Source organism: Schistosoma haematobium, chromosome ZW (genome assembly GCF_000699445.3).
Source record: "Schistosoma haematobium chromosome ZW, whole genome shotgun sequence".
Lineage (NCBI taxonomy): Eukaryota > Metazoa > Platyhelminthes > Trematoda > Strigeidida > Schistosomatidae > Schistosoma > Schistosoma haematobium.
Genome location: NC_067195.1, coordinates 41,836,698 through 41,980,876, shown reverse-complemented (window position 1 = coordinate 41,980,876; position 144,179 = coordinate 41,836,698). Strand labels below are relative to the sequence as shown.

Sequence of the window (144,179 nt, the reverse complement as noted above, 5' to 3'; positions counted from 1 at the left end):
TAGGTACCTAAATTAAACAATAAATGTTTGTGAATCTTATTTATCTTATGATCATTATTAGTATCGAGCAGCAAATTTCACCTGTCAAACTGATTAGGTTATCAGGATCAGTTATATGAGAAAATAGTGAAAGCTGAATTCTAATCAAATGAAAGATATCAAAAGTAAAAACATAAAATGAGGAGAGCAGTGATGAGACTGGAAGATAAAAACACTAAATGTTATGGTCTCTTGATAGTGTATTTGAACTAGAAAGGCTGAAACAATGAGAATTGTATTGTTGTTTTCGTATTTTATGTCATGAATACTTCAAATACTTTACAGTTTCATAAAACTCAGGTCACAGCTTGTTATTTAGCGATACAAACCTCAATGTGACGAAAAATTACATAATTAATGGCAAAATAGGCTTCATTGAGTGAAGAAAGTTAATCGGATGCTTCGTCACTTGCTTCTTCATTTGGAAAAACATGCTTACTGTTTTGAATATAACGATTAGATTGCGTTAGCAGTGAGGTATCTTTCCGAAGTATATAATGTCTAAGATATAAGCTTCAATAATAATTCCACGTCGAGCTTTTGATGCGCAAAGTCTAGATGAACAGTCCAGTTTCATATCTGGACATTTATGTACAGACACAATATTCACCCTTCGGCAATTTCCGCGACATAGACATACTTTCCGACGTCCAACTATAGCTGTGTTCCTTGACCTTAATGACGATGTCCGACTCCATTGATTTTGGAGTTTTGTGGCAGTGTCTGTCATTGAAAGACGTACCAATAAAGTACATTGACCTTGTACATGCTCTCTACTCGAACACTGCTGGTCGAGTCAGAGCTTATGGCAAACTTATCGGTATTGGTTACTTCAAATACTGTTCATCAGGGTTGTCCGACTTCTTCATTTTTGTTTAACCTTACCATAGATATGCTTTGAAAGATAACACTTTCGTTGTCTGGCTTTTGAGGGACTGATCTTCTACCCGGAGATTCACTTGTTAACTTAGAGCAGGCAGATGATATAGTTGTATTCTGTGAAGACGCTGAAAAATGCAGTTTTGTGATCACCTTAAGCAATAATCCAAACATATTTGGATACGGTTCTTTCCTTACAAATGTTACTTCAGGTTTGGCTTGCGTCATCACCCAAATTAATGGTGGGGAGTGAAGTATTTGAACTCATCGTCCGCTACACTTATCTTGGAAGTCTCATCGGTACTGATGGTCTGACAAAATCTCAACACTGATTCAGAAGGCTGGACTGGCTTTCGCCAATTCGCGTCACTTGTAACATAGGGAAGATATCTGTCTGCCAACCGAAGGACAGTTTTACCGCTCAACTGTTTGGTCCCACCTGCTTTATGGATGTGTGTTTTGGAAACAACAAGAAATCAATTCTGTGGGTTAGGAATAAAGTATTAGGTAAGGATGGAAAATCGATTGATGAGGTAATAAATCTTCACCACCTAAAGTGGTTGGGACTTGTTTACGTAAACCGAACTACCTCATACTCCGACAGGCGATGTTGTGTAGTCTAGAAGTAGGTTGGAAGAAAATTAAGAACAGCCAAACCAAAACATGGCATCAGTCACAGACAATTAGACTTAGTTGTCTTAATAGGTATAGACTGCCTGTTTGGAGTCCGTGTGATTATCGTAACCGGTGGTTCTAGACTATTGATGACATTGCTCAAAATCGTTTCCAGTGGTGTAGATGCATCTGTTCTTTGTCTTCCACTGAATTCTATGGCGCTAAATTCCTTACAACTATTTTGGGGTTTTATCATTACTGAATTATATTTTCTTTTCGAATTGCATATTTGACATCTAATCTTTCCTATTGCCCTTGATACTGTTACTACCCCTAATATTTTGGGATTTGACGTGATAATTTCATCTTTCTGTTCTAATTATGTATAGAAACTTGAATCGGAATACATAGGTATCAAATTCTACGTTGTAACTTGTTGACCGGAGATTGTAGTATTCATTCAAAGAAACGTGTAAGGTGCATGTGATCAAAAGTATTTGACAATGGTGTGGTTGATGATGAATGTGTAAATTATGGCCTTATTATTAGATCATTTTGGCATGATTGAAGAAATGTATTAATCATCTATGTATATAAAACTGAAAAATCCATGCCATACTAAAGTGTAAATTAAAAACAGACATTCCGAACTACAAAAACCTATTTTATTTTCGTGTAAGTGAAATGGGTAGAATTTTAGAGCAGCCTACACTTTCATCTGATTTTGTTAGAATGATAGAATATAAAAACACACTTGTCAGTTCATTCTATATTTTATTTCTGCATGAATTATTCAATTTATAATGAACCAATACAAATAGTTAGATTAAGACCTGCTCATGTTATCATTTTCTGAAAGTAAGCAGTATAAAATTAAAATAATTCAATTCTTGTATTTACATAAAAACAATGAACCAGAAACTCTGAAATGGCGACAATTATCAATAGTTTCGTAAATTAATGAAAGACTACTTAAATTGAAATAACTACTGCATGTAAATAGAATTAGTTTGAATGGCCTCATTTTAAGGTCAATTGACAGAAAATTATACAGAAAAAAATTAAATTCCTTCGTTGTCTTATTATGTGCATTAGTTTTCATTACATCATAATAATTGTGTTAAATGAGGTTAACATTGTAGTGTATTTAAAAATGTGGTTGTTCATTTAATTAACACAGAAAAATTTTAATTCTTATTCATTTGTTCTCATAAATTGTCATCTGGTAGTTCACCGATTTTATACAATAGCCATTTTAATATAATGTGGTGCGTGCTACTTATATTGATATAAGTAGTATATGACGCGAGTCAGGAATGTAATGTCTGGCGGCAGAAGATGGGGAAGATCAAGAAAGGAAGAGCGGGAGTAGAAAACAATTAGTATGGAAATGCAAGAACAATGAAGTTCGAGACAATTATTGAACATTTTGCAAATTAAGTATTATAGTATGGTTTTTCTATTTTATCAAGTAACTGTAATTTTATACTAGATATGATTCGGTTGTCCTCACCTGTGTTTTCCTTCACTACAATAACTCTTGAATAAGTATGTTAAATCTTTCAAGTATTTATGTATATACGTAATGTACATTTGATTACTATAGCTTTCCTTGTGTTCAACCATCGTGTATAGCTCTTTTAATCATAATTGTAAAATACCTGTATATTCAGTAACGAGATACCAATCATTGCTCATATTTACGTATGGAATTTGGTTTAGTTGTTTTTTCGATGAAGTTCTACAAAACTCAATGCGTATTTAATCATCTTAAGTGAAATTTATTAGTTGAAAAACAGACTTTTTGCACTTCTAGTTATTTGTAACTTTAACCAGTGGTTGGAGATGTTGAGTGAAATGGCCAAGAATCAGTCGTAATTATACAGATGCATTCACTCGTTGCCTTCTCTTGGATACTGAGTTTAGAAATAATTTTATATCTTCGATTCCGAGAGATCATCTTTATCTTGTTAAATAATATTCTCCGCGCATAATTGTTTCTTAGTTTCATTTAAACTATTATTACTTCTACGGCTTTTGTGTTCAACTTGGTAATTTATTCGGCTATGACAGATTTTAAAATGATTCTGATTCCACAATTTCCATTCCGGGGTGAATATTACATGTCGCAGAAGTTCATCACTATCATCCAATAAATCGTAATGCGAGAAAAAAAAAGTGAACATTCATGACAATCAATTTAAGAAGGGAAGTATTTTGTTGATCCTATTTCTATTAGTATGAATAACCTACTGAAATCAAAGAGTAATCAAAGATAAAAAATTCGAAGTTAATATTACGATTTCATTAATTTGGAAATATTCAACTAAAATCAATGCATTCTTCATAAACTACCAATAGAATAACCGTTCGTAAAGTGATTATAGCCTACTGGTTTATGTTCTTTGATGTAACTAATTTTGTGATTATGTGTAGTACACTTGATTTCGTCTATGTTTCAAGTTCTAAAGTATGAAGAAAGTTAGTGCAGTTCTCGCAATTACTTCAAATAAGCAGGATTTTTTTCTCTTGACGTTACCTAAGCACGCTAACTACAATGAGCATTTCAATACAAGTAAAACTGTTAATAAATTTCTCCATGAACTTTAGAAATATTTCCTTATATATTTGTACATTTTTGTTTTTGTTTTTTTAAGGTTAATTTTAGAAAAGTCACTTTATTATTTTCAAAATTCTTAAACGGACTGAACCGGAAATAATTTCATTTACTTTCGCTAACAGTTTTAAGTTTAACAACTTCGATTTGCTTTCAGATTTCAATGAATATATTTCTTGAAATAGAAGCCCTTTTGTTTACAATCAGGTTTATTTTAATCTACTTATGCCAGTACAACAGACCTGATTAAATAAAATAGTATTTGTTAATTGAGAACTGTTGCGAGTAATTTTTGTATAAAAAGTTTTAATTCACGAAGCAATTTATCACAAAAAGTAGTCCGAGCCTGTCATAAATGCAAATAGTTCCATTACCATACTCATTATCATAAATTAGAAAATTTTGGAATGGTAATGTTGTATTTTCCTTTATCCAGTAAGCAAAGTAAGTCGAGACTATTTAAGGTGATTAATAGATGTAGCGTGTTGTTTATTTTATTGAATAAACATCTGTACTGATAATTATACATAAAATTTAAATAAATCATAGTTAAATTATTAGATGACTAGGTGTGTATAACACGTACGGATACTTTTACTTCATACTCGTTTACCGTCCACTGTTTACTAGGCGTTATATGCGAATTATGGTGTATCATTATTATTAGCTTAAATACCATCTGTTCCACAATAGTTCTGAAAAATATTTCAATATTTCAGTAAAATAATTTTTGTGTACTTTTAAAAGTAATAACGTTTGACTTGACTGTGTGATCAAACCCGAAGCGTATATAACAGCTTAATCAAGAAGAATATCAGTTTTATCAGTCCCTTTCCTGATTGATGTTTACAGTTTGTGGTTATTATGATATTTCATAAACGTATTTATTACTTTCTACTCATTATGATAATCTGTAAATGGATTATTTTTATTATAACAACAATTAAGCACTGTTTATTTATTCTTATAATCATTACAGATGCTCCAATAAACCAACCGAAGGCACATGTTATAGCAATGCAAATCTCATGAATGGGCATTGACAAATAGCATCTTCCTAACTTTAACTCAAAAGAATTATTATTCACTTGCATAAATTTATTTGGCTAACAATTACACTATCACTGAATATACAAACTCTGAGAGTTACAATTTTTAAGTTAAGGTAAAATATTATGATGTTATATAGAAGATATGTATCGTTGCAAACAATCGAATCCAAGACGCACCTTCCATCCTATTTCAGAATCATCAGCCGGTTTTAGCTGTTAGGTTGATCAAAGTTCAGTTAGGAATTTCAATAGTGAGATTGCTCAAATTCCTTTAAATTAAATTAGATTGATTTGTCCATCAAATCACTATTCTAAAATAAAGATTAACATATTTCCATCATAAATATGGGGTGTAAGAGCAAAACGGTTTTAATTTCTGTTTATTGAATAATCTGTTTAAATAGTTTTGTTGACATAATGTTCTGTTTGAAAACATTTTCTCAAAATAGTGGAAAAAACTCCTTTTGAAAGAATTACTCACCTACAGATACCAAACAAAGTTTTCCCTTTTATTATCAGATCATAGCGTGATGTTTGAAAAAGTACACCAATAGTATGTTGAAGGTTTCAAAAAATATGACTGTTTTCAATATTATTTTTGAAAAATGTTCATTACTATGATTTACAAATTTTCTTGGGATTTTCTGAAAAACATAGAACGTAAAAATAAAGATACCTGAGGTTATTAGACCTGTTTTATTTTGTTGTTTTAGTGGTCAAAAACAATTTCACACTCTTTACGAATCTCTAGCTATATGCGCATAATTGTGCATCACAAATTGTAAATATCTGGTTTAGTCATTTCGACTTTCTATGGAATTATTCTTTAATGGTATTTTACATATTCCAGTCCCATATTTCTAATAAGTATAACAAAATCATTTTGGAGTTTACTTTAACTGACTCAGACGTTTGGATATTTGCTCAGTTTTTTTAATTAAAACAATTTAGATATCAATTCAAAAGTTTATACTTTCATAATAATGATTGAATTTATGTTAAGTTGGTATATTTTTAAAATATTATTTATTTCTTTATACTAACAAAATAAAGAAAAACGTGATATTTTCAGCTCAAATTCAAGACAATTTAGTTTCTTTTCATTTAAGTACAACGTACATGAGAAGGAGGTTTATGGTTTACATTGAAGTGAAAAATCATTCCAATAATATACTTGATCATAACAACATGTTGTCTTCGTAACACATGTTTTCATTTTGAGAAGTGTGTTTTTTTTTGCAAACCACAACTTAAAATTCAGTATAAATTGTTTCCATTACACCTATTGTTATGTACTTCATTGAAACGAAATTCTTTTTTTTTCTCTGACTTTTAAAGTTGAAACTAAATTATACATTCAAATAATCAGTCAAATGCTTAAAATTATGTGTTTCCCTTTAAATTACATGAGAACAAAGATTTACTTATGGAGCTAATATATTTATTGTACCTATGTTTTCATTATCTTTGTTTATTTATCCGTTCACTTTGTAGTCGTATAGAGCTAACAGATTATACTCCCTGCCTTGTTTGATTTTTTTTCTCGATTATTTTCTTTTTCGTGTATTTATCGTTCTCTACGTCTCTTTGTTATCATCTAGTAATAGTTACTTCCAAAATTTCTCGTACATTCCACCCTATAATTTAAAAATAAATGAAAGAAATTGTGCCAATTTTAGTACAACAATTTTGCTGTATCTTATGCCTGCACTGCATTTATTCATAGTAAGTAGACTTTTTTTAAAAATATCAACATATATAAAAAAAAGGATAGCACATCAACAAATGCGAGAATGGTGCATTCATTAAACTATCAACATAAACAAATGTATATTTTTTGAAGAATTAGCCAACGTTGAATATAATTGTCTTGTTTGTATTTTTTTAAATAAAAGGAGAACATTTACATTTTTTAATAATATTTACCAATACATTGAAAAAGCACAAATCTTGGAAAAGAAATTGTCTTTCTTATTAAAGGTAACATGTGGGTGGCTTACGCAATGTGTATAATGTGAACAATGTAAATGCGGTTTGAAAAAAATCTTTGTTCATCCAGTTCTTTAATAATTTATTCTTTCATTTATTAGTACTTTCCTGTTTAGTAGTCATACACGTGTCTGTATATATGCACTAACCGGTCAATGAACAGTAACCTAGATGCCAGTATACTGTGTAGTGTTAATTAAGGAATCCATTGTTTTTACATAAAATGAATACCATGGTTTTGAGATGGTGGAGAAGACTTCTATCTGAAGTTTGTGCTGATGATGTCGTTCAGAAGAACGATGAAAACTCCACGACCAAACCATCCAGCTCAGAGAACAAAACTCCACCAGAATATCATGGTCTCGTTTTATAACTCTATTAGGCAATAGAGAGTTATGAATCAACTTTGGATCTCTAAAAATGGTATTTTTCATACAACAAACTGCTCATGAACTTTCCCGTGGAGTTGATATTAGATATGTACAGAGTCGTTCACATAATTTTCATTGGGTGCTAGTGTTAATCAAGAAATTTCAAAACTTATTTTTACAGAAGTCCCTTAGAAATATTGGTGAGTATACTACTAATACTACTGATACTTTGAGTACATTTGGGTGATTTATAAACCGATGAAACTAGATTAATAAAACAAGCATTGATTTTTGTTTTGCCTGTAAATATGCGTACATGATTCACTTATTTGCAGTGCTAATTCTTGGGTTGGCGATTTAGTTTTACCGAAAGACTCATGTCTAATTTTCCGTTTGGATGGTCATGCAATATCAAAAGTTATAGCCATCGTTATTCAGTAGAATCGTTCTCACATACTCTAACACGTCATTTTCAGTCATCCAACATATTATTATTTAGCAATTACATCATGTTTTGTCTAGCTTTTTCGGCTGAAAGTACCAACTACGAATAAATATTTAAATTCTTCCATATCTAAGATAACTCCTTCTGCATCTCTTCTAGAGTTACTGCTGATCCGAAACTCGAGTTTAACAACCCTATCTCGTAGAAAACAACTTTGCTAAGAAACTCCAACTAGAATAAACAAATTAAACCACCTAAACTCTGCCCTCCGAGTTGAAGGATCTTCATTCAGAAGGATTATGACACTTCATGGCTAAACCCGAGATTCTTATGAAGTCACGAGGTTGATGCCTCTTCTAACAACCAGACCGGTAAGTAGTATTAGTGCTTGGAGTGTCCGGACTACGAAGGAGACTGGGAGGACCAGTCAAATATCTGCGGAAATAAGAAGATGCAGTTTGACGGTGCTCGGAATCAAATAGATTCAGGAGAGATGCTGATGTATTATAGACACGAAGAAAATATTTCGCACACTCGAGGAGTTGCTCTGATGCTGTCCAAAGAAACACGCAAAGCACTTATAGGATGGAAATCTCATGGATCCAGGACCATCAATGCTTCTTTCAAAACAAAAAAAGGAGAGAATCACAATGAGTATTATCCAATGTTAGGCGCCCGCCAATGAGAGCAACGACGACGATAAAGACCAGTTTTACGAGTGACTGAAATCGATCATAGTTAAGTGATCAGGAAAGGACCTGACCATCTTGATGGAAGACTTAAATGCAAAAGCCGGAATTCTCAACATCGGGTATCAAGATATCATGGGAGGACATGGACTAACTGGGGGAAAGTAACGAGAATGGTGAGAGGTTTGTAAATTTATGTGGATTCAAAAAATTAGTTATAGGCGGCACAATATTCCTCCACAAATCCATACATAAAGCTATATGGATCTCACCGGATCACACTATACAGGACTAGATCGATCATATCTGCATCAATAAAACATTGAGGAGGTCAATGAAAGGCGTGATAACAAAGAGAAGAGCTGACATAGTTTTAAATCATCATTTGATGGTTGCCAAGATAAAACTGAATCTGAAGAAGCACTGGACAACTGGACAAACAGCAATACAATACTTCAGTACAGGCTTCTTTCCAGATGTGGACAAATCCAACGAATTCAAGATGGCACATAACGACAGGTTCCAAGCCTTACAAGGTCTACTCGAAGAAGAGGAACTTACTATGGAAGAAAGCTGAAAGGATATCAAAGAGGCACTAACTTTAGCGTGTCAGGAGGTTCTGGGTCTCAAGAAGTATCATTATAAGGAGTGGATCTCTGTTGAAACTCTGGATAAAATTCAAGAAGATAAGAAGAAGACAGCAATTAACAACAGTCGAACAAGAGCAGAATCAGTCAAGGCATCCGCAGAATACAAAGAACCAAACAAGCGAGCAAAGAAAAGCATTAGATCTGACAAGCAGAAATGTATGAGAAACCTAACAATGACAGTGGAAAAAGCCGCAAGAGAAGGAAATATCTAACAGCTTTGTGACATGACGAAGGAACTGTCAAGGAAATATAATAAACCACACAACTACATTCATTTAAAATTAGTAGTTTCAATACATTTTATGGATAAATATATACTGTTGTAAATTAAGGAAATACTAGTGATTACTGTATAAGCTAATGGGTCCATTTTTAACCGACTTCTTTGGCAATCTTAAAGTCTCAACCAGGCCGCGATATCATGTTATTTTTCTCACTCATTAGTTATCGTAGTTTCAATTAAAACAAGTTCATTCGCCTTCAGAATCGGTTACAAATAAATGTCTTGTCCACTTTCAATTACTATTAGATTCTATATTTTTAATCATCACTACTCGTACTTCAGATGATTTTATTTTGTATTTCTTTTCCACTTATCATTTGAGTATCTGTTTCAAGTGTTTTCTGTGAATGTATATATGTAAAAATCATAACTATTCAGTCTGTGTGAATAGTGTGAAAATTTTGCAATGGATAGGATAATGAATAGATTGGAATTAAACGGAATACTTGAATGTTTAATAATATGTAGTTGTTTGAAATATCTACTCATATGAATTGGAATAGGAAACATTAATTTTGTCATACTCAATATCGTTATTTGAGTTCATAATTTTACTGCAAACGCTAACTTTTTCACCATAGAGTACGCGAGAAAAAAAGTATCAAGGATTTTTACTCACGAAAAATATCTAAAGATATGGATACAAACTTTCGTTGTTGTATCCAAAATTTTATGATATATATATATATATATATATATATATATATTTAAAAAGTTAAATTTACGAGTTCTATACAAACTTTAATAAATTACTTAACTACAAAAACTAAACAGTGAATTTCAATCAAGATTTTTATAGTAATTCGTGTTTTTAAAATAGAAACAGTGAACTTCCGCGTAAATGCACTCGTTTTCATGAATTAATCGTCATTTTGAAATACTCTTCCAATAATCTGACAATGGCATGCACGATACTCAGTGTAATATTATGTATCACCATTGTAAGTTTGAAGTTTTACTCAATAAAATATCCTTTTATTTTAAACGGATGATTTGCTCTTTGTATCTTGAAATCACCTTTGTGAAGTTTGCAAATAATATGGTGGAATTTCTTATGGTTGTGAAGTCGACCGAAATTGTGAGCATTTTCGTCAACCAGAAATATTGCTTCAATTGTAATCTGTTTACTAAAGGTTTATCCATAGTTTTAGCACTTTTCAACTTAGAATGATGTATCTGTTAGGTGGCATGAGGTAATCGACAGTAGGGCCCAGTGATACGGGGTTGAGTCCTCCAGAGACTATCAGTCTACTCAAAACCACAATCATACCTCGCTAATGAGTGCTTAACAGTATGAGAAGTCGGTCTAGGGTTTCCTGTGGACTATCTTCAACCGCCAAGCGTTTCAGCACAGTGTACACTATATCATATTAATTAAACTAGTAACCATACTGTAACTTGATCGATATAATTCAACTAGTATTAAAAAGAATTGAACAAATAAGACATCGGTCACAGCTTAATGATCACTCTATCGTGATCGATATATCTGCTCTCAAATGAATAATTATAAGTAAAAAAAAGAACTAATTTCAAGGTGACATATGTAATTTTTTCATTTCTGTGACGTAAAAATTTTCCACCAGATATTTTGAAAAGAAATTAAATATCGTTAGCCAATTTATTGTCATGGCTTCACACCAATATTGTAGAACTGATTAATAAACCAACAACGAAAATTGGTAGCTTGTTAATAACATGATGAATTCCGAATTGTCCATGTCATAAATTATTAATGATTAGGAAAATGATTAAAAAGTGAAATCGAAAGCGATAATCATAATAGACCAAGATAATATATGTATATAATACTGAGTATCGTGCATGCCATTGTCAGATTATTGGAAGGGTATTTCAAAATGACGAATAATTCATGAAAGCGAGTGCATTTACGCGGAAGTTCACTGTTTCTATTTTAAAAACACGAATTACTATAAAAATCTTGATTGAAATTCACTGTTTAGTTTTTGTAGTTAAGTAATTTATTAAAGTTTGTATAGAACTCGTAAATTTAACTTTTTAGGTACTGCGACAGATTATGTTGTTCACTTCATCATTGAATATATTACCAGTTTCAAAAAAAGCTACAAGAATGGCAACATGTAACACACAATAGTGGTTCATGTATTCATTTGTTAATCTTTTACCTTACCCACGTAAATTCGTTAATACATTAGGCTTACTAACCTAAAGTATGTGTTAAAGATTAGTTAGGGATTAACCAAAATGAAGGCTAAAAATTATTCTTTTCTCATAAAACCATATGTATAGGACGTAAATAACTAAAAGTATAACGGAAATAGCTGATCCACATAAAGTTAGTAAATAAAGTTTTCTACTGATTTATTGAATTCGTTTTTTTGCCTTATGTAATCCGGTTTACTACCTCATTGCTAATCATTTAATGTTTATAATATGACAGGAGGTTTCTTCAAAGGGGGATGTATTTAGTACCGTTTATCAGGAATACTGATTTGTAAGGTATGAAATATCTGATGAATAATTCTCACAATGTTTCGAAAAACACAAAAATAGTGCGGTGTATAGTACTGCGAATAAGTGATGAAAAATTACAATGTATATGATTTTATAAATGAATTACTATAAGGTGGAGGGTAAGAAAACATAAAATTCACAATTATTAGTGAGGTTCTCCTCCCCTTAATACTTTTGTCTCTTACTTCTGTCGATTCCGAAATAATCCTGAATTATGTGTTTTTCTTTAAGGTCAGTTTATAAAGATAGGCTTTCTTAAATATCGTTATTCTGTTTTTACCAAATACTCTTGGTCACCTTAATGATTACAGAAACCAGAAGTGCATCAATATCATTTTGTGCATAGTATTTAACATATATTTTTTAACTGGAGGATTATTTATTCGAAAGTATAGGATTATTTACCAGTTGACCTATTGTCTGCATAGTTTTGATGTGAAGCACATTATTATAATTTAGTAAACACAGAATAGGCGGAATGTAGCTAACAATGGAATGCATGGTGAGAATTTTGTCTTATTTGGGACTACTCAGCTCGATGTATCCGCATTTCAGTGTTGATTTTCACTCCGGCATTCCAACTTTGTACCTTCTACTTCAAACGCCAACTAATTATCCACATAGCTACAGAATTAACATAACCTCTCACCTGTGCAACCGATATGATGAGTCCCAAGCAGGACGAAACAGGGATCTTTGATTCCGCTACTAGACATATTCAACCTATTCTATACAAACTTGTGTCATTATAGATATATTGAGGCAATCCGCACAGAATGCATATATGCCAACTAAGACTGATCAAATTTAAATCAAAATATCAACAACGTGATAGTCCAATCCATTTCAAATTGAATAAATCAGTAGGGATCTCAAATCCTGCTTTATAAAACAGGATAGAAAAGCCCTAATTCAAATGATTCTTTACTAAATAAAATGCAAAAATGTTCCAATTCCGTTGATAAATAGGATTTTGTCAATCCCGACTATATTATCATTTAATATTGTATTATGAATAAATTTGTTGCTTATTTTCGATAAAAATTGAACATTGGGCTAAAAATATAATTTTGAATAAAGCGATTAATATGATTTTCATCAGTTATGGTTATGTCGTGAATAGATAACATATTTTTCTGTTGTTTTTTTTGCAAAGTAATTACAGTTCACAAACCAGTGAACTTTTGTTTGCATTTCGTCATCTATGAATGTGGTAATCGTGGGAGCTCTGGGTCATAACTACACTGTGTCTCCAGAGCTGTCTTTCAGGGGATTAATGATCTAATATTAGGAAGATATAATTACCATTGACGAAGGTATCTACAATATTCTCCTGAAAACTAAAATTGGATTAATACCGAGAACCAGTTGTGTGACAAATTATTTAATAGGCGGCAATGATCTCTAAATTTTTGATTGCAAAATGGCATGTGACAAACTTTCACTTCGAATTTAATAATTACTCGCCCTCGTTTATGTTAAACTTAGGCTGTCGAATGATGGTTTAGCGGTGCTATATCTGAGTCTAAATAGATTATATGAATGATTGTTATTGAAATATACATTTCGCCAATCCTGGTATATAATCATCGATTTGACTCGCGTTAGCGTATAATGAAGTTGAATATATCAAATACGAGAATGAATTTCGAATACGTATGTTTTGTACACTCGTTGATTTGGGCAGACAATCAGAGGGATGGAGCGAAGAGAAGAGAGCGAAGTTAAATGACGCGTGGTGTCGAAGGCATGTGAGCCAACTCAATTTAATCAAACGTGAATGGATACTTCTAGTCAGACGAAAATAAGTTACAGACATGTAAAGAGTAAGATAAGAAATGGACACATATACGATTACATAAAAACAGTTAAGGTTAATAAGCGAATAATTGACAAGGTCAAAATGTGACTCAAGATGGATAAATAAATTGGCTTGTCCGGAAGTCAACCGACACTACAATGGTAATAGCTTTTTCTTTTGTTAGCTTCAACTGAGCATGCATACTCAGTATTTCCTTTTATTATAATCCTTTTTTTCAGTATGTTGGTCAATGTCAATCTTTATATAGGAGTGAAAAATTATGATTGTCCTGAAGCTCTACATCATTTGTTGACTGATACGTTCAGTACTTTTCATGGTAAACCTTTTAGTGCTTAAGTCTAACAATCTATTGTTTCCTTTCCCATGTAATCGTTAGGTGGTCATGTATTCATTAGTAGAATGTAATATTTTATTATACATTTTTGTATATGAAAAGAAATCATTCATGTGTGAAGCAATGAGTGACTTGTAAATAAGAATAAACGCAATACAAAAAGGCGCTTAATTAAATGGTTGATCAAGTGAAACACGAGGAATGGACTACTTAGGTAGTCATTTCTTTCTGCTCGTTTTCCATTCTTTAAATGAATTAATACATTCGTTCATCCAAACGAATTTATTGGGAAAAGCGTGTATATAAACAAACGAATAATGTCATTTATTGGGGCTTGTTTAAAATTCTAATTTGTATTATATTTGAGTTAATATAATAACAGAATAGAATTTAATTTAATTGTTCGAATAAGTAATTCTGATACGGAACAATAGTTTTTTTTCTTTTAGGATCGTTATGTTAAACAGTTCATAATATCTGTGGGAAGATATACTGTAGAAATATATAAACGGGGTTCATATCTTTCATTTTGTTATAAAACCCTGGCATCATGAATTTATAGGAAGACCAACAGAACGGTTGAAATCATTTCATACAAAGGTCTTAAGATATTTTTAAACGATTTTTAGTTAACTGGCTCTTGGGACTTGAAATCGAATAAAAAGTTAGTAGTATTATTTGATAAGTCATCCCTAATAACTTGAGTGCTTGTGATAAGTATTTCATATATTACATCTGTAAGTTGTTAGATAAAGGATAAATGTCAGTACTTCCATCTTTTAAAATTCATAAATGATAAATTATCTAAACGGTCTAATAGCGTTACCAAAAGAATTTCATTGCTTCTGATATGTCAAAACATCTTTTCTATCAGTGTCACAGTAATGAGACTGTGAAACGCAGCTTCATCCTCACCTACTGTCACTAATATTTTTTTTGAAAAAATAGCAGTATAGAGGGAATTCATTTATTCAACTTAGTTAAAAAATTAATACTTTGTTCTTAATGACTTGTATAGAAATAACGAAAATACTTGATAAGTAAATAATCTCAATCCTGTGGTGTTATGAATAGCGTATTAACGACCTCGTTCTAAATAAGGATGAAATTTCTGAAGTGAACTCTCTAACAGTTTTCAGCTGATATTTAATCAGCTTAACTTTTTTCTCAAACATGTACTTAATGTAATAAATGTAACACTGGACAAAAAACAGGATTACGAAGAGACAGCCGATTATGTTAATCGGCACATTTATTTGGGTAAATTGTCGGAATGTGTTGAAGAGGAATTAAAGAAAGTTGACGTTTTTAGTGACAAAGGAACTTTCGATATTTTTGCATTCAGACTGCTAACTAAACCTGTAGTTTACCGAATTTATAGCTTCTCAAGAATATGCGATTTTTTAAACGTAAGGCTTAAAGATTTACAATAGTTGTTCTTTATGAAATACTCGGTTTTTCTGCAAAACCCTTATACATATACATGTTTGCAAATCCAATAATAAAAATAATTTGATCAGTGTATAAGATTGAGACTTGAAATTAATAGGGGAATGATGAGAAAATTAAACAGTTAATTAATGCAACTTAATGACAAATTCTGTTTATTGAACGCATCAATGTATTATTTAAATTTTCAGAATAATTTCCCAGTTACTCATTAAAGTGTAAAATAACTGTAGCATTATGGACACAATAACCAAAAACTTACTGAAATTTTAAAACAAATTTTGGAGATCGTTTATAATACACGGTAAATGAAACTATTCATTTAGTTGTAAACCCTGTTTACTTTGTATTTCTACAATTAAGTTACACGGAGTGAATAACTTGAGCAAGTAGAACAGGGAATCTATTGATCAATAGATTGAAAAAGTTAGTATGAATTACTGTTTAACATTGAATGTCACTGAATAACAAATATTTTAATTAAATAAATTTTGAAAATGTACACTAATCCTTTTACATGGATCATCTTACTTTCATTTTATAACGGCTCAGTGACATTGTTTCTGACTATGGACTGCAATAATCACTGAAGGATACAAGCTTCCAAGAGATAACAGTAAATTCAACCTCCATTTTAGTGCCCGAATGTCAGAGTTTATATATTCAATCAAATATTGAATAAAATTATTAAAACTTATCTTTTAAGTTGCTTATATGAAAACAAATTCCTTTCAGTCCGATGTGAAACAATATTGTTTGTCCAACAGACCATCCGTCACTCACTCTGCCATCATGAATGATAATATACCTTGGCGAAATCTATTCATTATTTCTGGTGAGGTCTCCGACTATGTAGATGTGACTTTATATATAGTTTTGAATATATAAGAATACTTTGCAGGCTGGAGGAAAGTGCACTGGTGATCACAAACCAGGTTTGAAATATTTGATGATAACTTTCACTAGGAAATAAAAATAAAATGAGCATGAAAGTGAAATGTTGATGAAAAAGTTTATTGATTAGTTGGCTCATTGGTAAGTTTGTAAAATAGTTTTTTGAACTGATTATCAGTACTTTGAAATCTAAATTTGCCAGTTCGATATAGAAGGATTTGTCATTCTAAAAACTGTTTTTTTCTCGTTTTTTTCAAACGATAAGTTGACAGGCGCCAGGTTTGGCACACTAATTTTGTGAGTAAACTTGTGCATCTACTTACTGTAAAATAAGTATCGGTTGTCAAATTGGTTCAAGCTTATATATATATATATATATATATATATATATATATATATATATATATATATATATATTGTCATGGTCTAGTACAGATGTTTAATTTATTACTAGGCCATGGGGCATGAATAGTAATGAAGCATAGAATATTAGTAACAGAAGTCAGTTCGCAATCTCCTTTTGGTAGATACTATATAGGAGTGAACTCGTTGACACGTGGGTGGTCGTTTAAACTGACATGAAAATCTTCATTTTGAAAAATAGCAAGACATTCAATAAACATCATGTTACTGAAACATTGAACTTTTTCTATTTAACTCTTGTGCTTTTAGATTCATTTTCTAGTGACAGCATAGATCGGGATTTGAATGACAAAATAAATACTATTCTAGGCTGTATTCGCTTTGATCAGATGTTGGAATGACTTTTGAAATCGCTAGTACTACTCTTCAGGATTTAACATGGATTGTTATTTACAAATAAATCTAATATAAAAAAAAATATCTAAAGAACTATATTGTCACATTTTTAAGTTGCATGCTAAAAGTAGTAACATCGGATGTCAGATGTTGAAAGTGCTGAACTATTTCTAAACTGATCGCTGCAATAGTAACTAAATAATAAGAAGTTCCATTGTATGGATGAGCACTTAGTAGCATGAACATGATTTTCTCCAATAGATGACACCAATGCTTGGTTCCGATCGTGTACAATATCTTAAAAGTGCACTACCGCAGGGTCCTACACTTTGATTTTTCAGTTCATTAAGACAATGGGACCTGACATAAACAAAGTCACTAGAAAATGAATGAAGTTAGCAAATGCTCGATTAATGAACAAAATAATCGCCTTACACACAATTTGAGTCACATAGTTAATAAACAAACAACCTTTTTTAAATCCTTAAAATGTGTTGGAATGTTTCTTTGTTACATTCCAAAATAAGTTCGTTAGATTTCTATCTCGGTGCTATTTTACACTACTTTTAAATGAAACTTGAAAGCAAGAAGCGAAAGATAGAAAGTTATTTTCGTATTGGCTATTTGGATCTTCCCATCGATGTTTAGGACTGCAATTGATCTGTCTCTTACTGGCATATGTGCATCCTGTGCGGACTGCCTCGATATTACCTTAGCCCAAAAGTAGTATAAGGAGAGTTTATGTGACTAGCAGTGGAATCCAGGACACGCATATCGTCCTGGAGTCATTTGATAGTCACCATCGTCTCTGTTTATGAAGACAGAAATGTTTAACGTGGAGGATTTCGTAGTGTGAATAATTCCTTTTGAAATACATTTATTCTTCATTTAGAGGTGTGTGGAAGTCAATAGTTTTCTCTTTCACTTCGTTTTTTTTACCATAAGGAATTGAATTTTAGACTGATTTAGTGAACATCACCGAAATGTGTGAAATTTTATAGATTGTTTCATCAATAAAGGTTCGTATGCGGGACTTGCACAGGAGAACTCTTTCGCTCCTTGTCGTCGCTTTTTTCAGTTTTTAAATCATTTCATCGTTATCGTGCTTGACCACCCGATGAACATAGATCAAGTTGACTGACAAGAATGTCGTGTTGTATAAAAGTTTGTTTACACCCTGTAGACTAACAACAACATTTTAGCAGTTCATGATAGACATTGAAATTCTAAATTATTGCAAGATGTTTGAAATATAGAATACTGTACGATATAAGAATTATATCCAGATGCACTTTCACACACTCGGTGATTCTGAAATAACACAAAGCATGTAGCATTTCAGTCTCTTATAACAATATAATCTGATGTTTTATTGTGTTTTTTTCTAGTAAGCAGATAAAACCAAGACTGGATCGCAAATATTTCGTTTCAATGTAGGTATATTTTTTTAAGGGAGGCTCAGATATTGAATTTCTCAGATGAAAGCTTACAAATTAGTACTGTGATTTGCTTCATCAATATTTTGGAATAAATTTGAAATCACTCAGTTTCATAATACAAAAGAATCGTAACAATTACTGGTGGTTACGGAAAATTTTAAGTCGAAGCATCGTTTGTTAAAGTAATGTATTTCTATAAACGATCAATTATTGACAACTGTTGCCACGTTTTCTGAATATATTAAATGCCAAGTAACTTACGTTGTTCTAAATATTCTTTTTATTGAATGGACAGTGATAAATCAGGTTTCGAACTAAGAAGATATTCTACCAGTATAACTGTACCTACAAATCTCATTTTTCTTCTGAATTCTCATCAAAGAAATCAACATAAGAAACTAATACTATACTTTGAAACAAACAATCCTTTTAACATTTATAGTTAAATATCAGTAAATTGACATAGAATGACAAATTTTTCAACTTGCGTTTTGCTTAGAAGCAATAAAACAGTTAAGAAATTATCCAAATGCTTGGTTATTATTTCGTTATAGAAAATATTTCTTAAGACTATATCAAATATTATTCACTTAATAATGTGCTAACTTATGAATGATTTAATTTGAAGAATTCATTGACAAAACGTTATACATATTTGTTATAATTTATGTGATTATTACAAAAGATTTTCAAAGCGAAATGACTGTTTGAAAATATTTCCACATAATTTGTTTATATTTGGAAGAAATTACCGTTTGAGAAATTAATTTATCCATATATCGTCAGACAAGATCGTGGATGCACACTGCTGAGGAGTCTCATAATACGACGAAACGGCCGTCCAGTGCTTCCAGGTTCTCCATCGTGGTCTAGGTTCAACTGACTCATGATCTCAACAATTAGAGTTACTACAATCTCCATGAAACCCCTTCTGATACTGATCATTTATTACTTCTGGTAAATAAATGTTTTGAGGACCGATAGAAAAATCTTTGTTAGCTCCGCCTGGAGCCCTTCCGGATGCTACTGCCAGTCCAAGGCGCGGAAAAGGAAGAGGGTTGGGCATGGGGTTAGCGTCCCCATCCCATAGAAAACTAAATCGATAAAACAACGCTAACCAGAAAAAAAATTATTCGAACCTTTTAATCTCTGCTCTGGGGGTCAAACTGTCTTCATTTAGAAAAATTGTGACGCCTTATGATAAAAGACGAATTCCTTCGGAAGTCACGAGGCTAATGCTCCTTCTGACAACCAGGGCAACCATTTATTTAGGTACATGGACTACTCGTACAATGTGCGAGACCGGGAGAGTCTTCCAAACTGCTTCAAAAATGAGAAGATACAACCTAAAGGTGCCTCGGATCAGTGAAACACATTGGACGCAAGTTGGACAACAACGACTAGCTTCAGGAGAGCTCCTGTTATACTCTGGCCATGAAGAAGGAAATTCCCCACATACACAAAAAGTTGTAGTGATGCTGTCCAAACAAGCACAAAATGCACTTATAGGATGGGAATCTCATGGACCAAGGATCATCAAAGCCTCCTTCAAAACAAAGAAAGAAGGCATTTCAATGAACATCATCCAATGCTATGCGCCTACCAACGACTACAATGAAGACGCTAAAGATCAATTCAAGGATAGGCTGCAGTCAATCATCGAGAAGTGCCCAACAAAGGACCTGACCATTCTGATGGGAGATTTCAATGCCAAGGTTGGAATGGACAACACCGGATATGAAGACATCATGAGACGACACGGACTGGGAGAAAGGAACGGAAATGGTGAGAGATTTGCGAACCTATGTGCCTTCAATAAACTGGTCATAGGCAGTACTATATTCCCACATAAACGCATTCACAAAATCACATGGACATCACCGGATCACACCACGCAAAACCAAATCGACCATATCTGCATCAACAAAGAGTTCAGGAGGACGATGGAGAATGTGAGAACCAAGAGAGGAGCTGATATAACATCAAATCATCACTTGCTGGTCGCCAAGATATAACTGAAACTCAAGAAGCACTGGACAACGGGGCGGACAATATCACAAAAGTTCAATACGGCCTTTCTTCAGGATATTGACAAACTCAACAAATTCAAGATAGTCCTCAGCAATAAGTTCCAGGCCTTTCATGATCTACTCAATGGAGAGGGAACTACTATGGAGAGTAACTGGAAAAGGATAAAAGAGGCCATCACTTCAACATGTCATGAGGTCTTGGGCCACAAGAAGCACCATCACAAGGAATGGATCACTGTTGATACACTGGATAAGATTCAAGAAAGGAGGAACAAGAGGGCAGCAATCAATACCAGCCGAACAAGAGCAGAGAAAGCCAAGGCACAAGCTGAATACGCAGAAGTAAACAAACAAGTGAAGAGGAGCATCAGAACTGACAAACGTAAATATGTGGAAGATCTAGCAACGACGGCGGAAAAGGCTGCAAGAAAAGGAAACATGAGACAATTGTATGATACAACAAAGAAACTCTCTGGAAATCACCGTAAACCAGAACGACCAGTGAAAAGCAAGGAAGGCAAGATAATCACCAATATTGAAGAACAACGAAACAGGTGGGTAGAACACTTCAAAGAACTCTTAATCGACCAGCCTCACAGAACTCACTCACCATCGAAGCAGCACCCACGGACCTCCCAATCGATGTTGATCCACCAACAATTGAAGAAATCAGCATGGCCATCAGACAAATCAAGAGTGTCAAAGCAGCAGGACCAGACAACATTCCAGCAGAGGCACTGAAAGCAGATGTAACAGTAACTGTAAGGGTACTCCATATCCTCTTCAGCAAGATTTGGGATGAAGAACAAGTACCAACAGACTGGAAAGAAGGACACCTGATCAATATATCAAAGAAAGGTAATCTCATCAAGCGTGATAACTACAGGGGCATCACTCTTCTCTCAATACCGGGAAAAGACTTCAACAGGATATTGTCAAACAGAATGAAGGACACCGTAGACGCCCAACTTCGAGATCAACAGGCTGAATTCCGTAAGGATCGATTGTGTACAGACCAAATCGCAACACTATGGATCATTGGGGAACAATCAATTGAATGGAATTCATCACTCTATATCAACTTCATTGACTACGAGAAAGCATTTGATAGCGTGGACAGGACAACACTATGGAAGCTTCTTCGATACTACGGCATGCCTTAGAAGATAGTCAATATCATACGGAATTCCTATGATGGATTAAACTGCAAAATCGTGCATGGAGGACATTCGACAAAGTCGTTCGAAGTAAAGACCGGTGTCAGGCAAGGTTTCTTACTCTCACCCTTTCTCTTTCTCCTGGTGATCGACTGGATCATGAAGACGTCAACATCTGAGAGGAAGCACTGGATACAGTGGGCAGCTAGGATGCAGCTGGACGACATAGACTTTGCTGATGATGTGGCTCTTCTATAGCACACGCGACAGCAAATGCAGCAGTAGGTCTCAACATACACAAAGAGAAAAGCAGGATTCTCCGATACAACACAACACACACCAGTCAAATCACATTTGAAGGAGAAGATTTGGAAGTTGTGAGAACCTTTACATATTTGGGAAGCATCATTGATGAACACGGTGGATCTGATGCAGATGTGAAGGCGCGGATCGACAAAGCAGGAGCAGCATATTCACAACTGAAGAACATCTGGAACTCAAAGCAACTGTCAACCAACACCAAGGTCAGGATTTTCAATACAAATGTCAAGACCGTTCAAGTGTATGGGGCGGAAACCTGGAGAACTACGAAAGCAATCATCCAGAAGATACAGGTGTTTATTAACGGTTGTCTACGCAAAATACTCCAGATCCGTTGGCCAGACACTATCAGCAACAACCTACTATGGGACAGAACAAACCAGATTCCAGCGGACGAAGAAATCAGGAAGAAGCGCTGGAAGTGGATAGGACACACATTGAGGAAAACACCCAACTGCGTCACAAGGCAAGCCTCCACATGAAATTCTGAGGGTCAAAGGAAAATTAGAAGACCAAAGGACACATTACGGTGAGAAATGGAGACAGACATTAGAAGAATGAACAACGATTGGATCGAACTAGAAAGGAAGACTCAGGACAGAGTGAGTTGGAGAATGCTGGTCGGTGGCCTATTTTCCGTTGCGTGTAACATGCATAAGTAAGTAAGTAAGTAAGTAAGTAAGTAAGTAAGTAAGAAAAATCTTTTTAATTTTTACTTTCATTATATCGAATTTATAACTAACTTTGGGTATTTATGTCTTCATGCTGAAATCTCAGTTAGTATTTTGACTCCCTGGTACATCATTTAATCAACTTTGAGAAGATCAATAATACACATTTATTCACGCATAAGTACACTCTTGATTTGTTGTTTGCTAACTGGTTTAATTCAAGTAAGTCCCATCAAGAACTTAAGATGAAGCCCAAGTTGCTATGAACATATATAACATTTTACCATTTCGTTCTCACGTAGTACACTTTATCCCCTCTCTATACTTTAATGAGTCTATATAAAAACAACCAGTAAGTGATGGAGAAGTATGACTTTTTTAAATGTTGCTCTTTCATCAAATATTTACAAATGCAAAATAAAAGACCGCCTACTGTTTTATAACTATAAAAGTAATTAGTTTGTTGAATTACTACTCATAATAATGACTAACAATTGAATCCTTTGTCTACTTATTTTAGATTTATACTACTACACATAACTGCACTTTGAATTAATTGCTCAAATACATACACCATTAAAACAAAGATGGGTGTTTTGTAGTGGTACAAAAACCAGTATGCGAGAATTAGATTTTTTAATATACGAAATTATCTACCTACCGATTCAGAGGCTCTTTCTAATATGAAAAAATGATTAGTCCTGAATTGTTAATTTTATCCAGTTTTGTATTTTTTGTTATTTATGTTTATACAGTCTGACTGGTAATAACCGCAATATATAAAACATATTTGTTTGTCTAATAAATAATTTGGATTCCAAATATCTGAATGAAATTGAAAAAGGTAATAATAATGACCATCAACTTTAGACTCTAGTCACTCTTGCCACCACTAAATTTTCTCAGAAAGTAAGTTTCAGTCCGTAATGTTTGATAAAGTTACTAATTTAGTGCCATCTAATAACTGCTTCATTTGGTTATATACTATTCAAAAAGCTTGAAACTCATGTCATAATGGTTGAAAAGTTTCAGTTTCTACCATCACTGTTCCCTCCGGTCCTAGAAACCATATTTCCCACACAGTTTACCTTTTAATACATTGACTATACCATCTTTTGATGTGTTATTCTGTTCACTACTGTACAAGATGCGAAAACATTTTGCTGATTACATTTGCATTTAGATGAGACAGTACAAGCTTTTCTGCGAAATATCCTTTTTTTATTATTGCGTGCGGCGTTAGGAAAAGAGATTTCAGTTTTGATTCCTCATCTCATTCGATTTTATTCATCATGTTATTATTCTTAGCATTTGTTATGAGAATGCTTGGTTTCCTACTCTAATAATATAAAACTCTGTTCGAGCATATATACTTAAATATAAAGTAACTAGTTTCGTTAAAAATCTAATAAACAAAGAAAAATCAAATGAAATTTCTTTTGATTGCTTTCCAAACTGATTCAATTATTTTTAATCTCTTAAAAGTTATTGAATAAATTTTTATCAGCATTTAATCATATTTAGTACCTCGATTTGAAGTGATTTTTTTTCCTTTATATAGAAGTCATCTGTGTACTCTAATTTTCTGACTGGTAACTTTTTTTAGTTTCATGTCTTGATAAACACTTTTCATCTTAAATTCATTTGATTTCATTATTTCATCAGGAAACTGAATTAGATAATAACAATAATAATTATATTATATATTCATTAGCATATTGAACAAAATCCATTTAATACAGCAAATGCTTCAGATTGATTTGCATTATCGTTGTTGACATGATTAAAACTGTTTTAAATGAACAAATACTGTGGGTTTTTTTCTGAGGTCTATATTATACATATGAGTTTATTCGGTACTAATCAAAAGACTCTTTTCTCGTATCATCACAATGTTGACATTTACTTTTCGTTTATGTTTACTCAGACAAACCTTTTCAATATGAAAAGATATATGATATCCTTGGGAATAGTTCATCAATACCTAATTACTCACACATTCAAGTAGGATACTTTACACTCATGTACTAATTATGAACAACTGGATCACAAATTATTGATAAACTAATTAGTTATTTATTCCAAACTGTAGTTTTAACTTCAAATTAAGTGAGTATGCAAGAACATACAAAGGTTTAGATTTTTACACGAATTATTAGGATCAAAGCTTGTCAGATATAAATTCATCAGTTGTCAAATCTCATGTTGTTATATTAGGACTACACATATATTTTAGATATATATAAATAATTTCATGTTCGCCTGAATTTTAGTGATTCAGAAATGAGTGAAGTTAACCTGATATTGGAGTTGGTACATTTGTCAGTCATCTATTAAATTTAACTCTCACATGTTAATAAATTAAACAGCATGCCTTTTTAAGGCAGTTTTTATAAGCTTTGAAAATATACACCCAAGTTCATGATAAATACGAACAGAAATTACCACTGAAAATATTTGGGTGCACGCCATTTTTAAAATATTTTGATAAATTAGAAGTGTGACAATTTTTTTTATGAAGTCATACTGAATCACTTTTTGTCATCAGTAGTGACAATTTTGTCATTAAATCAGGTTAACCATCAAAAGACAAGATAATTGCTGATCGACTTTAGTAACATAAGTAACAAAAGTTAATTGTTAAACCCTTACATTCTAATTCTAGTGAACACATTTAATCCAAATAAAGTTGTGTTCACAGTAACAGCAGTTTTAACTATTTGAAAACAATAAAATTATTATTATTTTTTATACACTGACGTCAAAATTAATCAACCTGCATTTGTTTGTCATCTTTTGCTTAACATTAAATAAGCTATACCATTAAAAGATATATGTCGTCTTTTTTTGTTGTTGAAAAATTGAACTCTTATCAGTGTTTGTTGTAAAAATTGTTAACAGGGCTATTTAATGAAAATCTCTTTTAAATAGGGAATCAACTAGTTTACCAGTTACTCATAATTTGCAATAGATTCAGGTTTGCAGGGACTTTCTCCGAGTAAAAATACGTATACTTCATTTTAATATATGTCATATTTCTCGGATTATAAAAACGGAACAACTTATACATCAGAATTATATAAAGAAATATTCTTATGTTAGAAGAGGAAAGAAAGAATGGTGAAAACAGACTGTATTGAATTAAGAACTATTTTGCTACTTTGAGGAAACCCACGTTGCGGAATGATTTGAATTTATAATGTTTGCCAACCTTGAAATGATACACAAGTCATCAAGTTTAAAATTTGTGACGACTTTTCACTCTATCGATTTTCGAAACCATTGATGACCAAACGGTGTGACAATCGTTAACTTGGTTCCAATATGATATGCAAATGTATTTATACTTATGTATATATATATATATATATATATATATATATATATATATACAGTACTCATTACTTTGATATAAATATTTAAGTTTACTAAACTTTTGTTTTATCGTACAAATGCTCATTTTTAAGAAAGCCTCTTTAAAACTCCAAGAAATAATTTTGATTGCTTTAGTTCTTTGTTGTAGGCTTTTCGCTGTGCTGATACTAAGGTTAGATTGAGTGAATGATTAAATAAGATAAATCATGAGAGCAATATTTATCAGTTGACACTCGATTCAATTTTATCTGAAAACGTTAAGTCTTAAACAAAAAAAAAGATTGAGTTGTCATATTGTCGCTTTACGTTTTAAGCTGACTAAATTAAATTTGTAAAATAATTTTTTTAGGTATTTAATACTCAATAGATTATTTCAATCTGACAAGCCTTCAGATCTGGTAGCTCCTCTAGGGATTTTATACTTGCGATAAATGCTTTTGTTATTAAATATCACTTCGATAGATTATTGATAATTTTAAGTGCTACTACTTTCTGTTGGCGAATGTTTTGACTTAGGTGAAATAGATTCAGAATAGAATCTTTCAATTTCTTATTTGTTAAGGGTAAACACTAAATTAATGTGAACACTACAAGAAGTTGGGAATTTAAACATTTTCGTATGGATCGTAGCGAAATTATTGCTTTTATATTACCTCAGGTTGACAATTGTAAATCTTCATTTTATTCTCTGTAAAATCATAAGGAATTTTAAGCAGAAATTTTATTCTTTAAGTTCTTTGAAGTACTGTAACAAAATAAATCTCACATTGATCTACAAGTATTTGTGAGAAAAATTTGACTGTATCTTAATGTTGTTACTGTGCACCAAAAATATTATTTATTTCAGTGCTAAGTATCTCAACTTTCTAATTATATTGATCGTAGGGAAAGAAAAAATGTAAAAGTGATCTCAAGATTTAGCCATGTTCTTCTGATTAAGACTTTACAAAACACCAAATTATGAAATACGAAATTAGTGCAAAGTTCAAATTAGCACTTGATAATTGTCAGAGTTTCAGTGACCACTGAGAATAAACGATATTGTTTAACATGACGGTCAAAACTTTACGCAATGTCTCAAAAATACAGGCTTGGTGTCATTTTGACATACAATAATGAGAGGCCTATGCTCCTCCACGAGGGTTAACAGGCGTAAGTAAGTAACGAACTTACAACTTAGCTTATTTAGAATTACAGTTGTTGATAAAACCTTCTTCATTTCGTGGAAATAATTTGTCGATTCACAGAGTCACAGTAGACAGAACATGTCATTCGTATTTATTTTGCTATTGCTGTGGTCAATTTGTTTTATATAAAATAATGTAGTAACTATTTTCGTTCAGATTAATTTATACAGTACATTTCTCTAACTTTCATTTTTGAGAAGTTTACGAGTTGCATACATATCTTTATAGTGGTCAAAACTCAATTATAGGTTGATAGACTCCGTCGATTACTTATCTGTCAGCTAATAAACAATCCCCAATTTCATCTAGCGATAAATCATTTTGTACATAGTTTATTGTCTTATTTAGACAAGCGGTTAGCAATTTAATTAGGCTATTTTAAGGAGGCTTCGCATGATTCAAAGTTAAGCTTTATCGTTAGTTAATGTAAGCAAGATAACTAGTGAAAATCACGAATTACTGGATAAGCGTTCCTCTCTAATTTAGGACTCTTAACTGATGTTTTCAGATATCGTAATAAATTTTTTTTTCTAGCTAAATCTTGACAAAGCTACTGTTTATTTTAAACTGCTTACTATTCACTAAGATTCATTCTTAATTATTATTTCTAAAAGCCTAAATTTTGAGAGGGATTATTTTTCATTACTTTCCAATGCTCGGATATTCACTTAGATTTAACTAAAAGTAGATTGTAATTTGAAAGCCGTTACTATATGTATCCCAGACAGGGACTCATTTGTAATTATTCTATCTTAAGTTTCACGGGTTTTGAGTTTGAACCTGACAGCAGTCAGTGTTCTGTAGTAAAGTGTAATGACAAACGAAACCCGGTATCGGATAATCTTCTATTTATTTAATGTACTTTCATTTTATGACCGAAATTCTAGACGAGTGACGATAATTCTATTTTGTAAGCAACATTTTTTTCGATTTTTAGATCGCGAACATATATGATACTTATATACTATAAAAATATAAAGTTTTGGTTAATCACTGATTCATATTTTGTCCCGACACATAATTAAAACAAAAAGACATAACTAAATGAGTTATAAAGCAAAACAATAAATTAGCATTGATGTTTACGAAAAATATTGTAAAGTTCACTTTCAACTTGTCAAGTCGACACTGTTTTGACTCAGTTTTCTACGCCTAAACATGAATACAAAATGAGTTTTATGATATTTTCGTAGCGTATAGTCTAAGATATTCGATGACGTATTTGGCTTGAGTTGTCTATTTGTGTTTACATATGCATGAATTTATATGTTAATTATATACTTATTTGTATGATGAAATATTTATTTACATGCATGTGTATGAAGTATATATATCTCATTAAGAGAAACTTAATGCGTGTTAGTTTTTGACAGTAATCACTGATATAATAAAGTGTGTTGACTAATATTAACGTTAGTAATCTTATAAACGCTGATTATGAAATTTGTGCCTCAACAACTTAAATACGAGTCTTATGAAGTAACGGGTTTTGTAAAAAAGAATATTAAACAATACTAATTCATATTTGTATACTTTTGGAAGAGACGAGTTTGAAACTCATCTAGAGTGTTAAATATTTAAAGTTTAAAACTTTAAATTTACCTTCAAGATAATTTTGTTCACTTATCAAATCTAGGTCAAAAGAAGACCGTCTAAAGACTGTTCTTTTTCAATTTCCATTCATTTCTTCTCAAGTGGTAATAATATACAGTTTCAAATTAAACTATATAAAAAAATCGCATATTTTCAATAAGGTTTATGCTCCGGTAAATATATTAATTTCTTGTGAGAATTCTGATACTTGAAAAATGAACACAAACATTTACCTAAAAGCTTTAATGTTATATTATTAAAATTGTATTTTTCTTTAAATCCTTAGATTTTTCATAGATCTTTAAAACAGTTCTTTTGACAGTTCTCTTCTCTGTTAACTTTATGATTGAGCGGATATCTGTTGTCTGTTGATAGATTAAACTGGTAAAAGTAACTTTTGATCCTGTTCGGACTCCAAGACATCATAAATACAGAATATTTCTATCTAAATCTAAAAATGTTTACAACATTAATCAGTATGATGATAACGAGGAACATAGAAATTATTACGAACATTGTTGACTATTAGTTCATTTCTACATTAAGTATGTGTGATTTAAGAATTATCCGACAGTGCAGGTGCAAAGAGAAATATTAACCTGTGAAATAAAACTATCAAGTGTAAAGCCCCTTGATAGTACATAAAAATAGTGAAATGTGTGAACCGATAGAACGTTAACATCACCAAACATAGCTGTGGAATAAAACACATTTATAGCTCCATTCGCAAATTCTACACATTTTTTTTTCAGAGAAGAAATCTCAGCAATACCTGAGACATTAGAAACATATTAATATTTTGGTTTTGTCATTTACAGGAGACTGCGTCACACCCAGAGTGTAGCTTAGTGAAAAATTTTGTCACGTCTGGTTCTAATTAAATGGATAAATGAATATTTCAAAAAATAAATGCGTATAAACTTTCATTCACACATATAATTAAAAAAATATCTACCTATTGAATGTATAGTAGTTATCAAAGCTTTGTATAGTAAATTGAATAGAACGATGAACTGCACTCGATATAAGAAAAAGAAACGAGTTCTTATATATTTTGTATAGGCCTGAGCATAATAATACCATAGCAACATCAATTTGTCAGTAAGATAATCAAGGAGACAAAATATCCTATTTGTAATGCTTAAATGCAAATTACTGGCTTTTATTTTTCTTTTTACTCTTAAGATAATCATCTAATCATTAGTTATCTATTTATTAGACAAGTTGATGCATGTAATATTATCAGCTTGAATGGTATAACCCAACAAGTGTCAATTTATAGACTGTTATAATGAACTTTACTCATCAGAGATGTTTATTTAAATCACTGATTAACTTTCAAGCTCTGTATAGTGTATCAGAGTTACTGACCTAGACTTGTCTCATTTAAGTAACTGTAAACATTATGTTAATGACCTTACTAATCATAGTAGTTTATTTTTGTCCCTTAGAAATATACATAAACAAGAGAGTAAGAGAAAAAAAGAGAGAAAGTATGAGTACTAGAAGCATCTGTCACTTTCATGGTAGTACAATTGACAAGTTAACAATTATTTTGCGAGTTTTACTAGTAGACAGGTGTGTCCTGGCGCCATTCATTAAAGCTGAATAATCTTAAATTGACTAGATGCATCTAAATAAAACTCAAGTTACTATTTACTCTATACCATTGCCCACCATTTCTCATTCGCTTCTACTTGATATACAGAAATTTATAAGGAAAATCATTTTTTTATCTATTTAATGATCAGCTCATCATTCTTATTAATCCGTTGATAATTATATTTAGTTTTATGTCTTACTTTTAGTGAGACTTATTAGGGTCTGATTGGTCTTTCAAGTTTGATTAGATGTAAATAAATGATAATGACAAGGGTAATTACCTCCATATTGTCGCTTTTATATAATGCTATATGAAAGTAACAAGCAACCAGTTGCATAAATCAGATTACATAATATAGATCACTTCATTATGAGCATATATATGGAATGTTAAATGAATGGTGACTGAATAAAAATTAAGAATGGAGACGTATATTCAGGTGGTCGAGTGTAATAAAATAATCAAAGGTATGTCTAAATATATGAATATATATTTTATTTCTATTCAAGTAAACAAAAGATTAAAAAGGAAATAAAAGTCTAATCCGTTTAAAAAATGATATTATCATTACTGTCAATCAGAGCATGAATCTAATGAACATGTTTACTGTTCACATGTTTGTCCGTATTTTTCCAAATCTTACTTAATACTTATTTGTGAAATGTATTAATTCACTAATGAAGACTATTCAAACTTGAAAAAGAACTCTGATTGCTTTAATAAACCGTCCATCTATCATTACCTTTCAGACAGAAAAGTTATTGAGGTTTAATATTAATATCAGTCTCATGACTCTAGAGGGGAATCATTTCCGGATTTTCAAACTTTGCGAATAGTTTATTGATTACCATCTTGAGATGGCTGTTATTTATTTCGCATTGAAATTCTTTAATATCGAAAGCAATTTCTTGATCGTCTGCTTGTTAATTTGTTCTCAGTATAAAAAAAGAATGTACAAATTTTAATAATTATCGGGAAAAAGCACAGGTATCCTATAAAGATGACGATCAACAATAACCACTGTATGTATATTTGTGTTTATTGTCATTCTATGAATCTTCACAGATTGAAATCATGAGTCAGTTGAAGCTAGACCACCATTGAAAACCCGGAAGCACTGGACGGCCGTTTCGTCCTGGTATGGGACTCCTCAGCAGTGCGCATTCACGATCCCGCACCTCGCGGGGTTCGAACCCAGGATCTACTGGCTTCGCTCGCGAGCACTTAACCATTAGACTACTGAGCCGGCATCCAACGGTGTTAATGTCTAACTTCAACCAATTCTATGGATCGAAAGAAACTTATGTTAAACTAGCTATTTCATGTAACGTAAATATTGTAACATCTACAACTGTACATCATTCAAATTATCTATTAACTTGGTTTTTTATAAAAATTAGTATTGTGAGGCGTGAATATACAACTTTCAGATCATCTCAACTTTGGTATTGCGTATATAAAGCTTTTGTTGTTTCCTGACATTATGTTCATCTCAAATATGTATATGTGCTAATAAAGCTCTCACAAAATAAAATAGGAGAGGAATAATTACATTTATTGAGACTGTTGTTTCCCACGTACATTCAGTATCAACTTCACTTGAAGCATCTCTAAGGTTACTGCCCTGGAAGAAGAGGGGGATTGAGTGCAGTGTTGGCAACTGCATTTCGTAAAAAAGAACCTCACTAAAAAACGCTTACCGTGAAAGATCAACTAAACTATTTAACCGCTGACCGGAGGTCAAAGAATCTTCAAATCGGGGAGTTATGAAGTTCCATTATACACCCTTACTTCGAGACCCAAAGACACTCAGTGGGTTCAACATAACCCACAGCAATATTCTGTATTTCTTATAAGATTTACTAGAAGAAGAGGTGACCACTTAAGATAGCAACTGGAAAGCGGTTCAAGAAGCAACAACTTTAACACTCCAGGATGCGATAGGTTCCATGAAGCACTAGCAACAACAATAGATCTCTCTAGACAAACTGTAAAACATTCAGGAAAGGGAAAAAAGAAGACAGGACTAAACAACAGTAGACCAAAAGAAGAAAAAGCCAAGACAAAGGCCAAATACACGGAAGCAAACAAACGAACGATGAAAAGCATCAGAACTGACAAGTAAAGTGAGCAGTAGACCTGACAACTACAGTAGAATAGGGTGTATGAGAAGTATGTACCACATAATGAACCGTATGAACCATATATCACAACCGAGGAGATACTGAGGAAATATATTTGGCCAGTGAGACCACCCAGGAACAAACAATAAAAACTATTCACTGAAGTTCGAAGCAGCGGAAAACTGTGTATGACACACGTACAGAATAATGTCATTGAACCCACTAAACATACACTGATATCACTCTATATTTTATCCTGTCTACGACAGAAGACACAAGTAAGGACATTGGACAGATCAAGGATAACAAAGTAGCAAAACTATACTGTGTATCAGCTGAAGTAGTGGAGTACGAAATTGCGGTAACTGCAAAGGTGCTCCGTGATCCCTGCAAAAATATCTCAGAAGAAGGACAAGTATCGACAGACAGGAAAAAAAGATGTCTTGTTAAGATACCGGAGAAGGTAGATTGGTAAGTGCGAGAATTCCTGAGGGATCGAACAACTACCAGTACCAGAGACATTTTCAACAGGCTGATATTAAACTAAATGATCGATCATGTACTGATTGAATAACTACTTTACCGATTATTGCCGAACTATTAATTATTTTCGGAACACATAATTGTGGATCACCTTCTTTGAATTTGAAAAGACGTTCGACACAGTTCATTTGAAAAACTTGTGAAATCTTCTACAAACCTGTGGAGTACATTAAGAGGTCGTCACCGTCACACGGAACTCCCATGAAGGACTAAACTTCAAATTCGTCCATAGAGGCAGCTCTCAGATAATCTCCAAGTAAAGACTGACGTCAAACAAGGATGCCTACCCGCAACTCTCCTACTCTGCTAGATATTGACTGGATTATGAAGACATCTACATCTTAGAAGTATAAAATACAGTCGAATCTTTGGTCACAACTAGAAGATTCAAACTTTGCAGATTATTTGGGCCTTCCATCCCATACTAATAATTGAATGCAATGAAGATAGATAGTGAAGCAAAAAACATGCAACGGTAGGCTTCAGGATTCACAAAGGATGAGACAGGATCCTGAAACATATTCCAGTGAGCACCAGACAATTCAAACTTGGTGGGGAAGCTCCAGAAGCGCTTGAGACCTCTACTTCTTTTAGAGGCATCATTGATAAAAATTAACGATCTAATGCCGGTAACAAAGCGTAAATTTGGAAAGTAAGGACAACATTCCCACAGTTACACAACAGCTGGAAATCAAAACAACTGTCACACAACACCAAAGTCAGGGTTTTTAGACACAAATGCCCAAACAGTCCTATTTTACGGAGGTGTAATATAGAAAACTACCACAACCATCAACAAAAAAGCACAGGTATTTGTAAACAACTGTTTACGCAAGACACTTAAGATCTGTTGTTTAGACACAATCATCAATAAACTATTGTGGGAGAGTACAAGTCAGCTGCCACTTGAGGAGGAAATTAGGAAAAGTTGTTTCACGTGAATTGTACACACTTTACAGAAACCACCAAATTGCATCACAAAGCGATCCCTGACCTGAAATTCTGAAGGCGAAAGAAAGAGGCAGGTTCAAGAACACATCAAACCTGGAATCGGCGGGAGACTGTAAAGGAATGAATACCACCTAATGATAACTAGAAAGGAAAGGTTAGGACGAAGTTAGTTGAAGAACCTGGTTGATGGTAACAAGCTTAAATAAATAAGCAAGTATATACAGCAGTAAAAATTTAGCATATCGGAGAACGGTTTGTGTTACTTAAGATGCTTTCATTTCATGCGTGTTAAATTTTTAGTACCGGAAACTGTCAACTTTGTCCTGAGTATGTTAAGATTTCTACTAATCGCTCAAGTATTGCACATGTCCGATTAAATATGAAAATAATATTGTTCATTTACATACCATTTATTTTAATAATATTTTCATTTATTCTACGAAGTATATCTTAAAATGAGGAACGACTCAATTATTGTTTAGTATGTTTTAGCTTCTTAAAGATGGCAGAGCAGTAAATCAGGAATATAGATTTACTTGTACTATGAATGAATTCTGACGAACTTAATGTTACACAGTTTACATCTGAGCACATGATTCTCTTGATAAAATTTAATAAAACAATATAGAAAGTTAGTAATGTTTTGACGTGTATATTATTTGTTTGCCCTTTCCTTGCAGTTACTGGAAGTGAATAAATAATAAAGCAGTTAATAATATTATTATAATAAATTTTCTTCAGTAATTATGGATTGAACTAGAAGAATAGTATGGTAGTTAGTCTATTAATGAAAAATCAGTTCCATCCGTGATTCAATCAAACGGTTAGATTTATAAATCAAGGTGATAGGTCTGGAATTCAATAACCTACGGTATTCTACTTCGTGTCCCAACTTTACTAACATTATATTTCAGTTTTTATACCCATTACAGTGTTCTAATACTGAAATACTCTAATGAGCAGAGTTGCTGGCGGCTAGCAGGGGTGTCCAAGACACTCGTCAGCTGTATGTGCCTGAATCCCAGTCTTGATGTTCACCCCTGTACCTCAAACCAGTACTATAGACTTCAAAAGACACCGCGTTATCCTTTTAGCTACTAAGTCCACATAGCCACTGGCTTGTACAACAGGGTGAATTTCAATTCGTTTGTATTGGTTGTTTAAATCTTCGCATTGATATATTGGGCTGCAATTAATCAGTCTGTTTTGGCTATACACATCTTGAACATTATACGATAACGGTTCAGTATAATTATTCTCACTCCATTAATTTTTAGTAATATTTACATTACACAGAATTTACTTGGCAAATTACTCATAACAGTAAATTATTTTTATTCTTAATGAGTTTTTTGTCTAGTTTACACTCAGCTGTAATTGTAAAACACGCGACTACAGTTAAACTTCCTCATTGTTAATATAAATGTATGACAAAAATTAGCGATTAACTCGTCAATTACCTTGATTTAATAATAATTTAGTGTATTTACCAGGTATCAGCTACTGATTAGTAGTAATAACAATAATATTAATGTGTTATCAAATCTGACTGGATTTAATTATCAAAATTGATAAACATTAAAGTAATCCAATCTATACACTATTGATGTGATTTATTCCCTCTTATTACCTTTACACATACATGAACCGAAGACTAGTGATATGTTGCTATGCTGTAGAAATGAACTGTTTATCCTCAGCCTGTAAATTATAGTTGTTTATTTTAATTTAAAAGAATGGTATTTAATGAAAAATATAAATTAATTAGTTCTAATATTTGGCACAACTAACTAGTCTGTACATTAGTGACAAGTGAAATATGTCAATATGTATATCAATGAAATCATTTGTTTAAGTTTACTTATAATCAATAGTTGGAGTTATCATTGAACTTATGTATCTCTATTCGGTGTTCAGGTCATAATCGTCTATGTGTGAAGATATCTACTATGATAATCGAATCACTACACAGTTTAGATCTTAATAGACCATAAGAATTTTTAAAATTAATTTTTCGAACAATTCTGAAAATGATATTGTATCACATAAAGTCCTACGTTTAGAAAAATTGTTTCGACGGTGAATAGTAATAAACATGAAAGTTCAGTTTAAGAACCTTTCTGCAAAATAGGTTCAAAAATCTAATATAAAAAAAGAAGTACAGGTTTTGTGGTTACTATGGTATCTGAATCAGACGGGTCACGATAATGTACGTGTCTGCTTAGTTGGGGGCTAGTTTTTTTGTTGCTCTGCGTTCTTCAGTGCTTACTGTGGTAAAGTTACTGAACTCTGACCAGGATAGACGATGGGCGGTCCCAAATGCTAGTTTCGTGCAGCTGCCAATCACCGAGGTCTTGCATCAACTCCCCTAATTCCATCGTCTGAAGATGACACTTCCTCAGTGGTAAAGCTCTATGACTGTTCTAGCAAACAACCGATTATCCCAGCACAGAGTCAGTGGACGAGAACAATACCTTTATGTGGGTTTTGACTGGCGGACAAGTACCTCTGAGCGGTTTCTGGCTGTAACGGCAAGATGTTGTTGAGTTCGAGTGAACACTTATGAAAGTATGGGCCTATTATGTCCTGGAGTCGTAAGATTGGATAGTGACATCCAGGAATCAGTTAGATGGTTCTATATCACTATTGATTATCTAAACCTTAAAATCGTAGGTAACATAAATACAGATAAAAATGAAGGTTTATAAAGCACTTCACTTTCACGATTATTTCAGTATAGAGTACTAACATTGAAATTGTGTAAACAAGATATCACCGACTACTGTAAGTTCCCCTGTGAAATGAAAATCTACGATTGAAGGCCTTTACCACTTTTGTTTGGAATCGATTAGATTGACGAAGGTTGAAAAAACATAAGGAATATTTCATCACTTTGATAGTATATATTTTTCTTTTTCGTATTTCCATATTATCTAATTACCTCAAAATATGTTTTTATTTCATAAAAATTATGAAGCGATCCAAGTTAAACCTTTTTGTTTCAATTTCTTCCCAGGTTTAACTAGGAGAAACCTTACACTACTGGCCAAACAATATCATTATCGGACTATCACATCCCACCCCTATATTTTAAAACAGATAACCAAATGTTAATGTACAGATCGGGGTAGCCATTATTTGCCGTTATATAGCTTCGACTGATACTACCTATTTATAGTAAACTATTGGCTAGCCGTCAATAAACGTAAATGGTTTATTTTGTGACCCTAACATTTGAAAAGCTTCTTGTTTATAGAGAATTTTAACAAAAGAAAATTGTTCTTCACTTATCAGTTTTTTTAGGGTCATGTAGTATGATCACCTATTTATGACAAATAGGTAGAAATAAACACTGTAATCCTATTGGTTAAAAAAGAACCCAACATATTTCAGCTGTTTGGCTCTTACCCGTCTCTTGTTGATTTTGACTAACGAACAAGATAGTCAGATAGATAGGTTTATAGACAAAATTATTCACCCACCTTAATAAAATAGGAGGGAAGTGTGGTGGTGTTTTCAAAAAATTGCTCTCACATAACACATACAAATAAATGCGAATATAATTATACATTCAGTCGTGTGTGTACAATTGTTTATGTGGTTATATACACACATACACACGTTAATGCAACAAGTTAACCAGTTTAAAACAATCACAGTTTAGGATGAATTTATTAATTAATTCAGAAGAACTGAATTAACTCATCGGTGGACATTTATCCCAATTATACAATATTTCACTGGGTTATTAAATGTTGCCGTTTACATGATAATTTCCTTAATTAATTAATTATGAAATTATGATTTACATGTAAACATTTTAAAGTCATTTGCATAATGTACAATAATTTACTACTGTATTACATAGTAGTAGTATTATCGATAACATTCTATGATGGCACATTTATTTATACTTTACAACATGCGACAACCAACGCGAACAAAGCAGTTCTTTTGAGAAGCAGAGTAATTCAAACAAACCAAGCTTTCAAGGTTGATGAACATTCATTGAACAAAATGCAGGATGATGAAGGAGATTTAAAGCTTTCTAAAGAATTCCCAGTACTTGATACACTGATATCTTCGGAAGGAGATAAAGATCCATCAGATAGCATAAATCCAAAATTAGAAGGCCCATCTTCAAGAACTAACATTTATCACAATAATAATAATAACAGAAAGAATAAAATAAGTGGACAGCGTTTACCAAAAGATTCCAGTCTACTTGATTCATACTGGCCTAATTCTAATGTTGGAAACATATTTGACATAGGGTGGGATCCGAATCCACCTAAAGAAAGTAAGTAGTTTACAAAGTAATAGTCATGTGTAATTCATAAATGCTTATTTCATAGGATAAACAAGTGGATCTTAATTACTTCAATAACACATTTTTTTATTCAGTTGGTTTGTTTACTTACTAGAAAATTGAGTGAACATACCCAACCTTTAGTAATGCTTCATTATAAGAAACACAATATATTCAATGAATTTGCTATTAATATTGGTAAGGGCTGTTAGTTTCACTCATTTTGCGAATTTTTCTACTACATTTACAAGTTATGACACATTGGCTTCTAGTTACCAGGGTTTGTTACTTTTAGTTCGTTAATGTACTGACCGGAATGCGAAATCTTATGAATGTGTCCAGTGTCAGCTAATCATAGCTGCGGTACATGATCGTAAAAGATAATCTCAAAAGGAATTGAATCAGAACTTTTATCTGTGTGTTTACGTTTTTTCACTACTAGCATGTTAACAATTAGTAGGAAAACGTTTTAGTATGGTTATATTAAACTGTGTCACAGTTAATAGCAAGTTACAATGATACCTAACTTCACTCGTTTATAATTGCGGTCTATTTGACAATATAGTCAAAAGGCCAGTGGTGATTAAATCTATGGTACAACACTATGATTAACTGCTTCCAGTAGTTACCTAACTTATGTGAGTTCCCCATCAAGTTGGTCTACAAAATTAAAAAAGTATCTCACAGTCTAGAAAATTGAGTTTTCTCATTAATCAGATGCAAATAAAAGTTCTTGAAAAATAACAATTTTCATGTATATTTTCTAGGCTATAAATCAATAATTAAGCGATCATGATAGGCAACCGTAACAATAAGCTAGATATAATTGATGTTTGACGTCAAACATTTGATGAAATATTCTTTATTTTATGACAAGTTTGGTTTTAGGGGGTAGCTAGTTTCCATTAATGTTTTGTTTCACAGCTTAACATCGTCATCACCGTGATCGTTTGTGCAAATACGTTTAATCCTATCAAATAGGCCCCTTATCAAGCTTCGTTTGTATTGCATTGGACAGTAACTATAATAGCTAAGGTATTGGGCTGTCCAAGTTAGTTTTCTAAAAATGGATCGTTTGATTAAATCATCTTCTTGTCTACTTATAAGTATATTTAAGAAGGGAAGCCGGTCGTTTTTCTCCTCTTCACACGAAAGACTGATGTGGTTTTGGAGAGTATTACTTTTATCCAATGAACAATTCATAACGTCGTTTCTCTCACAGATAACTAAGATATCGTTCAGTTATCTCTTGTAAAGAGACATATTTACGATCAGGTCTTCAGCCAGCTACACATGAATATTATTGATAAGGAGGAATTTAATTTTCTAAAACCTATGGGTTCTGAATATCCTCATTAACTTGGTTTACCTAAAATCCACAAATCAAACATTTCTTTGCGCTAAATTTTATCAATGTATCGATCACCTACATATAACCTAGCTGAATGAATAACAAGATTGCTGGATCTTATCCAAGGACGTTTATGTAAGTATTCTCTAAAGGATTCTTTCTAATTTAGGTGATATTAATATCAAGGGAAAGACAATGTGTTGATCATACGTGAATTCCTTGTTCACTAATAATCCTTGGGAAAAATCTCAGTTTTGTTTCATTCTTAGTATATGAATTTCAAATACACATAATGCTTTTTGACGTCGTTACTTTTTACAACATGAATGAGAAATTTACAGCCATTTTCATTTTCAAATTATCGTTGTTTTTGTCTCTGACATATATTGTTAACTTTACAATAATAAGTAGGCCTTACAGTGAAATTACTTTCTCTCCAATAAAGTGGTTAGATTATCGTGGTTTTTTTCCAATCTTATTAGATGATTTGACCACTCCTTGAAAATTTTTTATTGTAATTTCCCTAATGGGTGGAAAGAAATTTTGTCCACTTTTCTAATACTGAGCCATAATTCCTCTTTTCTTTCCTGTCCTTTCTTCGCCCTTACGAGAATTCAGCTGATTGTTGTTAAGGGATTGTATCGTTCAGCAAAATGACCAATAAAGCCAGACATTGACCGTTGGTAGACAATAGAGAAAAATTTATGTATTTGAACAATAACCAGGAAACAGTATAGATATGATCTTTTATATAAATTCAGTTTGTAAAAGAGTTTTGAACCTGCAAAATTACAAATGGTGATAAGTTGTTTCTTTTTCAATAGATTACTCTAAAATAATCCAAAGTATCATTCAAAAATAGGGAGGATCAACGAAAGTTAGGCAAATTGTTGGCTTAAGTTTGTTGTTTTGAACAATAGGTAGTGTTAGCTCTTCATTTTCTGGATTAAATTTAATTGGTTAGTTTGAGCTTCATCTGTGGAAGGAATCAGGTTATCGCTAGGCGAAATTCGTCGAAATAAACCATTTCCATAGGTTTTTAACAATGCTGAAAGTTCTTCAATTTTTCACAGAAATTCGTGATTGTTTGGGCCAGTAAACTATGGGCTAGAACTGATAGACTCATTCACTTAATAAAATCACGTTCTGTAAATTTGTATTATTCCTGAAATTTTTGAATACATTTTTTCTAAGTCAGTCTTGGTGTGACTTATCACTCGTCCAATAGTTAGTAGATATTATAAGTGTACTTATATATATATCATGGACTAACCTAAGTTAGACATCGACTGAAAATCGGGAAGCACCGGGCATCTGTTTCGTCCTAGCAAAAGACTTAGAATTGCGCCATCCATGACCCCACCAGAAAGGACGAAATGGTTATTCAGTACATTCTGGTTTTTAATAGATGTCTAAATCTCAAAAATCCCCACAGATTTCTGTACGGATAGTAGATATCACACATTTTAACTGACCCGATATGGATCTCTTTTTATAGGTGTATTGGACATCTTCTGTCCAAACATTTTTATCCGTCATGTATAAATGCTCAGCATTTTAGATTATGTTACTTACGTTGCTGTCTGTAGACGAAAGAGGATGTGAAACATTTAGATTAAGATTATTATATATATTACCTAGTAAAAGTAGAAACATTCATGATATGATTTATTTAAAAATTAGTCCAAGATCATTTACGATTTTACCACACCAAATGATCTAAATTCCAAAATTGTATCATGACCAATTCAACTGACACATCAATAACATATAAAAGTGGCTAAGGTTATCTTTGTTCACCTGATAAATCTATTTACCTCTCTCTATATGTGGAAACATTTGATTTCTTATTCACTTGGAGAATTAATTAAATGTGATTTCAGAGCGACTTTTGTTCAAAATTCATTGATTGCCAGTACTTGGGGTGATGTCTAATTTGACATTCGTCCTTATTTGTGAATACTAAAAGACTTTTATAAAGTATTTATAGTTATAAACGCCAATCAAATGATAAGTAGGGTTGGCAGATTGATCATGAGAAGTGTAATAGTTGGAGTGAAGCCCAATAAAAATGAAAGTGTGTTTCATTACCTGATTGGGCTTTCCTATTTTGATTAACAGTTTCAGTCGTTGTGAATTATTTATTTTCCTTTTCATATACTGAGAAAATGAAGTTGGTTGAGCCGTTGATACATCCAGAATTTGATGATTCTTAGCATTTGATGTTTAGTAGGATTCTCTTTACTAGGTATGAAAAGTACGCGTCTTGAATAAGCTTAAGAATAAAGGTTAAATGTAAGTTCCTCAATAGAGTTAGTGATCTGATGTTACGAAAATCAACTGAGACAATAAAGTATTATTAACATGATTAGTAATCCACAAGTCAGCAGAAAGGAACTCAAATATACAACTATGAACTAGGACAGCTGACGCTTATTGGTTTCTGAACTGACCAGAATGTGGAACATTATCATGCTCTTAAGTTTACATACCTCTAGAAATATTTTAACTCAGTTATTATTGTAGTTAATAAACACAATAACTTAGCGTCCTAAAATACTCATAAATTGGGATCGATGAAGGAATATATGTATAAATTGTAGTTAGTCGGATTTCAAATGCAAATTGTACTTATGTGAAAGCTATGTATACTATTTCTCAATTTGATGGTTAATTTGACTGAAAATATGAGGTCAGTGAAGTCTATTCCAATGGATTAACAACAGTGAATTCATAGAGAAAGCTTATTTATTATGCAATAAATATGAATTCAGAGGACTTGCGGTTGCAAGTCGTTATGGATTAAACATGTTGTGCTACACAATCGACGTAATGTTAATTCGGAAAGTAATGTCATTTAAAATAAGGATACAATAATACTTATAATAATTTTTCCTCTCTAACAAGATGATTAGTTTGTGTAAATTGTGTAAAACAATCATTTTTATTCATTATTGTTTTGTAAGTTCATTTATATACACTGGTAAAACATGCTGCTGATCAGTGTTGAAGTAGAAAGAAAAACCAAAATAGCGCTACAGAACATTAGCGAAAAATTAGTATTTGTCGATTTTCCTCTTATTTATTGTCTATGAGAACAATGCCTAACAAAACGATTATGTTCCTGTAGAGTTATAAAATCACAGAAATAAAAGACGTATAAATGTAGACTTTGTTTTTTTTGTTTTTTGAGTTGGGAGAATTATTTAATCCTGATTTTAACGATCCTCTTTAAGATATGTGGTAGTTTGAAGTCCTCACTCTATTTCGATACTTTAAAAAAGTAAATTAGACCTACTTTGGACGATGGACAACATAAACGAATAAGGTTGGTCCTTTGAGAGAAGACTGGATCATTCAGTTATCCAGTTTGTGAGAATTTGTTTAGTAATTACCTTGTCTTACAAACTAGCTTCTACTGGAAAACATTTAGCATTCAGAGTTATGACTTGAAAAACAGTCATTTTTCATTGTTATATTATGGTCTATCACATTTATCTGGCTGCTCAAGATAGTTGATCCAACATCTCCCTCACATTCCCTTAACGTTTGTTTATATGAAAAGCATACGAAAACAGATGATTTGCATCACACTATAATAAAGTAGTCAAACGGGATGAAATAATGGTAAATAGTTGAGAAATTTACATAATACAGTGATAATAATCGGACTAGATGAAATTCGTTCAAAGAAAATTTAGCATTGTTATATTCGAAATCTAGTAGTATCACTGACTCAAAGGACGATTCGCCTTAAATCAGTCATAGTGAATAGGTCTTATGTGTGAAAGCTGTATAATGTAGATAGACTAGTGGTGTCGAGTTAGTATAAAAGACACAGTCTTTCATGTCATATATTACTGTCCGTTAAATTAAAAGTTTGTCTGTCTCCGTTAGTTAAGGATAGTTTCTCTTAACAATGCAATTCTCTTCGTGGTCATCTAATCTATCCCTTAGTTTTGGCGTAATCTAGTCAGAAAGAAGCATGTATAACATCAAATCAGTGTGAATTAATAAATCCATTTGGTAAGGAAATAACATATAATTTAATGATATTGCGTATTCATCTGTTCAGTCTGATTGTTCAGCGTATGTCTTTAAAAGGCATTAAAAAACTGTAGAAGGGAAATCACTGAATAATATTAACTATGCACCACAACTACTGTTCAGCGTTCATCGTTTTCCTTCAAAGATTAGTTCATCTTTACTATTAATGTTGCCCGAATTTGTTTATTAAAGCAATACTGGGAGATTCTTTTTCTGAATATATAAGTGAAAATCGTCAACCAAGCATTAATTATATTATGCTCACTTCACTCCTAACCACCATCCATCTTTAATCATCTGATAATTCTTGAAATCAAATGGTAAAATAGTGTTGTTATTGCTTGGTAAAAATATAGTTTAACAGTAGTCAATGCAGTGCACATATATTTATTTTCTTTTATGTTACAAAATGAAATAAACTGAATTAGTGGCCTTTGCCCAAAATGCTCTGTATATTTATCTACCTCTCTATACTGAGAGTGGTAGTGTGATTTAACGAAATTAAGATGTTCCACACTTATGGTTCAGATAAACGATTTACACTGAGTTTTTCTGAGTTAAAAAAGTTTCCTTGAGCATTACATACATAATGACACAAGTTTTTCTACTGATTGATAAGTTTTCTAATAAAAATGCTGAGGTGTTTTATTAGGTGATATAATTAATTATGAATTAGTCTTGTTTCAGTCTATCTTCTTTACTGAATGGTTTAATGAAGATAAATCAACATCCTAGAATATTATGGTCAGGTGGGTTATGAGCGCAATAAGAACATTGATAGACAAAAAGAAATTTCTGAACTTGAAAGCGTAGTGTTCATCATTTTTATTTTATGGGTAAAATAACGCAACCGAAATAATTGGCATTTATTCATAATTGACAGTGAAGATAGGCCAGAAATGCATGAATGGGTTTCATTTATGATGTGCATTCAGAGATATACCTATCTTCAACCATATTCATCATGGTCTATCAGTTAACTTAGTATTAGAAACACTTGTATATCTAACCTGGTTTATGTAAAATGGTTTAAATAACTGAGTCATCAGTTTTGTTTATAGAATTATGTGAGTTAATATTTTCGTGTTAAGGGGACGGAATGAACAACGGAGCTCTTCTTTTAAAATAGAGCACGTCATATCACTAACAAATTAAGGTTGAAAACATCATCCAATGTTATAAGATTCAGTCTAGCTGAAAACCCAATGTGGTTATGAATAAAAGAGTTCCGTAGTTCTGGATTCAATCCCTAGAATATTAATGGTTACTTATTATTTAAATTTCTATGCTTTGACGACTTATCACGACTTTTATAGAAAAACTCTTCTTATCAACAACTGTAAAGTACTCACTCATATGAATGGTAATAATAAACACCACACCTATTGAACAAATTTATGGATGGTTTTATTTAACACCTTAGTGTGTAAAGGACTAGCGGTTGAAACATTGGGCACTGTTTTCGGGTCTTGATGTGAGAATCAACTCTGGGTTATGAACATATCCGGCTGGTAATTTTTAAATACATAAACATTCATCATGAATTCCGTGACTACCCCTCTATCTAAAAAGATCGTACTTCGAGATTTAGATGGTGGTTGGGGGTAGTCAACAGGAAACCCTGGACCCGGGTTTCGTGCTACTTGGCACTCGTCAGCAAGGTGTACCTGTAATCTTGAGGGAACTGGTGCTCCCTGGCGGATTCGATCTCGTGTCACCCAGCCTCACAGTCAGAGACGTTACCACTGGGCTATCCGAGCCGCGACATAATCGATAGCATTCGATCTACACTAATAAGGACTAGACAAGCATGAAATTGATCACCACCCAGTGATCAATCAATTGTGAAGATCGTACTTCGTATATCTAATTTATTAGTGAGTTGTTGAATAGCTAACACATGTCCCCTGATACTTGATCCTCAAGTAATCCCAATGATCATATTTTGTCCTTCAGTTATTGAAATGTCTGTGAATAGTTAAAGTTTATACTCTATTAAGTTTAAGAATATGAAATCTGGTAATTCTACACTGATTTCATATAAATGACACTAAATTGTTTGAAATACCACTGGCTACTTGTAGAAGTAAAACTAAGTAAAGTGAGTAATAACAAACAACATACTATCTTGGATTTTATCAGGGTTTGAATCCTCTCTAATGTTTTTTCAGTAAGTGGTATATCCAATGCCCTCATTTATTTTTTTAAAAATTAGCAGCTCATTGTAATTATTGCTGAGTTTTTTACAATGAACATATGGTAACTGAGTTATTTTTTTGTATGTGTATGTTTGCTGTTGATTTGCGTGTTCCTGTCAATTTAGTGCTTCGCAATTTGACGACCTATTGATAAAGGTTTATGATCATATTTTTATGCATCCAATATGGTTGTCATGGCCTGGTTTGTCACAAGTATATATATATATATATATACGTAGGGCTATTAATCTTAGTTTAACCAACAAAGGTTACAGTGACAACCATTAAATGCCAGATTAAATTTAACGCCAGTTGCTATGCGATCATGTGTTCATATTAATAACGTGACATTATTATCATAACCCAGTATGAATATGCCTACACACAAATGAACATTCACATCATAGTTCAGATGGCACTCTACAAACGCAACCAAACTAAGATATTTGTTAATTAGCTTTTCAGTATTAAAAATCACTATTTAGTTCAATAATCTAGGGTTTATGTTAGTATTTAATAAGTTTAAGTAGATTCCACAGTGAAATTGAAATGAATATAAATCAGTGTATAGAAGATGCTTCATCAAGTTTTAATTGTCATCGGATTATTAACTTCCTGAATTGTAAATTATTTCGTTCACCTTTCCATCTTGACTTAACATTACTAATAAGAATAATACACTTTATAGTTAAAAGCATATGACTATCTCGCAAATTCATTGGTAGATAATGTTTTAAGGTTTAAAGAATTTCCATGAATTAAGTATCCTCGTTACAAATCACCCCACTGTCGACTGGTAATGATGGTAATTAGAAAACTCATATAACTGAATCTTTGAATCTCTGTTAAGAAATGGTCTTCTAGATCGTATTCTACGATTTTACGCTATATATATATATATATATATATATATATATATATATATATATATACTCAGTTTGGATATCAAAGACAGAATTCAGCAAACCCTTACAAAAAAGTTCGTTCTGTTTTCATCTGTTAAATAAAGTGCATAGTTATAAAGAATAACAAATTAATAACTCATGAAACTCACACTGAATATTGCGAAAAGATCCATGATAAGTAATTATAGATTTCAAATATTTACATTAGTTTGTGTATAGATGGTTTACTGTTACGTTTCCTGAACTAGACGTTTTAAATGTGAAGTCCTTGTTGTTTTTCTTCACTGCATCAAACTAAAAATAATACTGTTCAGGATTACAATAAAAGCCTGGTAGTGAAGCCATCCAGGTCGCAAAACAGCAGCCTGTTTTCATCTCCCAACTTATGTACAATTGCTTCTGTTGGAAGATATTCTTTCGAAATGGCCCAGAAAATCTAGTTTATACCTTTGTCCAAAATGACAATGTTCGATATCAGCCTATTTTTTTGACTATAAATGTTTCAAATGACTGTGAGATAAAATATCCAAATATTGTCCTCGGTTTCTTAGTTTTCATTACTGGTATTTCGGTTGGCTAGATTTTCAAGATAAACAAATATCATTCTCAGTGAAAGATTAAAATTTTAAACAAATGTTGATAATTTGTCTTTTGATAATGATCACTTGAGTGAATAAGTGACAAATCCATTCTACTATTGTAGAAAGTTTTGAGACATAATCCTTTTATTAGTTGGAAGAATTTAGCTAACCCAGTATATTCATTGTTATCATGATTTTGTACGTATGTATATGCACGTTCATTCAGTGTTATAGGCAAAGAATAGTTTTTTTTTCATCAAATGAAGCGAAGCAGTTCGTAATGAATTAATGTACACTTTAAGCTGATTATCCAAACTTTACTTTCTTCGACTACATTGGCCATGTTCTACTTAAATAAATAATATGACAGTCTTTTAAATCTAGAAAAAGTAATCTGACTAGATTTATTTGACAATTATTGCTTCATTGATCATGTTTATTCACAATTAAGACTGGTGTTAAATTGAATGAAAACAAGATTATCTTAGTGTATCAGAAAACTGTATTTTATTAACTTATTATTAAAACTATACGAGAAAGTCTCTCCGACTAGTTGTTACATAGCTTACTTGTTATAAATTCTTACTTAACTTAGAGAATAAATATTTACTACGAATGGCAACACAAACTGATTAACCAATGTTCAAAGCATTTTTCAAATTATTTGAAGCCAACGATCCAAAATAAATGTTTGTTATTTCATTAACAACACATAAAACGCCAAGGGTTAATACCGTTTAGTTGATTGTTTTCGTAATAAAATATTGTATAATTGCTTAATGGTAAATAGATAGAAATAAGCTCCGATTTATAATACTTTTTAGGGAACTTTCGTTTGTGATACAAATATATTAACAATTTTGACAACAGTCTTACCGGCTTTCGTTTGAAACCTGAAAAAATCATTGACATCTTCCTATGGAATAATTAAGAATAATTCAGGGAATAATATAATGCAAGAAGCTCAGGATGTCATTTTATGTAATTTTGAATATTAAAATTACACATAAGGATTCTAGGTATCAATTTAAGCTAATGGCTTCTTAAGTATAATCGTAATAAGTTAGACAATAATTAGACCGAATGCTGGCTCGGTAGCCTAGGAGTTAAGAGTTCGCACGCGAAACCAAAAGTCCTGGGTCCAACCCCTGGATGCGAGGTTGTGAATATATATATAAGAGGAATTGTGAGCAATATGTTATCACATCATCTCAGCGAAAATACCATTGTCTTCTTCGCATAAATGAATATGATAAATAGTTAAATGAGCTGTGAAAGAACTCTTGATGTTTATTTTTAATAATAGCTTAACCAACGTTTACAAATAATGCTTTTACCGATTACTCATGAGATTATTACTCTATTAATTTTCTATGTTGAGGTGAATTCCCAACCTACCCAATAACTAATAACTCACTTTATAATAAATGAGGTTGTCATAGTAAATATTCTGTCATTCATATATATAAGTGATGACTGACACATGTGCTGTTTGCAAAGCAAGGTTCAAATGAATGTGCGTGACAGGTAGGTTTACAAATGGCGTCTTTTGAGTTAAATGAATGCTCTTTGCTATTGTTTTCATATCAAAATAAACTGAAAATTCTTAAACATCCGTTTAGTTTTTGAGCCGATAGAGGTGATTTTCGGGGAATAACAAATAGTTTATTCGTATTGGTGTTTGTTAAATGACGCCAATAAACAATATAGCTTAAAGTTTACAACGTATGTTGAATAATAGAATTCTGTTTGGATGATTAGTGTTAGTTAGTTAATTACAGGTTTTGATAAATATGATATGCAGAAGATTTCAGCAGTAATATCTGAATGGTGTTTATCACTATTGTTTTTCACTAATATTTAGTTCAAATATTATTAGTTCAATAAAATGCAAACTGATGAACTCTCAGTGTATTCCACTCAGTTTTATTTGAAACTCAATGCTAGTCAGGATAAAAAATAATAATTTAGATAAAACTGAGCCACTGACGTTAATCTGAGAATGAATATATGAATATGATGACAATAAGAGGATGAATAATAACAATTTTGGTGGTTGTGTAGACATGAGAAAAGAGAAGAGAAAATCCAAACTGTGTAAGAGTTGTATGTTCAGTGTTGTACCATGTATTTTGGCTGATATGAAATAACAACTATATTTAGTCATTAAGACCAATAACCTAATATTTGCTCACCTGACCCGGGAACTATTCATTGAAAATTTACTCTAGACATAATACAAAATAATACAAAAAAGAAGCATCTAGCTACATTAATTCTGGCAGTAGTGGTATGGCTACTAATGGTTACCATTGTGACAACAGAACAAGTGAAAAAATGTCACGTTCTAATAACTGATGGTGATCCAACTAAATAACTAGGCATTATCAAAGTGTTTTATCAGGTTATCACTCTCAAAAAACGTTGAGGCGTAGATTAGGATCACAGATAATATATATTATCTATCTCTCTATTAAAATTACTTGTAAAAATGTTTTCTTTGGTTAGAGCGTTGTTAAATTTCATTGAATTTGTGTGTCAATCTAAGTTAGACCATCATTAAAATCCCACAAACACTAAACGGCCATTTTGTCGTAGTATGAGAATTCTCAGCAACATGTACTCACTGTCCCACGAGAAGGATACGAACTCATGATTTTCGGTCTTATACACGAGCTATTAACCTCTAGACCACTGGTATGACATCTAACGGTATTAATGTCTGACTTAGATTAATCCAAAGCATAGAGAGACCATCTTCCACGGTCTTCATTGGTTAACTGCTTCACAGGTTAGCTCTATCGGCCACGGCTTTCGACTAGAAATCTGAAAATTTCTCCTCAAAACCAATGACTAGTAAACACTGTTGGATGCCGGATCGGTAGTCTAGAGACTAAACGTTTGCGTGAATGACCGGAAGCCCTGGGTTCAATTCTCGTGTGTGGGATTATTAGTACACATTACTGAGGAGTCGTAAACTACGACAAAATGGCCGTTTAGTGCTTCCGGATTTTCGATGGTGGTCTCACTTAGACCAGTTCAAGATTTTAATGAAATTAGGAAATATTTATCAAAAGTTGCTAATCCTTATGTGAAAACACGTTGATTTAATGTTCTCTTTAGAACTTACTGCTTATATGCTAGTTTTCGACAATTGAAGAAGTAGTATGCGTATTTTACCATCGTATGTACTAGATCCACTTATCAATAGCTGTGATAATATTCAAAATAAATGCTTGACTTGGTTGATGTTGTCATATCTCAATTCACAGTGATTAGTAGATTGCTTTGAATCACATCTGGTAATTTTATTTGTATTTGGGAATGGATAAATTATATTCGATAAAGAGATTACTGATTGTAATGAGGTCACATTGTTTTTCATTCGTTTGTTACAGAGTCTAAAAAGCACAGAATAAAGTTTAAAAAATGAACATGTTCAACTGAATTTTAAGAAAACAGAAAAAAAAGCAACCTTTCCCTATCACTTGGTTTAAAATGGTTATACACCTTGTTTTTTCATTTGTAATCAAAATCATTAAGGAATTTACACTGAAAAGTCAATTTAGAACTTAACAATAAAGGTTATTGATTGGTAATATTTACTTATTTCCCTACTCATAATTAAGGAGCATTGAATATGGTTGAATCTAAATTATTGTTATGATTAGGAAAAAAAAATAAGAAAATTGAAATGATGATTTACTTTACTTTAACGGAAAAACGCAATCTGTTTTCTTTTTTTTTTTAATATTCATATTCTCATTATTTTTGCAATAAATTATAGTGAGTACTTATGAAAAATTCATTGGATTTATAGCCTAATTATTTTGACGAGTATTTTTCATTATTTTACGAAATGTGAATACATTTCCGGTTCGCTATACGATTGTTCAGCGAGGATAGAGGACAGTAAATAAAATAATTGGCTACAAGTATAAAGGTGTAAATGAAACAAGAATTTAAGTCATTTTTACATATGATTTATGACAAAAAAAAAGGAGTAGTGCTATGATTATGATTTACGATATATACTATTGTTTAGTCAGGCTCGACCAGAACCGTATTCTCTAGGAGGAAATAATTAGCAGACTAGTTGAAGTGATTTTATTAACTGATAGAGTTTTAGCTGGAATAAAATTAAACTCAGGAGTGCTAAAAAATCTACTAATTTATCCAATAATCGTGACAACTAGGCACGATTGTGTTACTGTTTTTGATTCTGAACAGAGTTATCCTACAAATAATGTAATTACGTTTAAACAGTTACATATAGTAGTATATAAGCATGAAAAGTGTTAAAAATTCCTTTGCTGGGAATTCCATTTGAAACTTAAACAGTCAGACTTAAACTTCATGTTCCTATAGTTCTGTACTGAATAACGTCTCCTTAGCTCATTTTTCTATTTCAGTCCCAGAAAAGATTTCAGGAAGTAGGTAAAGAAAAGAAAAAAATCTAGTTTATACAAATTAGTTAGAGGAATTAAATGATAAAATGTAAGTCAAGATAACACAGAATATGGATGTTGAATTTAGGAGAGCATATAAATGATGTCATTGTGCGTATGAAAAATAATAATTTAATTGTTAATTAAGCATTCTGTCAATAGAGATAGATGCAAACCGATCTACCTGATTTCTCTGAAGTATTTTATATTCTGGATGGATCATGCTCTAAGAATGAAATTTTAGACTAATTTTAAACTTTAGTAATTTGTTAGCTAACATTTAACGATATGTTATAATCTGTCATTTCTTAGTTAGTTAGGATGAAATAATACTGGTGGATTTACGACATTTTATAAGAATTTCGTTCCATTCATTTTTTTCTCGTTTTTTGTATAGTATTATTAATATGCTTTACACATCCCTAGTTTAAAGTATATTATAGCTTAAAATAACATATCTACCAACACACAATCTCATATTTTGTTTGTATTTCTTTTAGACTGTGCAAATGTAAGCATTCGTTGATTTCAGTTGTGAGGTAGTCATACAAATACACTATAAATAAGCTAGTTTGAATATTTTTGACGGTTTTTCATCGACACTAAACGTAAAGAGAATGTTTCTTCGGTTATTCATTGACAGTAATTTTTTTTATATTCTGGATGGTATCATGATATTCTCATAAAAATCATTATTTACACAAGACCATGATATTTATCCTAGTAAAATTTGTTATGATAAATTAATTTTATGTTATAAATATGCATGATCCATTAATGCTTATGTAGTTCAAAAACCGACCAGTGATAACAGAATGTAAAGTCTTATGTTCACGAATTAATACTAGTAATTACTGCAAAACAAATTTCAATACTAATACAATTTGTTTCATCATTAACTGGACAAGACTTGTTAATTTCTTTTGATTACCCAAAAACGATAAATAAAAATAAGCTTCAAATCAATTGTCATAGTAGCGACTATTTACAAACTTGCAAATCTAAACTTCTGAGAATTGAATGTTTTGTTGAAACACATTGAATTCGTACACTGTTGTTAGTTAATTCAGAAAAGAAATGTAAATTGAAACATCCAAACTGTGGACCATATTTACCATGAGTTATAATGTAATAGTTAATAGTTTAATGAAAATAAACCGTGGTATACTTAAAACTAAAAGACACTAGATGACTTTGGGTGAACGACTTGTTCCACAAAACAAAGAGAGATGAACGGTGAGGTAGATTAATTTCCAGTTTAAAAAAAACTTTACATCCAATGTTTTTAATTCTATGGTTATATGTTGCTGAGAACGTTTTAGATTAATTACAATCAGCAGTATTATTCTCATTTGAAATGGATCTATTTGCAGGTTTTCCGTCATGAAATTCCAAATCACACGATATCTAACTAGATGTCACTGCCAATAAATCCAAAAGAATAAAAATATCCGTTAAACTCATAACAGAAAATTACGTCAACTCTGGGTTGACTAACAATGAATATAAGTGTTCTACTTTAGCAAGAAAAAAAAATAGCTATAGTGCCCAATAAGGGTCAGACGGGCTCTTTCAAAAGTCTGTTTGTCGTAAAAAAAGAAATGTTCCAGTTTTCAAGAATTCATGTAATAAATAGATGTGAAAATGTGTTAAGAATTGAATATTATTTTTGGAAATCAGTGTTCCACTTTATTGTGAACCTAATTACGACAGTTTCTACCAATGGACAATTGCTGACTGTGAATAAACTATACTTGTCACAAAATATATTTACATCAGTCATTTTTCATTGCTTTCCATCTTACTTTTAATTTACTTTGCTTTACTTATTGATAAATATTCATTATTTTGTTGTTAGACCTTCTAAACGAAGACTTTTCATAATTAAGGTAATTTTAATACAAATTAAATTCACATTCTATATTGACAAAACTATCTTTTCTTCTTTTAAAAAGTAGCATAAAATTGTTTAATGAATTTTAAACTATTCATCCATACATAGAAGTGACTCACCAACTAATTGAATCACATAGTTATTGAAACGTACTAACTGATTGCATTAGATTCACCAAGTGTTTTGATTCATTATAACAGGGATGTCTCAATGTGATTTCTTTTTAAAAAATTTTCATTTAATCGAGTGTCTAAAGACAAGTATTGATTAATTTTTGTAAATTATTCTGACGATTAGGGTACAGTTTGATATCTACTTGCCAGTGTTTAGAAATATCATGGTACTGTTATTTTTATTTTGGCCAGTATCATGATAGATTATAGAGGTAATCTCTATATACACAATTATATCATCTACATTGTGTTTGCAATGTATTATCAAGTTTTTTAAAAGTTTTCAAGGAGCTTCCGTTTTTGAATCTATTATTAAATTCTTTGTCGTGTGAAACGCCCAGTTTATCTCATAGGTAATATTACCTTAAACCATTCATTTCAATTCGTGAACCTTATTGGTATGATACAGATGGTATAGCAGAAATTCTGCGAAATTTACTACTTTTATAGCGATAACTCTCACTGAATGACATCATGGGTCTAAAAGCTAGGTTGTTTTCATATTCAGTTTTATATCGTTTCATATTGCCAGATCAGGTAGTAACATTTTGATGACCATTATTACTAACTATCCTCTTAGCTTAGACTCAAAAGCTAAAGCGAAAAACGTATAATATGTGAGAAATTTATAAAGTAATTTCTTGGTTAAGTAACTAGAAAAAGATTTTATTTAATACATCACGTAAATTTGTTTGAATTAACTAATTGTAACTTTAAAGAAAACGAGGAAGTTATCATTAATTTACAATGTAATAATCACGACTCTATCCTTATTTTCTTGACGTAGTTGAAACTCTATTCAAGTAAAACAAAACTTACCTTGATATCAACTGAGTTGGCTAATGTTAGGGGGTAAAATGTGAAAACTTATGGAAACTCTTATCGATAGTTATGATATGTAAGATAAGGTAGGTTTTTTGACCTTTATTTCCTACCTTATAAAAATATCGTCATCGTCTAATGATAATTGTTAGTAGTGTTATGGAATTTCATTTTTGTCAAAGTATGTTTCTACTACTCTGCAGATTCATAACCAACGTCCTTTTCACTAATGAAGTAATAAATATTTAATAGAAGTATGTGTTATTTATCCTTTTTTCATTCTTTAATCTTCCCTTTTAATCACGTCCTATTAAAGTGGGCAGGTTTTGATGATCAGAATAGGTAAATAAAATGAAAAAACAATTTTATGAAGAACATAAGGTGAACGTCAGAAATTATTTCTTTAGCTCCTCATTTTTCGAAACCACCAAAGGGGGTCACGGCGATTGAGGAAAATTAGTAGAAAAAGAAATGACGAAATTATTCAAAACAAAGATGCAATAATAATTTAGTTGTAAGGGATTGACTCTTGTTGTTGTTGTAAAGACCTGCAATTGAGCAGTTTTTGGCTTATGTGGATTCTGACAGGATTATTTTGATCCAGTTACTAAGTCAAAATCATTTTCAAGAAGCGTCAACACATACATCCAGTTGATGAATCCGAAATAGGACAAAACAAGTCCAGAATTCCACTGCTAGCCACTACTCAACTCCATTCAAAAATGCAACTGTTATAAATCCCCATGGTATCACAAGTGATTATTCAGGTTTTCGCCTTAATATATCATTATTTGTTTACTTTGAATCAGACACAATGTTCAGCTGTTGCATAGATGTAGCCTATGTATCATTTTATGCTTCATAGCGCCAGCTGTCAAGAGATGTCTTTTTATTTCAGTTAATATTAAATAACTAAGAATATGGTTAACAGTCTATATTACCCTTTCAGGCATATTAATCACAAATGCTTAATTCGTTTGAGAGCTTAGTGTTAATTTGAAGTTTTTTATCTTTATTTTTTATCATTGACATAGTACCTATAAAATCGAACCTACGGGTTAACCAAATATATGCTGAATAGATGGCCTTTACATAATCTTTTGATTAGAACTGATACAAATATTTCTATTTACAAGTGGTAAGATTTGTAACTCCTGACCTTTGCAGTGGCCGAATGTAAATAGAATTTTAAAGATTCCCATAAATAAATAGAATTATTAAGAGGCTAAACTGATTCCACGCTAATGCCATTTTGGGTTATGTAGACCATTTTTATCCATTAATGGCTTTCAAAACTATTTGTGATTACCCATCTAATTGCACTTAAAGTTATAAACAAGCAATTTGATAGATAGATAGATTTTAGAATTATGCATATGTGTCAAGGTTTTAGTGAATTGATCCGTAAATGTGGGTTTTGATCACAACCTCATGCAATATGTTTTTGTGTCTCTCGGGAACGAAACTGAAAATCTTATCGATTTAGTTGACTGCTGGAGATTTAAGATCATGCAATGTGGTTTACTATAACACATTTTAGGTTTAAACATGTATGGATTTCATCAATCCATTTCACTTCCATAGGAACCTATTTACAGAACAACAGGATACTTTCAACTTGTTAGGCATAAGAAGAAATCCTGTTTACATGTAATACAGAGAATAAGGTTCTACAAAACACTTCACTTTTGCTTTCTTCCCTTTCATCTTCCTGTTATTCTCATAGTCTGAAAATATCTATCTTTTAAACTAATGTGTTTAGGTTACACAGAGTGTATAACCAGACATCTGAGATGCGAATATATATATCAATTAAGAAATATAGAAAGGGAATTTAATGCTTACAGCTAACTAACATGTAGTTTTGCCATTGTAGTGCTTCATGTTTTTTTAAACCATAAATTTTTTAAAGTAAACATTTTGTTTTTAGAAAAGATACTCAACTGTTGTTTATCTAGGATATCATTACTTGTCGTAAGCACAATTCTATTGTTGTCATTTTCATAGTTATGAATGAAGCTGTCATTAAGATTTTTGGAGTGAGTTTTACTACTAATAGATAAAGGTGTTTTCTCTACTGTTGTTTATTTAATAAATAAACAACTTGATAAATATATGGAGAGGAACTAATTACCTATGTTGTTTAGATTTCTTGAAGAAAAATAATAAATGGATGAAGTTTTAAAGGAGGGTTAACGAGAGAAAATTTAAGTGATAAATTTTAAAAATCAGAGACGGTCTGTTTTTGGTACTATGCATGAAACTTATTGTCGCCAAATAATTTACAGGCGCCATAATATACACATTACGCATTTTCATACGTATATATGCTTTAGTTGTTTTTGACATAGACCATATGATTAATGTTTCACTTTGTTAGAGGCTGATGAAAAAGAAATTTTAAGTTAGTGCTAACAGAAAATAATGGTGGTATGCGTATTATCTATTTGCATCTCATTAGTAATAAAAGTGATATGCATGTATGGTATGAATTGTCACTAACCAACTGGTGAGTTAAGTAAAAATCTAGTTGATTTATGATAGTTCATCTGAGAATAAAGTTTACAGATGTTAAGTTTTTAGTTTATTAAAGTCTGAGTGGATAGGTAAGACCACCCAAAAACTTTTAGGATCATGATTTAAATTACTCCGTATTGCTTACCGCATGAATATATTAGGCTCATATGCACAATCTATTGTAACATGACTGATCTAAAGATTAGTTCAAATAGCTGACTACTTTCAGAAATATTCAAATGATTTGGGAATACTTACTGTGATCTTCAAAAGTAGGTTATTGAACAAAATTACTTACTACGAAAACGATCTTAGTTTAAGAACCACTAAGTAAAGTTTCGAACATCATGATTTAAAGCCATTAATATTTACGACGTAAAAGGAAATGGGTAGATATATTGATCCTAATGAACAGATGGTTTATGACGACCTTCGAACAGTATTTGACTTTTATAAAACCGTGACCACAAATGTTAAAAAAATTGAATGGATCAAACTGAATTTTCCGTATACCTAATAATTAGACTGAGTGCAAATTAGCTGGATGATTATTCATAAAGCATAGTTCAAAAATATTTCATTTTTTACAATGTTATCAAAAGGCTTTGTTTAAAATATTCATTATATTATAAACTCTACATGAGTTCATTTATCAAACAGTCTAGTAAACAGCAGGGTATGAAATTTTGCCAACATACATAAACTTGATTCGATGCTTAGATATTGAGTATGTCAATATTCAGAAGAGAAAAATTAATGTAATATGAGATTCAAGACATAAAATGTTTACTATCTTTATTAACAAAACAAAAGCACTTCTTTTGAGTGTATATTGACTGACATGTTGATGAAATAATATTGTATATATACATCAAAGTTAGTAACATTTACCCTAAGGCTATTGATTTAGATAATGCACATAACATAGAGGCTTTAGAAAAGTGAAAATCTCATTCTTGTATATAATTCATAGCCCTTCTTATGAACGCATACTCATGTACATTGTCAAGTACAGCTGATTAAACTTTCTGATAATTAATACATTATTATCTACTGACAATGAAATCATTCATTAAGTATATACGACAGTAAATCATTGTTTATATGAAAATTAATTCAACGGAAATTTAGTAATATATACTGCTTTACTGTTACCCTTATATCTAACAGAATGGATCGCTCCGTGTTTCATAAAACAAAACCATTGAGTTGCTCGAAACTTATTTCATCTCAATTATCATGAAGTAATTTTCTTTTAATGGTATGATGGTATAAAAAATCCCAGTAAATAACATGAATCATAACTGATCCAGCAGGTAAATAATAGCTTCAATTTTATCATTGAAGCCTAACCACCCTACTTTACCCTGGTTCACCTAGAAAAGTGAAATAACAAAAAACTACACTAATTACAATATTCATTTCATCAATAATTTCATTATAATTATGAAACTCCGACAAATAATCTAAGTTAGACCATGTATGAATCTAAACAAATATGAATTCCGACTGTTTATATTATTAATATGCTAAGGATTTTAGTAGTGTACCCGGGTAACTTCTGGGTAAGTAGTACTCATTAAGGTCGCATCTACAAGATATCTTGACATCTTTATCCTGACTTTCTATAGATATCTTACATGGATAACAGGTGATTACTACTTTGCCGAGGTAACTGAAGTAAGTGCTACTGAGTCATGATCTTTTGAGACATTTGGTTTCGATATCAAGTTTCAGTGACTTATCAGTTTTAGGGTATCGCTATTAATACCATATTTCGCAAGCTATTTTCGAAATTTCCTGTGAACCATATGTGTCTAAAGTGAATGACAATGATATTTTCGATACTAGTTTTTATAATCGGATTTTAGCTTGCAGCGAAAATCAACGACTGAATAATATAATCCCTTGTCGTAAACATGATACTCGTTGAGTTAGTCAGTAGTCATCTAGACTCATTAACTTTATGAATTATACGCGGATTAAAGAAGATTTGGCTGGACCTGAATAGGGCGAGAGGAGTTTCTATGGTTCTACTGGTAGTCGAAATTCAAATCCTACAGTTTACAAATAAGTAACTACAAATTAACTACTCTGATATAAGTTTAACATTTTTTTCCTCGTTATTTTTTTAATAAAGTATTACTTTCATGGTTACAATCATCCACTGAATTCTACTGAATTTCTTCCATGGTCTAAGCATACGTTTTTTTATGTATAGCTGAAGCAATCGGCATCCACCTTTACAAATCTGACCTCTACGTCCATACGAAATTTGTGCGATCCATCTTCTCAACTCGGTCATTATAATATTTAACATTAGAGCAGGTTACGAATGACCTATTGAACTCTATTTCGCAGATGTCTCTTTTCTTAAAGATGTTTTTTCTGATCTTATTGTTACATAACTGTAACATTTCATTTATGGTTACGCAATTGTTTCTAATATTCAATTTTTTATCAAAATCTCATTAATAATTTCTTCTAACAATATGCAATCTGTAATAATATATTTCAGTTCATTCATTTATTAATCCATACTTTCGAATACTTGATCACTTAAACCACCTCATCTTTCAATTATTTTATTGATCGCTTAGAAACTTTTTCATGAACACTCCTTGATTTAATGAGATTGTTATCTAACAAACTATTGGTATCAGAAGTGGTTTTCGTGGATATAATAATAATTATAATAGCTGAGATCATGAGTCATTTGAAGCTAGAACACCATGGAAAACCTGAAAGAACTGGACGGCCGTTTTATCCTATTGCGGGACTCCTCAGCAGTACGCATCCACGATCCTGCCTCACGAGATTCGAACGCAGGACCTATCGGTCTCGCGCGCGAACGCTTAACCTCATATTGTTCTAATTATTAATTAGTAGTAACTTTCAGTGCTATTGTTAGTCGCTAAAAAATTTTTCTTTAAGAGAGCTTTATTGTTGTATTAAGATGACAGCTAAAACTATCTAGCGACTATCGAATGTGTCAGTAGATCCAAACAGGAATATATTTACTTCCAATCGATTGATTGAAAATCTGAACCACTGAGCCGCTTATGATTGAATTAACATTAGTTTACTCACAATAAGATATCAAGGCTCTGAACTGTGGGTGAACGGCACCGAGTATCGAGTTAGGAAAGACACTTGTCGAACGTTGTCTAGTTTTTAGTAGGTCTCTAGTTACAACCAATTTATGACAAGAATTATCTAACATGTTGGAATATTTTTCGTAAACTTTGTTTTTGAAAATATTTGATCACTTAATGTAAATTAGACTTTTTGAATTTATTAGGAATAATATATAAATTCAAGGTTGATAAAAGAACTTGTAGAGCAGATCGATCATTTTATTAGTGTATAGAGAAATCATGACCATAAAGAAAGATCGATGAATCACCGTCTATACTGTCTGATAACATCACCAACTTAATCCATAACTCCCTGATTGCCATCCTTTTTTCGGTGCTATGCTCACTCAATTTGAATATTGGTGGTATTTATAGAGAAACGTGTTGACAACTCTCGTTCTGTTCCAAGTAGAGACAAAGTTTAAAACCTTGTCTGTGCAAATGATAATTAGAATTATAGATCTATCAGCTAGATTTCCGGTTTATTTTGGCCATACAGATGTCCCTAAGATAATTCTCATATTATTCGTTTCTGTCAAATAAAATAAATATTGATAACCGAGACTTACAACAGAAATGGTATCCTTTTTATTAAGTCCCACTTTTGCTCTGATTAATTACCATAAATGTTTGTATGGACAAAGTTACTAGTTAAACAAACAGTTGTGAACTCTGATTTTCTTTACTGATTGTCAAGACGCATTATACAGGAGAATGTGTCCATAATTGTTGTTCATTGGAAGGAATAGTGACATTGGGAAACTAATTTTAAGCGAATTCAATTTCATCTCACAGCATGAAGTTATATGATAACATTATCGTTACTACAGTGACTGTAGACAAATCATAAGCTAAAAAAAAGAATGTAATAAGTTACTATTTATGTCTAAGAAGATAAGCATTCATCAGTTTTTGATCGGAAGAATTCTCACATAGTACGAAACTAATGAAACGCAAAAATTATTCTAACAAGTTGATGGTAAACCAGATTTGTAAAAGCTCACCCAGTTTTAAGATGTGACACTTTGTAATTATTTTCGTACATGAAATTTGAAAAAAAATTAATGGCTTTTTTCGGTGATACGGTGAAGGTCTAGAATTCCACATGCGTAGGTTCAGTTTACGTAGTTTATAATCTTTAAAGTATATAAATCCTTAACTTTGTATCATTGAACTCTCTCTAAATTGGAAATTCTGTTTAAAAAACAAGCAGCTGGTTTTGTTTTTGCTTAGTATTAAACAATATAACTAGAGAATGTAAATTTTAGATTAGAATAAGTATTTTTAAGGTAGACGAATTCTGTAACATGAACCTAGATATTATGAGTTTATATTATTAAAAAGTTTTGCGGATAAATAACTCAAAAATAAGTAATTATACAAGAACTGAATAAATGTAAATTTGTTAGTACTGGGTGGTCAAGTGAATGATAGTTTTATATTTCGATACATCATTAACATAATATGTACCGTATATTTAAAGCGATACATTATGAGGAATAACGAAGAACAGTTTGGATTACTTAGTTATGAATACACTTGTCGTACAATCTCATTCGTCCCTAGCTACAGAAGAAAATCGTAGAGTGAACAGACATTTAAAGTTGTTCTAAGGTAAGGAGAAATCTAATTTTCTAACACCTGGTAAAAAGTCCATTTATGGGTCCAATGTTTTCGTTTGTATGAGAAATGCCCTAGATTGGTGATAATTAACTAAGTATACAGCGGTTATAACGATGTTAGTCAATTTAAATTTAAGTGAGTGACGTCAGATGGAAAATGAGCAGATGCGGTATATATAGTTGATATATAGTTAACTCTTTCTGTTTTCAAACAGTAATAACTAGCTGTCTTATCTAAAAAAAAATAGTAAGACACCTTCGGTTACGAAATGTTATGGTATACAAAATAGTTTTAGTCGTAGATACATATTCAACTCATTAGAACAGTTTATCCACTGAGATATATTATATAATATTGGTTAGTGTGAAAAAAATTTACTTGATACTATAACAGTTGAAACCTATCATTAACACAGGCTAAATATCACATAGTTAGGCTTAGTTTCCACATTTCTATATATGATAGTCACCTTTTCTGTTTTCAGGATCAAATACATTTTCTAATGAAGCTGCAATAATATTTTTTAAAGATTTAACTACATAGTGAAACAATAACGCAAATAACAATCTGTGTCCAATCAATGCGTTTAGCGGAAGAGATCATTGTGCTTAAAATTGAGTTATTTATTTATTTTAGATATATTCATTTCAACTAAGGAAAAATTTGAAACTGGAGACTTTGTAATATTTAATTATGGCAAACATGAATTACTTTCAATCTTAAAGTGATCGATTAATAAGTTTATTTGCCAACATTTAATTACAGAATCAAGTCCAACTATCAGCAAATTATTATGGAATTCTCACAAATTGTTTTTGTGACGAGTAAATATAGAGGGAGATTATTTGTATAATTCGTTAGAAATTGAATGACTATCATTAAAACATTGGATATATATCATTAATAACTGATTCATTCGTTCACATCATAGCTGGACAAACAAGTATATTGTTTAATATAGCCTACTTGTCTTTTTATTTATTTTATGTATCATGAGATTAATGATAACTGAACTTTTCGTGTTATTGAAGTGTGAACATAAGTTATTTGTTTTCTGAAATTATTTCCTGATTTAGTCTTCGCAGTAGGTTGTTAGTTGTAGCAACTCTGCACGTACCTCAATCTGTATTCTCTAATATACATGTGATTGTTTTAAATTAGTAATCATATGTCATATCCTCACGTTTTACTATCATCTGTCTTATAAATGTTCGATTCGATGAGGACAAAAACATATAAACATGCTCTTGAGGTAACATTTCTTTAAACCATTCAGTTTCACTTATTTCTTTTTTGTAGTTATTTCCTTTATCTATGTTTAGTTTTTGCTTTTTTACATGACCCCATTATTAATCCTTTGTGAATTATTTATCCTTTATGTCAGGGTTCAGAGGGTTAGTAGTTATTTAACTTCTCAGAATTTGTCTTTCAGGTGGCTTATGTGTATGTATGTTAAATAAAGTAAGCTTCACTCTTACAGAATCTGATTTGCCACTGAAATTCTTTTGCTCCTGCACATCGTATTGGTAGTTATCATACAAACAAACGAAATTTGATGCTTCCTCTCATTTTCGTGTATTAGGCAAACACCTGGACATTATGAAATAAATACTTAGTTATGAATATTCATATATCTGCACATAAATTATTGTGTTTCATTTACTTGCCCTTTTATTTAAGTAAAATTATTTATATTAATAGGATTCTATTAATCCCCTAGGGTAAAAAGTGTTTATACATTAGCCTGTATGATACTTAATGTGCATTGCTTCAAAATGATCTTATTGTTTTATTTTTTTTTGAACATGCTAGTAAAGAAAGTTTACACTAGTTTCAAATGCTTGAAAATTATAGGCTTATGTTAATGAAACTTATAGTCTTTTAAAAAATTTTTTACTTTATATTAAGGATATTTAGTCAAGAGATAGATCTTGCTGAATTGTTATGCAATATTAAAACAATCCGGTCTTTTCAATTTTAAAAATGTTCTGTTTATTTGTCCAAGTTCAACAAATATGCTCGAAAAATTGCTTACTTCAATTTTCTGTATCTAGTTCAAACATTTTATTTTCTTATTTCAAGAAGTATGATCCTAACTGTTCTTGTCAACGTACTGTAACTTAGTTTTAAATATTATCAACCATTATCCACAAGTCATCATTACCATAAAATTATTAGGTTATGATGGTAGGCTGAAGTCAAGTCAACTTGAAACGACAGGTTAGGGTCAGTATATCATTGAGATTATAACTTCTAAATCATGAAGTTATCAGTTTGTCTATTTAACAGAACCTCTTGGCTAAAATTGAGGATTGTGGTACCATATTTAAAATCGTACTTTGCCTGAATCCTGAGAAAATAATCCAGAAAATTTGAGTCTTAATCCATCTGTAGTTGATGAAAGACAACCGACTTATTAGGCAACGAAATGCTCTTTAATTTCATAACGTCTGTGTCAAAAAGAAATGTTTTGCGACCGTATACTGGAAATCAGAAAGTTTCATTAAACCTCCTAGATCTATTTGGGTATCAATATTAAGGTTGGACTTGGTAGAAATTTATTATTAAATATATTTTCGTTGCGTCCCAATGAGTAGGAAAATTGTATTTCTGACGTTTCATAACTTAATGTCAGCCACTTCTTCAGAGTAAATAACTAGCCCTTTGTACTATTTAAACATGTATTAATTTCGGTTATTCATTTACTCTGATCAGTTGTTTCCTAAATACTGTACTAATTTTTATGTACGTTGTATTCATGTTGAAATTGTATAACTTATTATTGCTCAAATAACACCTGAAAAGTACCGAATCAAGTATCTGTATATACACACTGATATCAAAAGTGAAGACATATTAGTATTGATTATATAGAACTAATTGGTAGATTGTGTTAAAAAACGGGATAGAAATAAAGATTCTGGGATAAATGCCGCAGCAATATAACCATGAATACCAAGATTACTAGACTAAAAACAAAGACTACTAGAAAAATAACGAGCTGATCGGTTCTTCGCATTAAAGGAAAATTAATTAGAGATTGAGGTTACGTTTTATTGAAACAATCTAATTCGAAATTGTATCGAAGTACAATAATATATCCAGGTGCGATAACCGAAATTCGATTTATGCTCATGGAAAGGAATAACGTTTAGTAGTCCGATCCTGCTCTACGTTCCTACAAATTGTCTAGTAATATAGATTAGTGAAACAGGTACATGTACTACAACAAAATTTCAAAGTCGTTTACGTGACTAAAAAATCATCATGATAATGAGAAATATCAATCATGAAAGTAAAAAATGTTCTATTCTAAAAAGAACCTTTCTAATTCGAGTTTTTATCTCCCATGAAATATATGCACATCAGCAAGTATACATGTATGCTTTCATTTCACTCTTCATTTACTATTTTGATTATCATCCCTTTAATTCAACCTTAATATTTGTTTACTTAATGACAGATAGTATCTGAGCTTTTAAAAACAGAATACATTAGTGCTTTTTATTTCAACGCACATGTGCAAGTAACATACATAACAAGCTCATTGTATGAAAATAAAGCCTGATTCACTTCAAATCATAATCATCAATATTGTCGATAGATATTTTTCTTTTGACATGTCTAGCATAGATTTAGACTGATATGTTAACGCCATTTTCTAGTTATTATCAAGGCTTTTTTATCTTTCTCCTTTTTCCAGATGTCTCTAATGTGAAAGTAAAAGGGGATGCTTTACATAATCCTTTGACTGAAATAGTTTTAAATCTGTCAGTGTTTTTTTGAATTAAAACAATTAATTTATGATAAGTAGAATTAGAGACTGAACAATAAACACAAAGGAGTGTAATGAAAAAAAGAGAGGGGGCATAAGGTCAAACAAAGGTTAAGTTTTATCAAATCACATAGCTTAATATGTAGTTAGGTAGCTACGGAACTACTTCACGACTCACTATGATTTATGTTGTTCAGATGCCTAGAGAAAGCATTCTGAATATATATACGTAATAACTGGTAACATCAAAATCTGTTCCCACTTGACCATTAGGATGAGTGAAAACATGCACCACGTGATGTTATCCATCACATAACTTTAATATTAGATTGAGGGCAAAATAAAAGATTATAGTGAATGTGTTTACTATCTCTAAACCCTTGTTATTTTATTTACAATACATATAAAACCAAATCAGTGAGATAATCTGTCGACCTGGAGAATATTAAAACAGATAAAAGTTGTGATCTAGAAATACGCAGTGATCTAAGCTATCTTGTTCATTACCTGTTCATGAATAGGTTTATAGTTTATATAACTAAATTCATACTGGATTATATCCATGACTGTCAGACTTGACAAAGACTCAATTACACAATAAACCAGCCTTACTTATCTCATCCAAACCTGCTGACAGAATAGTTTATCTCTTGATATACATCAACAAATAAATATTAATACTGTCGAACTCGTAAGATTCACCTCCTGAACCAGGGAGTTAATCCTGAAACTTGACTTCTATAAAAAATAACGAGTTATGGTTCTTTATTGTTAATAGATACTAACCATCTAACCATACCTGTTAGTTAGTAAATAGATGAACAATAATCGGTCAACACATGCGCTATCATAAAACTGATCACTATGTGATTCTCTGTCATTTGGAGAAAATTAATGTCTGTTCATACCCTTGTCTTCATATCTACCTGGTTATCTGTATACCCATTAACTGAATTTATAAGTTTTCTAAATATATTGCTTAGTCTGTGGTGAAAATGGCGTCATACAGAAATCTGATCACTAAAAACATAATTAACTTGATTTTTACTCAGTATTATAACATATTGCCTTATTAATGAACACTAATGGAATAATTCGATTAATATCATGATCTAGGATTGGCACCGTTAAAAATGATGGCAATTATGTGCATGAACAATTAACTAGATAGAAATTTGTACTTTCTTAATTATGTTTACTTTTGCTAATACTGAATCTACTGTTGTTGATACTACCACTCCTTAGCTGTACTTTCACTTTTGCACACTTATTACAATTAATAGGATTATTATTGTTGAATCAACCTACTAATTTAAAGTCATTAGTATTATTAGGTTCACTTTTCATTAGTAGGATGGTTACACCCGTTTAGTAACTGCCTATTAATCTTTATTCAGGTTATCTGCATTTGGCCACGGTAGGTAAATGAATTAACCAACAAATTAGAATTATGTTTTGAATGCATTAAATGGGTAAGATTTCAATAAAGTTGTAATTAACATGATACAACTAGTTTTTTTTTAGAATGAACGAAATAGGTCGCCGGTCTTAACAACTTAGATAAAAATATGATAGTTGAATTCTCTAAGTCAGAGCTCAGTTTTTAAACCACATCCATCTATGATTAAGTGTCTTTTTGAAATCGGTATCCTCTTACTTACTTACTTACGCCTGTTACTCCTCGTGAAGGAGCATAGGCCGCTCACCAGCATTCTCCATCCAACCCTGTCCTGGGCAATCCTTTCTAGCTCCGTCCAGTTGTAATTCATCGTTTTCATATCTGCTTCTATTATCCGACGCAATGTGTTCTTTGGCCTTCCTCTTTTTCGCTTCCCTTCAGGATTCCAAGTTAGGGCTTGCCTCGTGATGCAGTTTGACGATTTGCGTAATGTATGTCCTATCCATTTCCATCGTCTTTTCCTAATTTCTTCTTCAGCTGGAAGTTGGTTTGTTCTCTCCCACAGAAGGCTATTGCTGATGGTATCCGGCCAATGGATGTTGAGTATCTTGCGAAGACAGCTATTTATAAATACTTGTACTTTCTTGATTGTGGTTGTTGTAGTTCTCCAAGTTTCAGCTCCATACAGTAGAACTGCCTTGACGTTCGTATTGAAGATTCTCACTTTGATATAGGTTGAAAGTTGTTTTGAGTTCCATATGTTCTTCAATTGTAGGAATGCGACCCTTGCTTTGCCGATCCTCGCCTTTACGTCTGCATCGGATCCTCCTTGTTCATCGATGATGCTTCCCAGGTATGTGAAGGACTCTACATCTTCCAGAGTTTCGCCATCAAGTGTGATTAGATTGCTGTTCTCCGCTTTGAATTTGAGGACCTTAGTTTTCCCTTTGTGTATGCTGAGGCCTACTGATGCAGAGACTGCTGCTAAACTGGCTGTCTTCATCTGCATCTGTTCGCGTGTACGTGATAGGAGGGATAGGTCATCTGCGAAGTCCAAATCGTCTAATTGGTTCTGAGCTGTCCATTGTATTCCGTGTTTTCCTTCAGATGTTGAGGTTTTCATAATCCAGTCGACCACCAGAAGAAAGAGGAAGGGGAGAGTGGACGGCCTTGTCTGATTCCGGTCCTTACTTGGAATGCATCTGTCAGCTGTCCTCCATGCACTACTTTGCACTGTAGTCCGTCGTATGAGTTCCGGATAATATTGGCAATCTTCTCAGGAACTCCGTAGTGTCGAAGAAGTTTCCATAATGTCCTCCTATCTACACTGTCGAATGCCTTTTCATAATCAATGAAGTTGATGTATAGTGATGAGTTCCACTCAACTGATTGTTCGACGATGATCCGTAGTGTTGCAATTTGGTCTGCGCACGACCGATCCTTACGGAATCCAGCTTGTTGATCTCGAAGTTGGGCGTCTACTGCATCCTTCATCCGGTTCAGCAACACTCTGTTGAAGACTTTCCCTGGTATTGACAGTAGTGTTATGCCTCTGTAGTTTTCACATTTGCTCAGATCTCCTTTCTTTGGAATCTTGATGAGGTGTCCTTCTTTCCAGTCCATCGGCACTTGCTCCTCCTCCCAAATCTTTTTGAATAGAAGATAAAGCATGCTTGTGGTTGCTTCGATGTCTGATTTCAGTGCTTCAGCTGGTATGTTGTCGGGTCCTGCTGCTTTCCCGTTCTTGATTTGTCTGACGGCCATTCTAATTTCTTCCGTAGTTGGTGGATTGACATCTATAGGAAGATCTATGTGTCCTGCTTCGATGTCCGGTGGATTCATTGGAGCCGGCCTATTCAGGAGTTCCTCGAAGTATTCTACCCATCTGTTCCGCTGTTTTTGAATTTCGGTGATTTTTCTGCCTTCTTTGTCTTTGACCGGCCTCTCTGGTTTACTGTGTTTCCCTGCTAGTTTCTTCGTTGTATCGTGAAGCTGTTTCATATTTCCTTCTCTAGCAGCTTTTTCTGCCGTCGTTGCTAGTTCTTCAACGTATTTCTTCTTGTCGGCTCTAATGCTCCTCTTCACTTGTTTGTTTGCTTCTATGTATTCAGCTTGTGCTTGGACTTTCTCTGCTCGTGTTCGGCTGTTGTTTATTACTGCCTTCTTGTTCTTCCTTTCTTTGATCTTGTCCAGTGTTTCTGTAGAGATCCATTCCTTATGATGGTATTTCTTTAGACCCAGAACCTCTTGACACGTTGAAGTTAATGCTTCCTTGATGCCTTTCCAGTTGTCCTACATAGTAGTTTCTTCTTTCAGTAGATCTTGTAAGGCTTGGAACCTGTTGTTGAGAGCTATCTTGAATTCATTGAGTTTGTCGGTATCTCGAAGGAAGGCTGTATTGAACCTTTGTATTGCTGTTTGTCCACTTGTCCAGTTCTTTTTTAACTTCAGTTTTAAATTGGCCACAACTAGGTGGTGATCTGAAGCTATATCAGCATCTCTCCTGGTTCTCACATCTTCCATTGTCCTTCGGAATTTTTTGTTGATGCAAATATGATCTATTTGGTTCTCTGTAGTGTGGTCCGGTGAGATCCATGTAGCCTTGTGTATACGCTTGTGTGGAAATATTGTGCCTCCTATGACCAATTTGTTGAATGCACATAGATGTGCAAATCTTTCTCCATTTTCGTTTCTTTCTCCCAGTCCATGTCGTCCCATAATATCTTCATATCCAGTGTTGTCTATTCCGACTTTGGCATTTAGATCTCCCATCAGAATAGTTAGGTCCTTTCTTGGGCATTTCTCAATGATTGACTGCAGCCGCTCGTAGAACTGATCTTTAATTTCGTCGTTGCTATCATTGGTGGGTACATAACATTGGATAATATTCATTGTGATCCCCTCCTTCTTTGTTTTGAATGATGCTTTGATGATTCTGGATCCGTGAGATTCCCATCCTACAAGTGCATTTCGCGCTACTTTGGACAGCATAAGAGCGACTCCCTGAGTGTGTGGAGCATTGTCCTCTTCGTGACCGGAGTATAGCAGCATCTCTCCCGTAGCTAGCCTTTTCTGTCCAGCTTGGGTCCAGTGGGTTTCGCTGATTCCCAGTACTGCTAAGTTGTATCTCCTCATTTCCATTGATACTTGACTGGTCTTCCCGGTTTCCTACATTGTTCGAACGTTCCATGTACCTATAAAAATTTTTGCTCTGGTTGTTAGAAGGGGCATCGGCCTCGTGGCTTCCGAAGGAACTCGGCTTTCACCATGAAGCGTCATAATTCTTCTAAATGAAGACCTTCTAACTCCCAGGGCAGAGTTAAAATGGTTTGGATTATTTTTTCTGGTAAGCGTTTTTTTAGCGAGTTAGTTTTCTACGGGATGGGGACGCTAACCCCATGCCCAACCCTCCTCCTTTACCCGGGCTTGGGACCGGCAGCAACCCTATAAGAGCTACAGGCGGAGTTGGTATCCTCTTAGCTTCACAAAATCATAATGGATATACACAAAAATATACCCAAATCAAAATTCTTCGTTTAAGCTTGGGAAGTGAAAAATGTAGGTTTCGAATTTGTAAAGTGTATCATAAGAATGTCAGTGAAGTGGGTAATAGGTGAAATTCAAAATACTCTTCAAGTTTCTAGCTTGTTTCAGTATATTAAATTAAAAGGCTATATTGTGTATTGATGTCATACATAAGTAACCGACATCATTCATATTTTGGGGTTAATGTGCTTTTTTTGAATAAATCCTTTAAAAGCTGAATGTTTTACTCTAGTTTAACGGTAGAAATAGATGGTGGTGTGTTTCTTTTGGGCAGAGTAGAAATTATTAAATTTAATCAGTTGGTAATGTACATCTTTCAAGATGATTTCATTTACTAAACTTGGCAAACGATTATCGGAAAAACCAGACTTCATAGTATGAACAGATCACAATTTATGCTTTAGAATAAATTTGGTTAGACAGGAAAATTAGGTTTGAGATATAAGAGTAGAAACAGAAATAATAATAATAACAACAATATTAGCAACGAGAAGGTAATTCATTAATCTTCAAAATAAGAGAAATAAAGTTAGATAGTAGAAATGACAAGGAAATAAGTTGAGTGCTCCTTGAGTTTTGATTGTTGATTCATCATAATTATTACAGGTAAACGAGTAGGAGGTGGAAATCAAAAAAAGAAGAATGAGAAAATAGGTCAGAACTATATTTTAGTTGAGTTAATCTTTGTTTGGATATATATATATATATATATATATATATATATATATATATATATATATATAGGGCTTTGATGTTTACGTTTCCACTGTAAAGTAATTTTTAAATATAGGGATGTAGCTAAGATTGTTTGCTATTTTCGTTCAACAAGTAATTAGATGGTTTCTTTTATTTATTTTATTAGTAGCATTTTATGATTTGTGTACTCTCAAGGGATGCGTTATATTTTTTCTTCTTTTTCTCGAATAACTCTCAGCTAAACAACGAAAATAAAGACGAGGAAATACTTCATTATTTCTTACAATGCTTAAATATAATTTCATTGGAACATTTTCATTTATTTAATAGTTTACAAAAGTTAAGTACAGATAAAATCGCTTTAATGCAATTCCGGAATGCTTGGAAACAAAAAAGTCAATATATAAATCTGATTATTTCGTCAAATTTGTAAGATTCTTTTCTGGCTTGATTATTCTTATTTAAGTTCAGATAAATAGAAAATTTATGGCTTTTATTTCAATTCAGTAACCATATTAGATGTCAATGATTTCATAGTTTCGAGTGAAATACGACAATCATACGAATTTAATTCATAAACAAACAAAAATATTTAAAAACAAGTAATTGAAATTTTGATGATATAGAAATCAATTATTGTGGATGGAGTACAGTAAAGTATACTGATTTCTTTAGGGAATTATGAATAACATTATCATGGTTAACATTCAAAGGAATTAAAAAAAAGGTTTATCATTGATATTATGATTCGTAAATAATAGAATGACAGACTACTTGTTTAACACTACTCTGGATTGAATTGAGCATGTTTATGTAAATCATTCAAAATGATAATTTCTACGCAAATAATTGATTTTTATTGTGTCAGGAAGTAACATCGTTATGATATGTAAGTTAATTCTATAACCATATAGTTTCACCATTCAAAAATCGTAGAATTGATATTGTTTGTTAGAATGTTTTAGTCAGAAACTGGCTATGACAACACAAGACATAATACTAAATGAAGTTAGTGAATAACAGTTTCAATCCGTAACAAAATATTAAAATTATAAATATATTGTATGTAGCGTTAAATCTTCAGTTTTTATATGCATGTGTACATACCGAATGTTTAATGATTACTGTTAGCTAATCAATTATAATTCTCGAAGCTTGAATTTGTTTGAGTTCTTGTGAAAATAATCTGAAACAAGGCGCTATTCAGTGATAAATGAGCTTGAAAACAGTAACGATACCTTCAGACTTCTTAAATTCACCAGATCATATTTATGTACTCAGCATTCGTGACAGTATAATTTTTGACAATCAGTAAGTTTCCATAAAAAAAGCATTCTCGGTGTAATATTTTTAAACTAATCGTAAACAATTGCCAAACATTGTTATTGTTAAGATGCAACATCATTGTTTTCCAATCACCTTGTTAAACATCAAGAGACTTTTTATCAAACTACTCAATTACAACTACAAGTTATAGATTTCAATATATTAAATCTCTTCATAGAAGGCGGATATTTGATATTCAAATTGTTCATATATAATTTATTCCTTTTTATAAGTCTATTAACAGTTTCTTAAACTAAATAATCTTCTTTAAGATTATCTACCATACTCATGTCGTAGTTGATAGATCAGTTTATAGGTCACTATGAAGAAGGTGAACACTTTGTTTTTCCACTATTATTACAGAATACTGTTAACCTATAAACGTTTTCATTTTCTAAACATAAGTGTTCACATTATAATTAATAAGTTCAACAGTCTGAACTCATTTTGCTATCACTTTCATGTGATAATTGATTACTACAATAGTTATAAAAGTGCTTGTATTGTTTAACTGTTTTTTTTGTTTTCAAGCAAAACCAAATTCATAATATCTGTCTATTTTGTTTAATTTTATAATAGACTTCAAGTAATTAGTCTTGATTAAAATGAAACAAACATGTTTTACAGTATATAAACAAATTCTTAAACTCATCTTTTAAATTTTATTGACAGTTAAGTATACAAGTTGTGTTGGTAAAGAAATCTACCTTCACAATTCGTGTTTATACTAAACATGATTTTGTGGTTTCATGCAAACAGAAAACATTTTCACCTATCATATTCACATGGATTTCTGATAAGGGAGTTAAGAAGTAAACCTTTTTCTTTTTGAGTATTAGAACTAATTTCCTATCATCTATTTGATGCTAAATCAATGGTGATATTAATTTTTTTCTGTACATTTAAACAGTACGTGAGGAAGATAGTGGTGATAATTCAAGAGGACATTTTTATAAATTATTAACACCATAATTTCTACCTGGATATTCCACTGATGATAGTTTATCATCACCATTGTTTTGCCATTTAGAAATGAATAAAATGTGATGATAGACTCGGGCTACTTAGAATAAACAAAGTAAACCCATAGTATAGCAAAATTCAGTGAATTTATACTGCTTAAAATAATATAGGTCATTTAAAGAAGCGAATCGAGAATAATATGTTTACAGGAAATATCAGTTGGCCACAAAAATATGTGTTCATCTGCAATTCGTTTGATTAACGAACTGACTGTCAATAACTGTCTAAATAACTGAATCACATTTATTCTACTGTAGAAGATCGTCACTGGACAAGTATAATTTTGTGAGAAGGCCTACAGTTTTATTTAGTTAGAAAGGGGTTCTGTGTTATTCTTTCTAAATAATTTATTGGAACAATTTTCCCCATTCCTTTTATTTAATTAATGATACTTTGAGTTTTAACACCAAATCATCTTACTTTTAGTATAAAATAATGCAAGCGTAAAGTGAGTTTTGATCTGATAAATGTGATTATTTGTTGACTCATTCATGTTAAAGTCATACTGTCACTGGGGCAAATCTAATCATGGAAAGCTATAGTTTTATTTTCAATCTTCGCCTAGTAATTTATTTTCATAAAATATTGTTTACAGAAAACACCATATTCTATTTTGACAGTATCAAAAACATTTAAATACACTAATACTAGGGAGAAGCAAATAAAAAAGTAATTATTTTAGATTCAGTTTGAATGATTTTCCGATTTTTGAACATCTGTTTGCATAGATATTCAGTTAGAGCGCCAAAAGTAAGTTGATTTTGTCTAAACATAGTACACGTATGAAGATGAGCTGATTGTTTGTCTGAGAATTATTTCCAGAAATCACATTTAACGTCATTATTATTATCGTTTGTAAATGTTAATTATAAATGTAATTATGTGTGCTCTTTGTGAGTCATATTTTTTGCTTCTGTTTGCATTGGTAAAAGGAAAACTGATTATTATTTTCATGTCTGATGAATAATGTTCCACACTTTGTCTGCATTCATATTTGAGAATGAGCCCAGAAGTGTATAAGACATGTTAAAGCGAACAATACTTTTCTGATAACACTATGGATTACGCTTTATCTGACCATATAAAACATAAATCCATTTGATCTGTTTTCACCAGTGAATTAATGTTTCTATATATATATATCCAAATAAAAAGATTGCTAATATCATCTTCGAGTTCGTAAATAACTCATGCAAGCTTGGCTTAAGCTTGCGTAGGTACGTAGCTTACATATGCTTTAATGAGAATCCTACAATTCTATTCGGTGCCTGCTTTATTCTAATAACGTGTTCTCGATTTCTTTATGCCTCAATGTACAATATATAGATCAACTAAAAATTATTCGGGTTAAAGTGTTGGTCGTACTTTTTGAGTACCTAAGAGAATCGATGAGAACTGTAAAATGTTTAATGAGTTTACCGTTAACCTGATTATTACTCCTTCATAGAGCCATTTCTATCCCCGTTTGAGTATCACTTCTTTCTGTGATATGATTACAACAAATAATACCTCGAAAGAATTTTTTTACTTGCATGTGTCTAAATATGATCAGATAGTGAGATTTTACCGAGAATAATTGCTGGTTAATTGTTAAGTAGTCTCAATGTTTACATATCATGAAATTGATGTAGGACTTATAACAGTCACTAGATTATTAAAAATAACTAATACAGAATGGAAAAGTTTCAACAAATTAAAAAAGGAAATGAAGTACTTCTTCAAATGATTCAGCGGAATGGAGTTAGTCTTTCAATAGAAATTAAGGATATTATTTCTAAATAAGTTATTACAATCTTAAGGATCTGTGTTTTAGTCATGTCAATATATTTTGTTTTTATTTTTCATCTACTTATAAGTAGTCGAACTTGAACCATAAAAATATCTAGTGTTATTCATCGCCTTAGGTCCTGTTTTTATAGTTCTGAGGGATAGAAAGACGAAGCTGAAAATACATGCTATGAAACAATTATCTTACATTTAAAAAGAATATCCAAGTCAACCAAATTTGTATAAACCTGGGGGGTGGGTGAAAGTAATAGGAATTTCTCGCCAAGTAGAATTTGGCTGTTTTGTTGAATAAAGGCAACCTAAAATGAGTGAACAAAATGGTTTACATATTCGATCAGCGAGCCATATTAAAGTGTTAAAAGTTTTTTTTAGCATAAATGTACTTTATTTAATTGGTTGTTGCATACCATTTGCTATAGTGACAGAAAACAAAGATTAATTACCAATATATATGGAACGTTAATAAATAGTTAATCCTCCTAAGCTTTAGTATCTACAATGTCGTTATATAAGTTTCAGTAAGTAGTGTAAAATACTGCTGCATATCAACATTATCCTGCAGTTCGAAAGCGTATCCATAAATTTTAGACGGTATTATGTCACAAGAAAACTGATACATTTTGTTTGAGGTCTTTAATGTAAATTTCGTCAAAAGGTGCGTAGGATATGGCAGATTTACCACTGGAAAATTACATTTTAATCTTGATAAAAAGTATGAACACTCATCAATAAAAATTGTAAGTAACTGAGGCTGTTAGAAACACAATAGGTAATTATCTAGAGTTTGGGTGAGGCTGTAAAATACAGGTTAATAGAAAACAAAAAAATTATCTATCAAAATTTCTTTGAGTTATGAGATTATTGCTACAATTTCGACCCACAGCTTTAACGTAAACAATGCAAACTTGTAAATGGACTTCAGAAAATTTTTTGATATGAGCTTTATATGTAACTGTTTTAAATTTCCCTTGTTGTTCAAATATAACTAACACCGAGTATGAATAGGGTGTCAAAAGATCACTGTTTTGCACCAAGTTTTAAATTATGTTTTTTCAACTTTTCATCTAACTTTGACTTAAATAAAAAAAGCTACAGTGTCATGATTTGTCATGTTAAATATCTTCAGTGGTTTCCACTTATAGATTGTTTTATTCGGTTTAGGAAGTTTTCTGTCTTTAACATTTAAGTCTGCTTTCTTCAACAAAAATAAATAACGAAAGTATAACAGTGAATTATCTCAATGCTTTTTGGATTCTGGGATAAAAAAACTTTCAACAGTTGAGATCATGAGTCAACTGAAGCTAGACCAACACAGAAAACCTGGAAGCACTGGACGGCCGTTTCATCCTATAGTGGGACTCCTCAGAAGTGCGGATCCCGCGAGGCGGGGTCCTGGATCACTAGAATCTCCGCATAACCCCTTCTGATAAAAAAAACTACTGATAACTATGTTTTCGAGCATTTTCGACTCGATTTTAAAATCAAACTCGCTGTTTTTGGATTTTACCTAGTGAATGAAGAAAAGTAACTGGTTATCATACGAATTTCTTCACGGTTAATATCAAGTAATTTTAAACAACAATGAAATCATACACAGTCATCTATGAAATGAAGTTTGTAAATTATATATATAGGTTATTATAAATGTGCTTGTAGGGATGTCTGATATAAATAACTAAAATGGCCATCTCTCCTAATTTGTCTATCAATATACAAATTTTTGTTTTGTTTTTCTACTATGTGGTACATTTGGTTGACAGGTAATTTTGTTGAAAAACATGTTGGACATATGCTAGACTGTGCACTTAAATTAAGTTTTGTTTATAAAATATTATGTTAATGAACTGTTTATTTTTAGGAAAATAAAGCAAGATACAAATGTAATCCTTTTTGTAAAATAGCAAAAAACTTAGGTTAAAAAGGGAATAACAAAATGTAAATCTCTTCCTATAACACTAAGAATGCACTGTAGTTTAGTATGGCAAACAAAATGGCTTAAAAAATGAATTATTTCGTATGTATGTACCCATGATTGTCACAAGTGCATTACAATAGAAATTTATAAAAGTTGAAATGAGTAAAGGACTCTGTGTATAGTGTGAAGACTTTCTGTTCTATCTATAAAATGATGAACAAAGAAAACCTGCCATTTATTTCAATGAAATGGATTGTTTTCGTTTATGGCCACTAAAAATGTCATACAAATGTCACAATTATTTATTAAGTGACTGAAATTCGCTTATAATAATCTATGACAGGTCAGAAATAATTGAATTATGTTTAGAAAAATGTTCAAAATATTTACATTCAAAATACAGAACCTGTTTAGGAAGATATCTAAAATATACTGTGTGACTACTATCCATTACATTTATTTTCATTTGAAGTGGATACTTCATTTTATTAACATTAACTCATCTATATTTTGGAACTAGAAATGTTAATTTGTTTTCTGGATGATAATTTATTTCCCATTTTACTAGTCGTGATATAAATGAGAATATTACGAAACTTGAATAACCTATTCCTGCACCATTTTTAAACGTGATGATCCCATTGGATTACTATGTGCTACTATTGAAACAATTGTCCTAGTGAACAAAAATCTCAAACACAACTATATTACTTATTGATATTCAGTACCATTACTGCAACCAAATAAAATTATTTAGTGTTTATAAATGATCGAAAATCATATTAACCAATCGAAAAATGTTTGAGAATTTTACGTACACGATACATGGATTCCGTTAAAAAACGAACATTAAACATGATTTCATTAAAGCATAATCCAGTGTCGTTATAGAGCTTAAGCAACTAATTTTTTTCATTGAAATATGAGTAGATTTACACATAACTTTCAATGCGTACTTGTTATGAATATAAAATGGATACAGTTAATGAAACAGTAAACATGGTAATATTTCACAAACTCATATGCTCTGATTCTGTTTACTTAAGTTAGTCTTGTCAACCAACAAAATAATCCTGTTTATTATCAACTTTCTCATAAAATGTTTAATTCATGTATCATAAAAAATAACAACACAGGTCAGTGTTCCCTTAAAGATATATTTTAGTATCAAAAATAGGATGAAATATAGTAAGTTATAATTTAATTAAATATAATTTTTGTGAATCGAGAGTGATTTTTCACAGTTCAGATAGTCAAAAGACATTTATCATCATAAGGTTTAATTATTTGTTTACTTAATTTAGTTATATTGGCCAGAAAACTCATCTGTAACACGCCCAGTAAGATATTTTAACTCATGTGAAGTTATTTTATACAGAAGAGATGAATATCCAAAAAGTTGTAATGTGCATATTACTAATCACTCCTGTGCACAATGACCCTGAAAACTAAACTTACATGACAATAATTGCGAAGCATTTTGAACTACTATTTTTTTAGACGACATTTGTTTCTATCCCAATATGTAAGGCTATTATTGTAATACCCCAGTATTTATGATCACAAATGCATATTCGATTTGAACTTAGATGACAAATAGAATAAATGCCTTCGATTTCACTAAGTAACACAATTTCCTTACTAACTTTATATCTGTGTCTGCAAAATACTTCAGTAAGTAAGCGTCCTTTTCGTCAATAAATAAAACAAAGTTACCCAATTTCGTTTTTATGGTTAGTAGAAAAGTATGATTAAATTACATTATATAGATTAAATTCTCCCAACTATTAATAATAATGACTATATTTGAAGGTATTTTATATATTTTTTCCTACGTTATGAGAGTATTCAGATTGAGATATATTTCCCACCGTTGTTGCCGTACACAATCGTAGCTTGTTGGTAATCAAGATGTAGTATCTTATTATCTTAATTTAGACGTTTTATTTATGATTTAAATAACTTTAACATGAATCTGTCTAGCTGTTTGTTAAATGAGCCTCAACATAAACTAAGAATTTCCACTTGAACTTCGTAGCATAAACAAGGAATAATAAATATGGGTTGTTATAAAATTAGTTGTTGTTACACCCTTAATCTTTTATTGCTAATAACTCAAAACTAAACAAGGTGCCAAGAAGAATACCTGGAAAATTGTTTACTTATTTCCTAGTGTATTCTCAAATAATGCAGCTGGTAGAAAGATTTTAGTGAGATATTAAAATGTTTACAGAGAATACATGAATAATAAGCTTCTAAGTCTATTGGTATTACAAGAGAAATACAAATTTACGTTCCAGACGTCTTCTTGTATTATCTATTTAACTTGTGTTTTATGGCTTTGGTTTCTGTAGTTTCTCAATCATAAACATCATTCAATGGACTGACTTTAAATTTCAACTCAATATAAAATCAAGTTCTTCATACCCCAAATTATACGGAATAAACCAATCAAATAATTTTTAGCGAATGGTACCAATAATTTTTGTGGTTATTAAATATACAAAAACACCAATTAATCCAACATAGTTTGAAGGGCTTGTCTGAACCTAAGCGAGTGATTTCAAGTAGTACATTTTGGTACCATATTAACTGTATTCAATGAGATGATTGGTTTAACTAACTGTAAATTCTCGTTCTGATTGGTTAATACAGAATAAATAAATCACTCCACAATTGGTCGGTTTCATATCAAGCTAAATCTGCTGAATTTCCAGTGCATAAGATGCATATAAAAATCATTTCCATAAAAGTTCATTTTTTGTATTCATCTAATCCTATTTAGAATGCTTATCATCAAGTTATTTAATTCGAAAACTTAATACACTAGAATTACTAAGCCAATTTTAAATATTTCACAAAATAATGTTACAAAGATTTCTATTGACTATAGCTAAACTTTTCCTGACACTTTCTTATCCTATTCCAGCTGATTCACAAGAGGATTTAGTACAACCAGATGAAACACATTTAGAGGGTGTTCCAATCTTTATTCAGCATCCTAAACCACTATATTATACAACGAAAAATAAACCAGCTACAATTGAATGTGTCGCTGAACCAGTTTCACATGCCGCTATCAAATGTGCTGAACAAACAATACCATACAAAGGTCCCGGTGAGTCCGGAATATTGGAGATTCAAAGATTGAACTCAGATAATTTACCAGATCCAGATGGTAAACGTTGGAAATTACGCTTGGAAGTCAGAGCTAAAGATGTGGAGGAATGGTTCGACACATATGTTTGTCATTGTGAAGCGTGGAACAAAGTAGTTAAATTACAAAGACCAAAAAAAGTTATCAGCAACACGACAGAAATTAAAGAAGCATGTAAGCTTAAAATAACTATTACTATTATTATAAATATTACCATTGAGTTTACTGAGTAGATCATGATGTTAGAAATTATTGGGGTTTTAGTTTGAAGAACGTTTTATTTTTATTTCAAACTACTAATCCAATCGTTTTCCATTAGATGAATGATGTGAACGAATAACGTTTTAGTCAGTGAACTCTAAAATAAAAAACTCATTAGATAATTATGTGAGGATGCCAGTTTATCTTATTTGTCCCACTGTTTTCATGATGAACTTACTGAATAATGCGAAAGACTTTTAAACCTAATCAAACATAAAGATAATAGACGTTATTATGACATTTGACATCTACATTTTGTGGTTATTAAATAACCTTTTTTCTTATCTGTATACAATTTATATTTCTCATATATACACGGTACGATAGGTAGCTTAAAATAAACTTATTTTTCAAACAAACCTGATAAATATTTGTATCAGGTGAATTGTAAAACACTAAACAAATTGGCTTCAAGAGGTATTTCCTGGAGTTCTAGTGAGAAGCAGTGACCAGTGAAGTTCAACCTGGTCTGTTGTGAGATAATAATTCACTGAAGACAATGGTGGATGTATCACTCAATTTCGTGGATTAGTTGAAGTTAGACATTAACACCGTCGAAAGCCGGCTCAGTGGTCTAGATGTTAAGCGTTCGCGCGCGAAACCGATAGGTTCTGGATCAAAGTCTCGCGCGGCGTGATCGTGGATATGCACTACTGAGGAGTCCCACAACGGGACGGGACGGCCGTCCACTGCTTTCAGGTTTCCCATAGTGGTCTATCTTCAATTGACTCATGATCTCAACTATTAAACTTACTATAATACCAAACATTTCTTATCTATATATCTTTTTGCATAAATATATTGTATGATGCAAACATTACGTTGACTAATACGATCTGATTTATTGAACAGAATATGCCTAAGGCAAGTTAAAAAAATTTCTCTTGCCAACACTTAAGTTTCCTCTAGTTTTTTGTGATAACTTTGACAGATTGTAAAGATAAGTAAAACTAGTAAACCTAGAGTTAGAAAAAAGTTCTAAAATGGTTTAGCTCTAGCTTATTGTACATTTCTTTTTACATAGCACGAATGTATCTTAGAGGGCAAGGAAAATTTCTCCAGTGATAAAATGTATATACTACTTAATGAATGCTGTAACAAAGAGTGAAAAGCACTTGTTTTAATATTTGTGGAAATATTCACTTCAGTACAAGATATAATAAATAGTTGTATCTCACATCAGTTTGAAGTGATAATTAAACATTACACATTCATAACTATTTCTTTAATTAGTGGCTTGATATCTGTCATTCTGTATTATATCATTTAACCTCCGGATCAGCAAATCCTGAACACTAAACCATCAAAGCTATCATGGATTCTATTAAATGAACCTAAGTTTGATCACCAGACAAGGTCCTCATTCATGTTTTATCACACATAAATGAACACTGAAAGAATGTTTAAGAACAAAAGTCAATTTGTAGTTTGTATTACTTATGATAAATTTATTATAAGGCTATAAGGATTTAATGTTTAAAATTAATTTTTGCTTAAATGACCAAATCTTAGTCGTTTTTAATGTGTTCCATATTTATTTATTTACATTAAGATGTAAAAAACTAGAAAGTCTAGTGAAATCAATTTACATTCGACTTATAAACAGGGTGTACATATACACATCATGTTAGTGCTTTATATAGCATCTAAGATTAAATAAGAAAAAATGGTCGATTCTGTACATTTATTACTTGATTAAGACCTAGATTTATCTGGGTTTAATGAGTGATTGAAAGTGTTTTAGTTCAGGTTATAAACAAATTAGAATAAAAACTTTATGAGATGCCCGTCCTATAAGCGATTTTTATGCTTCAATAGACAGTATCAGTGCAAATTGTCGTGTGTGTATGTGTGGGAAGGGACATTTTCTTTGCAGCCAGTGTATAATATCTATCCTAGTGCAGCCATTTTTCCCCGCAGATTGTGCTCAATGGGTTCCACTTATTCCAAACGTGAATAGGCCGTATCCTCTCATTTTTGATGCTATTTAGATATTAAATAAGAAAGAAAGATTAGTTCAGCGAAGAGTTCTCTTTTCGGCGAATTCATTTTCAAAGCTGTACAATCGCGAATATATATACTTATTTTTACAGGGTGATAATAATACTGATAATAAACTTGTGATATACATGGTGACAGTGAGGTTAAATAAACAAAGGTATTAGAAAAATTTTTTTTTAAAAACAAGGAAAGTTTGATAGTTAATGGCTTAGATATTCATCGGGTAAGAGTAGCTCAGCATGATAAAATAACATAAAATGTTGAAACAGAGATGAAATGTGGTCGGAATGATCGTTGAAATAAAAACAAACCGGTTGGGGGTACAAGATTTGAAGGGAAGATGGAAGGTGAAGCAGGTGACTGTAAAAGAACAAGAGTAATGAGAAAGAGAAAAATTTTAATACATTAAGACCATGGTAAAAGAAGAGGTTGTACCAGTCTCTTTTGTACACATAATTCTGGTTTTTCAAAATGTATGGCTATTGCCTCGGCAATGCAAAGAAGATGTAGTCTAATTGTCTTAGGAAGGCTTCTACTTACCTTGTAGATGACTTTGAACGCAGAGTCTGTCTTGATTGAGTGACCTGTGTTCACAAGGTGTACGATTATAGAACTTCTTATTGAGCCGCTGCCTCCTCTTCTTAGCCACGCCGGACAATGTTCTTGAATTCTTTTGGATAAAGTACGCATCGAACGACCTATATACCTAGCTCCACAAGAGCAGGTAAATTGGTAAATGCACATTGAATTGGTCAGATGCGATAATTTATCTTTCAGATTATTGGTGAACAGTGATCGGCTGGAGAATAATATTCGCAATGTTGCTGCGAAGAATGTTCTTTTTAAAGAATCTGAAATTCTCCTCTTTAAGACATATGCGGCTCTATCACCTTTGAAGTCGATGTTCATGTATAAAATTTTCTTTCCTACTGCAGTTGTTTGTGGTCTTGGCATTTTCGGTTTCATGTTCTTATCAACGAATATAGAAGGATATCCGTTTTTGATAAATATCTCTTTTAAAAAACTCAATTCTTCCTCTACGACCTCGGGGCTACAGATTCTTCGTATTCTTGTGGCGAGAGTTATTGTTAAGTTTCTTTTTCGGCTGATGGGAACCCAACTGTGGAAATTTGATAGTTGGCCATTCCACATGGGTTTCCTGTAGATAGATCTTTTTGAAGTACCATCTTGTTTCCTTGTTATATCTACATCAAGGAAGTGAATATTTTGTTTGCTTTCAACTTCAATTGTGAATTTTATTGATGGGTGACAATTATTAAATGTATTTAGGAGATCACTTAAGTTACATTTGTTATCACAAATGATAAAGATATCATCCATATACCTTTTATATAAGTGGAGGTTTTCTATAATTCTTTTAAGTTGGTTGTTTTCTAAACTGGCCATGAAGCAATCTGCCAGTAATGGACCAAGTGGGGATCCCATTGCTATACCATCCTTCTGTCTATGAATTACGTCGTTGAATGTGAACTGTACATTGCAAGTACAACGTAGTAATAATTCCTTCAAATAAACCTCAGGTATCCCAATGTTTATCTCAGTATTGTTTATGTACTTGCAGATAAAATTAATGGTTTCTGTAAGTGGGACATTAGTGAATAATGATTCCACATCCTGAGATAGCATAATTTTGCCACTTACATTCACTTCTTTTATGTGGTCTATAAATTCAAAAGTATCACGTACAGAATGTTTACAAATGAGTTTTCTAACGGGTTCTAAGAGATTCGCCAACCACTTTGCTATAGGGTGGTAAGGGGATCCAGACATATCGAGAATCGGTCTAAGAGATAGGCCAGGTTTGTGTATTTTTGGCAAACCGTATAATCGCGGTATTATCGATGCTGTTGGTCTTATGTGCTCAAATACCTGTTCGTTGATTAACTGCTCTTTTTTCATTTTCTTAAGGACGTCAATTAGTTGCTTTTCTATAATTTCAGTCTTGTTTTTCTCATTGTTGGGTTTTGAGAATTTGGTGTCATCTGATAACAACGTTGCCATTTTTTCAACATAATCCTTGCGATCTAGCAGCACTAAACCAGCACCTTTATCTGGACGTGTTATGATCAAGTCTTTATTATTTCTAAGTAGTTTTATCTGATTTCTATGTTCTTTTGTTAGTAGACTTTTGCCTGTTACTTTTGTGCTAATATATTGGTTGCAGCTGTCAAGAAGAGTGGATTTGAAACGTTGGAATTCTTGATCAGAGATTGGATTAAGACCATTTGTTTGTTTGATTAAGTTTTCGAATTGAACATGTGTGTTGATTTTGTTAACTTTTTCATTTATGTCGCAGAATTTTATCCCCAAAGATAAGGCTTCTAATTGTACATTTGTCAACGATATTGAAGAATTATTAAACACATATCTTTCAGGGTTGTTAGGAAAGTTGTGCTGTGTTTCTGTAGTTTTTAAACTTTTAGTGAGATCTGATATTAAGTTTTTTGTGCGTTTGTTGATAACTGTGGTAACATAATCGGTGAAAAGATTGTGTTCGTTAGGTGATAATTCATATAATACAGGAGATCTTTGTGAAATGTTAAGTTCCAATAACGGAATGCGAGGACAAATAGTCAATAACATTTTGTGCATGGCGTTTAAGAGATTTCGAGTTTGGATAAATATGGTTTCTTCGAAGAATTTTCCAGTAGTATTTAGGATATTTGTGCATTTTAACGCAATCGTTAAGAAAGGTAATCTTCGCATTCACTTCCGCAAGTTTGACAGAAAAACGCAGAAACTCATTAAGTTCCTTTACTGTCGAAGGGTCCTTGGAATTTTTTAATAAACGGAATACACCCATTATGACATTAGATAACCATCATTTTCTCTCATATTATCCGGACATTTCATTTACCTATATTAACTTGCTCTGGTTGTTAGAAAGGGTGTTGGTCTCTTGGCTTTCGAATAACCTAAACTTTCACTTTGGGGCGTGGTAACTATTTTATATGGAAACCTTTCAATTCTCAAAGCAAATTTCAAACGGTTTAAATTACTTTTTCTGGTTAGCGTTTCGTGGTGAGGTTCTTTATTACGAGGTAGGACTGGTAACCCTAGGCTCAGTCATCCTTTATCCGGGATTTGGATGAATGTTTATCCTGGAGGAGCTCCAGGTGGAATGAATGATATACCTGTATTAATAAGATCCACCTGTATTAAACAACGGATAATAATGTAACTTTCTTCTAGATATTCACACAAACAGGTTGGGCAGTAGACAGTTCACTCAAATTCCTCGTATTAAGAATATATTATGTTTTGGTTATAAGTTAATGATTGGCAAACTTCATCATTGATTCGTGAACTTTATTGTCGTTGATTGATTAAAGTTAGACATTAATCCGTAGGACGTTGGCTCAGTAGTCTAGAGGTTAGGCAGTTATGTATGTGCAGGAGCTTTAGGTTCGAATCCCAAGGGGTACCAGAGTGCGCACTTCTGAGGAATCCCATACTAGGCCGGAATGGCCGTTTAGTGTTTCCAGTCTTTCAATGGTAGTATACTCTGGATCGGCTCACGATTTCAATGAACTTCAAATAAACTTAATCACTCAACAGTGTCAGAATTCTCGTCGCCGCCAAGTGTGTATAACAATCACAGAGTTTGAGAGTCAATCAGTGCGCCTAGATTTTGAGTATTAACTATAGTGTAGGAAAAATGAACTTATGCATTCGAATTTTTATTGAGAGCAAGTAAGTTATTTGATTGTGAGTTCACATGATAGTGTTAGTGAGAAGAGTTTGATGTGATGTCACTGTTAATAAGGGCACCACATAGTATCTGATAACAATTGTAGTAAAAGAACTAGTAAATTTTAACACTTCATTGGCGGAAATACAATACCTAACGGCTTTTCTAACCCTTATTCTACATAACATTCCCGCAAAGAATGGTGTATTAATATTTAAAGTTCATTCGCTAGTTACAATTTTCATATTTTTATGAAAGTAGTATGTTAAATAGCTCTATTGCAGACGGAAGAGAAACTGCATGACATTGTCACTCCGATATTTATTTTGATAACAGGAGTGGTCTACGTTTGTCAGGATGTAAGTGTTTTAAGATAATCAAATGAAATTGTCCTTGTCAGAAGATTGTCTTTCATCAATTTAGGTTCAATAATTAGATAAAACCGTTTACTGATGTTAAAACCCTTGACTAACCAATAAAGTGATTATATTGTTTTTTACATTATGACTAAACAATAAGAAAGTTGGAGTAACAGAAGACAGATCTAATACGAAATGTTAAAACACATAAAGAAGTGGATTAACTAAGTTTAAAGGCAATTTCTTTACGCCCAGAACCAATCTCATCTAGATGTGGTTTTTTGAAGTACACAGTTGATCAACTAGTTATAACTAATAGGATAGCTCAAACAATCTCATGACACAAGTGCTTATTTTCTTCATAAACTTCCTTATTCGAATTATAAGCAGTGAACAGAAGCGATAAACTAATGTGGCTTCTCATTCTAGCTTTTATTTATCCTGATGTGACATATTGACAGTGGTCAATTATTTTCTATTCTTTAAATATACTACAATTTAAGATAAACACGATGTCAAAAAATTCTGAAAAGTTAAATAACGTGAGTGTTTGTGTGTGTGCGCGCACATTGTGGTACTTACTATTGTAAGAATTATTATTACCAACACGGTGATTGTGTATATTCCTTCTAATCCTGACCTACAGAATATTTATATAGCTATCTGTTTACATCTTGTTTATTTACTCTGTCTATCTGTCTAATGTCAGAGAGAGAAAAACAATATGCAAACATTATGTACAAAATTAGTGAATAATAATTAGTTATTCATTTATCTAAATAAATTGTGTCTTCCTTTACATTTAATGTCAACTAGAAATCAATTGCATGCTTTCAATTAATGTTGCCATCGTTTGGCCACAGAACATTTTTGTTTGGAGATAATTAATGGAAAATGAAACTTACTTTTACATTTATCAGTCTAATTTATTATTATTATTTATTATTATTATTATTATTATTATTATTATGTATAGTCCCCCACCTACCTACTTTTTATTGTCGAGTAAAATGAAGGCAATAATCTTTGGTTTTTTGACATTTTGACTTTTAGATAAATTTTTAAATTCAATCTTAATGCAACATAATGAACTAATAAAATATGTTTAGAAAATTGAGAAATATATTTCATTATACACTAATGTCATTTTCATTGTTTATAATAACAATACTAATACATTGAATACTAATTGAATATCTAGTGTCATACTTAAATGTAAAGGTATAATATTTTGTCAAATAATACGCCATTATATTCATATTCATTATAAATGTACTCAAAGGCTAATCATTTATGTAAAACAAAAAAACACAACTGTATCTTAACATAGTTTTAGTGATTCATGTCTAATATGGTGTTCCTTTCATATGTAGAAAAAAAATACTTTACTAAGAAAGTGTATAAATGTATTCATGTGCAAATGTACATTATTGAACTATATGTACTGATGCACTTGAATCTCAGGTATGCACATAAAGTTGTGATTAATTAAATATTTGTTTAGTTATCATTTTAAGTAAGTTGTCAAGTGGTAGATTACAGTTTTGGGTGCATAATTTAAAAAGATAAGTCTTTATTTCTTCTTTTTTTGTTTGAATTATATCGATTAGATTCTCGAAGATTTGAATTGACATCAATAGTGTCACATAGAGAAATAGTCTTAATGACCATTTTTTTGGATATGTGGGGTTTGGAGTTTTGAATAATTTGCGAGAAAGTAGAAATAATAACAATTAATGAAGAGGTTACTATCAGGATAGTAATTGTAGGGTTGTAACTTATCTCGGAGTTGAAAAATCCCCGTATTGTAAATTTCGAACAACATATATAAGCGAACAATATTGCTTTCGATTAGATCCTCATCATGCTTTACTGTATATCAGAGTAAAACCTGATGAGGATCTAATCGAAAACAATATTGTTCGCTTATATATATTGTTCGAAATTTATCTCGGATTACCTACTCAAAAACAAAAACTTAGAAATAAAATTTTGAACTTGTGGACTAAGCTTTCAAAATATTAAATGAACTTTAGTGGCCCGATATCTGACTTTGATTGGATCGTATGAATGTTATTTCAATACATAGGTCGGCTATCCTCGTATACAATCATCGACTTAACCCACGTTAGCGTATAACGGAACTAAGTAAGTGAAATACGAGAATCGATTTTCGAATACACGTATTTTATACACTCATTGATCGGGACAGACAATCAGAGGGACGAAGCGAAAAGGTAAGAGCGAAGTGAAATGACGCGCAGTGGAGGTGTGTGAGCCAACTCGATCTAATCAAGCGTTAATCAATATTTATAGTCGAGCAAAAATAAGTTACAGACATGTGATAAATAGGATATGAAATGCACATACATACGCTTATATAAAAACAGTCAACGTTGATAAGTGAATAATTAACAAGGTCAAAACGTGACTCAAGAAGAATGAATAAATTGACCTGTCCAGAAGCTAGGATAAGTTAGGTGGGCTTAACATAGCAACTGACACTGCAAAAAGTATGAACTATGTATGGTCCTGTCATCATTAGTCTCGTATTTTGGATTGTGTTTCCGCTTGACTGTAATACCGTTCATCTGTAAAATTCAGTCTTTGTTAGTAAACATTATTATACAACATTTAAGTCGTACATGTCACACCGTTCTGACACTATTTATTAGAACAATAATTGATTTCTTCAAAGAAAATATACACACGTAATATGAGTGTGTTCTACTAAATGGTACAATCAAACTTATAAAGTATTTGTGAGGCAAATGCCATTTTTACTTGGCTCAATATTTAGTATTTAAAGAAAAAATTCTTGGTGAAACCAGTATGCTTCAACATTTGAGTTGCGGGATAAAATGAAATTTCTAATACTATAAGATAGTATAATTATCTGTGTGGGTTCTACAATAAATAGAGCCAAATATATATATATTTAAATAGTATAATACTAAAGATTAATTATTTTTGCAAAAAACACTTTATATCCCTTCTTCTTACTATTGAACTCTTGGGTTACGAGGTATGATGCTTTTAAAGTATACTGTATTTTGGTGTAGTTTTGTTTTCTGATCTGGATGGTTTGGTTGTGGAGCTTTCATTGTTCTTCTGAACGACATCATCAGAACAAAACTCCACTAAAATCATCAACGTGAGCTACAAAACTTAATCTTTCCGATCACTGTTTATACTTTTACTACCTCTGCCACTGTAGGATTAGCATTAACATTTACATCTCTGTGCTAATGTGGCATGGCAACTCGAACTGATGTATGAACGTATGAATTTCTGCGCTGTGACTGACTGACTGACAAATCTTCTCCACCGTATACAGTATTGATTGTAATGTGAAATGCACTTAACTAACAATGTCCATTGTTTATTTTATTTCTTAAATAAAAGTAATATATCTGTAAATAGGAATAATACAAGACGACATGAATTCTGATAATCATAAAAAAGAATGAATCTAAAACGATGACATTGTGCTTACGATAAAACAATGATAGAAATATTGGTGACCACATGAATTTACTTATTTTATCTCAAAAATTTGATTAATCGTTTCACTTGAATCACAATTTCATCTATGAGTTGAGTCTATTCATATGAAAATGTATATTTCTGTCGTATATATGTGTAAGGGTGGGTCCATGTTTAATATTACAATAGTTTTGAAGGTTAGTCATTATTAAAACTACTTTGAAACATTAAAATATCTTTTCTTTATCTAACTTGTTAGTAAGGACAAATTTACAATTATGACAAATTGTCTTAATCATTTCTTTTGCTTCCCTTCATCTCCCCATTTCATTTGCATTTATTTGACCTATAGAGTAGTATATATTCACTATATATATATATATATATATATATATATATATATATATATATATATATATATATATATATATTCAGCCAATGAAGCATAATCAACTTTATACAAACTGTACTGGCCTAGAGAAATCAAATCGAAGTGAATAAAAAACAAATTTATGAAGAAGTAGATAGATGTTCGCTTTGATTTGCAGGGTTGACTAAAATTTGTGATAGGATTTTTATTGAAACTATTGTTTGTCAGTAAACACTCATTTCCGCTAGAAACTATATTTTGAGATAAGTTCATTTCTTTACACTCAGTATATTCAAATCTTAAAGTGATTTTGCAGATGACCGAACAGAAAAGCATAGATCGGTTATATTATTGAAGATGAGCTTCGTAAAACATGATGATCTGAACGTAATTTTTAATGCAAATATTTTAAGTCAACACTTGGCAGTGGTAAACAGATCAAATTTACGAATGTAGTTATTATGACAAAAAGCATAATTCTTCATAAAGCTGTTCCTTTAAATGTATGGGTCGTGTAAAGACTATAGGTTTATGAGTAACACTTTACTGACAGTGTAAATCAATCACATCAATATACTGTGTTATGAATGTGACAAGTTGAAGATGAAAAACTTGCCTAGATGTTTCCAGGATTATAATAGTTTATGGGGTTTTTTCGTCAGAAATTACTCTCAATGACTCTTAAATTCAAATCACAACTACTTATCTTTTTTCTGTATATTCGTTCTAATGTGAGTACAGGTTTCTGATTCTTGTCAATCATCAAGCACCTTTCCATGGGATTATCAACACAGTTTGTCAGTAGAGGAAGTTCAACGTAAATTATATGAAATCACACTAACAAATCATTATTAATTAGTATACTTTACTTTTGAAGATAATAATGTAGACGATTTACAAGCATTAATATGAGTTGTGAACGGTAGTCATTGTTATACGTAATAGAATAAAAATGGTACAAAAAATTTCGCTTCACTCTATGTTGTCATATATCCATTTTGATTAACTATTATTTAACGGAAGATGAAACCAATCATGTAATTTTGTGCTTAATTTATCAATATAATTGTCTTTAAAATAAACAATGAACTTGGTACAATTTACAGAATCTCATATTGAAAGATACAAAAATTTGTTTCTATGTATCAAGCATATTTCTTTAACTGAGACCGAGTATGTTAATGATGTTATATGAAGAAATGATAGTCGTTACAGATGATTTATGTGCCATGACAGCTCATTTAAATATAAATATAAATTTCTCATGAAATAAAACATCATTGATGAATGAACTTCGATCTAGGGAAAGAATACCTAACCAGCTCGAAATAAGACTAGAAAATTAAGTTGATGAGTACAAAGTAACATTGTGCCAAAAAGTTAAAAGTTAATAATTTATTTATCATCGAAGTGAAAAATGCAATCGTATGTATATACAAATATAAAACCAAATTGCATAATTCGCTATTTCTCAATCCCCTCAACGTCTTCATATTTTTATAATGACTCCTGCTTCTCTATAACTCATCTTTAGCTTATTCTGTAAGCCTTAAAAAGCCAATGAATGGTGAGATGAAATAATCAGTCAGTTGTTAAACTTAGATACCAGTACATCGTGATTGGTTTAGAAGCGCGAAATCGTTAGCCTTCAGTACATATATTTCTTACCATTATAACTAAAATTAGTTTAGCTAATGTTACCTGATCAACTTTAACTCAATTATAATTAATTTTAAAGATTCTATTCTAATTTACTAGATATTAAATAGAATATAAAGAAATTAGTTGCCGTTTTGTATGATAAACATAAGCTTAGATTTTTGGAAACATTTGAAATTCATTGTTGGGTTGATTCTTGAACAAACACACTAATCAATTTTATGATCTAACACTATAAAATATGTTTATCCACTTATTCCAGTCATTAGAAAACGGGATATTTTCAACGTTGAAGTTACAAATATACAAATATTTGACGAAAATTGAGGAAAAATACCGTTAAAAATGACACATTGACCGTGCAATACGAACTACAAGTTACCATTCTGAAGTTTTTTGATTAAAACTTGTTCATGGTTAAATAATGATTAGATACATCGTTAATCGCTGATAATATAATGTTGTCAGTGAACAGAAGTGAATGACGTTTATCTAACAAACGTAGTGATATTATTTATGATCCTGTTGATATACCAATACAAATGAAACAATTCATTGACTTGAAAGAAGTTTGTCAATCTCAGTTTGAATTAAAAGGCATAATCATGACCTTTGTTCTTTAATATCATCGTCCCATCATCTACATGTTATTTAAAGATTTTGTAAATTAAATAAGAAAACTTCATTTTTTTTTTTAGTTTTCCAAAGAATAATTTACTTGTTTATTGATAACAAATCATTTTTGTGGATTCATTAAATGCATCCATCAACAAGTATGTTGACATAAACCCATACGAAAGTATATGTGAAACAACAAATTTAATTATCAAAATGAGAAGGAAAAAGTAAATTTACATTGAATTTCTAATTAACCTAAATGATGTGTTTGTTACACATGTTCTGACTTTCAGTTAACCTTTTTAAATCATTTCTATTATACATAGCAATGAGTCATTGGCAGATAATTGATTTTTCTATTCGACTCTACTTCATTGCATTCTCGAATTGTAAGGCTTAGAGACTGATTAACCAAGTTTATTTTTACTTTGTAAAATTTTGTTCTATTTTGATGATTTTTTTTCTTGAGGCAGGCCTAGTCCTAACTTCAAACTCATAAGTGTTATATCAAACAATGAATCTGAGAACGCTGACGTTTAGTTGATACTTATTCAATGAATTTCTAATTCGATCCATTCATTTGTTAAATCATCTAAAATTGTTTATTTGCCTTCATTCTTTTCTCAAAGAGAATAGGTATGATTCAGGTACTATTGAAAAAAGATCATTATCTGTTCACAAAAGTGGCATTATCGTGGATCTGTATTCATAGACTCGGAATAAATTTCCCTTTAGATGATGTATATATATCAGTGTGTGTGTGTGTGTGTTGGGGAAACTTAAGAAAGGTCTATATTATTAAACAGGAAACCATGTTGTTAATTCATGGTTTTCTTAAAATAGTCTACAGATTATGCAGAAATGTATTTTTCTGTTTTAAATGGATGTTTTAAAATTTCTAATACGCATGTTAAAAATCACAATTTTTGTATAAAATACTTCTGGAGGGAGTTATGTAATCAAGATAACCATCTGATTTTATTGAACAAAATATGAAACGAACATTTTTTTTCTTCTAAATGTTAGTCTGATTATATCATGAAATTTATGATTGTGTTTGTCTTAGAGAGAGAGAGAGAGAGAGAGAGAGATCATATGACTCATTCTAATTTTAACGTTCTTTTCAATAGTGTTATGTTTACTTCAACTGCATTTCATTCATGGTTATACTTAAAATGAAATTATTCCATATATAACATGTATAATTTGATTAATTAACTCAGTAACAGTCATTTTCTTAGTTTATCTGATGACAAAAACAAGTGTATGATGAATAGGTTAAAAGTAATATTATCAGTTAGCGAAATCATTTTAAGGCTAACCAATAATACAAAATGAAATCTGAGAATGATAAATTTATTTTCAAAGAAATGATTTATATGCATGTAACTCCTTAAAATGTAGTAAATTCTATACAGTTGTTTAATTTTATTTTTCTATTCAATTGGATTGAAGTTTTGTTGAAAAGCAGTTTAATACTCAACGAAGGCTGAATACAATCATATCTCTGTTATTTACTTAACTGTATAGTATGCCTGAAAAATGTATTTCAATTGATATACATAACTACGAAAAGCCAAGTTTAGTTAAGCTATATGTTGGTGGGATGAACGGAGGCGCAAATGTGTTTAGTTGTTTTATTTACACAGATTTTAATATCCTCTACAGGCTTTTAAATTGACATGGTTTGATAATGAGTTTGTAAATGTTAGTAACAATCTACATATAACTTTGTGAGTTACGATGTAGAACCTATTTGAAATAACTTCTAATTATAATAGTTAGCCAAAATTTGTGTTTTTAGGTTTTCATGTAATCAAAGGGACCTGAAACGTAAACATCTCATGAAATTTTGTTAAAAACAGTTATGTTAATAATTAAGGATCATATCCAATAACTGCCACTAGCATTCATGATATCAGAATTTCAACAGCTGCTTCATAAAACTAGACTTTTTAGAATTTATCAATGTAGTGTTCTTAGGTGTGTATAGTGATAAATTTACTCAGAGAACTATTAGACAATCTTTAAGATAGACCGATTGTGGCTAGCAGTATAACCCATAGAGTGTATTTTGTCCTGTTTGAGACTCATCTCGTGAATGTGCCCTAGTGCTGTTGTTTACAGTGATATTTAAATCCAGTCAGATGTTTCATTATTATTTTATGTGATTTGATTCAATAACATCACAGATCAACCATGAATCTCATTAGCATTACAAAGTTAGGTAAAACGTTAATAAATAAAATGCAACGCCGAAATAGTAAAAGTCTTGTATCTCAAAGTTTACGATGAAGTTTCATAATTCGTAAAATATTTTTCAGGATGACAGCATGTTTAAAGTATGTGTTTAGCAATAATTCGTTTCATTCTGCTGACTTTATTTTGTACGATCATTATTCCCACAATATCAAACCATACGCAGTTTATGGTTTATTTGAAATGCATTACCAAACCAAATGTTACTTTTGCCATATGAGATTTCGACGCCATCAATTATAGTTGTTATCGTTTTTCACTAGCATATTTTTCTCATTTATTGTACTGCAAATTATGTATAGTGAATGATAAATTGATGTTTACTAGACACCCAAATGCCCTGGTATGGCCGAGAGTGGGGTGGGCCCGCCCTCCCTCTCGAAATGCTCTCACATGGCCACGCGTATACAGCCTCTGCCAGGGAAGTCCTACTCACTGCCTTCTCGCACCACGGGTGTTGTTTACGAAAATGAGAGGACGAAAAGCGAATTTCTGGCGCTTTAACCGGATCTCAAACCAATGGTGCACATGGGCTCCAGTATCCTGAAGGAACAAATCGTTGGTCACCGGCTACCATGGGACAGCATCTCACGATGCCCCACTGCCTTGTGGATCAGACCTTTAGGTCAAAGGCTCGGGGTGTGGTCCCCTAAGAAAACCACCTGCTTCGGTCTGGGCACCCGGGCAGTATCGCAGCTGACACACACAAATATGATGTGGCGCATATATATTTGGTGCCCTCTTGTACCGACATTTATGTGTTGAAATAAATAAATAAATAACAGAACTTATGGATGAAAGCCTAATTTTATTTAATGTTGTTCACCCTGTTTCCATGTAGCAGCATTAACCGAGTAGATTTTTTCATAAAACAAAATACACTAGTTAGTGCAAAATTTTGAATTGGATGTACAATGTTTTATTGAAGTTATTGAGAAAACAGTTGATTAGGACCATTGTATAGTTTTTCTTCCCATATCGTTTACTATCACAAGGTAGAATCCACGGCACGTTCGCGCTTGATAAAGAAGATTGTCGTCTCAACTAAGTTGTAGTTTACACTTTTCAAAGCGCGTTTTGTTACATGATATTGATATTCTCAGAGGAGATGAAAAATCTTTTCCTCATAAATCAAACATATCGAAAATAGTTAACAGTTCCTGATCATGATAATGTAGTTTCGGCGCACTTTTATCATTTTATTGATTCGTAGATCAATCTTATTTTGCTAGTATTTGATAGTATTTACATGTATGAATGTTAATAAACTTGCTTACTGAGATTGTTTCAGGAACTCTAACAAACACTGTATGAATCTTTTAAAGCTGTTCATCTCTCATCGAAGGCAATATTCATTTATCATGGATAATTTAAGTTCCCGAATTCCTCGCTTAATAGTTATTATTGATTGGCTACTCCATTTTTACATGACAACTGATCATCCTAAGGGAATATATGTTTTTTCTGTTCATTTAGATTTAGATGAAAAATTCCAACTGGAACCGGTTTCTACAGATTTAGCTGTCAGTAAACGTCTTGTGCTAACGTGCCTACCACCTGAAGGAGATCCTAATCCTGAAGTAGGTTGATTCGTTTATTATTATTGATTGTTTTATACCTGTTAAAATAAGATGAATACTAATAGTACTGAATATCTTACGTGCTTATACATGTTTTGTTTTCCAGCAACTTTCTGCATATTTTCTGTTAGTATGTTTACATATTGCTAAGTACGCATCGATTATATGTATCATATTGTATTATTAGACCGTGTGAGTACCATGATTATGATCTTTGTATGAGTCAGGACAATAAACATTGTGAACAATATTTATGATGTACAGAAACGTTCAGACAATATAAACCAATAGGTTCAGTAATTTGTAGAGTACAACAGTTAAGCAAAGAATGATAACCCATCATGAAGTTTGTTGATTTAATTACTTTATATGGTTTTGGGGAACAGAATATACCTCTATCAAGTGAGAACTACGCCTTTTAACCAGATGTGAAGTAATTAGGTCAACGTCATCAGTCAAGTAAATTTATAAAATAAATGGTGTTTCAACCCGTTCCTTTTTTCGATAAACTGTCAGCAAATGAAATCTTTAAGCTTTTTTGCTTTCTTGAGCTGATGGAATATAAATGTTGTTATTACGACCATCTAAGCAATGCCAATGGAATAATTTTATGCTAAAACAACAAGAAAATGGGAATGTAATGATACATGCTAATTAATCAAATTCTATTGTAAAGATAATCCATTTGTACAGATAGCGAAAATGTCAACACAGTTACATCATTTTAGCTTGATGACTAAATATTTCAGAGGGTAAAGAATACCATAACACCCATATCTGTTAAAGTATAATTGACTTTTATGACCTAGTTAATAAAGATGTATGGTTTTGAAACAATAGTTGGCAATCCAAGAATATCTAGTAAACATTCAATTTACTAGTCTCATATAAAACGACATACATCTTGAGAATTTCGTTCGTAGTCACCATTAAACATAAGATCATAATTTCGATGTTATATTTTACATGATACTTTCAATATCTGATCTCTGTTAAATGTTCATAAATTTCATTTTTTAGACAATTGACTGTTTTCTAAACAAAAATTGTATAGGTATTTCATATAATTGCCAGTAAAATTCGGCTTCTTCACAATAAATTCACTCTGTGAAGTCGAATAAAAAGGTACACAAAATGTCTGTTTGTTTAATGTACCTCATGTCTTATCTAAGTAATAAAGCAACTGATCAACACTGAATGATGTGTAGAAATGTAATATGTAAAAAAATAATTGTGAGCTTAGATGGAAACTGATGTGTAGACGAGAATGATATTGATTGGTTGTTTGTTTAGTCAGACTTGTAGATAGTCCGACAAGCGTTAGATGAGCTATATATTTCCCTATCCTTATTATTATTGATTGTTCCTGGTTTTTGGTGTGGAAATATATTTACTTTCTAGTCAGGCTAATCATGTGTTCTTGATTAGAGTTGTATTGAAGTCCTGTACACTAGACACTGAAAAGGAAGCTAGTGTAGATATTCGTCTAAGTTAAATTAACGTCCCATTCGTGCAGACGAAGAACCCCGAGCGTTATAACAAAAACATTCTTAAATTTCAGTCTTTTTTACGGTTTCTGAGTAACGTACTTTATAATTCTAATGAGGTTTGACAAAATAATACCTCTGACGAATTTTATTATTAATCCAAATTTAGATGGTTTCTAAATTTTGAAAGAAAAGGTAAGTGAAATACCCAAATACTTATTGTACTAGTTTTAGGAAACAACTGCTTGATATAGCCTTGAACGATTTATGTCATATCTCAGTGTTGTCATGAATTCGGTGCAAATGCGAAAATCCGATGTTCGAGTAATTGACTTTAAAGGGTCCAGGGAAAAAATATGCTTATATCACAAATTAGGACTAAGAAGTAACATCAGTTATGAGAGGTCCTGTTGGAATTATGTTTCACAGTAACAGATCATATACTTTTTCAAATATATGATCAGGAATTACGTAACTAACATTGGGTAAATACAGTAGATCCTATTAAATAACATTTTAGAAATTTTAACTAGAAGATTGAGGAAACTTTCTTTTCCCCGGTATTTTAAGAAACTATGTAGGCACAAATGTGGTTATTGTTGATTATAAAAATTCAGACTGAACAAAATTCATGTTTTTCTTTTGACAAAATCCCAATCTCAATCTTATTTTTCAAATAATTTTGTCCGATGAACGTCACTTTAGGACAGTAGTTTTCAGTTACTAGAACTGTAAATGAAATTCTACATCAGGAAATTTGTTGAAATAGTTATAAGTGACAAATTTCTGAATTCCATTTAAACAAAATGACTAATTTTTTCTATATTTATTTTACCTAACTGTTTAAACTGTGCGATTAAATAAGTCACCATTCATTCTTGTCATATTCTTAAAAGAAAAAAAATAGTCTAAAGACATCAGTGAGACGGTAATAATTTTATATGAAACTAATTAGATTTACTAAGATTTTCCCACTTGTTCTTACTATTTATTCCTATCTATAATAATGATTGATTTGGAATTAAAATTCCTGGTGAATTTATATTAGGAGTTTACTATGATAGTATCTAGTCAAACGTTAGTTAGTAAGCATAATATTTTTTTTTCAAAAATAAGAAGATATCGACTTATCACTTTCAGTAATTCAGCTTCATTTATTATTTATTTTAGTGAGGAAAAAGAGACGACGAAAATCTTAGACAAACATTCATTCAGTTACTGACAACTTTAATCTGAAAATGTCACATGGGCACATCATTATTTGTAGACAAACCATATTATTTTATCGATAATACTACTAATGCATATAATGTGCATATTTATGGTGCGGCAAAATATTTATCAGATGTAAATTAGCCAAGTGATTTACTCTGATTGTGTAGAAAGAGAAAAAAAAGTGTAAATATCAGTAGTATCTAGTCACCATTATTAGCGTTTACGATAAGAATATCTTGGAAACTAGACGTTTCCGTCTAGTATGTATTTGGTTATGATTGAATGAATTTAGGAATCTCTGTTGCATTTTTAAATTTAGTCTGACATACGATAGATTTCAGCATTACGGAACATTTGATTTGGGCATTTTTTTATCCACTGATGTGTAAATTAAATTAAAGTAAACGTGTTTAATAAAGAAATGGTTAAAGAATCCGTGTTTAGACAGTACTTTTAGGATGAACTTAGTTCAGTCGATTATATGCCACTGTCTTTATTGAATTGTTCAATGATGTAGTGAGTTACGTACCACTAGTAACAGATCTAAGACTTATCATTCATGTAGTAATCCCGTGTATTGCTTATAATTGGCTTCATTTTCGTATGTTTATGCCCACTGTCTGGAAGGAATTAAAGTAAAGAGTCACTAGAAAATTGCTGAAAAAGTTTTGCTCAGTTAATGTTTTTATTATAACTGCTTCAGTAGGGTTGATTATAGGCATTTGGCATTTTTACAAATACTTCACTCTGAATGGTTTTGATAAAGTTTCATATAGCTCATAAAGCTGACTCAATTTCAAAAATACTTTTTGACTCCATATTTATTTGACGACAAAATGACTATTATCACCCTACCAAAAGCTAATTAATTACTCTCGTTCAAATGGACTTCTGCAGGCTTTGTATTTCTGATTCAAGTCTAAAGTTAATAATCGTTATCCTATTTCTACCAACCAAGGTTCAAAGAACAAACATCAGTTGTAAGGTTCACATCATCGATAGTAGATTAAGTGTCTTGGTGTCAAACTACATTAGAATCAGAACCATCTGAGTGTAACTTATTTTCTGCGATATATTCCAGATTAGAAGAAATAGGTTAGACTGAATTAACCAATCATTACTAAAAAAGTGAGTTTAATTAGGTTTTTAGTAATCATTTTTATATCTGAGCCTCAGGTACTCATGCGAACACAATACCTTTACATTTACCTATAAATATAACCAACGATGGAACGTTCAGTTTTTGTTCTGATTAGTGTACTTTGCAATCAAATAGTTTCAGGCTACTGAATCTTCCCGAAAAATTAGATATTTTCGTAGTAAAACAGTTACAAAAAGTTTGTTGAATGAAAATTATTTTTTCTGAGTGACAAATTCGTTTCAAAGAAACAGTTTATTATAGATTATATAAACTTAGGCTTTAGTGAAACTATTTTCAATTGGCTAAAATTATTATTTTTCATTTAATTTAATGAAATGTCAGATATAATGAAGATATATTCTACATACTTAATTGAATTTAGGATTGGCGTTTTTTCTAATTGTTCTCATTTCTTATTATCTCAATATTGAGATAATCAGTGACCTCGACTAGTCATCTATAATGCATCTGTCTAGAAGTAAACAAGTGGACTATTAATAAAGAGAACATAAGGCATTAAATACTTAACCTCTGTCATCTATTCTATCCATTAGTGGTAAATAATATATAATGGGGTGGTGGTGATAATTGTAGCTGAGGTGCGGTGTAGTGAATTATGATGGATTAGACAGGTTTTTTGTTCAGATTAGCTTGAAGATAAATGTCCTAAAATTACAGAAGTAACAATGTTGTCCTTTTTAATGTTATCTAGTAAAATATAAAAATATGAAAACGTTAGATAGATAATGCTGCAAAAGTTTTATTTTCCGGGTAAATCATCAACTTCATAAATGAACAAAACAAATAAACAATTGGCGGAACACTAATAAGCGAATTCACAATAGGAGTGACTAATATATGAGTAGATTAAGTATCTTTTAAATCTAACAAAGAAAACTTTATTAATCATACACATTATTAGAAAATATTTATACATGTATCTTTAAAAAAAACTAGAACAAAATCTAAGGTCTAATGAATGAAGGGTTATCACATGCACAATATATTAAACAACAATTAGTGATATGAAACTGAAACACTTTTTAACATACTTGTAAGGTCTCTTTTACTTTAAATATATAAAAAAGTTAAAGTTAAATTTCTCGATCAAGGTTTTGTTTTTAAATGTGACTATGAACCAATGGTAGTTCCTATCACAAGCCTATATCTGAAAACTTTAAAGATAAGGTTAAAATATAAAAGAACTCAACTTTGTTCTAGTTTAAATATCCTTTATTTTTAATTAGTGTTTAGTTTGTATAAAAGCAGTTTACAGTTCTAACGTGGAGACATATTTTCTTACAACTAACTAAAAGTTTGTGAAAGAAATAATTCCCATAGGCTTGAGTAAATCCGAATGAAAATCCAAATAACTATTATTAATCCCATAAAACTAAGTGTAATACTACGGTATTACTAAACATGAAAACATCCTGGCTACCGCTAATGGAAATCATAATTACGAGATTAAATTACTAGGCAGGAGAGAATATCAGTTTTTAAATGAGCTCAAAGGGTTTTCTGATATGATTTAGAATACGATAAAAGTTAAGCGTTCATGAAGAAAATATATTGATGAAGTCATTTATGCTTAATAAACTTTATATCACATAGGTCTATTTAGACTCTTATTTTCATAAGTAGGGGTCTTGTATGTTTATTTTGTAAAATAAAATAAAATACTAATCCAATTCGAATGTTGTAAGATGCCAAACCACATTCAAAAATGCCTTGTAAGTAATTTAGAAGTAAATATTTATAGTCATAAAGTTATGTGTGCAGTTTGTAGTGGTTTTGTTTGGTTAATCGATCACCTCGATAACCGTTATAATAAAAATCTCAACGATGATTAAAACCAGACGGCAATGAGAAGCGGTAACTACAGTTTATTAGCGGACAGCGTAGATCACAAAGCTATAAACACATCAAGCGAAATTGAAGCAGAAAAGTGAATATATATGTATGCGAACAAATACAAAGGCAAATTTATAGTCGAACCGCCCAAGGTCTCAGCAAGGCAAAGCAAAGGCTAATAATAGGATTCGCGTACATACACATGAATCATCGAGTGATAATTAAGCAATCAACATTTTAGCTAGTCTGTCATGTGGTCTAGTGATCATATGCGAATTGTTACTGTTCTAATAACATTGTCTGTTAAGTAAGTTAATAAAAGGTCTTAGCCAAAATTAACCATAATCGAAATTGGTTGTAGGATAGTTGCCGTAAATTAGCTACATCATTATTTAATTATACCACTTAAATTTGAAGGTACTATTATATCTCTCATACATCAATATTGGAATAAATTTCCCTACTATAGTCGTTATAATACTTTTTCTCAGTTAAACATACCCAGATCCAATAAAAGCAATGAGCAAGTATATATGTATGCAATTTAGGTAATAGATGTTTACTCAGTACGTTTAATAAAACGTTTTTGTAAAAATGAAGAAGGAACACATTTATTCAAGAAAGCAAATGATGAAATACTATTTTTTCAAAAATATAACACAGAACTCTTAACTTATATTTTCCAATAAATGGGATCAGTATAAAACCTATCTCAGCTGAATCCCAATAAGTTTCACGTTTATTTCAAAGCTTTGTCAGTAAGATGAAATTTAACTGATGAACTCTAATTTTTTTTCAATGTCTAAAATACAGTTTATTGTATTGAGATTAATTAATAAGAATGTTTTTACCAATACTCAGTATCACTGTATTATTTAAATCGCTGTTTTTCAGCTGAAAACTTTGACAAAAAGGCGTGAAGTTAAATGAATAGTTTTGTTTAGCATATTAATGGTTGATTGCATTTAAGAAATCTAGTTTAGGTAAATAGTAAACGGATATAGCTTTTCTGGTCATTCAGTCGGTCATTCCCGACAAATGTTTGAGTTATTTTTTGTTATCACAAAGTTGTATTATTTAAAACGTTTCCAAAAAGAATTAGGAAGATTAAGCACTTGTTTTATTGGTGGACAGTATTCAGCCTAAACGATATTGATTAGGTTTACTACATCCTATTAGAGGATTTTTAGTCTTTAGGCGAATATTACCGACAACCAGCCAAGTGAAAATATTATTAAATCATGGCAGACAGTCTAAGTAAACTACGTTGTCAACATTTTCACAGGTATACATGATAGTCTAGCAACACTATGGAGGTGTGAAACTCTAGCATTTCACCCTAACATGGATATTTTATTATTTGCAAAGAATATAACTATTTGAATAAGATTGGGATATCTATTTTCTTTTGTATTATATGTAGTGTGTAATCGTCATATCCGAAATAAAATTTCTTCATATGAAACCAAGTTTTTTTTTCGATTACGTTACAAGAAAAATTCTGTAACGATCGCTTTCAAAAAACTAACCCACTATCAAACTGTACTCAATAAATTCAAAGATGTAACTAAAGTCAGTAAGTAGACGAGTAATCTTATCTTATATTCTCTGTCTACTAGAGCTGTATCAACATGTTAAAGGATTATTTATTTATTGCTAAAAGTAGAACATACACGTGAACAGGTTAATTTTTTATGCTAGAGAAGTACTGAGACACTTCTTAAACTATATATCATTTTAGAAACTTCTGATTGACATTTTATTAAAACAAAGTTATGAATAACAGAATTATTTAAGTGAATGTATTTCTGGCAAGGAGGAAATAATGTAAAAATTAAATGACTGCTATTTTTGCTCATTTGATTATTTTTACCTTTACAGAGAATATAAATATCTACTTGTGCTATTATTATTATAATCTAATGTTTTGTTCTTCCGCTTATATATATGTCATAGTTACTAATTAGCTCTCCTAAGTGAGAAACATACTTAGATACAAGTTGTACTTTTAGGGCTATTATTAACTACAAGCGCACTTGTATACACTAGCCACCTAAATAAACACTACTGCTTCAAAAACTAATACTTATTCGCTGGATCTTTATGCATATACATAGTTAGTTTATATGGCTTGATAAAAACTAGGGGAGAAATAGTAGCCATTGATAGGAATATGCTTAATTAGTATGTGAAAGTATTTTTAGAAGTTTTTTTAATACAATGTTTAATTTCCTTTTCAAGAAATAGGTATAAGTCATATTGTTTACATGCATTTGTATTGTTTACAGACATTGTCTATCATATTACGATTACAATATCTAATACTGGGTGTAATATAGTCATATAAACAAAGTTTATAATGTAGTTTTAAAAATCCCTAATAATGTTAACACCCATGAATTTTCTAGTAGTGTCATTTAAGAGATTTTAATTACTAGGCGTTTTATAAACGTGATTCGAATCGAATAAAACAAATAATCAGTCTTTTGGAGATACTGCCAGTTAATGTAAAAATACCAGATACTCATGAGAGTGAACTTTAGCAAGAGCCCTTGTTTATTCTATGACCTTAGTTTAACGTAATTTTTTTAACGATTATGATCAGATGAGTGTCCATGAAAGTTTGATTTTTATTTCCTTATATCATTGTTGATGCTCTTCCAAGGAAGATCAAATTGTCTGTCAAAATATCCACCATTTCGGTTAAAAACTTGTTGTGCTTTAGAAATATTATACTTCAAACATCAAACTATTAGCCTGGTTGAAATCTAAGTGCCGACTTGCGTATAACCATCGCAATCGAAATATTTAATACTGTTGTTGAACGTTTAGGAATCACAGAAATGGTTTTGTCCTTATGAACAACATAAAAAAATCCTTAAGTCTAGGACTCCCTAAAATATATTATTATATTATTGAAAATATTAAATATCAAGTTATTCCGTAATATTTTTTAACTTAGATGTTTAATATTTCTAAGTCTGTGTCCATGAATTTTTAATACTTCAATTTAGCTCATCTTAGGAATCATAAAAGCCTTCATCTAAATTATTCTAAAACACGATTTGAGTATATGACATCAAAGTCGGGATTTATTGGGTTTGGTCAATAACTCACTGCTCGAAGCCAGGGTGCATTATTCTCTATAATTACCTATTTCATAGGTTGGTTGTTTAGTCCAGAAGTCCAGTTTACCAAGCCTCTCACAAAACTAAGCAAAGTATACTATGTAATGTGGCTTGATTACTGTTAGTTTTCAAAATAATTATATTATCGCATTGTGTTTAGTGATAGCAGTTGTAATGCATGTAATGTGAAATTTCTAAAATATTCTAACCTCCTATCTGTTGAAACATCAATGTCTCGAAAGATTACTCATTCATTTATGGTCTAGTGGTTTTCTACAAACTATTTAAGGCTTTTAATAATTTTATTTTGACAGAAACGGATTTTATTCACAAACTGGAGAGTACACTTTCGTAACTAAGCAAAGATTATTTGTTTTTTTTGTTTGTATAAAGACATACGTTACATTGGGCTGTAATGATAATTAATGGGAAAATATCAAGTTTAAGCAGAATACTTATTAAATATTTTAGGTAGATGTCTGTTACTAATAATCATTCCAGAAAAACAAAACCGTAACTTCAGGAGTGTTACTTAAAACATAAATTTATTTAACATATCCGTTTATGCAAGGAAATATATACAAACTTTTATCATAGACAACAGTATTTCTCACTAACTCTACTGAGGTTTCGACTATCAAAATCAAAATGTCATTCATATTACCACTGATGATTGACCTGTGGATATAAAAGAAAGCCAAGTTTCAGGATTTTAGTTAAACTGTTTACATCGTTCTAAAACAAAATGGTGTGACGAATTACGCGTTTACGTAGTCTATAACATTGGACTAATTTAAGGATTATTTAGTTAGTAAACACCCTAAAAGTTACCTTTTTGATCATCTAATTTATAGAAAATTAAGTACTTTAATCATTGTTTTCTTTTCTATATATTAGTTAAACTTTAATCAAATAATAAAATCACTCTAATCACGTTGATTCGTTAAAACTGCTCAATAAAACTTAAACTGAATATAAAATTATAATTTTGAGGAACTTACTAGATTGATTTAAGATTCGAAGTAAAAAATAATGGTAACTGTTATTGTCGATGAATATGAGTATGGGATTTCTTTCAGTGGTAAATTATTCGATGAATTTGTGAACGTTTTTAAAACTCAAAACGGTTGGAATCTAAATTATGCATCCTTAGCCCGCATCCGCGATAAATATAGTTTAAACTAGATGCATGAATATGGAAATACGAATACCACTTAGGAATTAGTGGAAAGATTTAATCTAATCAAGAGTTTGAACACTGAACATTTTCTGAATTTATTTATTTTTGGATGCTTTCTTGGTTTCGATCCCCTCAAAAAACAAAGATCAAAGTAACCTTTTATTCTTTTATCATCTTAATTTTAGGTTTATTGGTTAAAAGATGGAAAGCGTGTTGACACTAAATCGTTTCCACATATTGTAATTAATGACTATAATCACTTGATCATAGAAAATACAACAACTGCAGATAGCGGAAATTATACATGTGTAGCAGCCTGTCTAAATGGTGAGAAAAGACGTGCAGTTGCTCGAGTCAATATTTTCCGTAAGTCCGATTGATAGTGTTCTTCGTTTAAATTAACGCCCTCACTAACAGTAAGCTGGTAACGCATTCAAAGTTTGTTGCAATAAATTTAGGATTGTCTATATTACTCAATATTCGTTTGACTAACTATCAGGAAGTGAAGTTTTGTTTTTTGCCAATCAAGCAAAAGAAATTACTGATGCTTTTCCACATATGTAACAATATCATGCCCATATCATGTCACTTTTTAGTTAAATGAGCAAATAAAATGTATATACAAAGTTTACCAATAACTCAAAAACTCAAGTGTTTGCGCTTAATTGAACAGGATGGTAAGTCAGGTTTATGAGAGTTCTACAAATTCCTAGTGACCTTTTTACATAAAGTAACGTTGATTATGATAGGACAATGTTTTCCGTTAAAAAAGACAATTTGTTTTTTTCGACATGGACAAATGTAACTATTTGATTGAAAAGAAAGTTGTTTAGCTTTAAAAAATTACACCACACATATTACTGTGCCAAGTTGACTTATGTAGTTACATCGATTCAATTTCAAGTTGCATGTGCTCGTATTTTATTTAAAATTACCAGTAAAAATTACTTTTAATAGCTCATCGAATTACTTTTAGTGATTTCACAGATAAATAATTGCTGGTTTTGCAGACCTAATTGGGGTTACAAACTCTGGCTATTATCATTAGGAATTCCCAGATATTGAGTTGTTTACCTGTTTATTTATCATGTTGGTTTATAAATTCAAACAAGTAAAACCTTCACCTCTGATTACAAATGCTAATAACTAATACTACGTTTTATACTGTAAATAACAGCCAGTTGGTTTCCCCTTTCACCTTAAAACTAAAACTAAATTAAGTAGCTATTAGGATCATCAGACACAGGGGGTTATATATTTTCTACATTAAAATATTGAATTTTTTTTAACCATTATTAACATTGCGATTTGAGTCAGCAGTTTGTAAATAGAAAATGGCCTCGTCTTATGAAACAAATAGTGTGTAGATGTAGTTATCAATTGAAAATTGACTGATTGGAAACTGATTTTACAGTAAATTTTTATTTCAACGTCCAGAAAACTGTGATATTTCAATGAAATTAACTCATTCAACGATGAGCGTACGGGAAAACATTTGCTACATTTGTACTCATGTATAATAAATGTGTTCGCACATTTTTAAAACAACCTCAATCACATTAGCTAACAACCACCTAATATAATATTTCAAGTGACTAACTAATTCTTTTTAATTTACGTTGGATTATCTAAGATGAACACTTTATTTTAGAGTTTGCATTGTTGTTCTGCACATTATGTTATCCGTTTGTTATACTGAAATTAGTGTTTTATTATAGTTTCTAACTGCGAATTAAGTTTGAGAATACTTGACTAAAATTTAAATTCTCAAAAAATACTTTCCACTTACTACATTTAGCCTACAATTCTGCCATGAATCGACCGGTAGGTGGTGATTTGACTAACTGGGGTGAGTGGGGAACATGCTATAAAGTCATAGCAGAAGGAAGCAATGCTCGAACAGTTTGTCAACAAACCCGTCATCGTATATGTGCCAATCAAATAACACCAAAAAATGAATTTAAATCAATGGATATGAGTAATCTAATAACAGATCAGTGTCCTTTGCCTTTATTCCAGACAAGAAATTGCTCTTCCAGTCAGTGTATCAGTAAGTAAAATTCTGTCTATCTAAACCAATAGTTTGAGTAATATCGTTCCCATTCAGGTAATATTTTAAAAATCATTGCCTAACTTGAAGTCACGACCAGGACCTGGATATGTGATGACATGCTGTTGAAAATACAACACACTTGTCAATTTTTAGATTATACGAACCAGCTGATATTTATTTTTCAAGTAATATGTTACAGATAAAACCATTGTGAAGTAGAATAATAAGGTAATATGATATACAGAGTAAAATTGACTGAAGCAAACAGGTTGGGAAAAATTTGTCAATTTTGTAAAGCAACTAATTAATACTTTAGAATAAATATGTAAAAACGACCAGAAATAAAAAAGAGATACTACTCGAAATAAAGCTAATGATTTCCAGTGCATTTGTCAGAGGTTTTTCTTATTGTCAAGCAAAATGTCGAATAAATTAAGGGCAAATAAACACCAGAAATATGTTAATTTCTAATTAGCCAACTGTATGATATAAAGTTAAGTGAACGTGCTTGTCTTCACATAACCTGAATAGTTTCAGCCGAACAAAGTAACTGATTGAATAAAACTTTGAATTTGAGTAATTCATTGTAAAACAGAAGCAATTATATGTATGATATAAAAGCTTACATCATATTTGAATAATGTTGCTGGTTAAATTCAATTTTTCAAGCACTAGAATTCAAAGGACCATTAAATTATTGTTTTTCACTTCATTAATTAATCTGAATTTATATATTAAAGTATTTTTGAAATACCTAAAAATTGGACAACGGTATACATTTGATCAAGTTTACTTTTGTTCAGTTTATGTACTTTTTAAGTGATTTACAAGCCACAAAATTTTTCAAGATGTTTGATAGACACACTTTTGTACTTCAAGAGGATGAGTGTTTATTTTGATTTTAGTCACTTACATCGTATTTTGTGTATGGATTTTCTAATCTATCGTAATATAAAATGTTATTAGGCATAAAATAGTTAGTTTCGTTTAAGTGAACCTATTCACTTAACAACCAATTAAACTTGATCTTCATTTTAAACTTGATACATTATAATTAGCAGAAATTAAAAGAGATAATAGCAGGGTGTGTGTAATGAATTTTACCCTAGCGCTTAGAGCGAATTCAGTAGAATACTTTTTGTTAGTTTACAAATTACCGACAAATTTATTAGAGGTTTTGTTTAGTAATCTCAAAAAAAACATAAACTATAGATTGCACAATATGTTTATCTGACAAAAATTATTTATGAGTATTCTATTTTTCAGTTTCGCATATCACGTAAATTTACCTTTTTTTTAGATTCCATGAATAACGCCGTTCTCAAGGGAATTCACCTTTCAGATATAAAATCACCAACTACTACATTAAAAATATCAAGTTCACAAATGTTTAAAACTGGAGAAATCGCAATTTATGTTGGTTTATTTTTGTCCTTAGCCGTGCTATTAGCGGTTATTGCTCTAATAACTAGGCGAAAAAGTTTGAAATTTTCTACTGCTCGGGCGATTCGTTATTCTGCTTGTCTTCATAGTGAGTAATTTACTTTTTTCTCTATGTAATCAGATACGGCTTTTTGAAAATCATGAAATCTAGATGGTTCTTATGGTGTTCTGTAAATTGCGAAATAGATACATAATAACAGGCGATGAATATTAGGTTAGTGATGTTTGATTGTGATATTAGTAAGAAAGTCAATATTCTAAGTTGTTCACATTTGCAAAGAAGAAAACGTAAGTTTTGAATTCAACTGAGAATAACTAATAAACAACTTAACAGAGGACATTTTAGTTTAATAATAGAGAGTGTAAATGAATGTCATACACATTTTAAAACAATTGTAATTTGTCTATCAAAAAAGTAATTAATAAGGAAGAAATGCGATGCAGTAAAAATTAAACTAAAGCCATGTAACGGGAAACCGAACTCATGTATAAGTGTACAGATACTGAACGATTCCATATGGATTGTCACGATCTATAGTCTTAAATAGCTAAGAACAAACAGAAATTCTGTTGATAGGTAAGTGTAGAAAACACTAAAATGCTTGTGCTATCTGCTAATGATTTACACATTTTAAATATATGTCATGGTACATCGGGATATTTTATCGATGATTAGACTAGAATCAGCTTATTCTAGCCTATTTATTTCTCGATATGGATCTGCATTAACTCTCTAGTTATATGCGAAACAGCAGTTCAATATTTAGATTAGTGTCATCTGAGTATAGTGAAACTGACTAAACATCTTAGGTTTTTCATCTTATTGTTTAATAACATAGTGTTTTTTAATTTCAAAAGCAAATACGTAAGTTCATCATACATCGGCTTAAATGGCTGTTTTCGGTTCCAGCATATTGAAGTTAACTGGAAAATAGTTCATATAATTGTAAACAAAAGAAATAAAAACTCATAAAACTGAATTAGTTTCAAGAAAACCCACCATCACCAGAGTAGATTAACAATAAATCTACATGCCTATCTAATCTGTGAATGTTAAAACAGGATACAATGAAAAGTTCCCTCATTAGAGGGTATATGAGAATGTTATAAAACAGATTTTTCATCTATTTTAGTTCGTTATTTGATTAATCGAAGCTGGTTTACGTTTTTCTTTATGATATATGTATTACGTAACCAATAAGTGTTCAATATTACAATAGAAAATTACTTCGGCCATCACATTAAAAAAAAGCCAGACGAGAACCTATTCATTTTCCTCAATATACAATTCTAATAATTCTAATTAATAAAGATACAATTTAAAAAAAAACCAAAAACAGCTTCTAGGCGTTTCTAATAGAACATGTTTCATTTAATGTCATATAAAAGTCTTAATTAGTTATTATATTAATTTCTTATCGTACGCTTCATATAGACAGTAAGGAAATACATGTGATTCGACTAATAATTAATGTGTTGAATGGAACAATATTTAAGATATTAAGGGATTTTTATTAAATTATCTAATTTCCCTGCATTTCTTCATTCATACATTACATGGGACGTTATGAGAATTCTTACGAAATATATTCAAGTAAATTAATGCTTTTCTAATTTTCAGCGATGCGAATGCAATTTTCTTTCCCCCCTCCAAAAAAAATCTATGGAATACAGAAAAGAATACATTTTGTTCCATTTATCATCTTGAAGAGACCAAGAAAAAAGATTTGAACTAAATTGCATGAAATTATTTTATTTTGTTAAGTTCTCAGTAGATGCCTACACTCTATAATTAACATAATTATTACAGTGACATTGATTAGATGTGAATATTTAACATCATAGTGTACTGATGATTAAGTAAGATAATAAGATTTGAGGTAATATAAATAGGTGTTTCATATAAATACCTTAAACGGAAAGAGACGCTAGAACACTAAACATAATAACAAAAAAAACATAAAGCTATAAAAAGTCGATCGGGTTATGTAAGTAAGATGGATATACAAAAGTTAGTCGTAATTGAGAATAGAATGTGTTGAGATCAATCAGATGAAAATAAAATAATGAATATGAAAGAAATTGCAATGCTGCAGTCTCAGTCACTAAAACCGATTCATATGATTCTGGTCAAATCTTCGTCTTGTTCTTTACATTTTTTCATTTCGTAGTATATTTAATGCTTGTTTTAAAAGAATAATTCATTTTCTAAATTAAACCAGCTCTTAGTTTTAAAAAATACTTACGATTTGATTGTATTTTGAGCAGGTAAACGTTCATGTCGACAAGAGATAGTTAATAAAAAAGCCCAAGGTAAGCTACCAAAGATACTATTGTTATTTTTTGCAAATCATATTGAGGAAAAAACTACTTGCGATACAGTTATCAGTGTTGTTAAGAATGATTTTACTACATTTCTCTATTAAAATAATAACTTGACTTAAAAATAATCGAGTTTCATGCTAATCACATTCATCGCCGACTTCTTTAATGACAGTTATTTATATAACGAATTGGAAATAATGGATATAATACAGACGGTTTTTTGACATAATCCAGTGGCTTAATTCGTTAATGTAAAATAAATCCTTGAGAAAAGGAAAGAGTCATTATTATTTCGATCTGTCATTCTTGGCTTCTATATGTAGTAATATATATGTCTTAAAGTATTAAACAATTTTTTCAATAAAAATAAGCCAATTAAATGATAATTAAAGTTTTAAGGTGATTCGATTTATACTATTGAAATTCTAGTTTAGAACTGAAGCACTATTCAAAAAGAATATATCTGTAAACTACTGAAACTCTGGTTCGCTTCAAAATAGTAGTCACTTAGTTTATTCCGCTTTTTCTAAAATCAATGGTAATTCACTGTATATTATTATATAGGGAAAACGTGATCAAACATCCCCGTTTTTATTAACTAACTAGTAACACGATTTAGCCAAAAATGTTTACTGAACCTTATAAAGCATAATATTTTAGCTATGAATGTGGTTTGGTAACTTGACCTATGGTTGTGAACAAAATATTTGGAGATCAGGAAGTTGACACAAACCTTTTAAAATCCTAGACTCATTTTGTTGTTTAGGCTTATCGTTTAGAGTTTAATCACGAAAGTAGAAGATTAAGCTTACCAACAAAAAATCAGAAATGCCTTGTACGATTCAAGAGAGGTAGGAGTTCACCCAGCTACTTATCAGCTAGATTGTGACAATTTTAAAGACGTTATTATGGTTTTGTTGGCCACATTTCCTAGTCACATTGGATCCACTCAATGTTCAAGAAAGTTTACTAACTTTCAAAAACACCATACAAGTAAATCGTTTTATAATTTACCTGAAATTTAATTACATGAACAATAGGATGTGTGAAAAAATAGATATTATAACAACTGTAGTGATGCAATCACATTTGCATTTCACAACACACTCAAAGTTCCGTCACACTGGCACAAAATACTCCGGTTAAAAAATTTTTATAAACATAGGATGATTATAATCTGGCTCTTCTATAGCACACGCAACAACAAATGCAGGAGAAGACGAACAGTGTAGCAGCAGCCTCAGCAGCAGCAGGTCTCAACATACACAAAGAGAAAAGCAAGATTCTCCGATACAACACAACACACACCAATCAAATCACATTTGACGGAGAAGATTTGGAAGATGTAAAAACCTTTACATATTTGGGGAGCATCATTAATGAACATGGTAGATCTGATGCAGATGTGAAGGCGCTGATAGGCAAAGCAAGAGCAGTATATTTACAACTGAAGGACATCTGGAACTCAAAACAACTGTCAACCAACACCAAGGTCAGGATTTTCAAAACAAATGTCAAGACAGTTCTACTGTATGGGGCAGAAGCCTGGAGAACAACGAAAGCCATCATCCAGAAGATACAGGTGTTTATTAACAGTTGTCTACGCAAAATACTTCAGATCCGTTGACCGGACACTATTAGCAACAACCTACTATGGGACAGAACAAAGCAGATCCCAGCGGAGGAAGAAATCAGGAAGAAGCGCTGGAAGTGGATAGGACACACATCGAGGAAAGCATCCAACTGCGTCGCAAGGCCAGCCTCCACATGGAATCCTGAGGGCCAAAAAAAGTGGAAGACCAAAGGACACATTACGGTGAGAAATGGAGACAGACATTAGAAGAATGAACAACAATTGGATAGAACTGGAATGGAAGGCCCAGGAAAGAGTGTGTTGGAGAATGCTGGTCGGTGGCCTATGCTTCATTGGGAGTAAAAGGCGTAAGTAAGTAAGGATGATTATCGCTGTTTTTAATCTCGTCACATTAGATATTTTTGAGTGATTATAATCAACACTTTGAGTTGAAATAAGTGATTTTTTAATGATGATTGAGTAATTTGTGGCAGAATTCACATTAGTATTTCAAATAAACTATTGGTGTGAGTAAAAATGTTGTTATTTCATAGTTCCAAAGACCATTAGGAGCCACTTGTTTTTATTTCTATTCAACTTTGATCAATTTACTAAGATTTACTAATTTTTATATATGAAGAAAAATCAAGACTTTTGCATTCATTTTTAACCAAGTGATATCTAACACGATTTGAGTTTTTCCATCATCTACAGACCTGCTATTACCCGGTGACATGTCACAAACTATGATTACAATAATGAATCCAAGTGTGGCCGATACACATAATCAGGAAATGAACAGAATGAAACCAAGTTATAATAGTAACAATATAAATAGTAAAACGTTCGGAGTAAATGTAATAAACGGTGCAATTAATGGTGTACTATTTCAACACCAATTCAACACTACTCCAATCAACAATATTCCTCTAAGTACAGCTGGACAGAGTTTGGTCTTTTCCAATGGAACATCTTTGGGGACAGCGACGTCAATTTTAGCAAACTTACCACCACCACCTGCTCCACCACCTCCACCTCCGACTCCACCACCACCACTACCTCTATCCTTACCACCGATTCCAACTACATCAATCAATTTCGATAGTAGTCACGGAGCATCAGATATTTCCGGTTATACTGGATTTCCGAGTACCTTGCCAAGTACACAACATTTTATGAATCTGGCATCTTGTCAAATAAATGGATATTTGACCTCTGACCCATATTTACAAACAAATATCGAGTTTAATAACCAAGTGGTGAATTCAGGAACTGAGTAAGTATTTATTTCCATTATTCCAGGGTTATATTTCTATGCAGGATAGAAGCGAGGTTATATTTACCTGTGGCCATAATAAAAATAAGAGACTTCACGATAATACTGTAAATAATAAATGGTGACATAAATAATTTACATAATAAAATCCTCAGGTTTTTGCTGGATAGTGGACATAGTGTAAGCATCTGCAAAGCATTCTAAATCGAACATCCAATGCCAATTTTACTCCACTTTACAGAGGCAACTGAAATCTAAATTTTTTGACCTGGCCTATGTGTACAGAATTATGATAATAGTTTTCCGGTACCACAGTTATTATGGTTGTAACCATAGAATTTTTTACCTCTTGCATAATCGTATAGATAATCACATGTTAATTTGATTTTGGTCCTAATCATGTTGATTAATTATATGGTCACCTATTATTCTCAATATTATAATACAGTCTTATTTTTTTCAATGGTTAAGATCATGATTATCGTGATTATCAGTAAATATAATCACATCTGCTTCACTCTTCATGAGATGCATCGATTTTAACTAAAGTGAATTATATATCTTGTGTACTGTTTCGTTGATAATAATTTTCAGTTCCGTTTGAAACATTCATATCATACTCGTTTTTAAAATACACCAAACCTTGGAGTATTAATTCCGTGAGGACATATTAATAATAAATAAACACGATGAGAAGCCTTGAAACAGAATGAATTCACTTTATATTATCGATCTTGTTGTTTTTCTTAGCTGGTGAAATTATGATCACAAGTTTAAGTTGAAGAGGACTATTGATTTAATGTCCCTTGCAACATTAAACCTAATGATCAAAATGTTATACCACAACAGCAAAAATTTGTGATCAGGTATAAAATGACAGTGAGTCAGTTTACAGGTTTTAACTAGAAATAAACATTTGGTGCATCATTTTTGTCAGGAAAGTGGATTTCTATTGTGTGTCACGTAATTTATAATTAATGTAGTATAAAGCCATTTATTTTAATGAGGTCTATTGCAATGTAAAAGAATATGCCCAATCTCATGATCAATAAAATGTAAGGAATGATAATAACTGATCTGTGTAATAGCGTTCATGAGTTATATGTTGAAAGGTCTTGCTAGCCACATGATTTATATAATATCTCAGCCTAAAAACCGTGGTTCAAATGAGTTCCAGTCAAACGAGTAAGAAAAAATTAATTATCCTTATCAAATTTATTATGTATAAGTGAAGCGAATATGAAGTGACATCTTAGCTTATTTAAATACCGGTTATTTTCTAATTAAATAAAAGTATGTACTTATGGTTTTATCCATAATTTATAATCAACTTGACAGTATCTGGCCTCGCAAGTTTGAAACATTGGATTCTATTTATTAATGAGAGTAATGGACAAGTCATGTTTCCCAATACTGGATGTCTGTTTTCTACTAGGAATAGTGTGATTCTCTCCATATATTTTTATTTTTTTAATCGCTTTTAACATTGTTTATAAAAAGCAAGTCCAAATAATTATACAAATTTTCAGCTGTAGGCAGTCACACGCGATCATAAGTAAGTGAAAATGAAGGTGGTATTTTAGATCTTAATAATTGCTGATTTCTACTAATTTACTTATAAGCTATATCATTTTCGTAAATATGATGCACAAACTAGTGATCTGGATGTTATTAAAATATATCTCTCAATTTGGTCTCGTATCAGTATTAGTACAGAAATAGTATCCAAAAATCTAAAGTTACTAAGTTGGTCTAAATCTTGAAAATATACTGTATTTTTGTGGTGTTAATAGGTAACATTAATGTTACATCAAACACAAGTTGAGCTAATATCTCCCCATCGATTATTTTGTTTTACTTGAACTGAAGGTATTTCAAACTTTTAGTGATTAAACAAAATATACTTCATAAATAAAAATAATATATTTGTAATATCCCAATGAGTAGAAAATTGGATTTTCTGACGTTTCGTGACTTAGTGTAGGTCACTTCTTCAGAGAATAAATAACCAAATTGAAATATACTTCATTCTCGGGTTTTTAGTTAAAGACTCTATGAACGGACCTTGGTTAGTGTTTTGTCAAAAATCTAATAAGAGTTACGTGCAGAATCGAATGTAAATGTGCTTACCTGCCTCAAATTCAATCAGGACACCTCCACATGGCTCATATCTCATAACCAGTTTAATAATCATCTCATTTAATTAGTCTCCAATTTTTTCAATATTTTATTGAAATTTGTAGTCGTCCAAATATTTCCATTTAGAAACTTTTTCCAAGTTAAGTATTCATTTATATTTATAAATGAACTAGAAGTTAGTTAATTTCTTCATCTTGTCGTAATCTAAATAAATAGTTTCTTCTGGTGAACTGAGTGGTTTAATTGTAAGGCTTTCATTTTCCTTATGGATGCACGAAATTTAAAGAGAAAAGATTTCCTTTTATACACTTTATTCAAGGTTTCCAGCCAAGTATAAGTCGATAATGCCTATGGATATTTACGTATGGGGACATACATCACAGTGACGGATTGCTATTTAGTATTAATGCAAACGAAGATGAAAAGAGCGATCACATGTCTGATATTCTGTTGACATTATTTTAAAGCAAATACAAAGAAAATTTTTAGAAGCTTGGCAGATAAATCTATAAACAACCAACATACATTGAAGTTGATCCAACTTATCAACTGCTTATTTAGATAAAATCATAGACAACTACAAAGTAAAACAAGGTTGAAAAGGATAACATTCGAAATAAATAAACAAACACTGACATGATAAGAGATAACAACATCAAGAACAACATTGTTCATTCAAAATCAGACCTGACAAAACAAGCTGTCAGTCATATATGGGGAAATTCGGATATCTCATTTCTCTCTAAAGTTTGTGCTGATGATAGCATCCATAGGGAAAATGAAAGTCTTACAATTAAATCACTCAGCTCAGAGAATGTAACTATATCAAAATTACTCATCTGAGTTATAAATTGTCTACATCATCTCAAAATACTTTCTTAAATTTTAATGAATTTTATTTCAATAAAACTTTTGAAATTTCAAAAGAAAATAGCGAATCCATTAATTTCATCTGTTTTCCTTGGATTTATGTCATCCCAGAAACTAGTGTAATGACTATTTTAACTCATATGACCTTTGAACTTGTTCTCTTTTATTTTGTTATAAAAAAGGATTTTTTTTCTTTCTAATTTAGGGCGTGTATTTTTCTATTAGATTTTGTTGTCATCAGTCTTTTCTTTAATTATCAGAAGAAACACTTATTTTAGAGATTGAGAGCAATGAGCAAAGAAAATTTTCAACACACAAAAAGGGTTACTAATATTGAACAAAATTTACTTTAGGAAATAAGATGAAATGAGATAAATCTGTTGACTATTCTGTAATAGTTAACAGTATGTACATTGATGTAGAACACAGAAATTAAACAGACTTCATAGTTATTGGTGATTTTCAGTTTACTTTACTGAGGTAAATTGTTTTTCGTTTGAAAGTAATTAAAAAGAGTTTGATGGAAAATTTTGAATTATGAAAGTTATCACTTTGTAATCAAACTTTGTGGAATCGATAAGTGTCTGTAACTTAGTCGAACCTTCTCGATTCAGCTATATTATAACATTAGTGCAAAGATTGAGTTTTAAGATTTTGCGAATAATTGAAAATATGTTTAGTAAGTGTGTTGAAATTATGTAATTTGTAACTGTAATGCTAAACTGCATTCAGGTTTCCTACTAGTTGACAGACACTATTTAGAAAATGGAAGTGAAAATAAAATTAACAAAAGTAACACCACATAGTTCTTTAGTTGGATCCAGAAACTTATACCCATAACATTTATAAAATTCATAAAGAATGTTTAGAAAGAACACAATTCGTTTTTGTTGCATTTTGATACACCATTGCAGCTAAAAAATCGTGCACAATTATCACAACTGTCTCTCAATGTTATTCCCCTTTTTACAGACCTACATATGTTGAATCGGAAGTTGGGCTATCCAGAATAGGTTGTGGACCACACTTCTCAACACCTTTAGCTGTTAGCAATTTAGGTGGTCCAATCGAGAGTTCTTCTGATCCTTCTACAGCAAACACAGGTACAACTGTTACTGCAATTGGATCTTGTAATGGAGGAAGCAGTAATGGATCAGTAGGATTGCCTTTAAATAGATGTCTAACAAATAAAAGTCCTAATAACTATAACATAAATTTTTTAAACGTGGAAATTGATGAGTGCAACGAGAAATGTGAACCAGAATCTGGGCTATACCATGAATTATCTTTAGACGCAGTTTCATCTGATCGATCAATTTTATGTGAATTTAATGATCCTCTAGAATTGGATACGACTATTCGTAAAACTATATCATGCGATGATGACCAACTAGCTTTGCCACGATCAGGTATGTCCTATTATATTGTAGATTTTGCTTACTGGTGTTATTTCCTTACACTGTTACAGTTTTATAAAATCAAGTTATAATATGTTTCAAATAACCACATTGTTTCAGCATCCAATGCTTGGTAAATAACGTTTTGATTTTTAAGTCACGCAAAATGCAAATGAATTACTAAATTATATAACATTTAAGATATACAGACAACCAGATCTAGTGGGAAAATCTTTTTCTGGAACAACTAACTGCTTAATATTTCATCGTTTCTTGGACAAAAGTTTTAAAGTTTTTGATTTATTAATACATGAATGAAGGTCAACATACATATGAAAATCCAATTTAAATCAGTGAAGTTTTCTCCTAAAACTTTGCTAAAAAAATAAATATGTGATGTACATGAATCGTTTGTAAAACTTCTAATTCACTTTCTAGATTATGTGAAAGGGAAACTGGAGATTCTTAATAAATCTTAATTTTCCTTATAACTGAAGTCTAGGTCAGGTAATCAAACACTAAAATTCCGTTGATATAGAACATCTTTGGTTATCTCTCGATTATTAACAACAGAAGTATAATAGGTTAGATGAGTTAGACGTGTCTGAAAACTAACTCCAGTTAAGCATATGACTTGTGATTCAATTTCATGAAGTATTTCGAAATTCTGAACGGAAATATCTAACCAATATATTTCAGTCCCAGGTAGTTACCTCTCTTGCTTTGTTCGTTCCATTTAAATGTAGTAAAAAAGACAATTTTTCTTAAATAAAAAGTGAAAAAACTTTAGTAAAATTTGGCCAGTCCAATATAACATTATATTTATTCTTAAGCTTACATAAAGTTTTATATATCTAACCAGTTTCTCTGTTTTTCTTTCTCTACATTTTCCGTGAATCAAACCTCTGCACAATTTGTCTACTGAATATGAACGGGTGTGTTATTGTTCTGGTTCGTGTTTTTATTCATATATATATACATCGATTGGGAACAGGTATTTTCTTGACCATACCACAAGGTGCACTACAATCGAATTCACTCGTTGAAGTTTATCTGGCAGTATGTAGAGAAGATAAACATCGTCCTACATTAGGTGGTAAGATATTCACTTTCATTATTTTCCTAAATAAAAAATATTCGAGTCAGTGTATCTTTTCGAAGTAAAGACTTCATATGAAATATAGGGTGTCATTAATTCTTTCAGTGGTTCAAACATTGTTCATTGATTATTATAGTTCATCCCTTTATTCTGAATTCGTTTCATTAAATCCAAATTATTTTTGTCTAAGAATACCCCTGGTTCAGGCATAGAAATTTACTGTCTACATTGAAAACAACAGATGATTTCGGCAGGTAGCTGTTATACATCTACATGATCATAAATCAATATTTATCAATGCTTTAATCCAGTAAAAAGTTCTTGACAATATCTTCAGTACCAAAAGTTACTTTAAATTACCATGAATAACTTTTCGGCGCTAAAGTAAACACCTGTTGTTTGAGAGTAAAAAAAATAGCAGACACACACAATGTCAGACACAGTTACCTAAATATTTTGGACGATTATAATCCTGGTCAATCATCAACAATCATTTGAAAATTTTTCATTTCTATATTCGACTGATTACTAAAGTGTAAGGGTAAAATTATTAAAAAAACTAGCAAGGAACATAAAAGTAACCCAATAATGAACTTAGTAAGTTTAATAGATCTGCATAAAATTTAAATCCAATAAAATCGAGATTGGACACCAAAGAAATTGACCTAAAAGCCGGCTGAGATTATAATAAACATATAGTTTTAATATTAAAATGTTACTTTTTGTTGAAAAGAAGGTAAGGAGATTAAAAAGTTGGTGCTTCATGGTGCAGTTTAACTGTAATCAGGAAGACATCTCAGTTTATGTATTTTTTTATTTATATTTTCATTAGTCTTAGCTTTCCCAGTTACCTCAAACTCGTTACACTAAAATATCTGATATTATTTGCAAAGTATATGTTGAAATAATTTAGCCTGTAGGTATTTTGAATCCCCACTGAGTTTTAGAAAGCAGACGTGTAATACATTTTTCTAATGGCTATTAGCTCAATGTATATAAATTTCATAATTATATTATTCACTTAGATATTCAATGAAAAATCTACTTTATCTTATCATTGAGTAAAGTTCGTGCTTGACTAATTATATGTTGATAAAGTGATTAATATCTGTGCTAACATATTAGTCGAAGTTATAATTTAGCCTAAAGGAATAACCTGAATATTACTAAGTGTTTAGTCACAACAACGTAAATGTTAATCTTCTCCATTAGACCTCGGTGTAATAATTATTAGTGCCATAGTAACCGGGCAAGAAATGGAACTTCACCTTTCTCCGTTTAGGAAAAATATGTTTTTACAAGGTTGAGTAAATCTGTATCTTAAAGCATAATAAACATCCGGTTTCTGTTAAGAAAAGACTGAGAACTCTGCTGACTGATTGTGAGCAGTTGTTTTGTTTAGAATATGGCAAAATGAAAACTTGAGGACTAACATGAAATAACTAAGGTTATTGTCTACTAGTTTTCAGGAAGAAGGATTCGTTACCTCAAAAAATTAAAAATCTTCGTACTTGTAACGAAAACGTTTTCTCCATCTATGAAAATTGAAGCCGAGCTACCAAAACATTTTGTCATTTACTGACAACAAATAAATCTCAAACTGCTCTGATATTACTTGACAAGACTCAGTTTTTACAATATATTCTGTTCAAGCAGTATGAAATTTACGTTAGCTTAACAGTTTGCTCAATATTACTCTCTTAAAAAATTTAAAGAGACTGATGGTGCAAATAAATTTCAAGAAATCTGTCTAGTCACTATGGTCTAATGGTTTCCAAAATCATGAGGATAATGTTATTGAAACTAAAAATCGAACTGTTTATGATTCAGTAACTTTGCAGTGTAATATTTTATGCATGAGTTACATTTTTAATTAGACATTATGGGCTGTATGCTAGATTCAGGTCTTCTGTTTAGTCATTCGTAATTTTAGTTCATCCGCAAATCGACACAGTTAATGTATTTGTTAATGTTAAGACTTATTCAAATAAACCCAATTGTTTTTAGTCACAGGTTGGAGATTAGCTCAATATTCAAAGAATTCAGTTATTTTTTTTATTCAGAAACACGTATCTATAGTTTTATCCCGACAGTTTATACAAAATCAACTCAGGGGACAGGATAAACTTTATTTTATGTGCAACTATCATCTAACATCTGCTATTAATCACTGTAGGCAGTGACTGTTAGCTTAACTACTTCGTAGCATATTGTTGCCAATTTGTACATCGTTTAATAAGAAAGTTATTGCGGTGAAAAATAGAGGAAGACATAACCGTTTACTGTGGTCAATCCACGACAAGTGTATATTTTGCAACAAGTTTGAAGCAAGAAAATATTTCATAGAAATTTGTGTCAGCCTTATGCAGTCCATATAATATAATATATTAAGACTGAGGAAACTGTAAAACAATCTATATTTTAGTTCCATGTTATGATTTTTTGACGTCTGGTGGTATCTGTTTTAGTCACGAGAAAGTCTGTGATTTATACGTATGAATATAATTTAATACATCACAAATGTAATGCAACGAAGGAGCGAAATGTGTTTTCTATCGCAATAAAGTGTTGTGTAGGTAGTTCATTGAAATTTATAAATAATTAGGAATGTAGAGTGAGACTAGTAACTACTGAATAGTCAATCCATGTTGCTGTTGGCTTTTACAGATATTATCATCTGATATACTCCCCAAGACAACTAATTTCTAAATTTAATTTCAACAAGTGTACAATGACAAACATGTAAACAAAGATTACAGTAACTAAAACTTATATTGAAAGGGTCTATATAGTAGGTTGCTTTTAAAAGCATACTTAGTCTAAATTATAAATTGAAAAATTGTGGAAGAATACTCAGTCAAAATGCAGTTCGTAATTATTGTCATTATGACTGTGCAACCTATGATTTATAGAAAGCAGCTGGTTTATCTAATATGAGTTTTATGAAAAATTTCTTTTTGAATTATACGGATTATAAAGCTAAGTATTTTCCAGGTAACTATTAATTTCATAAATACAATCGCTAATATAGTTTCATCATATCAAATTTAATTAGGGTTATAATGGTTGATGATCTTGGGATATAATTCTGTTCGACTTTTATAGGCTAAAAGTCTTTCTCATTTTAAGTAATAATAAAATAAATAATACCATGTTTCACGTAGATATTTTTGGATAATCAGTGTATTTTGCAAAACTTATTTGTTTTAAAAACTTTATTCGATACCAAAATTATTGTGATAAATTGTACTCTTTTTATTTGAATGGAACGGATCATCTTTGTCTGAAATGTGGGGATTCTCACAGAAATAATAAGAACATCATTTAAATGTACAGCTATAGCAGATAAGCTTAATTTTTTTGCAATTTTCAGTAGCTAGACCTTTACTAATCTTCATATAAAATGCCCTGACAAGTATATGTGTGACCAGATTGTTCGAAATGTATGGCGTGAATAAATTACGTTTTTCAGATCAACTCCTACTTCTCATTGATCTATTGAAAACTAAATATTTGATTTTTAAGAAGTTACAAAGTTCTTTTGACTCTTACCTATTTTGTAGTCAGTATCTAATACATTGTTAAATAGTCATCTAGTGAGTGTTTTGATTACGGAATAATTCAATAGTCAACTAAATGATGAATAGGTTATTATGCATAAAATATGGCTAATTGACAACAAATTATTAATTTATCTATTTTCAATGAAAAGAATTGGTTCTTGTATTACAAACCCTATTCTCCGACTAACTAGTTTTATACCAGAAAAGGATATCTTCCAAAACAATATGATCGATTATAGAAAACATAAATAAATTAAACTATAAGAAACCAGTTGATATACTATGTTTGATAAGTTTGATTCAATGTTATCTCAATTAAGTAACTTATCGGACTGTAATAGTTGACTTACGTGTACCCTTTAGTCAGGAAAAAATGCATGACTAATTACATTTTGATCCCTTGTTTACCAACTTAGGTTCTCTGGTCAACATATTAACTGATTATAAAGAATATTTAGGTAGTTAAAAATCATAGAAATTTAGAGTAAACCTAATAAGTCAAATGGTTGCAAGCACAGGGATGATAAGTCGGGTTGAAAAACAATTGTATTAGGACGATTTAAAATTGCTGTCCGATCTTAATTTATCAACCGAGATCATCTCAAGCAATTTGCACGTCAGTTCAGTTTCATTAGTTTATACTGGTAAGTATGCAGCTCTATAAATATCTAGTTTTTTAAATAGGTTGACTATTTACCATCAGCCTTTATAAGAGTGAGTAAAACCATTTGATGTTCTTCAACAGTGTAATGAGTGGCGCTGTTCACCTTGAATGTAATGAAACAAAATACTTTGTCTTAATTTACTTCATTTATAACTTAACAAAAATTTAAGATCGATATAGATATAGGTCGAAAATTTTCATAACACGTACATCAGTATCACAATATATAACGTACTACGTGAAACGAATGTATCCATATGGATACATATGTTTGTGTGCTTATAGATGTGCTTATTATTTTCCAGTGTTTCACTTAGTGCATAAATAATAACTGTAACAGGCTGAACGGGTTAATTCCATCAAGGAAAACGCGTACAGACGAGTTGTATACATATTCTAAAATGAATGTGTTCGAATGCAATGAAAAATGATAGATTCTCACATATTTTTCCAGACATAATAATAAGAACGAATAAGTGATTCTGATTTTTCACGACTAAACTTGAAGAAGAAATTTCATTTCTATGTTTGAAGAATTAATAACAGTGTATTTAAAAAAAACCAATTTATGTTTCGAATGGTAAGCTTTGTTATGACTATTAAAAAATTTCGTTACGATGTTTTTATAGGGCAAATAGATTAGAAGCCTTAATATTTTGTGATCATTTTAAAGGTATATGTATATTTGATTACCCCGTTTGAATAACTGAAAACTTGAGTTTGATATATATTCCTTATGTAGATCATGGTAAGTGGTTAAAGTACTGACACTGACAACAATCAAAGAAGCTTATAAATTCTTTGAATATGATGAATCTGATACATTTATCAGTAAAATTGTTTTCACTTGACAAATTTCGTTAAAACGATTACTAAACGTAATTATAGGATGAATAAATTCAAACCACGTATTGTATCAAAATGATTGTTTGAAACATTTAGTCTGTTAACTCATTTCTGAAGTTTTTGATAACTGTAACAATCAGAATTAGAAATAGCGAAAACACTCTTTTCATTGTAGAATTGCAGTATTCAGGTATTGTATTTGCTGAGACGATTATAATATAGATGGACATTACGAATGGCAAATAACATTCGATGGTGATGAAGCTTAGATTAATATATGAGTTATTTAAGATGAAATATATAAATATCTCATCTAAAATTCTAAAAACTGAAGTCTAAGTTCCTCTATTGATGTCATAAACAATGGGGGATCCGATTTACATCAAATTATATGCGTTCATATCAACTATAGTTTAATATAAGGCCACTGAACTAGCTGACCATAACTTGATAGGTAATTGTCACAAACGAAAAATTGTAGCTGCTATTAAGTGTATGCATATCGTTTTTAGTTGAAATGTTTGTCTACAAAAATAAAATGGTCATTCATTGATATTATTTAGAAAACTGTCGTAATTAACACATTTTGTGAGTGGTCATTGGAGCATATTTAAATAACAAGGAGAATAAAAAATGATCCTTTTTTAACATCCGAGAAAGAATTTACTTATAGTTAAGTTTTGTACAGGTAATTATTATTTAAAGTATCATTTCTACAGTTCAGAACAAGCAGCAACTCCGCTAAACAATTTACACCGTTTGTTGAGGCTAAAGGTTTCATGGCTGAGATCCAAAATGTTTTGTATCACCACTATATTCAAACTTATGATAAAATTAACAAGATAATACTGACATAGTATTTCAGAAGACAGAATTGAATACCACAGACTAGTTGGCAGATACGTGTAGAAAATCATTTGATATGATTTGTAATATATTTGCTTTAGATTACATTACTATATTATCATTCAAATTAAGTTGACACCTATCCATGTATTTTTGCATGCATAAGTTCTGCTATTTTATATCTATAACATATAAACTATTAAACTGGTTACAAAAATATTTCAGCCATCAATCTTTTTCCAAAAAAGAAAAACATATCTAGATTATGTTATAATTAGAAAGGACATCTAAATCACTCAACTATCATAAAAACAAGTAATAAATAGGTGGGAGAAAACCAACTATGCTTACTGTGCTTAAAAATAGGTAGACCTACTCCTATATTCTGTTGTATTTGATAAGTGCTTAAAAATTTTGATCTTTATTTTGTAGTACCGTAATATTATCCTCTTTACTAATTGCTTATAAACGAAAGTAGCACTTACTAGGATTATAAAATTCTTATTTGTTGAGCTGAAACGACTATGGTCTAACTAATAGTAAGCTTTAAATCTGAAATATTCGATATAATGGTATCACCCGGCCACTAAAATACTATGGATTTAATTATCAGACTGCTTTCTCTTCACCGAAGGCCTATTTAATTCGAATACATTCATCTAGTTTCAGCTGGCAGTAAAATAGACATCCAAAGAAACATTTTGACTATCAGCGTCAACAGTCTCTTCAGTCATTGTATCCTGATGAACTTATGTGATATTTGTACTTGTATTGTCATACGATCAATAGTCAAAAACTGATATTTAGGATTGTAGTATTAATAAGTTTTAAGGGATAATTATGGTATTTAAAAAAATTTAAATATGAAAATATGGTTAATTGACTAATGCTTGTTCTTTATTGTGATTTAAATAGTTCTACTTAGTTTAAACAACTAGGTCCTGGTCCCAATACTAAAGCTTTACATACTTTTCAGATAAATTTAGTGTTTCAAAGCTGATTTATCATGTAGTCAAATGCTCCTTTTATAAGATATCGAACTGATATTCATGGGGTCTAGATCATTCTTCGACTGGTTGTTTTTACTTACCAAGAATTAGCTTTGAAAATAATTCATATATTCTAGTCCAATAATTTGAAACCTGTTTCATATTTATTAAAAATAGTTATTATGTAGTTTGCAGGTATTCTTATTAAAAGCTACATTTTTTAATAGTTACTAGAACTGCAAGTCGATTAGGAAGATTATTTCCAAGGAAATGTTTTATTCTTCACTTTACATCATTTTTATTTAATCAATAATTCCCAATCTCATTAAACTAAATAAATCAAGTGAAGTAATAGTGAGGATAATAACTTTCATTAGTTAATAGTCATAACGACTATTGAACCTTTATTCTTTTATTCTTTTCCAACCGCAATTTCAACCCACCTATAAAACAGTGATAAAGCCCCCAATGGAACAGTTAATTGAAATAAGCGAATTTTAATATTAAAAAATAAACTCAACTACATGCTGTGAAATGACCTAAAGCCTATTTCTTCTATATAGATATCTCAAACTAAAAGTAATCCTCCTAGGCACACATCTATTTGTCTTTCAAGTCTCCAGAAATATATAAAGCAGATGGTAAATAAATAAAATATGACAAAGCCCATGTTGTTACGTTTGTTATAATCAGTATCATATTCAATATGCGGTCAGTATACTTATATGTAACTTCAATACGTGTACAGACGAGTTTGTATTGGTGTACGATAGAGAATTCATGTATTTATGTACATATAAATAAATATGTTTTTGTGAATTAGTTGTGTAAACATGTGTCCGTAATTTAATTTCATAGATTGTAGACATTACTTTTTTATGTCTGATAAAGTTGATTAACTTAGGCGAATCCTCATTTCGATAGCCTCAACAAGTACTAGTATTAGTAGTAATTAAAGTAAACTGAAAGAAACGATGTAAAATAAACAAAAATTCATTTATTTTTCATTTAATTAAATAAATAATAAAACGAGTTGGAAGCTAAATTAGTTCAGTGAACCATATAATGTTCAACCCCTATTACTCAACTGTAACTGGTATTACATTAACTCATTTTTCAATGAAGAAGATTATTTCTTTAATCTTGAAGAACGTTTTAAATTATTGTGGTGAGAAACTGGAAGAAGAATTTATTCGACTTCCGTAATAATACCATAGGAGATAGTGAGTAAAGCTGTAGCAATGAAAAAATAAACACAGAAATAAAACATAGTGCTTAAGAATCAATTCTATTCTCAATATCTGTTAGTGATTGAATTGCACTTTGTCTAGTTTTCGGTTAAAATGTTAAAACTAGGTCTGTTTAAACTGAGTCACTATTGCAGTAGCTAAAATATATGTTCTGAGTTTACCAAGTTAAAGTAGATTAATATTCGAAGTCAACGAGTTTACATCGGAAATTTGTTATAACTCTTCAGTTGTCTGAATCCCTTTGTTAGAACCACTTTATTAAATTACTCGAAATTATACACACTTTGCACTATATTATGTCATAGAATTTTAAATTTTCCAGGATATTTAGGTACCAGTTTACATTGTACTTACAAAGCGTGATAAAGATTATCACCTCTACGGTAATCATAACTACTGTCGCATTTTAAATGAAATGCAATCTTGTGCATGACACATTTTATCTCATTAACAAACTATTAAACAACCGTTTTGAAGTCAACACACTGTCTTTCAGTTGTAATTACAGAATGTTCATAATGACTGTGGGAATTCATCCTGGTTTATTTAATATGATATTAAATATCAGCATCATTTTTGTGAGGGTTTGCATTTTCTGGTAGTTGATGTTTGATTGGAACTGCTGAAAATAAGTTTTCCTTAATGTAGTCATCATAACAATTAGAAGATGAAGTCGATCAATGTTTACTCTTTAATTATATTTTACGTTTTGAATGAATTTATCACAAAATCCAGTAAATTTATGAAATCTAATTTTTGTCAAGGATATGAAACAAAAATTCGGCTTAAACTATTCAACTTTTGTGGTTAAAATTGAACCTATGCTTCTTAAAATTTTTTGTACAGATCATCAAACGTTACTAAGTCCCGTTATTCAATTCGGACCAGTGGGCTTAAATCTGTTAAAACCTGTACTCTTATCGTTTCCTCATTGCGCTGAATTAAATCAAAGTAATTGGTTAATACGAGTCTTGGCATTAGGACCGAATTTGAATCGTTCACCTAACAATCTGAATACATCAAATATAAACGGATATAAATCCAACTACAGTGCATTACATACAAATTTTGATAATTTTATATGGCAGGTAAGCGATATTTCACACTTTTTTCCAGTTATTTTAATAGTCAACTTTCTAAACTCATGAGTTATCAATTTCTTAAAAGTTAGTTTTATACATTATCTATATACTCATAGAAATAACATGACTTAATGGGTGTGAAAGCATACTTCCCCTATTTCGACAGAGAAACGGAATCCATTTAAATGCAAAGACTAAAATAGATCAGCAAACAGACAAAATCAGATAAAGTTAAGTGGCTCTTTGAAAATTCCGTAGATTTGAGAAGCCAGCAGGATCAAGAACAATATTTAGCTACAGAATCATCGGAAACCCGAATCATTGGATGGTTTTTCCATCTTACCTTGAAACAAGACTCATTGAAAAATTGAAGCTCGTAAGCTCAGTTTCTTGCGGAATCATGGATACGGATCCTGGACGAGCACTGCTGAGGAGCCCCACATTAGAACGAAACGGCCATCCTGGGCCTCAATGTTTTTAATGGTGCTCTAACACCAATTGGTTCATGATCTCAATCAACAACTTAATAATCTCCACAATCCTATACTGATGATAATCACATAATTATAATCGTACAGGAGTTTAGATTGATATAGTCAAGATATGTTGGCATAAACATCAATTATCTTTTATTCAGATTGGTAGAGTACAAGTCAAATCATTTTTATTAAACAGCTTATGTTGAATTTACATAACCTGACAATATTCTATTCGACTTCTATATAAAAATCCAAATTAATAACTTTTACATATGATAAATTGAAAGTGTTCTAGAATGTTTTAAGTATTTTTACCAGTGCAAGGAATACAAAATGTAAATTTTACTTATCAAAGCAAATAATATTTCTTTTTCTTGTAATTATTACGAATAATAAAACGAAACTAGATACGTATGTATATATAACATTTAAAAACAAAGAGATGGAAATATCTTCTCTCTTTTTAAAAAAAAACATTACCCTACAAATAACTTGTACATTCTTTTGACTTGATAATACAATAGTCATCGTTATTGCTGTTTTTGTAATGAGAAGAAAAATAGTAGTAAAATTAATATTTACTTCCAACTTCCAACTCCATTCTCTTTCTTTTTTATATTCACTCTATAATGAGATTATTTCACCACCCTTGCAAGAAGAAAACTTGAATATACCGTGTTCTTTTTTAGCTTTCTACCTCCACATATTTCTTTTCAACTGTCTATCTACATCATATAAATGATAACAAAACTACTTTGACAAGAATAAGCAACTGACATTTTAATCATTAATTCATTTAAGTAGTATAGTATGTATATACATATAAATGTATTCAGAAATATAGAGAAATTTGATCTGTTCTTGACAGTAGAATTTTCGGTGACTAAACAACGAAATATAATAACAAATTTGAATGTTAGTCATAGTTTTAAATTCCCCGAAACATAAGCAACTTGAAACTCATTGAGCGCTCACAACATATAATAACCCACCGTTTTTTCTCTACCATTTCTGCAGGAAATATATTACTCGAATGGCCAATTACGCCTCCCTTCACATTATTTCTCAGTTATTATATATTTCACTACCTATTATTCTGTCATAGAACTAGATTCAGTATATATTGATGACAAGTAACGAAAATACGGTATGGATTTCAGAATAAGTTTATAAATATACATGCTTATTTTGATATATATATATATATATATATATATATATATATATAAAAATACTCAATAATTCAGCTAAGCGGTTGGGTTTAATACTGTTAGAAACATATTGGTAAGTCCTGCGACGCCGTGTAGCATTCATATTTCGTCCCTTATCTAAGGATAGTGTTGAACAAGTTATCCAGTAGCTAATGATGTGTACGATTTCTTCGAGATAAATAGGTAATAAATTTGTGCTTTTTAATTCTCTCTTCTTATAGGAAGTGGGAATAATTGGTTATGAATCAAATGTCACTAAATTCATTTGTCACCTTGATTCAAATATGGCACATCTGATGACTGATGTTGCACGGCGTTATTGTCTAGTTGGTGAAACACAGAAACTTCTGGGCGGTAATCGCTTAATATCAAACCATAAAAATTTAAATCATACAGAATTCCAAAATTTTCCCAATGGCATAAATACGAATGGCTTGCAAAATATAAATATCACAAACTTTACGAATAACAATAACACTATGACAGATAGTACACAGGATAGTGGATTATTATCTGACATTCAGCCTGCAACAAAAATTTTGAAATTAGCTGCATTTTCCGGACCACTAACACCAACAATTGACTATAATATAAGAGTTTATGTGCTAACAGATACTAAAGATGCATTGGAACATGTTTTATACGTCGAGAAACGATTAGAAGGAAGACTGTTAGATGATCCAAAGTCATTATTATTCAAAGACAATGGTGGAGGGTTGTGTTTTTACATTGAAGATATTTCTCCTGGATGGAGAAGCCGATTACAAACTAAATCACAGGTTTGTACACAAAACCATATTTCTGATGACTTTTTTTGAAAATCTCTTTTCGTTAAATGAAACTAAATGAAAATGGGAGACTTGTTTGTAGCATGTGTCTACATTTTGGTGGGCTTCAGCCTTTAGTGTGCTTTGAATTTCGACTTTTAGTTATTTTGTGCCTATGTGTACACTATCCGTACATATCCGTTGTGTTTGTCATATTGATTTATTGGATTGGTCATATTAGTATCAATATTTAATTTGTACACATTTTCTTTACACCTGTGATGTTGCTAATTGCTTTTTAATAGTACTTTTCTCACTACCACTACACTGTCATCAAGGTATAGATCTGCATATTCATACCATTATATATATATATATATATATATATATATATATATATATATATGAATACTACATTGATAATATGAAGCTCCTGATTGACTTTTGAAGCATTCATTGAATAGGTACTGGCATTATTTGACCTGTAAATAGTGATTCAGAAACAAGTATAATTCGGATTTATATAAGGATAAATAGATGACGAGTAACTTTAGACTTTTTGATAGGATTAATCACATTTAAGACAATAAGTACACCATTAACCAACATTGCTTATTGTAAATATATTTTTGTTATATCCCAATGATTAGAAAAATTATATTTCTGACGTTTCGTGACTTCATGTAAGCCACATCTTCAGAGTAAATAAATGGCCAAATTAAATTAACACAAGTTTGCATAGTACAAAGGAAACAATGCAGAATATTTTTCAGTCATATTCCTATCAGATTAATCATTCTTTAGTCTACAACCAGGTAAAACTTGGAATTAAACTTTTAGTTGTATTGTTGAACTTGCTGTCTACGGAAACAGCTAAGACACATCAGACAAAAAGAGAAAAAAGATCTTGAATAGCTTTAAGGGCTAGACTTATAGTTTATGATGTATAGTTACGTTAATGAGTTACCTAGGCATGGTAACAATGGGATATATTTTGATATGTATAGGTCATTTTTATCATAGATTTATGTGAATCATTTGGAATTCAATGGTTCAGTTTTCAAGCTCAGTCAACGTATAGCTGCTGAGGAATTCTATTGTGGAGTTCAGTAGATATCTGATGCTGCATGGTCTGCGTTGATACTCTAGATGATGTCAGTTTCCGAATAAAACTATCTACAGGATAAGAAAATTCACAAAAATCTATCATCTTAAAACACTACTATATCATTTTATTATTGACATCTCTATTTGGTTAGTTTTCTAAACAATCACCCATATAAATTATTTCAACTAATAAGCATTTAATTATTGTTTCCTAAACTTTCTGCATACAGGAAATACCATTCCGACATATCTGGAATGGTACACAAATGTCTACGCTGCATTGTGCATTTTCACTTGAACATTTGGATTCACGACAGCTAAATGTGTCGTGCAAAATTAAAGTTTATCAAGAGAATTCCCAATTACAAGAGCAAATTTTAAAAATTTCAAACCAAAGATTTGAGGTAAATGTGATAATTTTTCTGATTTTCAGAAAACTTTATGTTTTAAATTTGTTCAATATAAGTATGCATATGATACTGTTCACAAACTACAGGGATTTGTGGTACTATAGGACTTTATATGGTAAAATTCAGCTGCAAAAAATCAGTTTACTTTAAATGTAAAGTAAATCAATAAAAGATATCTTCATTTCAGACGGAAAAATCAAATAGCATTGTTACCTTTATACATAATAATGAATATAATGACAAAATGAAGAATTGTGGTCTTAATGTTAAGAGAATACTCTCTTTTTCGTTGAAGAGTTCTGTGAGCTAATTGCTTGTTTGAAATGTTCTACACTCTTATTTGCTTGGTAAAATAAATAATTCGAAATATTTTTTGTATTTGTCGTTTTATCTTTGTCAAGATAACCACCTTGGGAATATAAAGACCCTCACATAAAGTTACTGCTAAACACTAAACATTATCAAATAAGTATTTCTTTCCCTAAGGGCCTCATCATATGGACACTACTAAATATTAATTTTGCCAGATCCAATTCTATTTGCGTATTAATGAACTGTGGTTGTTGCATTTATTTAATTAGATTTTGTTTCATTCCAAAGCAGACTTATACCCAATATGATTTTTTGTGCGACAAGTTTAAAGACATACACGTTTTGGGGATTTTTCAACCGGGAATGAGTGATGTATCGTTCAGATGTTTTAACTAAATCTACGTAAATGTTTTTACGTTGGAAGCATTATGATGCCAAGTTAAGACAGAAAACATACCCAGAATAAATATTATAATATTTGAGAAGAACATACAAATTGTCTGTTGACTGTACACTACCGAACATTTGACCTGAATAGATCCTTACAGATTTTACTACTAACTTTCTTGAACAAAGAATAACTTTAAACCATTCAAATTTTTCCCAGCTGAAAACCGAACATTCAAGAACAAGATTCTTCAGTTCCGAAGACCGTAGTTCAGATATTCGCTGTTCCCCTAGTTCGTATCGGTAAGTTAAATGAAAGTAGCTTGCTTTATTTAAACTCATTGTTATCAATTTTGAAAATATCTTGTTCATCAAAATTTACGTCATAACATAGTTTCGCATTTTACTTTGAGTATTATTTTATGTAAATTCATGTTTATTCTAGTTGATTTCAATGTTTGAGAATATTTCCTTTATAAGAAACTAGATAAAAGCTATTTTTACACATTTTCTTACATATCTTCATCCGATTATCCGAATAGTATTCGTTTAGCTTGGCAGTGGAATTATAATCGGAAATACTCTAACTAGAAACTCACAGAGATGACCAATTTGAGTTAGATAGAACTCGATGAGCACAACTAAATAAATTGTACTTGAAATTCGTAATAGGGGAAGAATAATATACCAAGGAATTGATTAGCATGAACAATAGAATTTACCCTTTTTTAAATGAAAATATCAGAACACTTGTTTTTTTTCGGCACTCCAAAAGTTTAACGGTCATTCTCCCCAAAATGTATAAGTGCACAATACAAAAAACATACCTAGTTTAAAACAAACATTTCAATTGACTACCGAATATTGTAAAAGTTTAATATTGTGTTGAAATACCGACTTTTATATCAAATACAATTTTGTTTAGAATGAAAGAAGTGACTGAATCAAAGTGTTACGAAGAAAATGGATACCACTTTAGAAACTATTTCCAGCTGAGCAATTTGATTTACCTGAAAGTCATTAGAAGCAAATAGTGATGTAATAGACTGAATATAAAGTGTATGGTAGTCCAGTTAGTTGATTGAGTTTTATCAAACCTACAAATAATGATTACTCTAGGGATTAGTTCATAATAACGAATGAATTTTTTCCAAAGTTTTTTATATTGATTAGTATGGCAGCAATAGTTTTAGTAATTAAATTACATTTAAATAAATCGGTTACGAAATTATATTACTTGTTTACTAATATCTCTGAAATTCTCTTAGTATACACTGAATATTTAGTGTGAATGAGTGTAAAACAAACAAACAACTAAACTGTAAATTTAAAGACTGAATAAATTAATCTACTATGTAATAATAAACGAAAACTGAGATGTCCGAAAATGTCCATACCGCTCTATTTATTACTTCAATTTCATTTCTAATTTACACTTGAAGAATGCCAGAAATATCTGTAACTGTGTTCACGTGAGGCTTATTTGTTTATGTATCTTTTTAGTTACTCACTTAACAAAATATCATATTTGACTTGATATTCAAAATTCAATTTTTGGTAATATAGTATGTCAAAGAGGATGAATACGCATGAGAATCCATCTTAACATAAGAAACAACATGCGATGTATGGAATCAACGTTTTGATATTATTGTTATATATCACATTTATTACACCTAAATTAAAATGTTGACTGATTTTGAGGGAGGTTTCTTGTGAAGTAGAGTCGTCGGAATTGACTAGATGCTCCAAGGTTGAGATTTTGACTGATTTATGTAATTCATTTGGAGAGCCAGAAAGGGTAATGTTTGGATGATGATTGTTTATGGAATAGCTTGATGAGATTTACAATTCTCTGCAGTAAAAATATAACTATTTTAAGCATCGGGTCTATTTACCATCTGTATTTGGCACCTATTACGACAATAAAAGCGAATAAATGGAAATTCCGTAACCGAGCAAATTTTAAACCTAATCGAAATTTACCGTGAAATCATTAAAAACATAACTTTTCACTCAAATCCAATAAACAGGAAAAACAACTATTTTAACTGCAACTGCTTGAACAAAGCGCTACTGACTTTGTTTGAATCAAAAGAAAGCAACAGTGACGAACCATCAAAACATAAGGTGAACTAGTTGTCATATTAAAATCGTAGAATAAACAAATCATATATATATATATATATATATATATATATATATATATATATATACGTTGCACAACAATATCTTCATTTTTAAACTGAATTATAAAGCATAAAATTTCTAAGACAAGCAACGTCAACTCAAAAATAATGCATAAATTATTAAAACTGTAGATAAAAGCAGTCAGTATGATAATGATCCACTTATTTTCTGTTAGCCTACCTGTGTAAAAATATACTCGTCTTAAGTATTTTGAATATCCTTTTCTAACTACGAAGCCGGTGATGTGATGATCAGGTGTTTTTAAAAAACTTTTTTATTTACTTTCAAATACTATTTCGTTGATAAAGTCGAACAATACAGAAAAAAGCAGATAAACAACACTGTCTTCGACTATAATATATCTAAATAACAACCGTTTATGATCAGTGGTTATTAGGTTAATATCCCATGAATGTTTTCATGTTGTCTCATCTGTTTAAATGAATTGTGTAGTCCTGTGAAAGAAATCAGAAAACAGTATGGTAAATGTGTTAGTAGTCAACAAAGAAATCACACTACCCTATACAGTGGAAATAAGTCAATTATAAAATTTGGTAATTAAGGATAAAAACATATTAGACTGACAGAGTAGTGAAATGTTAACCATGCTATCTTTCCGTTTGTAAATATCAGGTTCAAAGCGTTTGAGTATGTGAGCCACCATAAAGGGGTTTAAGATCAATGATCTTTATTTGTTTATCTTAATGAAATATTGAACTTTACCTAAATGATCTCCAGTCTCCATTAGACTCTTGGTTTCTCGTAACATGCACCTAAAACCAAATAAATGTTATTCCACCAATCTTTCCTGTATACTTGTTTTCAAAAGTTCATGCGAATTGGTAAACATGGTTCCAGTGGACATAAGCAGAGAAAGTATCTAAAGTACGTCGGATTAGTGAGGATATAGCATTGTAAATTGAGACACATCTAGTTGTGTGTAAGTTTTGTTTCAATGCAGTTTTTATTCTTCTGTCTATTGCTTTTTTGGAAAATAACTCATTCATATTAAGAAGCCAACTATGTCTCAGCAGCGTGTTGTACATTTTCTCCAACAATATTGAAATAAAATATTACAATGAGTTTCACAATTACTGACGAAGCTTAATCTTCATCAAGTAGATTGTGTTTATCTACCAGTATAAACATGACTTCTTTACTGTGTTGAGTAGCACTATGATATAACTGCGCTTGAAACTTAGTTACCGGTAGTAGTAGATAGTATTTTTGATTAGAATATCCTCTACGTGCCTCATATTAACGTCTATAAATTTGAAATAGTTTATAAACTCCATTGCAAACATAGATGTACATGGCAGATATATTTGAAAGCAGTAATCATAAATAATCAAACTACCACTGACATGTTTACTACCTGAAAACCCTACGGCTCAACTGTAAGTCTACCAGTACATTTGGTAGTTAACTTATACTTCAACATTCAGTGGAACATAGAGTGGAACGTTAGAAGTTGCAACTTTATCTTTAGTCATATTATCGTAAATGCTAATGAGATATAAAAGTAATTCAGCTTTCAAATGTACTAAAATTCATCTCTTAATATTCTGTTAATACTTTCTAATTGTCCTGCCGATTGACAAATCAGTATATGAAGGAGTAGCTAATCTATCGATAATATGGGTCTTGGACAGAAAGATTCAGTTTGATATTTTGAAAAGCTACGCAAATATGAGGTGTCAGTCTCTTTCTTAAAGTCATGAGTTAAATTTTTTGAATTTATTGGGTGAGACTGAGGAATTTTTTTAAAACGATGTTATATTCAAATCACGATTAATCAATCATAATCGGTAACGTCTGATTTACTTTTGTTTATTCACTCTTCTTTAGACAATATGAGATAACCTTTGATGGAACTTTATAAAGCTTTCGATATATTATACAATATGTATATGCCATCAGACCACTTTATATTTTTCTCAAAGTAGATCACTTGGTAAATGGAGTAATTAAATAACAAACCGCTTACCGTTAGTCTAATTTAATTCACGAGCACAACAGAATTGTGCGCTATTAAGAACTGATTATACAGTAATTTAAATTAGTTAAAATCAATAAAAACACTTTTAAACTGTTCCATCAAGATTCATTGTCTGAGACATTTGTACACACTATTATAAAAAGCAACGTTTACACCATGAAATGAAAGCATGAACATAACTACAAAAGTATGGACATTTAGATTACTTGTTTTGTCTGCTCAGCAGGAGGTTATATATATATTTTAAAGTATTTCTGATGATAATATTTGATAAATAAAATAAACTAAAAAAGAGAAAACCACATACGCACCGTTATATTATATTACATCATGTGGAGTCAAATGACATACAGATTGATAGGATGAAAGCAAAGGAGAGAAGGAGAGATAAAAGAAGCATATATTTAATGTATTTTAAGTAGTATCCATTCCTATTTCTTATACTTATGGGTACTAGGTAACCATATGATTTATCCCTAGTGTATCTACACGTTTAAGTATATGTACAGAAATTATTTTTTACGTATCCAGCAATGGATATTTGCGTGACCACTGTAAATGGAATGTTCTCTGAGCAATAAACACATTTATAAGTGTTTATGACCAAATACATTTTAGGCATATGTGTTACTGTTTATTTTGCTTAAAACATCCGAATTATTATTTGGTTTCAATGTATTTCTTTTTTCTCTTACCTTTTTCCTGAAATTAGACTTCCTGTAGTGACTACTCAAAGACTGTGTAAACTGTTGGATACTAAAGAAGGTGAATGGCAAAAACTAGCAAAACATATGGGAATGGAGAGGTTAGTTTACAATTTGGTCTTCCAACCCCCCTAAAGAGCACACTACAACGATATCATTATGTTTATGTCCCAACACAGTAATATCTGATTCTGTTTACCAAAATAAAGTTCATATTATCCTCGTAATATATTGAGATGGGACTTTAATTTTATAGACGGGCACTGATAAACTAGGTGAACTCATAAACAACGATAGTCAAAAAAACATGACAGCAGTAAATGACTGACAAATAATCAGTCGTGAGACTCAATGTCTGCTTAGTGTCTAAGGTAGTCAACTTTCAATCAGCAGATCAAGGGTTCGAACTCGGCTCCAAACACATCAGTGGTTGTGAAAAGCTGATAGTAAGGGAAATCATAATGCAACCAGAGTGTCTTAAAGTTATTGACGTGAACCTGTATGAAATAAATTATTTGCATGCCTATATTCTTATGAATCCTGGTTCTTCCTATGCTCAGTAATGACGAGTGTGTTTCACAACAATAATTCTGATGGTTGCCGTATAGCTATAGGATAAGCATACGCTCACTGATCCATGCATATTCTTTCTATCCTTTACAGTTATCGAGGTAAATGAAAGCTTACGATTCGGGAAATATAAATATACTGTAAGCCAATTATTTAACACATACACATTAAAAACATGTATAAATAGATTCTCTGTAGGATATCTCGAAAACGCTTCATGGTTTTTACCATGCGTGTTGCTAAGGGGTGCTATTTCCGAAACGCTGTGAAAAAAACTATAATTGAACCTATTTAGATTGTTGTTCTTCATTTTAATTGTAGCATAAAATTTCCATTAAATACGGACTTAAGTTATGAGGCATAATTCGAAAACGTAGTGGATTATTGTCTCCAAGTAATGTTTAGAAACCAGGAGTAAGCTTAAAAATACATTGAATCAAATTTTTAATAAACATTTTTCAGTGATATGAATTTTATACCATCCACATTAAAGGACAGAGTATAAATAATTAGCTACACTGAGTTCTGTAGAATATGCCCCTACTCTTCTCAGCAAAGTACAAAACTTCTCACTGGGAGTTAATTCCAGATCCTTTAAATAATACTTAAGACCCAGGACTTAGTGAATGAATAGTTGAAGTGGAATTCTTTGTGTAATTCTCTTTCAATTCACTTAGTATTTAAGGTGAACTTTGATTAAAACTCATCTCAATAATGCAACGTTCATGTGAAATTTCTTGATCAATAAATATTTTTAACATTGAAATTCAAACTTTACTACAGATTCTTGTTTTAAAAAATATTTTTTTAGGTATATATTTTATTTGAAATCACAGCCAAGTCCAACAACAGTTCTTTTAAATATGTGGGAAGCTTGTAATCGTAATGAACCAAGTGTGAATGAATTAAAAACTATATTCACCGCCATGGATCGAGCAGATTGCGCAAATCTATTAGACTGAGATATAAATAAACAAAACAGTCATCCTTAATTTCAAAAAATATATAAATTGAAATAGAAATATATATATAATCACAAATGCATACATACAACAAATAGATACATTAACTTGAAGAGATGATACATTTCCAAAATACATATCTTTAATTATGATTTTATTAACTCCGGAGTCCTAGTGCATTTAGAAATAGTATTGGGCTGCGTTCTAATGTATTACCTGGTACACAGTTAACATAATTTCCTGCATCAAACAAATATATAATACAAGTAATATGAGTAACTTTTGCTAAATTTCAGCAAGCTGCTGACAAGTCTTTCTTTATATCTAATGTTCACCGTAAACGATTAATTTCTACACTGATTAGTACTGCCTATGGGTTGTTCATAACCGGTAATAAATTGGGAATACCAAAATATACAACAAAAGTAATTCAATCGAAAACATTAACATCCAGATATACCATACTATAAAATGGAAACTCAGTGTTCAATCACTGACAAATTGAAGAAATTGCATTTAATTTTCACAACGAATTGTGATGTTGATTAGAGTCTATATCCCATACACTTTGAATAAAAGCATAAATAATCATACAAGTATTCGGATTGGAAAAAATTCAGCAATCTCCTTGTATTAATACATGAAACATTTTTTTTAGTTCAATGAAGCACCGAGTTATATTTTGCCATGTACGCCCTTTTAATTGCCCTCTTGTAAGTGGTTGCTTATATAATATTTATGATTTGTACAGAAAACAGTTTTAAAGTAAAGAAATCATCATGAACGCATCAATTGTGAATAAACGAGAATTTATAAAATTTTGTTTTGTTTTATTAGACGGCTTTCCTTTATATTTCTTAGGTTGAATTTCAAAAATACGTTACAGATTCTTGTTTCTTTTGTGCACTACGCTACTTACAAGTAGCGTAGAAAGAGATAGGGATGAAGAGTGATCTCAACTATGACTTGTTGTAAATAAAGTGTGTAGTAGGAACATATTGTTACTGCCTTGAATTAAAAAATAAACAAAATGTCATGGTTTTCTTCACTAGAGAAATACTTCACATTTTTGAAACTGAATAATATGTCGTTTATTTAATTCTAAAAGGTGTATCATATCGTTTCTCAGCATTGAATTTCAGGTGGTTCGATACTAATATGATGTCCTTTCATTAGTTAGATTTCCATAAACACTAACTTTAACGTTAGTCAAATATTTCTGGATGATCTTTTATTTTCAGCGGAATTCCAGTTAGATTCTAGGATTCAAAGATGGAATGAATAATGATTTTTTAAAACTATCCTTATACTTAATAAAAATAACGATAATGGACTATTTATACAATATTTTCTAGTAACACAGATATGTCGAAAAAATTCAATTAGTAATCTAAATCTAAGATATTTTGAAACTATTTATCTCAAAATATATTGCTATATATATAAATATGCTGTGAACCTGTAGTATTTCAATGAACAGTCAGTTTTGATGGTGCTACAGTACAATTGTATTTGCTAGTTATCCATATTATTTCAGTTTTCTTAATATGTGCTAGGGAGGTTCATTCGTTAATTGTTTCTGTTTGTTTTTTCTCAATAAGTAGGTTGAGTACCCACACAGATGAAAGCCATAGATATAATTGAAATTCTATCATATATTTAAAGAAAATGATTTCTTAAGGCACAGGGTATGAACAATTTTACTGGGATTATCCCCAGAGAGTTAAATACTTTGCTTCAACCTGGTAAACGAGCAGTAGCCTTTGATTATGAAGAAGTGAATGAGATTTCACTTGCGTTATTTCTCAAATGACATACTGACTTAGCTCTGAGTTTTAGTATAGTTGAATGATTTGTTTTTTCATACCAAACTAACTATAGATGCAATGAGTTGTATTTAAAAAGCATTTTTTGAAGAAATCACCAGTATAACCATCCGTACAAACAGTCTTGTGACTTTACTGGAAATTTCTTCTGATAATCCTTTATATAGTTAAAATCTGTCCAATCTAAAAAAGAAGCTAAATTTCAGGAAAACATTCAAGTAAACTAAATAAATTTGCAATCTATAGCTAAAGGAAAGAATCTGATGATTAATCATGGATCACTTTAAGGGAAATGTTTCATGACTATATGCTCAAATGACATTTTGAATATACAAATGCACAAATATATTAAGGCTGAACTCTATTTGTTTCTTTACTTGAGAAAGCTGACTCATTCAGATAAATTTAATGAAATTCTTAAAACGATAGACAGAAAAAATATTTCCTGCTTAGGAGTTGTTTTAGTTAATTACCAACGATTAAAAAGAAAACTAAAAACACAATAGTCACGCTTTATTTGTTAT

At 31.2% G+C, this 144,179-nt stretch overlaps 1 protein-coding gene across 2 annotated transcripts; it reads left to right on the top strand.

Moving 5' to 3' along the window:
- Positions 1–38,059: 38,059 nt before the first annotated feature.
- Positions 38,060–142,638, top strand: UNC5D_1 (Netrin receptor unc5d; the record flags this gene model as incomplete). Of its 2 annotated transcripts, none has more annotated exons than XM_051211426.1 (16): positions 38,060–38,676; positions 80,779–81,180; positions 97,208–97,311; positions 107,502–107,682; positions 109,115–109,366; positions 110,670–110,900; positions 113,081–113,125; positions 115,425–115,986; positions 119,968–120,404; positions 121,387–121,488; positions 130,496–130,737; positions 132,643–133,200; positions 134,526–134,699; positions 135,309–135,707; positions 140,306–140,398; positions 141,679–142,638. In XM_051211426.1, exons 1-14 carry the CDS (start codon positions 38,214–38,216, stop codon positions 135,411–135,413), a joined length of 3,858 nt encoding a protein of 1,285 aa, XP_051071484.1. In that variant the 5' UTR covers positions 38,060–38,213. The 2 variants fall into 2 exon arrangements, with proteins under 2 accessions (XP_051071484.1, XP_012798090.3); XM_012942636.3 differs by having other exon boundaries at positions 135,625–135,707; positions 141,679–141,829.
- Positions 142,639–144,179: the final 1,541 nt, after the last annotated feature.